This window comes from Psittacula echo, assembly GCF_963264785.1.
Source record: "Psittacula echo genome assembly, chromosome: 10".
In the NCBI taxonomy this organism is placed as follows: Eukaryota; Metazoa; Chordata; class Aves; order Psittaciformes; family Psittacidae; genus Psittacula; species Psittacula echo.
This window is the reverse complement of record NC_137741.1, coordinates 9493487-9637665: the sequence shown is the minus strand read 5'-3', so window position 1 is coordinate 9637665 and position 144179 is coordinate 9493487.

The window sequence follows — 144179 nt, the reverse complement described above, 5'->3', positions numbered from 1 at the left end:
GGGCAGCCTGGGGGTGTGCGGGCAAGAGCGCCGGGGGCTGGGGCCCTGCTCCTGCCCTCTCCCTGCCGCTGACCATCTGTCATTCAATTAGGGCTGGGAGGCAGCTGAGGGGCTGTGGGGAGCGGGGCTGGGGGTCAGCGACCCCGCACACAACGGCCTGCTGCCTCGCAGACGAGAAGAAGTTCAAATGTTAAACGCTCTCCGGCCCCGGCTCATCCAGGGCACTCGCCTTTGGAGGCAGCGGAGGGGTGAAGGGCATCAGTCATTAGCACTTAGATTTCAGCTCCGAGGCTGACCCTGCCTTCTGTTGAGGGATTTTGGCCTGAAAAGCCTTAACCCTTCCAGGGCAGCCCATACCCTCCCCAGCCCCTGCCCTGGCCAGGCTGCTCCCCGCAGTATCCCCTGCAACCTGGGGCTGCCCACCAGGCAGGTGGGCCTGGGGGAGAGGAGGGATCCCCGCAGCCCTGCCCCACAGCTGGCCTCTCCTCCTGCCCTGATCAAGGGGTAACAAGTCCTGACCAGGGCAATAAGTGTCAGCACGAGAGGGAGCTGGGATGTGGGCTGGTGATGGAGGCAGCTCGCATGCCCTGCCCACCCACTGCTGCATCTCCTGCGGGTGCCTGACACCCCCTCCTCTTCTTACAAACAGACCAGAACAAATTGATGAATTGAGCTTTCACTATGCTAATTTGGACATTATAAATATTTAACTATCAGTCCTAGCAGCCAGCCAGAGAGCACTCCTCTCTCTGCTTTACATGCCACTTAATCTAAAGTAAACGTTTGCCCCAGAAGAGGCCGGGGCAATCTAAGCATCCTATTCCCTGCCCCTTCCTCCCGCAGGGGAGCTGAGTGGATCCAAAAGGGGGGGTCTTGTCACGTCTGACTCATTTCTGAGGCCTCCCTGGTGGCCGCCTCCATTTGGGTGTGCTAAGAAGCTAAGCTAAGGCAGAGATGCAGCACTGCTCTGGCTAGGAGGATGCTAACACCATGCCGCACCTCAGAGAGGGCCTGTGGCCACATCACTCAGCACTGGGGCTGCTCTGCCTGCAGCAAGTTTCAATATTCAGAGAGGAAGAGATTCCTGACTTGGGATCAAGCCCCTGAAGAATGAGTTTTCACTCTCTTTCAAGGAGAACTGCTGCATGGAAGCCCACAACATTTATTCTTCTTGTGGGATGGTACCTGGCAAGAGAACCCGATGGCCTTCATTTTGACAACAGATTATATACCCCTCATGACATCAGCATTTGATAGATTTTCTTGTTCGATATACTTACTGTTTGCTGCTGAAAGGGAGCAGCTTTCTCTTTCAATGTGGTAGCACATCACAAGTATTTGTTAGTGACTGCAGCGCTTTGGTTTTTGTGAAGGGCTTGAGCAGCTGTTTGATACCCTTGGCTGTAACAGTTTTACGAGTTATTCACCTTAGAGACTGTAGAAGCAAAAGAAAATGTCACTCAGAGTGATACAGGTGCCTGGGGTCTTCCAACAGCTCAGCTGGGGCTTGGTCTGGCAGTTTTAAAGCATTTGTGTGGCATCTGTGCCACTTATCCGAAGCAGCGGATCTTGGAAAGCTGCTTCTCTAGTTTTGAGCTCTGTTAATTTGTTAATGGGACACTTATGGTACCTGTTACTTATCCTGACTCTGGCTCTCACCTGCTAGCAAAAAGTGAAGTTCTCCTCTAAGAGTGCCCTGGTATTTTGTTAGCTGGGTTGGTGGGCACCATGTGCCACCACACAGACAGGGCTCACAGCTCATGCTGTGCTGGGTGTGTCAAGAGAATGGGGGTAACTGTGGGTTGTCTTTACCTGAGCCTACACAGGAACCTGACATCAATCCCTACATTAAGATACACACAAGAACAGGAAATGTCTTGGAATGATCCTGCAAATCTGGGAGGCTTCCCCCTGGCTCTCACTCCTCAATTGTTTAGAAACACAGGGGATGTCAGTGCAGTTTTGTGCTCACTGACTTTCCGTTGCCCAGGACAAACTGGCAGCAGCCTGGTAAGGTCCCAGGAGAAGGGAGGATCCAGTCTGAAACCTGCCCAGAGCTCATGCTGCAAAAGGGGGGTGGGTGCTGCACCAGAGATGTGAAGCACCAGTTACTTTGCTATAGGGTCATATATTGGATTATCAGCAAAAGTTAACCCCAGTCACATGATAGATCTTACATTTGCTGTCATAAAATCTATCATTATTTAATAGGCATGGAAATCAAATTCTTCTGTGGACTATGAAGCAGGAATCTTTTAAAAATGTCTGTTTACCACGACAGACAACATATCGATCATTAATTTTGAGACATCACAGGCAATTCAGAGATGTGTGTGAATACAAGCTGGCAGCCATAGTTTTGCTTTATTCACGGTACAAACCCAAGCCCTACCAAATGGCTGCACACCCAGGTTTCCGAGCAGGTAGGGCTTAATTTCTTTACTTTAAGGACTACTCTTTTGTTAAAGACAAAGAACAAGGAGTTTACATGACACTGACCTGCCCTTTGTGATGCTGCAGTTTGCAGTGATGCTCACAGGAGTACACAGTGAGGAGATACACTGCTGCCTTTTACCACACAAAAAAAAGCTGCCTTCTCTAGTATTTACCACTGTGAACACCCTCCTTTATTCTGGCAGCATGAAGGGGCTGATCTCATCCTTACCTGAGTCAAGGCAAATTGTTTCCCTGGTATTAGGGGCCCTATCCTGGGTGGAAGGTGGACCAGGTTGCTTTTTGCTTTCCAAAGGCTACAGATATTGTTTCCATTCCTCAGTCCCCCTATTTCTGCTGTAGAATCCCTGGATGAGAGTTGTGGGATGTAGGAACTCCAGCAGGTTACAGCACTGTCCCAGCACCCGGGCTCCCCCAGCACATGACAGAGGGGTGCCCACTCCTGTGCCATGGAGAGAAGGTAGCTCAAGTCATAAGAAAGAGTCCTCCTGCATGAGGACTCTTAACTGCAGTTGTGGTTTGCACCAGGTTTCCTGATAGATGCTAAGCCATTTCACATTTCACAACAGACCGTTTATGCAGGAGTGTTCTTTCCAGATGACATTTGTGGACACCTTGGGCACTCCATGAGCTGCCACAGCTCCAGGGTCCTCAGGCTGCTCACACCCTGTCCCTGCCCACCAGCGGCACTGCTGTGACACCCTGGCACTGAGGAGAGCAGAGCGGATCTCCCTCCAGCTTTAGAATCAGCATGGTCTTATATATGCACATATTTGAAAGTGTGGGGATCCCATAAATCCTTCCACATCTGGGATCGCTTGTAATGGCCAGCGTCAGGAGTGTGCAGAGCTTTCCTAAGATCTACCGCCCAGTATCAATAGCAGCTGCAGTTCCAGGCAGGGGGATAGGTTGAATCCCTATTTGATTCTCAGGTGTTTTCAATTGCATTGCCAGCAAAAAAATACTGTTGTTAAGCGATTCTGCTGGTCTGCTTGTGCCTTTTGAAGTTGCCTTCATTTCTTTGAGCTCAGATTCCTTGAGATCCTCTTGCTGTGCCGTCCCCAAACCCGCATGTGTCTAATAAACCTGACAGCTTCCCAGCAGATGTCTCCATCTTCTCCATGCTTATTGAGGAGACAGACTTCACTGGAGAGTGCACCTTAGTGTGTGGGGTCAATGCAAGCTCCTCAGAGAACTCCCAGAGGCCCAACTCATCTGCTCCAGACATGGAGAAGCAAGTGGGCATTGCCTGGCAAAGCAGGTTTGAAGCACCCAGCAGCTCACACTCCCTTCATTTTCTCTTTTCTTGCTTACTGTTGCACAGTGCACACAGCAACATCCACTCCCATTTGCCTGGAAGCCCGCATGCTGCCCTGGGATGAATTTCTGGAGGTTTCAGCCATCCCACTCCCTACAGGGACTGCCCCTCATTAATAACATGGCTCCCAGGGCTGCCAGGGAGCACTCTGCAAATGGAGCCTGGAGAAAAGGGCTCTGTTGTGCAGCAGCCTTTGGCCTGGATCACAGTGTGCTGGCTGGAATCTGCCCTCTCCACAAGGCCTTTCTCTGTGCTAAACCACAGGCAAGCCGGGGCCAAACACTCTTGGCCATTCCAGTTTGCTCTCAAGTGCCTACATCTGAATTCCTTGTGAGGGGAAGAAAGGAACATGGAGGTGATAGGCATCATCTATAATAGGAAATTGCAGTCTGCATATGTGTGTGTGAAGGAAAGCCTGTGTCAGGCAATAGTATCAAGGGATAAATTCCACAAGTGAGTGAATCCATCTGAGTGTAAGACACAGGTTGTGCATTTTCCTCAAGAAGGAGTTGAACAGCTTCAAGGACATCAATCCACCTTATGAATGACATGGTTTCCCTAGCGTTACCCATGCTTACTCAATAGGAGAGAAGACAACAGGCAAATAAACAGATGTTTGGCTGATCTTGGAGCAGCTTTTGAATCCTCACTCCCTTTGCACTTACATGGAGCTATGCTGGGAGTTTTGCTTGAATGAGGAGTGTGATTACATTCCTCTTTCAAAGGAGCAATGTGATAGCATCCAAGCTGAAACACCTTCTGGAAAATGCAGCCTTCTCTCCTGGCTTGCTCTGTAGGTGGGAGGTATGCAGTGGGAGATGCTCCAGCTCTTTTAGAACAAGGTTTTGCCCACTGAATATAATGGAAAGCAGCTTGTTACCACCTCTAAGTATAGAAATTTTTCCTGCCTTTTCTCCAAACAAATGGAAATCTGATTGTTCCTCCTAATCTTCCCCTGTACACCTGGCGTTGCAGGGACCAGCGACAACCTGGCCCTGATAAAGTCTTCAAGAGTGGATCCATTATCTGTATCCCAGAAACACTCCAATCATGTGGGAATAGTTAAAAGGTAAGAAAATATATAACAGGTCATCTGTCTTTCAGCTATAGACAGCTCAGAGGTGGAAACAGATCAACACAGCTGGGTGCAGCCATCATGCTGGAGCCTGCAAATGCCAGCCAGCAGAGCTGCAGCAGGCACAGGGCACAGCCTGCACATTTCCCTTGAAAGTGGTTTGGCTGTGGGGATTTGGCCACCAGCTTAGGAGAGCCCAGCCAGAGCACTGAAGGTGCTTTCTGCTGAGCCTGCTCTGATGAGTTAGCGAGACCTAAGACAGGGTTTGATTCTGACCTGTAGGCATGTGGGGTGACATGACCTTTTCTCCATCCAGCAGTCTCTGTAGCCCCTGGCACTGTGCTGAGGGCAGTAATTGCTGGAAGCAGGCTGGTGCCTGCAGGCAAGGACGCTTGGGCATGTCAGGCAATGCATCCCCTCTCTGTCATCCAGCCCTGATGCTGTGGAAAGTATCGTGCTGGGGAAGCAGCTGGATGCCCGAGAGGAGCAAGCCTCAAGCAAGAGTACACTGCTCTCTGGGTATATGCTCATATATGAGATTGTTGTAGGCAGGGTATAACCTGGTCTCTGGTGCAGATGGTTGCATGAAAACAATTAGTCTTTCAGAGAGCAGCAAATGGAAACATTAGTGTTTTGAGCCCTAACACAGGTGAGCATCACTGCTCAATGCAATGGCTTGCGTGCAAAGGGACCTTTTGCTGACTGCTAGCTTCTGGAAGCTTGTATGGCTGTAAGCAAAGGCAGAGAAGGCTGGAGAAATTGATATAAGGAAGCAGACAACCACTGTATTCATCATAGGCAAGCAGTGGGGCAGGAGCCCAGAGGAACGCCAGGGAGCCCTGCTGGGTGCAGACTGGCCGAGGGGCTGGGAAAGGCAGGCAGCAAATGCCCTTGTCTCTGATTCCTGCTGCAGGGAAGGCAGCATGACATGGCTGTTTGCTCCTGGCAGATAACCTGGAAGCCATCTAACAAATACCCCCACTTCACCTATTTCTTATCCCAGGGGGAATCAACCATCTGCAGTTTGCTAGCTGTGCTGGATAGGAAGGGATAGTTCATTAGTAATTTATACATTTGGTTTGCCTCCTAAAATGGATCCTTCCAGCAGCGGCGATGTGTCATTTCCCTGTTGAGATGCTTTCACAGGAGTGACTCCCAAGCCAATCACTCTCAGTGTGAGCTGGAGTTACCAGCATATGTAAATGACGTAAATAAGCTGCAGGAGCGGGGTCACATAACCGTTTTGTTAGGTTCTGCCCTGTCACTCCTATTTCATGGGTTCTGATGGCATATTAACATGTTTGCATATGTAAATGTGTTAAAGAGAGCATCAGCTGAGGGAATACATTAAACTCAGTCGTCCTTCCAAGTTGATTTAATCTGACAGCACCTCCATTAAAAAAATAAAAAGCATCAGTTTTCCCTTTGTGACTTGATGTACAGTAATTAGCTTGTTAGAGCAGGAAACACCTCCTTTCATAATTGATTTTGCACCCCTTTTACTTGGATATCTCTGACAAGCTGTTTCTAGTTCCCCAAGGACACCATCAGTACTTCCCATGTGTTTGGAATTTCATGAATGTGAATAATGAATATGATTTATCCCTCCCACACTCCCATGCACAGATAATATATGTAGCCAATTTGTGAACTGGACCTTGCGTTGGAAAGATCGGTGTCAAAGTATTAACAGTGAGGTGCCAACCGTGCGCAGGAATTACAGCACAGCTAAGCAGTGATTTTCTGGGCATTAGGGAGATGGGAACAGGTTGCACCATGTGTCTGTCCACTGGGGAGTTAAAAAATGGAGGAAGATTTTCTGAATGGTCCTGTGTATCTAAGTTAGCATGCCAAATTGGTTGCTTATTACAGCTGGCACAGTGCCTTAGAGGGCTAATGTGTTAATAATCTGTAATGTTTCTCTTAGGCAATAGCACCACTCTTCATTAGTGCTTCTCAAGCCCTGTCACTGTTGCTTAGCTCGACATTTTGTTTCTGATGTTCGAGTGAGGGTATTTGAAATCAGGATTTCAGATCTGCTAATACATGTCACACACTCTTTAAAAATGGATTTTAAAAGGGCCTCGATAATTTTATGGCTACTAATAACATTTGTAGCTATGTGAGCTAAGCTAATGATAAGAGTAATCAAATTTCATGTTTCACGGCATAAAATGAGCAACTGTAGGGGTCAGGAAGGTATTCACTCGCTGCCCTCCTCCCCTGGGAACAACTATCTTTTCCGGTTGGTTCAGGAGATGAGCAGTGTTTGGGATGTAAAACAGCACAGTGCTGCAGGAAAAGTTCAGGGTCTCACACTGAACAGAGCAAGGATCTTATTTATAAGCATAGGAACTCTGGTTTTGGTTGGTAAATGGAGTGAAAGATTTGAACTGTGTATTTGTTTCACTCCAATTATCTCCTACCTCAGCAGCCAATATATGGGGCTCACTTTGGGTCTGTTGCTCAAGCCCCCTGAACTTGGATGTATAAACCTTCTGTTTCTGAATGGCCCAAGCACGGCCGTGTAACTTGCATCCTAATTTTTCAGTCATTGAAGGTGCTTGTTTAGACTTTCCTCACCTTCCTGTGTTTTCACTCACTGTATGAGCAAGTCTGTTTTGAGCCCCTCTTTAACACTGAGACTGACTGTGAGCAGTGACTGGAGCCACCAGCAAACACCTTCCTCAGCAGCTGTCACTGCACCATCCACCCAGTGCTGAATGGCAGAGTCAGAGCCAAGAGGCTGGCATTTGGCAAGGCAACGAGCTGTTTAATGGATGTCTGGCTTTGATAAAGACTTTCAGTCCTGTGTTCTGCCATATAATGCCCAGAGCATTCTCTAGCACCCATACTTTTAGTGTGATGTGTTTTCTGAAGCCTTTTAGTGCATTGTACTAGTGATGTACTGATGAGTCTAAAAGGACTCACTTAACGCAATGTGTAATAAACTGAAAAGGTTTATTACTAGGTGCTGAGTTATAAAATCTAGCAGAGACAGTCAAAAGGTTCTCTCTATGTTTTAAAGGGGGAAATATCTTCTACTTCTTAAAAAAGATCTTTTCCAGAAATATCTCCTTTTTTCCTAAATGTAGATATTCATTTAAACAGGTAAATAATTTGAGAAGTTTTTTTGTTCACCCACATTTAACCTGAGATCTTTTGATTCCTCAAGTGTAATTTGCAGGAGGTTGGTATTAGTTTACAAAATGCAAAAGAAGTTAAAAAGCATCTAAAATAGTTTCCATTTCAAAACCATATTTTGTAGAAGCGCTCTCAGTGAGCTGTGTCTAACCTGATGTAATTTGCCTTTGGGCTGTGTTCCCAGGCAGAGGTCCATTGGCCAGGAGAGTGGTGGTGGAGCCTGTACACAGGCAGGGAGCAGCTCAGGGTAGATGCTACCTCAGAGAATGGCAAGGTGGGCTCTGCAAGGCTGCCCAGGGCAGCTGGCTGGCTCATATAAGCAAAAAGTGTGCAAACCCCCAAACAAAAAGAGGATGTTTACAGAGGCAGCCTTGGACATAATCAAATTAAAGGCAGAGATCAGAAGAGTGCTCTAGAAAACAGTTTTGCTTAGCATGGTTAGAGCTGAGCACAAGATAACATTGAGACTCTAATAAGGATCTAGCACAGCAAAGGAAGTCCTGCTCAGTTCAGGCTTCCCAAGTGCTGCTCCTGTGGCCTAGCTGGGGCAGTGCTGGGGATTTCTTCCCACAGCCTCTGACTGGGGCCAGCCTGTGTCCCTTCCAGGGGACAAAATCCCCACACGCCAGCAGGTGTTGCCTGGTCCCATCCTATGGACACGTAGCCCTTATGGCATAAACTGGTTATAATTCTGTGATTATGAGTTGAAACAGCACCATAGAAACTCCTGTTTTGCTTCCCTTGTCCTGGTCACTCTCTTTTGGGTTTTCTCAGAGGCTGATGACACACTGTCCCCCAGCCTGTGCCCCTGCTCACGCACAGGCACAACCCATGTGTCTGCAGCAGCCTGTGTGCTGTTACACTCCTGCTGCTGCCCCTGCCCATGCACCTCCTGGCTTTTGTGCCAGTGGTGCCCAGGGCTGCCCTGGAGCTGCTGGGCTTTGTGGGCCTGCAGGAGATGTGGGGTGATGGGGATGCTGAGGTGCCTGCTCTTCCCTGTGCTGGCTGGCTGGCTCTGTCAGTGCTGGAGCAGGGAAGGGGACTGCTGAGGGAGGGATAAAGCTTGGCTGAGCAGCATCAGGCACTGCCAAGAGCATCTTTTTTGAGGCTCAGATTGGGCTGCTGTGAGGAGGGGGCTCCCTGGTACACCAGGGAACATAATGGGAAAGACTGGAGTTAAAGACTCTGTAATTGAGGCCTTCAGAATGGCAAGTACAACACTGCACTGCTCTGTTTAGGGGATTTTGTGTATCTCTACCATCAAGGCTACATTTGTCTGTAGGATTAATCACTTTTTGATCCAGAGGGTTTAAGACAGACAGCTTACTAGGAATGTGCTGCATGGCTCTCCCAAGCTGGCAATTAGCTTTGTTTCCTCATATTGTCTTGTTTATTATGCCCTTCTCTATCTCCTGTTTTTCTGACTAGCATGTTAATACACTAACTCATTTTTAATCCATTTGTAACTGTGATTTTATGTCTTTTTAACAGAGGATTTTTAGTCAAAGCTCTATGTCAAATACAGAAAATGAAAACCTTCTAGTGCAGAACAGAGAACAGGTTTGTATGTAGATGACACAGAGAAGAAATTCTTGGAGAAACTCAAAGACAATGTTTTGCTCTGTTTTAGTGCTTTATCTCTAGACTTGCTGAGGTTCTCCTATTTTCCAGAAGGTCATCAAGAACCTAAATTACACCTATTGCCATTTAACTCAAATGCAAATAGATTTCTTTCGGACATTTTTTGTACTCCACATGAAAGAGAAAGTGTGTCCTGGAAGCTGCATGTATGCCCATCTGCTGAGTTCTCTTCAGACACTAAGAAGCTATCTCTTGCTTGTGACAGGCTGTTTTCTCCTGCATGTCAGTCTCCGAACAGCAGAGAAAGCTCATGCCCCTATATCCCATCATGCAGCCTTCCCTCCCATAGTCCTAATCCTTTACTGGCTACCACAGAAGCTGGGCAATGTCTTTACCTCCTTCTCATGTGTTCTGTTCGTATGGAGGGGACAAGCAGCAAACTGTCCTTGAGCTCTAGACCAAAAATGTCCATCAAGGCTGTGTTGGGGGGTATCCATGTGCAGCTCTCATACGGGATTGCACATGTATTGGGCCTGTGAGTGACAAGCAAATAACATGGCACTTGGCAAAATCCTCCTCCAGAGCTGGCAGCTTGCCTTGTGGCTGAAACCAACCCAAACACATTTGAGCATTACCTAAAGTCTCAGAGTTTTCCTGTTTGCAGACATGGCTTTGGCTTGAATCTCCTGGGTGACCTTGGTCAAGCAAGTTCACTGCTCTGCATCCATTTCTTGCTTGGTAACTTGTGGGAATGATGCTGACCACCTTTATACAGCATTTTGCTGTGCCCTGAGGACAAACACAATGTAAGGACTGAATATTGCTGTGTAGAATAGCACTTGGTTGATGTAACTAGTTTGTACCAAGCCAAAGCTTATTGAAATACATGGGAGATTTTCATTGACTTTGGTCGGGTTTGGATCAGATGCTAAAAGCTGTAAAATTGTTTTGGCCTTCTGACATCTCCAGTGTGAAGTTACTAGCACGGTCAGAGCTGGATGCAGCACAAGCCGTGCTTTTCTGTCACAGGCAGTTTGTCTTCCTTTTTCTTGGCTCCTCTTTTAATAAACATAACCTTTTCTCCTATGGCTCAGGTGCTGTGTTGAACCTCCCCGACAAATGTTCTCAGGTTTTTAAAATATTCGGTATTAAAGACATCAGGCCAGATGTGTTCTGCTGCCTTCATCACTCTAGGTTGTGTACTCCGTGTTGAAATGATTATTGTCATCACCCGGTGAAAGGCAGCTGATGAAAGACTCTCTCTCCCTCTGATGAGCTATCCATCCGCCCATGCCCCGTGCAGAGTGCACAGGTTTTATTTTTGAATGATATATTGCCGTATCAAAGTGGCTTATTTGCTGCTTAAACTTCGGCTGGTGAATGATAGAGAGTATGTATTAAACAATCTCATTGCAACAGGAGCTGTATTTTCTCATCCCTAGCTTTGGGAGCACTGCAGCATCACACCTCGCTGTGAGCCTGGCAGGGGCTCCTGGGGCAGGGAGTCTGGGTACCTCTGCCTTCACATTTGGGTGTTCACACTGAGCAGTTTTAAAGAGCTGCAAGTGGGTACCAACCATTTTAAGTCTTTCTAGAAGACACAACTGTTCTTTCTGCCCACCATATCCTGTTGATGAAGGAAACCATCTTACTTAACATGTTTTGCAATGTTTTGGGTTTGGATGTATTTCCCCTAAAACGTTTTCTGTTCTTAAGTAGTGTAGCTTTCATTTTCCCACTTGTTCCACTATACTCCACTTTATTCATCTCTCAATCCTTCGCAAAGCTCAGCAACAATAGCTAAGAAGGGATAGCAGATAGAAGAAAGGGAAGTTGTAATGTTTCCGTTTTGGGTCTATTGCCAGTCCCCCAAACCATCTCCAAAGGAAGCGTTTGATGAGCAACACATATTAAAAATACCACTTTGCCTTGAAAAATACTTTGAATGGAAAATTCAGTTCTCAAAGCCTTCCACACTTCCACAATCCTCCAATGCATCTGGTAAATTCCAGCATTGCTGAGCTGAGCCCATAACATGAATAAGACCTTTCCAAGCAACTAAGGATAATTAAAAAACTCAAGCCACAGACATTTTCTCCATGTAGTGACACAATCAAGTACTTAACTAAAAATAATGTAATGAAAAGTCTAGGTCACAAAATAGAGTACTGCAGCCTGGTAAAATAGTTTTCTGACCTTCTGGATTTCCTCTATTAGAGGACTACTCTGCAGTGAGCAAACCCTATTTCTTACAACAAAGAAATTTAGCAATCTGTGAGGCTATGTCACCTTGCTGGCAGAAACACTGAGCAGCAACAGCACTGGAAGTCAACACTAATAGCTGACACCAAATTAAACTGCCAGAGTTTGTGTGATGTAGTTCTGTCACCCTTTGACACATTTGATGTGAATTCAGAGCCTTCTGCTGTAAACTCATCAGCAGAGCTCATGACGCATCATCTTTACATATCTGTCCATCCACATTTGTCAGCAGCCCCTGCACCTCAGATGACTCCAGCGACTGGGATACAGATTGCTTTACCTTCACGTATAGTAAATAGAGTGTTTTAACACTTGTGATACCTTCAGCTCCAGCTTTTAACTGACAAAGTCTTGTTAGCTGCACTTCAGCCTTTCTGCATCCACGCTGAACGCGGTGATTGATGGGGCTGATTATGGCAGTGGGGTGGCCCATCCCTTCTTAACCTGTGGCTCAAATCATCTCCAGTTTGCCCATGCAGAAGAGCAGCAGGCACACTCCTAAGTGTCTTCATGAAGTGCCTGATTGAAAGGCCACAGCCAATTAGGCTGAGCTGAAATGGACACTCGCAGGATGTCTTTGCCTCTCAATTCCCCATGCAGTGCCTGCAGAGAGCAGGCACTAAACAAGCACAGATAGCCCTCACATCTGCTTGCATGCACCCAGCAGCCCTCAAACCCGGGCTGGTGTTTCAGCCCGGGAAACACAGCAGGGTGGCTGTGTGCTTGCGTCACAGCCCCGGCCTAGGAACAGCCCTAGCAAGCACTGTGGGTCAGATCCTGATGCAGCAAATAGTGCTCATAAGTGAAGTCATTCTGCTGAGGCAGTCATTCACCAGTGACAAATATACAATCTCCCCCTTGAAATAACATGGCATTTCAAAATACAAACAGCTGTCCCCACCTTTTCTCCCTGGGCAATCTGAAAGGGATTTCTAATATCTGTTTCTTCTCTAAACCAGTTAGCGCTACTGTAGTTTCAGGCTAATGCCTTTTGGTTATCAGCTGATTTTCCTGGTAATTTTTGACTTAGTGAAATAATGAAAGCAGATCTCCTTAGACGACAGCACATCGCTGCTGGGGTGCATGTGAGAGCTGATGATGCAATGCTTTGAGCAACGCTGAAGAAAGACTCCACAGATCCATGCTACACCAGTGTCTACCCTATGGACCAGAAAGGAAAAGGGCCTGCAGTTTCTGTTTATATCTCCATGGCATTTAACATATTTCCTAGCTTCACTAGCATCTTATTTGCCACATATTTACCTAGAATATCTTGAGCCTTTTTCTTTTACTGACTATTTTTTCTATCAGTGTAAATTACTATGAAGAGAAAGCTGTATTTAGACTTACAGGAGCAACAAGCAGAACAAGAACTCAGGTATTTTTTATGTCTATTTTAACACATGGCTTAAAATACCACCCTCTTAAGGTAGTATGCATTAAAGCGTATTTGTCCAAGTGTGAGCTATAACAGAATAGGAATAGAAACATCATGTCCTACAAGAAAACCCACTCTATTTTCACCCTGTATCTCCATTCTTCTGCTTATATAATATTGGCAAGAAAATATTGTGTACTGTCCACATTCCAATAACCCTTTGCACCACTAGAATTATCTCCAAAAGCGATAATAGATGATTTCCATCTTTGGAAGAGGACTGTGAATCTTGTGCCAGGTCGGTAGGTGGGGTAGACTGAACCAGGCAACATCTTTTTCCTATGAAGTATTAATGTGGTCAATAATCAAACTTTCTGACAAAAAGCAGGGAAAATTTTGCACATTTTTTGTTTCTTCCATTTGCTCTTACAAATCCTAAACTGGAAAACCTTGCAAAAATTAGGAAAAGAAGTAAAAGTTTTAAAAGTATTTCCCAGCAACTTCCATTTCCACGTTGAGTTCTGCTCTGTTTGGAAACTGTGCACAGTGCCACTCAGCTCGTATGAAGGAAGCAGTTTGAGCTCACAGATCCAGCACCTGAGATTTAGCTTGACATCCTAAACATTATACTTTCGTCCTCTAGAAATGCCTTTCCTTGCTATGATTTATTTCAATGTCTGCAAGAGATGAGCTTATCATTAAAACACAATTGTTGAACAGCTAATTCCATCCTTGCCCAGCACAGGCACATTAGGAACACTGGGGTGGCCAGGGAGAACCCCGGGCAGTGATTCGATCCAGCTCAGAGACATGCACCCGCAGTCTGCACACAGCCTCCAGCCCACCGCCTTAAGGCATCTGAGGCTCACTCCATGCACAGAGGGGATTGTAATGGAAATGCTGACAGCTCTTAATAATTATGACGCTTCTAGACATCTTGGTAATTACTATACAGGGGCTTCTGGTATGCAGACAGTATTAGGGTACATCTTGCGCCTGACTTGCTTTATCTGCCTGTGTGGCAAAGCTCCTGAGGACAGGAAGCCATAGCTTCTCCTCACAGTTTTAAAAACACTAGTTTCTCTCTTAGCAGTTTACAGTTACTTACTAACAGCAGTAGCAATTGGGCTAATTCAGTGCTTATTTTCATTTCCAGAATTCCTGTTTATAGACTGTAGAGTCAAGATGCTCAATACAATAGAATTTCTGGAGTGTCTGAAGGAGAATAAATATGAAACCTCCACTTGCAGAAACTACTTATACTGACTTTCGCTTTTGTGTCATGTCACCATGGGGATCAGGGCTGTTTGTCCTTTCCTGCACCCTCCTAGTTGGCAGTAGGGAAAGATAATGCCCCATCTGCAGTGGGGCTTGTCCCACCCTCCTGTATTCAGCACTTCCTGAAGTAATGAACAATGTAAATCTTATGAGTATATTTTATGTCACTCTTGGGCAGGTGAAAGTTCAACTTAGGAAAGTTAAAATGGATGGGATGCAAAGCTGCCATCTCTGATATAATCTAGACTATGGCCAGTACATCACAGCATCCCTGCAACTGCACTGCTTGCATGAGGAGTGATTACCTGGAGATAACACTACATGACAAGGAAAAATCGAGCAACAAAGCAACAGTCCCCTAAACCTTGCCTCCAAGTGATGAAACCATGGGTGCAGTCAAGGGCACAACTCATGTAAAGCAGGCAGTGGTGACAAGGGAAGTGATGGGGCCCACACAGGTCACAGCTCTCAGCATGGTATCTTTATCTGGCATTTTCTTCTCCTTGGACACAGTCTCCAACCCAAACTGCATCAGCTCAGTAACGTGCACACCACTAGGATCACACTGACCCCTGAGGTAACTGAATTTAGACTGGTGCCCAGCTGGGAGCAGTTGGGGCTGGGTTGTGTGCAGGACAGAGGGAGGGCTTCACAGAGATGTTTAAATAGTAATTTAAATAAGTTCTCTGATAATTAGATATCGTAGCACTCTCTTCTGCCTTCCTGCATGCCCTGAGTTGTGACCACCTCTCCCCTTCAAGACCATTCGGCTCACACAGGTTTGATGGTTATGGTTTTGGAACTGTATCAGTCCTGGTCCTCTCCCGCTTTCTGTAACCCTGTGGCTTCACAGGAGAACCACCCCTGAAACTCGTATTTCACATACTGAGTCCCTTCACAATTAACCTTTTTGTGCAACCTTTTTAGAGCAAAATCCCCTTTCTTATTTTTTCAGCTGGTGATAATGAAAAAAACCCTGACTTTGCACATTTTATATGGTTCTGACTGTACCTCTACAGAAAGCGTTACCATGAAACCATGAAATCAGAGGGAGGGGTCCTGCACCAGGAGCAGGAACTGCTGCAGCTTGTGGTGGTTCCAGGGACACAGTGGCCTCTGGCAGCAGCAGAGCAGGGAGGGTCCCTCAGTGCTGTTGCTAAGGCCTTCACACAGGTTTTGGGGGTGCTGCTTCCCCTCCCGTGTCCTCACTGTGAACCCAGAAGCAGGCAATTATAACTCATAATGTGGGAGTGCAAAATTCCCTTTAAGAGCTAATTAACTGTGAGGACTAATATTTCTGGTTTAGGGTCCACAAATGTCATTATACCATTATAAAATAAACTCCTGAAAAATAATTCACTTTTAAAATAAAACATTGCTTTCCTTTTATCCAGTAGGTTAAAGTACTTTGTTCCTTGGTGCCAGCTTTAAATTTTTCATGTCAGGGTGAAAAGCAATTTTTTAATTATAATTTTAATGCATCTGACCATATTTCGAAATGGTACATTTTGAACCCAACTTGTAAAGGTGTCAGAAGAAAATATGACTATTCCATAGGAACATCTGAACCATAAGAACACAGTTGAAATAACATAGTGCTTTTAAAAGCGCCAATTATTTAACTGTGATATTACATCTGTCATTAGCACCATGTGAAATATTTGATGTATTATTAGGACAGTTTCAAATTCACCAGTTTCAGTGCTTACACAATTTGCAGGAACAAGAGGTACCAGGTTATGGCTCCTCTGAAGCAGGTCTAGTGGCAAAAATCAGCCTTAACTCCACTAGCTAGATTCTCTTGCTTTCCCCCTTCAGGTGACAAAGCCATCCCCCCCTGCCCTGCACCACCCCACATCCTTTGCTTTATTCTCTTGGGGCACTGGGCAGGTCAAACACTGTGTAAGCGGGAAGAGGATTATCTTTGCTTTGCAGGTTTAGCAGATGAAGAGCTAGAATCATCACTGCATCCTGCCAGCAGCCAGCCAGGAGAGGGGCTGGGAGGTGCAGGAGGAGGGTGCTTTCAGCCCCCAAGGCAGCAGTGGGGCTGGCAAGGGGCTCCCATTGCGTGTGTGCATCATGGCCTCTCCAGGACCTGCAAAGCAGTGGTTTCCCTGGGTGCTGCTGCTGCGTGTTGATGCTCTGAGCCCAGCAGGGTCATGGACCTCCTCCCCGGGCCTTGGGCTTGTGAGCTGTCTTTTTTAGTGCCACGGTTTCTTGTGGGCAGGGAACATGGCGGGAGGCTTGGCCATGGCTGAGTACTTCTTCTTCAAAGACCATGGAGGTGTCTGGCTGCCCTGCAGCATCCCCCCTGTCAGCACACACCTCTCACAATCATGGGCTGCAGGTCAGGTTGCCTACCTGGAGCTCGGAACACCTGGCAAATTCTACCAGTATCAAACCCTGCTGATTCTTTGAGGCTACAGCTTCATTTTGTCTGTCTTGGCCATGGGTTCCATAGGGTAACCCATGTCTCTCCTCACTCTCTGCTTGCAAAGGCAACAAAACTGTTGCAGTTAGTCTTTTCCAATTAGGCTGCCTGGCCCAAGCTGTGGGGCTTTAAAGAAACCCTTATATCACATACCCATAGATCATCAGTGATAGGATTGCCACTCCTCTGACAGCAACTGGAGATCACAGTGTACTGAGGGGACACTCATGCAGCACACAAGAAAAAGGTATTTCTACCAGGGGATGCTCCAAAGCTGTGAATGCAAACACAGCTTCATCACTTTCCTGAGAACAGTCAGTGAGAAAAACTGCTTACATGCTCAGCAGTCAAACAGGAAAATGAGTGCCTTTTGGAGAGCAAAAAAGGAGAGGACCAGGATGGAATACAGTGAAGTTTTGATGGGCACAAGCAAAACATAATAATTCAGCTCTGGAGGGCAAAAAAAATGGATTGCAGAGGGTATCACAGATTTAGGTATTCCTTTGTTACTCCTATCCTGAAACCTGGATCTGCCTCAACCCCCAGCTCAACCAGAAGTCTCTGGTACTTTGTATTTCTTTAACACTTTCTCTGCCCAGCGCCTCAAGGCTCCTAAACCCATGTCTTTGTGGTAGGACTCAAGTAGCATGTAGACCTTTAACTCAGCACCAATGCTCACTCAGCACAAATCACTCATCAGCCCTGTTTGGTGACCGCTTTTGGCATCTCATGCTGGTTCCTCAGTATAGCTTATACACCTAACATGCCTAATCAGGGTGCCCTTCCCACCTGCCTCCCTCAAGAGGGTTTGGTGCAGACCTATTTCAGTATCTTTGCCTCAAATTGTGCCTTCCACCCTTAACACCACTCAATATACCTCCTTGTTGGATGTGTGAGCCCCACAAGGCAGTGCTGGAGGAGCACAGCCACGTCAGTAAAGGCAGCAGCAGCCTCCCGAAGCACGATACTTTCTCCCTTTCAGACAAACATCTCTTTCGCCATTTATGATGGACCAAAGGTCGAAGATAGCTGCTCTACCACTTCCACAGCTTTGCTGAAACTTTATGCCCCGGAATTACTGTCAAGTTTAATGTTCTTGTTTTATACAATGAAATAGCAATTGCTCCAGCTCTGCAGCCTGGATGAATTCACACTGAAAAAGATAGAAAATTTCAGGTGAAATTTCACAAACTGCTCAGACCTTGAGCCAGTTGCCTTACATTGGATTAAAAGCAGACATAACCAGTATTTACTTGGAAAACTGAGCACCAGACATACCTGGAGAATTCTTTCTGAACCTAATATCAATGCATTTGAGAGGAAACCATCAGAATATTTACCCTTTTGTACAGCTTCATTGACCTTTTCTCACAACTTCTTGTTCGCTTTTCCCTTTACAGGTTTTTGGTATAGATCCTTGGTTATAAGTCCATGGACCTCTGACACGTTATTGCTCTGTAGAAAGGAAAGTCTTTGTGTTTTACACTTTTAAAATACACGGCCTCAAAATGATTTCCTCTTCAGTAGTATTTTTACATAAGCATGGCACCGTCAACAAAACTTCTGTAGACTTTGATGGGTATAAAACTCACGGTTGAACTCTTAAGGGCAAAACATTAGTATGCCTTAAATGTGGCAGTCTGATGTTCTCAATACCTTCAAATCTGGTAGAGCTGGTGGTTTACCCAAATGCCAAACAGGACCCTCAGCATAACAAGTCACAACTTAGAGCAGCCTGGAAGCCCCTCTGAAACACCTGAGCACAATTTCCAGCACTTACAAAGCAAATGCAGAGCTGGTGAGTTACTCCAGAGGATTTTCTTATGATTCATTTTATAATTGCTGTGAACAACCCCCGAGGAGCCCTGCTCTTAACTCCGGTGGGGGAAGCAGCACTCTAAGGTCTAGCTGCATCTGCAGATCTTGACATTTTTCTTCATTCCCCTCCTGGCAAGTGGAAACTGAGCTAAGTCTGAAGGCACAACGTGTAGCTGTGATGCTGAAGCAGAGACAATGAGCAGAAAATGCAAAGCCCCAGAGCTACCTTTGGTCCCTGTGAATTTACTTGCATGTCCACAGCAGAGCTAGGGGTCACAGGTTCACTGCCACGGCACCAAACCCACTGCAGAGCTGTGCCTAAGCCTGTCCCTGGGGTGTCAAAGTAGCTTATTCTGCGCTAGGAAGAGAAGAAGAAAAATGTCTCCGTGACTAGTAAGTCTAAAATCTGTATTATTGTCGAAGAAACAATAGCAGCATCAGCTGCTGCTGCTGCCAGGAGAGGGGCAGTGTCATTAGCGGAGCAGGGCAGGGTACCTCCGGGGAAGCAGTGCTGCCTCCGGCACTGCGTCCCTTCTCCGCAGCCGTGGGAGGCAGTGGCAGCCAGGCTTGTGGGGCAGAAGCATGGGAGAAATGAGCCGCTGGGAAATGCTTTTCCTTCTCCAAAGGACATAGTGAAAAACTCATCATTGGCCACTCTGGAAAACACAGTGGACTGTGGTGTTTTTCCAGCTCTTCTTTAGCTGGCAATTTGCCTTACGCTTTTCAAACAACTGTTAGTGGCCATATTTCCACATGGCCCCATGCTGCTGATTGCTGCTGCCATGCTTCAGACATGTTTGAAATGTTCTCATTTGAATTATGACTTGCAACAGCTGTATTTAAAATCATATACTTCACCTTCACTTTCCACAATCAATATTGTTAACAGGGATAAAACTATGGAGGGATAATAGAAAATATTTATTCATTTCTCTCTGTGCAGCCATTGCCAGCCCTCCATTACCACATCCCTGCTCTCAGCCACCCTCCACCGAGGGATGCACCTCATTGCTGGATGTGGGCAGTGTTTTGGACCCCAGCAGCAGTAGGATGCAGTGGCAGCAGCACTCACAGAGTACTGGGAGAGGTGTGCTCAAAGGATCAGGATCTTCCCCTCGCATGCTGCCCCTGGCTGTGGAGCCTAACGTGTTCCCTACGCATTACAGGAGGGCTTGCCAAACCACACCATTGTGCTTCAGGGTGTGGGGAGCACTGCTGTGGGGGGCAGGCAGAGGGCAGGGCCTCCCCCATGGTTGAGGGCTGCTCAATGGACTGGTGGTGGGTCATACCTCCTCTGCCATGTGCCAGGGGACTGCTCTGCTCACTGCATACTTGCCTCTGCCACCCTGTGTATCTATGCTGCATAAAGGCCATTCAAGTCCTTCCAGATATTCTGGTAAGGCTCTTAAGACTGGATTTACTTGATTCAAACTGATGCAGCTCCATCAAGTCAGTGGAGTGATGTTGTTGTATGTTAGCTAAAGCCTTCACTTGTTAGTTTTTATAATTGAATGTACAACTCTTCCAATTTCAGGTAACGGACACCTTCACTTCCACATTGGCAAGGGGCTGATTTACTCCAATAAATATTGACCTGCTGTGATGAAGCATTCTTATTATCAGGATGTATTGGTACAGCACAGATATATCAATAGATTTTCAACTCAATGTTTTATAAACTTTTTACAATGATATATTTTGAACTTACACTGACATGCCTCCTAAACTATTTGTGCTGGTGGGGAAGCTGTGAGCTCACCCAGTTATCTCTGACATGGCAATGGCTGGCAGGATGACCAAAGATTCACTAGAGCTTTGGGCTGTTATCAGTTGTTTTGCATGTACAAGCCCAAGCACAGGTCAGGAGACTGCAGTGAGGACTCACTTTCACAATTTGCCCCATAAATGATCCTCCATTCTATCCATTGATAAAAAATGGGTTTCTGAAGCCCCAAATTCTCACACTGATTTCTACAGAAAGGTTGTTTTATTTGATCTTCAGAAATTTCAATATTTGCATCTTGCTCCTCCCAAAAGCTGCATGGTGGAGCCAGGGACACACGAGCAGCCTGATGTTTCAGCCCCAGAGCACGCTGCTAAGATAGCCTTCTCCCTCCTTGTATTTGTGAAATAAGATCCATGAAGAGGCAGTAACAGCTCTCTGGGATAACAAGCAGCATGGTACGTAGAGTAAAATATGGGACCTACATTTTCTGAAGCATTTTTTTATCCTGAGAGAAAGATATGTTTCTTTTTCTTAAAATGACCAACGAAGCTACCAAATGAGCAGGGGCATTTTCACAAGAGCCACCAGCTGGGGCAAGATGCTGCTGAGAACCTCTGGCTGGGTCCGTCCCACTGCACAAGTGCACTAAGTACTGGAGGAGGAACAGCCTATTTTTAAATCACTATAATGGGCAAATTTTAGCTGCTCATTGGCGAGGGGCAATTCTCTAATCCCAGAAGAACCAGTATCATTTGAGCTGTCAGCAACTGGCAGCCTCCAGCTGTCAGGCAGTGCTGCGAACCTGGCGGTGGCCTTCTCTCCGTGATGGCATGTTGGCATGCAGGAACCCTAAACTTTTCCGAACTTGTTTGGTTTATCTTGATTAATAAGCTCAAGTATTCATAAAGCTGAGGCCTGCCATTAAGGAGGCGATAAGCCATAATTTGTAATAAAAGAGCTACCTTTTCCAATTGTCTTCAGCTGAAGCGGAGAGTCCCCGTAATGATTTATTGCCTTACTGCCAGGCTCTTGATAAGTGGACACCAAATGGCTCCTCATTACTCAAAAGCTCCTCTGATTTTTTGAACCAAAGTCCTTTCCAAGCTCCACTTAGTCCACTTTCCTTCCGAAGAAAATGAATCAAGGCCCTTTTCTCAGTAGCCTATAAACTATTTTAGCATAAAAAATATCATAAATGGGAAAGGAGAAAATCTTGTTTGCTAAAGGGCTGCTGGATGAACTGCCTCTTGCCCTTTTGATAGCATCTTTGAAATGGAAATGGCCAGCTGCCTGACCTTCTGTTCAATGACCCTTTTTGTACAAAGTCAAATTGCAGTGGCTCACAGCAGCAATTCACCTATGGACATAAACTAGGTTTCAGGGGGGTATGGAGGAGGAGGCTTCTATCTGCAGTTTCCTTTGCATATTTCTTCTGTGTTAGTATTTCCTACACACACATGAAGAATCAAGCTTATAAAATAAAATAAATTACTGTTCGTTAAAGGTATTTAGAATTTTACTTCAGTGCCTTACATCCCTCTACTTTTTTACATTATGGATGTAACAAGCCTTCTTTAAAAGTCATTAATCAAAAAGATTTAGTATGTGAACAGTGCTACATGCAATTCTGAAAAAATTCTATAATCAGTTATTGGATTGTGGCATTAATTATTTAACTCATTTTATTAAAACGCACGGAAAAATATAATTCTAAGCAGGATGAAAGATCAGCAAAACCAAAAGAATAGAAGAAATATCATATTTTCAAATGTGTTGAGACTTAGGTGCCCAAATTTAGAAGCTGGCTGCCCATATGAGATGTCCAAGTACTGTGAAAACTGGCTTCCCCGTCCAATTTATGCCCATGCAGCTTAGTTCATTCTGTGATACAACTGCTTTTTAAGAGCAGCCATTCTTTTTTAAATGTATTTGCCAAATTCAAACCCATTCTTCCAGCTGGGGTAAATCACTCCTGCTCTACCATACCAGCTGAGAAGCTGTCCAAGGTTTCCCAGGTATTCATAGATTCAGGGCGCTTGTTGGAAGGAGCCAGAACCAGTGTGGACCACGGCAGGATTTCCCTGGCTAAAAATCCAGTCATTTGCCTTGCACCGCCATCACAGCAACTCATCCTTTATCATTTGACTCCACGTCTGTCCCTCTGCCAACTGTCAAACATCATCCGGCCAAAAAGGAAAAAAGGGGGATGTGTCTTTCTAAACAGCACATTTAGCAGTATTTCAACTTCATCTAAAATCATGCCTGGATCATATAAGCATAAGCAATCACTCATAGCTGTCAAAAAAATTAGACCCTTAAGGTAGCTAGTACATTTTCTGATTAAAGAGTGGCCCTGATTGTTGTTTTACAGCTAACAGCTGGTATGTTAAAGCTAAAATCTGAGTGTCAATTAATTCTGTATCAGATCAGCTGAGAAAGACAACTGTGCAAAAGCATATGGTCATTGCAGGAATAAGGCTGCTGAAAGCTGAGGGTGTTTGATGGTTTCAGCCTGTCACTCTTCTCTTATGATATTGTAAATGAGGCTGAAACAGTTTAATTCATGTAACTGGCAGTCAGGAGGAGTGTTTAATTGAGGGAGAGGGGAGGGCTGGCAGCACTGGCAGGTTCTCCTGTGGTTGCTTGATGCGCAGCGGATTGTGCCCAGTGGCAGGTTGCCCAGTCTTGTAGCACACACAAAACCAGTTCATAATTACACCATAATTCAATCTGAAGTCTTGTTTCTAACACTAATGAAATTAGTATTCTACCCAGAGGCAGCCCTGGCAGACGCCAGCCCTGCCACCCTGGGCCGTGGCATGGGAGGGATCCTGCAGCCACAGCCTGTGCCCCTCACTCTTGGTGAGACTGTGGTGGTGGCCAAAGGGACAGGCCACTGGCCAGGACCCTTACTTGCTGCCGTTGTGCCCTGTCCTCTTGCTTTTTTTGGCAGTGGGTAGGCATGGCTTTCCTGTTCAGGATACACTAATGGCTTGGGAATGTCCTAATTGATTGGCTACAATGCAACTTTGAAAGAGAAGGAAAACAACAAGCAAAATGGGTAGGATAAAGTACAGATTAAGAGACGACCCTCATTCTGTTCCTGCTTGCACAGGTCAGGCCAGGAAAAGTTTCAAGATACATTTTTGGGCCCCTAAGTTCAAAAGGAGCATCTGTGTATTTGGTCAAGCTTTAAGCAAGTGCTCCTGTCCATTCCTACACAACAGCACTCCCAAACCATGTGGAAATTCTGTCAAATCCAACAAAGTGAATTTTTATGTAATGTCTTGTAGAAGCTGTCAAAGGTTTGATCCAAAAAGAGATTTAGGTGAAATTCCGATTCCTTACTTCAGAAATATCATCCTCAGAATTACTATCTGGCTGTAGTTTGATTTCTGAGGTGTTTAAGCTTCATTTTCAAAATTGAAGTTTGAGTGGCCACAGCTGCATGCTGCCAGAAGCTCCTCTGGCATGACCAGGCTCAGTAGGTTGGCACCTCTTGGGTTCCAAGAAGGAGACGCTCTTCAATTTGTTGTGCTTTCCTTCATAACCCTCAGCCTCCCCTGTGCTATCTGGTGTCTCCTTTCCTTTCTCACAGCTGGGGGAAGAGGTGATGCCTCTTTTCCAGAGAAACCCTGTGGTTAAGGCAGAGGAAGACCTGGGTTTCTCCTCTTCTGCCTGAGAAGCTTGTGTACAGGGGTGTCATGGCTACTGAACTGTACTCCTCTTCTATAGGAAAAGCTCGTGGGGAGGCCAGGAGACAAATTACTCTTCACCTCTCCTGTTGAGAAATGCAATTTGGAAGGGTCCCTGGAGGCAGCAGGAGCAGTCATGAGCCCGACCATCTCACTGAGAGAGTAAGGCACTCACCTAGGAGGCCGGATGGGTCCCGCTGGCTGTGCACTTCTTTCAAGGACTGATGTAATTAAAAAAGACACAAGCGAATAGTCATCTGATGTTACTTCTTGTATAAAAGCGTCTGAAATACTACTGACAGAGAAGGAAGTGTTCTTTCAAGTCCCACATGTGAAGGACTCTGAAATGGCCAAGAAGTATATCACAGATGTTTAGAGGAAAATAAAAATCCCTCTCTGAGCTGAGAACAAGGATGAAATATTTAGACCAAAGGTTAGTATCCTCCCATATATATAAACCTCCTGGGTCACCGGCTGTTAAGACAAAAATGTTTCCTCCATAGTGCAGCTCCTTGAAGCTGTGGCACCATTGCATTTACAGGAGAAATAGCAGAAGGGAGCAGGCATGTTTCTGAATGGAGTCAAAACACACAAACCCTGCTGTAGAATAAGGACAGCTCCGGAGTGCAGCTCCAAGAAGCTGAGCAGCTGAGTGCCCATGGCTCCAAACTGAGAGGAATCTTTAGAAACTTTTCCAGAGGACAAGAGTGATTTTTTTCCTCTGTCTAGAGCTTGCCCCCGTCACTGCTGCATGTGAGCAGCTCCCAGGGAAATGCCCAGCAGCCCAGCTATGTGACCCACATGGGAGGAACCCCCCCTGCAGGCACCCCCGTGGGTCCAGCATCCAAGGACAGGCTTGCCAGGAGCTACCAGCCGTTACCTCTACAGCTACAAAACAGAATGGTTATGCTTCCTTTTCATCCATGCTGTCCCAGTGAACATAAGGCTAAAATAACCACGCCAGTGCCTTGTTTGAAATGAAAATGGCTGCACTTTTTCATCGGGAAAGTCTTTTATCATCTCCCTTTTCACCAGTGGCACCGTGACAGTGAAAATCAGTTAATGCAGTCCTCACAAATCAGCACTAACCCCACAGATGCCACGAACCTTTGACAGAAGAGCTTCGTACCCTAGAGGAAGTTACCTAATTCCTAAAGGTCTTTACGAGTTCAGCACTCCCTGTTGTTTCTGCACAGTGGCGGTGCAGGATTAGGGGCCTGACACAGACACCACCACACATAGAAGTGCTGTGCTAATACCTCCCTGAAAATCATCTGTTGGCTCCACTTAAAATCCAGGGCTTCCAGGTTAAGGAACAAACACTGTTGTACTCAGATTAAATATGTTTATCTCCCAAAAAGGAATAATCATGGAATCCAAGATTAATTCAATAATTTTACTTAAAATAACAAGCTGAATCCTGCAGCGCAGCTTAACCAAACTAATGAGCACAACAGCAGGGACGAGCAGAGTGCTAGCTAGGGGGAAGGAAAAAGTGGTTCAGAAACCAGTGTGAGAACATGCAAATAAAACACCTACCAGGTTTTATGACTTGCCCTTATAATCACTGCCTAAGCTTTGAGGAGTTCTGCAGTGCACAACTGCTTATGCACACTTATTTTCTCTCGAACAGTTGATTGTTTATTTTTAATGATAGAAGTATCACGCGGACCCTAGTATATAGATTAGAGATGCCGCATCTGTATCTGCTTGTTGCTATTATTCCTGGGTTGTGAATATTTTAAAGCACATGCCAACTCTTTGCGTCTGAAAATCAATGGAAGTTTGGCTGTTGACTTTAACAGAGCTGGATCAGATCTGAAGGTCTGTACCCCCCCACCCCCTTTTTAAATAAGTGGGCATTTTATAGGATAATGGTCCTGGAGCATATTGATTGGCCTCAGCTAGGCTGTACATTGCCCTTGCTGGAAAATGTAAAACCTGTAATGGGCTGAACACAATGGGGATGTGACTGACATGTGCCGAGGGCATTTTGGGGCTCAGGGCTGCACTCTGTTTAGGGTGTTGCAGCAGTGGGAGGTGTCATGGGGGACACCCAACAGGCCCAGCATCTGTAACCCTGCATCTGCTCTGTGGGGATGGCGGTCTCGATGCGGTGGGCTTTGTATTGTCTGCAAGGACAGCACACAGGCTGCGTGTTCCACTGACCACAATGGAGAACAGTGCTCCACGCACAGTGCTGTGGGATGCAGCAGAATGGCCATGTGGGAAAATGTCAACATCTTTTTGTCTTACTGCCTTCTTTGTGTATCAGTAGCGTTAATACTACTATAACTAAGGTAAGTATGGAGAGACCTGTGGGGTCACACAGAGATGGTGTGGGCCCTAGTGAAGTGCTGATGAATATATCAGACACATGCCAGCCTCATTACTGCCTTAAATCAGCCTCTGCCCTGTTTGGTGGCTGGGTATCTGTGTTTGTCGCTCTGTGCAAAGAACATTCAAATCAGAGCCAATGTCCTAGAAAAAAATCTTTCCGATACAACAACTGATGATGAGAGCCCATGTCAGCGGTAGCCTCTTATTGACCGGTGGGGGTTTTGGATCAGGCCCTCCCCCATGGTCATTTCCAGAGGCAATTATTCTGATAGCTCCTGCTTTGCCTTCTGTCACGTAGTGCGATTGCTATGGGGCTGGCCAGGCTTCCGAGCTCTCCTGGAAGCCATTTCCCTTCACTGAACTTTGATTATGAGGAATAGGTTATTGTCCAGGGTTTGAAAAGGAGACTGTGCGCGAGCCCGTGCTGGGTTGAGGCACCCAGTTCACTTTCTTCATAGCCCAAACCAAATCAGACCACAGTTTTCTGATGGCCGCATATGATTGCAATGCAAGCTACACACACCTGCCTGCTCATCTGAATATGGAAATCTGCTGTACAAGACTATCTGCTAAAAAGCATCACATACTGTTGTCTGCTTCCAAGACTTAAGAGTCTGTACACACAGGAAACAAAATCTGAGCTTTGCAGAGATCAGAGGAACTTTTTTTTTTAACTTGACTTCATCCCACTTAAAATAATATTTTAGGTACAGTATTAATGAAAAGCTACTGTCATCAAAGCAGAGAACATGTGTGTCAGCCAGTGTAATAAAGGTAATGTAAAAATCATAGAAAGTTGATGTGTGACGTGTACTAGCCCTATTACATAGGCAGTGCACGCACATGCATGATATTCAGGACACCCTCTTATCAGGCTTAATTATATTAATACCCACTGCTCATCTATATCCTGTATAAAACAGCAAGGCAATCATTAGAAATAAATGTCGCAAGGTAAAGCAGAGAACAGAGCACAGCAGTGGCTTCTCTCGGCTTGATTTGACATGCTTGCATAAACACATATAGGACAATCCTTTACTGTTTATTTCAGGTAACAAACAACCAAAAAAAAAAAAAAAACCAACCCAAACTGAAATAATTTGATCACATTTTTCCATAAAGGAAGAAGCTGAACTACTTATGGCTACAAAGACAGAGGAGATTGCATTGAAGGACTGTGAATCTAGACCTCTTTGTTGTGTTCGCAGGGATTTTCAGGGTGATTTAGTGTGGATTGATTTGCAGTTTATTCTGCAGCCATTGTTTGTAATGTGCTTTGCAAGCTCATGTACTCTGAACCTTAATTGTTCTAAATTAAACTATGGGGACCAGACAGAACACATTTCAATCAGAATTACAAAATATTGCACCAAATTCCTCTGGGATACATAATCTCTCACTATGTGTGCAGCGCTTGTATACATGAAGAAGGAGTGAGAAAGCATATTTAGGAAGACATTTTACTATAATTTAATTTACCCTTTTCCATTGGTAAAGCAAACAAGGATGGGGATATTGGCAGAAACAAGCAAGCGAAGTCGTTCTGAAGCTGCCTCACAGCGGTATTTTTTTCACCCTGCTTAAGCAATGGCTTGCGCATAATCCTCTGTACAGGGCATGGCAGATAGAAAAGTGCTGCCAGCAGTGAACGGCTGGGTACTGACTGGGATCACAATGACTTTGGCAAGGTACAGAAGGTAATAAAAGCTTACTTGGGCTAGCATGGGAGAAAGGAGCAATATAACTTGCATTGATTTGGGCAATTCTGGGTGAAAGAAGCTCAGATATCAGTAGGGTTGGAGCCCTTTTAAGCCAATATGCCTTTAGAGAAAGATCTCTGTTATATTTGCTTGAAAAGTACTTTTATGTATCCTTGTTCAGACTGACCCCCCTCCTGGAAAGTTGGCAGCCAAGGAAAATTCTTTATTTTTCTACTTTTTCCCTCTTCATATAATTGCTTCCTCAGTGCAAGTTCCTCTGAAGAAGAGTGGAGATGATTTTCTGACAAAGGAGTTATACATGAAGATATAATTTGGGAGGAAAACACCTGGTGAAGATAAGAAAGAGTGTGAGAACGCAGAAGGGGTGGCAAAAGCAGAGAGGGATTTTGGGGAAGAGCAGATGATACCAGCACAAACACTATGGCCATAGGGAAATGAGGGCTCAGGGCAGCTCTGCCACACAGAATCAGATGTTAGTCTTACAAAGCCCTTCTGGTCAGGGCACCAAAGCCCCAGTAGAAGTTTCCTTTTCTATTCAGCACTAGACTGGGTTAAAATTGTAGAAGAACATTTCTGAAGATTACCAAAAATAATTCTTCCTGTGCCCCTGTCCCAGCAAGGCAGAGGGCGGCTGCTCCAGAGCCCCACAGGCACCTCAGTGTCACATACCGAGAACAGGGTCATCATAATTTTAGGCTACGTTCTGCATTGCTTTTTGGGGGTTTTGAGCTAAGACCTCCCAGCAGTGGGGAATCTCAGCAGCTCTGGAGGCAGAAGCAATGTCAGGATGTCAACCTGCCCTGGCTGCACTCCAAGGAGACCACCTGAACCTACCTGGGGTGGGCAAAGGGGAGAAAAGGGTCTCCCAGCTTCATGGGGCAGATGGTAGAAGAGGTCCTGAGATGGTCGCTGAAGAACAGTGAACTTCTGTGGCAGAAATAAGGAAGGAGATGTGATGAAGGACAGGGACTGACAAACTATGTCCCTGTCTGAGGAGTCAGGTGCTGTGCACACAGTCAGTCTTTGGAAGGCACCATGACTTTGGGACAGGAATTCAAGTCCTGTCCGAGCTCACAAGTATCAGTGCCTCTTCCTGTCACTTCCAGTCTAGAGAAATACGGATCAACTGAACAGCAGCTCAACGAGCTCTGGAAAGTCACAAGTGATTTGTCAGAGCTTTTTCTCTGGGAGGTCACTACGAGTGAGAGTGTATTTAGGCACCGTATGTGTCCCTATTTATCGACTGCACCTGTGCTTCCATGCCGAGCCTGAAACAAACCCGCTCATACTCAATTTAGCATAGCAGTCTGAATTAGTTAATTTTAGTCAGTCGGTGATTGTTACTGCTAAGATCCACCACTGTTCTGCATTGCACAGGCATTAAAATTAGTGTGAAGATTGACAGCCTTTTTCCAGAATGAATAAAAGTATCTGCACATTCATGATGAATATAAACAGAAAGGTCAAGACTCAAAACCCAGCAGTCACCTATATAGTCTCCGAACAGTAGACTGTCTCATAAGGTCACAACTCATTTAAGCCCAATGCTTCCTATGAATGCTCTGGCAGATGTACATAAGTGAATGCCTTATTTATCATCAAAGACTAAGCTCAAATATAACTTTATTCAAAACACTAAGTTTTTACTCCTGTGTTTTAATTTAGACTACCAAATTAAATTCAATAGCATTAGAAGTATAGATTCAAATGTTCTAACTGAGAAAGTACCGACTGAATGTACTGTTCTCAGTGCCTGTAATTGTCTGACTGCCTCTTTATGTCGGTGGTTTTTAATATTTTCAATGTTCATACATCTAAAATCTTCTGCTGGAGGAATGGGCAATTTTATTGAAAATTAAGCCAAATTACAATAGGTTTTCTATCCTTGATTATCTTTTATAGTGCCTTCATTCATAGTCCCTGGACCACAGGTAAAAAACCCCACTAACTGAGGTGTTTACATAGCCCTCCTTCCCACGATACCTGACTATCGCAGTCACCATGGATTTACTTTCATTACAACAATGTGAATCAAAAGAGCGCTATTTTTTTCATTCCACCTATCTGAAGAGCAGGAATACTGAGGGTAAGATTTTAAAAACAAATAAACAGAAATCAAAGATTAGCTGCCCAAATCTATCCTTATGAGCCAAAAAACACCCCGCAACTCTTGTTTGCAATATTCATGAGCAAGCCAGGATTCTCAGCCCCATTTATCCTTTCCACCAGTGATTTGATCAACTGAATGCTTACAGCATTAATATTTGTTCAGTGTTGAGATTTGGCTGCCCAACTTTTCAGAGTGCAAATGAAGACAAAGATGTGAATTGCTGGGGCAAAAATGAGGTAAGAGGAGTCATTTATAGCAGTTATAAGGTTAGTTCATCCAGAGATTTTAGGTTTGGTGATAACTTCAAAACTAAAACTGTATTAAACTCATTGCACAAACCTGTGTATCTACCTAATTAGTCCTCGTGGGATCTCTACTGCAACAGTGCTCCAAAAATGTAAACTAATCTTTGTTACAATGGCTTCTTTAGAGAGACACATGGACAGAGACAGTTGCATCAAGACAGACCTGCTATGTGCCCTGCTGGTAACCAAATGAGACGGTGATTTGGTGACTTAAAAGAAGGGATTTCAGTGGGTTCAGCACAGGCTATTTCCTGTGTGAAAAAAAAACCAACAAACCCAAACCCAGTGTCACACAACTGACAGCTCCTGCACAATGAAAAAGGCTTGGTAGGCACAGATACAGATCTGCCCATCCTAAATGCTGCTGAAATCCCACTGCCAAAGGACATTGCTTGTGTTCAGAGTGCCAATCCTACCCCCACTGTAAGATGCATAAGACAATACACAAGTAAATACAATTTATGCTGATTACAGAACTGCTTCCTTTTCTTTCCTCTGGTGTTGCCACTAGGACAGAAAGCAAAAAATATTTTTGGGGAGAACAACTCAGCAGCTACAGTTTCTAAGTAAAGCTTATTATTTGTACAGCAAAAAATCAAAACAACCTTTTATTTGTCACTGCAGGGAGAAGAAGAAATATGATTCCTGTCTCCTGGCTCTGTAATGTCCTCTTCTTCAGCTGTGCATTTTGCCCAGTTGTATCTTATCACGTTAGTGAAAAGAGGGTTTCTGCTGCTTTCTTTCTCTTTCTGTCTTTCTTCTCTCTTTCTTTCTTTCTTTATTCTGTTTGTCTTTCTCTCTCTCTCTTTCTTAATACCTCCCTGTTCTTGACCTGACCTCTTGCTCATGTAACATCTCAGTTTTTAAATGGTCATTCACTATCACTATTTCTTTTGGGAAACACGTTTCTAAGCCTAAGCATACAAGATTATAGCAGATTTCTTAGCTTACTGTGTAGTGTGTTTCCCATGTGATAGCTTCTCCTCAGGAAAGCTATTCTTTCATGCAGCCATAGCACCAGCATTGATCAGTGGAAAAGTTCAAGGCAGCAACTCATCAAGCACAGCTTCAATACTAGATTCCAGACAAGGTCTGCAATAAATAAGACCAGTAACAAAGCATCATATTTCCTCCTTACACAGAAAACCAACAGTGACACAGTTCTAAATTTCAGAATATAAGGACAATTTCTTCTCTGCACTGGAGCAAGATGAAAGCTGGAGCTATAGTCCCTTTTAATATAAACTCTCTTTAAGTAATCATGAATTTTTAGGATGTTAGTCTTTGAAGTGTGCTAATATATAATTTTAAATGCACAGGTTCTTACTGCATGAGATTTTTTCAGTGCCTTCACTGAACAGGACTTTAGTGTCTGAGCACCATCATATTATTGAATATGAGTGTTTAGAATATATTATTCTGACCCCAGTGTTAGTTACTGCTTTTTGTAAAATATAATAACGGCTCCAAGATTTCAGTGTTAGCCAACAAAAAAAGAACAATCTAGTGCTGTAAGCAGATAGGAAAAAAATTCCAAATAGCACTGCGATAAAAAAATATACACCCTATGAGGCCCTCACAGATTATTGCTATTGATTTCTTTCCTGGAGACGTGGAAATGTTACCAGATGGGGTGTTAGGCAGTAAGTGTGTGGGTGCAAACGCAGTTTATTGCTTGCTGTCTAGAAATCACTGAAAACCTTCACAATTCTGTTTGGCTGTGTCACATAAAAAGGTAAATTTTTTGCCCTACACCAGTCCTTACAAAAAGCTACATGACATGCTATAGCAATGAGCATACAGCAAATTTGTCTCTAAGGAAAAAAAGATCAACAAGGGAATTAAATACACACAGATACATGCACACGCTTCCCAGGGACCGTAAAATGCCTTACACGTATTTTGAGTATTTGTTCTCATCTCGGTCATATCCTTGCACTATGCTGATTTAAATTCATCTGAAAGACTAAATTGACTTATTTCATGGTTTTTCTCTTTTACTTCTGCCTGGAATATTGGGCTCTGTCCTGTATTTTATGCTTATGGAAGTGCTAATAAGATTTGCTGTAGATTTCTAAAAGTCAGGTACTGGAGCTGGAGTATAATGCACAAGTGTGTCTGACCCCCTCGGGGATGCACCCATTAAAAAAAAAAAGGCCGACCTTCTGTCACTTTCTTCCTCCTCCCTTTTAATGATTCCTTCTATATCCTTTTGAGAAGATCTTTACAGCCCTTTGACCCCTGTTAGAACAGGAAGACTTAAACAGCTAAAAGTACCCTCAATATCAGCAGTTGCCAACAGGAGCTCAAGAGGCTTTTTAGGAAATGCCAAAAGACAATAACCTACATTTTCAATGCATTTAGAGACAGGTCCACATTCAATATTGTATAATTCCCCCTTCGTTTGCTTTAGCAAAGCGCTGGCTTGCACTGAGCTGAGGCCTGACAGTACAGACATTCCCCTAGCAGCAAGGCTGCTGTTTTGGCAGCAAACCCATTTTTAATGACAAAGCAGCAAATCTGTGGTAAATCTACACATTATGTTACTTCTTATTTAGCCTTCAGAAAAGCAGACTTGTGTGCTTTGGAAAGATCAAGCAGCTCTGGCTTTGCTTTGGCAGCTATGCCCACCTCTTGCCCTCCACCAAAACTCATGCCTTGCTGCTTCCTGACCCTTGTAAAATCCTCCATCACTGAGCCCAGCACATGCCACTGTGCTCTTAGAAGAGAAGGAGCGCAGCAGAACCAGGTCATGCCAGGCAGAAACCAGTCTTTGCCTGTTCCCAGTAGATATTTCTCACGTGGTGAGAAACAACCCAGCAGCAAAGCAGATTGGTGCTCACAGCTGGATAACAGCTTGTTACTGAGGTCGGGTACAGGCATGAACATCTGGTGGGAGGGAGCCTATACAGGCCAGCTAGAACAACAACATGAAACCAAGGGGTAAAAGCTCCTTTGTAAACAATTGCTTAAGGAAGCTTTATTAGAGAACGCAAAGGAATCTTTTGTTTGTGCTTTTCTGCCATATTGTAGATTCTTCTCTCTTTTTCTTGAAGAGAAGCCTTTGATTCTGCTCTGGGCCTCTGCTCAGATCAAGTCAAGCAGTAGGACTCATCTGAACAGGGCAGTTGATAAAATGGTCAGTGCTGAGCTGGGGCACTGAAAAGCAATGAGGTGATAGTGGAGTAAAAATCACCTGGGGAGTTACGTGGACGGTTGCAATGGTATGCAATCTCACTGACAACTCCTTACGTGTGTCACCAAATAAAACATCATTAAAATACCAATTAAGCAGTGTGATGTAGCCATCATCTTTAAAATCCAGGGAATGGTGCTTTGGGATTACATATAAATTAACAGAAACTGATGCAAATCCACTCAAGTCCCCATGATCTGATCTTTGGGGACACTAACCATAAAGGAAGAGCTGGAGCTGTGCTAAGATCACCTGACCCATCTCACTAAGAGTCTGCAAAACGTTCCCTGATACAGCCAAGCCCCTGGGCTGTCAACACATCCAAGAAAGAAAGTAAAACTTGTGTTAGACTGAGGGAATTTAGTGAACAACAGGGATGAGTAATAAAAAGGTATTCCAGGAAGGACAATTAAACATGGATACTTAGGTTTCTTTCGGTGTTTCCCAAGACTCTGGTTAACATTCATTGCTTGCAGCACATACTAACTTTGATAGCTCAAGCAGTTTTCCACTGAATTGGCTTAAAAGAACTTGTCTTGATGCAAGTGCACCTGCACACTGCAATGGAGTTCAGCCCCCTTTGCTGCTGAGGACGAAGATACTCTTTTAAGCATACAAAACAAGTCTCTGGTCTGTTTGAGCAATTACAGTATGGAGACTGAACGTTGTGGATGACCTTACTGGGTCATTTGTAGACCAATAGGCTTGGAAAATTGATGAAACTAGTCTTCATGGTAGAGATTTCAAAGACAGTAACAAGGAGATCCCCATGTGAGTGATGTTCAAACTCTACAAAATGAATGGCAATGAATATAATTGGGCAATACTCCACATAAAGTGTGATCCTCCAGACAATCAGATATTTTATATACAATTTATTCTAAAGGAAAGAGAGCCTTCTGCTTGCATGTTTGTGTGACCTGGTGGACCATGCAATAGTAATCCGGTTGCCTTGGTAGCACACTGACAAAGGGTGAAACTTAGTCGAATATTTTCCACAGAAATCTCCTGTGAACTCAGAACACACTCATGGCAGAACACCACTTCCTTCTGACTTCTACACACTCTATGGTGGCCACATAGTAAACACAGATACAGAAGTTATCCTTGTTTCCCTTAACAAGCTAAATGTTTCCCATTAGCAAGGGAGACCGTGTATTTCCTCCTTTGTGAATTTGCAAATCTGGCCCAAAGGCAGTGATTTTATAATTTCCAGAGAAAAAAGGAGCAGCCCCAAGAAAGGGAAAAGAATTAAAAAAAAACAAAAGGTAAAATTTTCCTGTAACTTCTTGCTGCAGATGAAAAATAAATCACAACACGGGTCTGATAAGCCTTGTAGGCCAAACCAAAGCACAGCCTAGAGTCCCTGGCTCTTGCTTTTTCCTGTCTGAGGCGCCATGTCCCTTGGGGACCAATTGTGCAGCTCAGAGAGTCCTTTTGCCTGGTGGCCTGTCATGGAGTCTGTTGGATTATAACTCATAGCTGCTATTTCAGAAACATGTATTTTTGTTTGTTTTAATTCATTTCATACACATGCATGTGTGCACACACATATATACAAAAGCCTGGCTCTGCTTTTTCAAGAGGCCTGGAGACCCAGGCATTTAATTGTTTTTCATGCATTAGCTTTGGAGGGCTTTAAGAGTGGAGGAGTATTTATTTGTGGATTAGATTGGCAGAGTGCTCCTTACTAGTGCTCCAGATTCAGCTCTATTGAATTTGGTGCACTTATACTGAGGTCCTGATCCTGCAGAGCAACAGGAACCCACTCCAGTGATGTTCTCAGCCTAGATGTTAAAGCTAAGAATATGTTTAAAATGTTTGGGAACTGGAGCTCCAACCTCTAAATATCACATGGAAATAAACGTCCTGTGATTCTCACCAGCTCCTGAAGCTGTAAATCTTTTAAGTTTATCATGAAATATTAAATAAGTAAAGCCAACACAGCAGTCAAGAATGAACCTGACACTAAAGTCAGACCTTCTAGCAAGCAATCTTCATGGGGTGCATATTTACATAAGCATTTAGAAATCATTAGTATTTAGGCATATTATAAAGCACTTGTTACCATAAAAAGGCAAGAATGCTCTCCAATTTGCATCAGTACTTAACTAGCAAAGAGCCACCAAATCTTAGATTTCTACTAGGCACATAAATCTTGTATATCAGGGAGAACAGACTTCACGTTAGCCAAAAGCCCCCAGCAGAAACAGTTAGTACCGTGTAATAGCAGTCGCTTGTTAATGAAATCTATCCTTTGAAGGAGAGATTTTAGAATTCTGCAATAGCCAATGAGAATTACATGCAAACATTACGGTCATTTGTTATCATTATAAATTGTGATAATGTCATGGCTGACTTACAAAGATGATGACCTGAAAGGCCATGACATTATGACATTACATTTTATCAATAATGAAAAATTGCTTCTTTTGCATGATTGTACCGGAGGTGAACCAGGACCCCGAAAGGCTGCTGGCTCATGCAGGCTGGTCTCAGCACTACAGAGGAAAACAGACTGATAAAGAAGTATTTGGGGAAAACAAACCAACTATAGCAAGACTACAGACAGGAGAATATATTTACCTTACAGTATCTAATTTGAATTTCTGAAGGCCTGGATGACATATATCTTGAAGACAGCACAGGGGAGGTTCACCCAATGCAAAGAGCTTACAATAGGCTCCTTCTAGTACTTGGATGGCACAGGAAAAGCCTCGGGGACCAATGAAGCCCTTAACAGAGGAGTTTAATGTTTTCAATGGCATTAACTGACAATTCTGATTTGGTTGTTTTCTAATCCAGCCTTTCTCTCCACTGCCTAGAATGCCCCTCTGCCACGTATTTCAGACAATCAGCTTTAAGCTGGATCTTAGTGACATGCAGTACCCTGAACTGTCTGCCAGGGAGAGGTGGGATGAACTGGTTGTTATGCAGGGAAGACATTAGAAATAAAACCAGCCCATCTATTACCACTGGTACAAGTGTTGTCATTTGACAGCTGCTCCAAAAGCCAAAAAGCTGGAGTCTTGCAGGACATGCAGCTCTGATGTGCACAAGACATGAGACTTCTCCTAACCGCACAGAAACCTGAGCTTGCAGATGCCTGAGCAGATGCCAGGTGGGTATTTACACTTGTAAAAACGTGTGAAGTCAAACCTCCAGCCTCATTATTGCCAGGGCACAGGAGAGCTAGACTGCCTGAGGAATCACAGGAGTTGTGGTGACTGCTGCATACTGCCCTGCACGCTGGAAGCGCACTCACGGGTACGGCATGATCCCTTCTGCATGCTTCCCATTCAGCATTTCCTGCCCCCCTCCTGGGGCACAATATGTGTCTGAGAAACACGATATGGAGTCCCTCTCCTCAGATACACATGGCCTTGACACACACAGCAAGAGGGACAGTGCTGTGCAGCCTCAGCACTAACACATGCGCTTTTCCAGGACCAGAGATCAACTACTCTCACAGTCACTAAACTGCTAGAATCCTGTGTTCAACTGATTCCCGCACTTCTGCCTGCTGTTCCACTGTAAAAAGCACAAAGCCCACTGCAGGACCTCTTACCAGCAACCCCTCAGTCCCTGCCCCATATCCCACCATCACCTGCCCAAGGCAAAACCCTGAGCAAACAGATGGGCCTTGCCCCCTGTTGGTGCTCCCACTGCTGCTGGTCCTATGAGCAACAAAGGCAGAGGTTGCTCAGTGCTTGGTTTGAAGTGAATAGGGGCTATGACACGAGTTTAGACCTAACCCTAAATTCCTCAAGCCCCTGAAGCAACAGCAGGGGGGCATTTAACAAGCAAGACTACCTGACTTAGAGCATCCCCTTGGCCAGGCCCGCCATGCATACAACAGGGGATGTGGCTCTACTCCCCTCTAAGGTGGGTATGTTAATGTCATAAAGATGCCTATGCATAAATGCATGTTCCCTCTGTAATTGTTTAGAGAACATCAGCCAAAAAGCTCTTGTGCATTTGCAGTAATATTTATGAGGACAGTCTTATGGTGAATATGAAAAGAAATGCCCATAGTGGTTCTCTTACATACTGTAATAATGAAGATCAAAAAAGAAAATTTGATCATTTTACTTGCTGTGTTGTCAAGGCTGTAATGCTTCAAGTGGGTCTATACAGCAATGGTTTCTCAGTAAATCAACACATAGAGTTTGTGTTAATGTTTTGTTTTTTTACTTGGAGCTTGAAAAATATGATTTAATAGAAGTTGGAAGCACTGTGGCACCTTGTCTGTTCTCAGCTGCATATATTCTCTTAGATGGTGGCAAAGAGGCAAATGCTGTGCTACACCTAAATACCATGGGCTGAAATTCCTAAAATAAAGACTAGAAGAAATCTAAACCAGTTATATCTTGGGTGCAAAGCACATTTGATTTTATTTTATTTCGGCTTATATATGTATTTCATAGCAGGAAGAGAAAATACCTACTTATTTGATGCCATTCCTCACAATATTCGTTTTTGTGTATGTTCTCTTGATGCCACCTTTTTGAGCCATCTACATGGAAGTTAAAAGTTGTAGCATTTATAGCTGAAAAATGTTACAGAAACTGCCTTAATTGTAGTGGAAAGGATGGCAACAGCAGTGCAAGACAGCTGCTTCCAGCACACGGAGCAGTGGCACACAGAAAGGCTTGACCAGTTTTCACCTAAGAGGTTCACTTTTTGTGCACATATGGGCTTCTGCTGGTGGTGTGAAATCCCAGGGCATCTGCCAAGACGTATTGCTTAATGTTCTCTGCTTTTCAAAGGTTCAGTAAGCAAAAGGGGTTATCCTGAGCAAGCTGCTATGACCATGACAGGAGCAAAACACCTCTGTGTATAAATTTGAAACCTTTAACCTCCTAACTGTCAAATTTCAATATTTCTGGTCACAGTGTTAAATGCACCCTAGCATTTTTATTGGAAGAGTTTTCAGTGTATCCGGATGGAAAAATCAAAGTTTGCCTTTATATTTACACACTGTTAGTAAGTTGTTAAAAGAAGAATAAAACAAGGTGACTGCCAGAAATATTTGGTATTAGTATAAGCTTTACAGCTGTAGCATAATAAAATAGCATCCCTATTCTCTCGGTAACCTGTGATGTACACTCTAAATGACTTACTGTTATTGCTGCTTTAGTATTCACTACATTTTACTAATGATAAACCGACTGTACTATGTTGAGGCTAGGGTTCAAACTAGACAGAAAGGAATAAAGGAAAAGATGAGATGGGATGAGATAGGATAAAATGTCACCTTCGAAAAAAAACCCAAACCAACTTTTAGCAAAAATCTAGTTTCCAACCCCTTCATATAGCAGTGCTCATCTTACCTATTTACTTTTAGTTGGTATTTTTTGCCTTTACATATACAAAGGGCGTCACTGTAACTGACAGATACAGGGATCTTACATTGCCCTACCCAGAGACAATATCTGTCCATTTTTGTGTATGAATCCTCTATCATTCCATCACAAAGACCTTTATGACAGCAGACAAGTGAAAGAAATAATGGCTTTAGAAAGCTATTTTCCTTTCAGACAGTAAGTAAATATTATCAGATATATGTGTGACAGTCATGCAGAAACCTGACACGGAGCCATCCCTTCCGGGGGAAACACTTGGCTCCCGCTTCCTTCAGTGCAGCCACCACCAGGAGCTCCAGCAAGAAGCATTGAGGACGACATTCGTGACGCCTTGACAAGGCAAAACCTTCAGAAATGTCATCACTGGCAGCAGTTATGAGTGCAGAGGCCTCTCCCTGCGAGCCCCTTGCAGCCAGGACACATGGGGAAGCCCTCCTAAGGTCTCCTGCTCCCTCTGTGGCCCCACGGTTGGCTGCTGCCCATGCAGTGTGGCACAGCCACCGAACGCTGCACAGCCCTTGCAAGGCTGCTTGTGCTCCTAAGCTGCGTATGAGCCAGGATTCAACATTTATTGTTAAGCCGTGCTGCCAAGAGGAAAATTCACTTTGGGGCAATGAGAGGATTACAACCCAGCTTCTGATCTGCCACGATCCCATTTTACACTGGGGTGACTGCTGGCTTCAGTTAGGTTACTGTGCTTTATGTGGAGTAGATGCAATCAGAACAACAAGGCTCTAAGCACCTATTTCTGCTGCAAAAGCAACTCTGCCTGTGGCTCTTAAGCACAACAGGATGGCAGTACCAGCATCTCTCAGGGTCTGTAAGCAGAGACCTGTTGCTAAATGGCCTAGCTTTTTCAGAGATGAAAGCAGCAGCACATGGCACTTCTGGAGGGGAACATTTTCTTGAGTTGCCGGCACAGATTTTGTGGGTGGGTGATGCACAGAGAGCTCTGAGCACCACAGTGATTTGCTGAGCTGCATACACAGCATCAATCACATGTTCCTCCTACTCTCCTAACTAAAGCATCATGAACATTTCTGCCCATGAGCTGCAAGGGGACCACCTGTACAACAGCTTTGTATGCCAAAAGCTCTGTCCTCTCCTCAGCTCTGCATGGATACAGCACTAGAATGCATGATTGGGGTTTGCCCGTAGCCTCACTTCAAAACTGATTCCCAGGAGTCAGACTTTTAAGTAAAAGGGCAGGGGAGGGCAGGAAGGCAGCCAACTCTCCTCTGCTAAAGATAGAGGACCATGTTTTCCAGAGTGGTTGAGGAGTGCTCCCCTCTCTCCTTGGCTGGGTGCAGGAGGTCTCCGTCGCCTCCATCTGCTCTCCCCTGTGTCCCCTAGGATACTGCACTCCTCCCCAAAGCACATTAATCTGAGCTGGAGGAGCCCCTGAATGCAACAGGGTGTATTTACAGCAGTTTTAGCTGTATGTGTCTCTCAGGGCTGTCTCACGTGTCCTGGAAGCTCAGCCCTGGCTGGGGACCACGAATGGGAGGTCAGGCTCAGCATGGTGATGCTCAGGAGAGCCCTGAGCACGGGGATCACTCCCATGTTGAACAGCTTTACAGGAGCCCTGCAAGGGCAGAGCCAGGTCATCCTGCTCACATAGGCACAAACATGGCTCCCGCACGTTTCTCTGGGGACAGAGGTGTTCTAATTTGCTTAAGGAGGCATAGCACTGGCAGCTAGGGAAAGGTGTCTCACTGCCCTCTGACCTGTGACTCGGCTTGAAGAAAATGGGATGTCAAAATGCTCTTGCTCTGAAGATGCAGGCAGCAGCAGCTACTGGAGCTAAGCTGTTTAAATTCACTTGTTAAACTAGCGATGATTTCTACGGCATTGATAGAAAAAGGCAAAAATATGGCAGTTACACCCACTCTTGCCCCATTTCACATGGAGTTATGGGGCAAAGCTCAGGTAGCTCTTGCCTGCTGGGGTGGGACCTCCTGGTTCACTCCTTTGCCAGTCCCTGATGGTGTCCATGGTTTTGCTAGGAAATACTTGTAGCCTCACTGTATTTCACACAGCTCAAAATGTCAGCACAACCTGAAAATCAACAATTCTGCCATTCTAATCAGGAAAGAGAGGATGGTGAAATCTGCCCTTAGTGTCATAGAATACAGCAAGGTCTCATACTGAAAAAAATAAAGCAAAGTGCAAAGAAATGGTGGTTCTGTCCACATGAAGCACCAGGGCCATTTAGTCCTAATAGTCCTTTGAAACATGCTATTCAGAAATGTATTTGGAGTTCTTATCACATTTAGGAACTTGCTTAAAACATTTCTGTATTTATCTGAAATCCATTACTAATTGTGATCGGTTTTGTCTGTTGAAAAGCAGGAACTGGAGCCTGCAGAAAGTCTTTGGGATTAGCAACATTTTCTAAATGCATTGTGACAGTGAAAAATAAACTTCATAAATGGTTGTCCAGTGCTTATTTGTTTACTATGATTTATAATGAGATTCAGGCCTTTTAGACCTGAAACATGCCCACTGACTACAAGCAGCAATGCAAGCAGGTATGAGCATTGACCATGCAGGAAAATGTGTGTCGACGGTGAGGGCACTGGCTGGGAGGAAGGAGGCTTGAGATCTATCCCACGCCTCGCCAGGATGCACGAGGTGACATTGGAAAGGTCACTAAAGCTCTGTGTGCCTTCTGTTTGCTATCTATAAAGCAGCAGCACTGAGGAGGGCATTCTCACAGCACAGCAGGATCAAAGGAGAAGAGGTGCTGTTTTGCTGCTCCTAACTTTGTGCTTTTCTAGAGACACGACTTCTGCTGTTGCTGCTCTTGCTTTCAAAACATGCAATAATCTCAGGTTGGTCAAATAACAATCAAATACTATAATTTTAGCCACAAAATCAATAGTCATGAAAATGGCCCTGGCTCATTATAGCTCTCTTGGGGGGTGAGGGTGTCAAATAGATAAGAATAACAGCAGAACACTGAAACTAGAGTGGATCAAGGACTAATTGTAAAAACAAGATGCAGGGCAGTTTTTGTGGCTAAATGTAGGAATATTGCTCAGTTATGACCCTGAAATTACATTCCCTGTTTGCAAATGCTTAGGCAGATTCTTGTGTATTTCTCAAGCTGTTCCTTAACTTCAGAATATCCTCAAGTTTCAGCTCAAATGACTGCTTGGTGTTCATCTGCTATGTGGTGGCTAAAATGTTCATTGTACAGTGAGAAGCAAGAACAATACCATGTTTGTGTTGTGTAACCGGCACAAACACAGCCTAAGCCAGAGGCCCACACCCACTGGGCATTGGGTCAAGGCCATAACCAATACAAGAACAGTTGGTGCAATCAACCCAGGGACAAGCTGAGGCTGAAATTTATATGCACGTTACAGAAATATTTAGAAATAACCCTTCCCATCTTGTGTCTTTACAAAGACGCTGGTCAGCTTAAGTTTCCATAGCGAAGCAGCACTACATAATAGAATATTATACGTTCTATACCATAAAGCCACCTGAACTTTGAAAAGGAAGAGTGCCTGTCCTTGCAGTGGACCTGTGATTGCTGGGACTTCCTTCAGCATCCCCTTAAATTGCCGGCATTTGGCTCATTTGTGCCGCTTCTATTCAATTGTTGTCTGTGTGATTCAATTTACCATTTAGAGCCATTACTGTGTGTCATGAACTTTCTTAATCTGAAATGCGAGAATCTTCTCTTAAATACGGGGCTGCTGAGAGGGAGGTGTCATGGGGGCAGGTCCCGCAGGACCCAGTGGAGGGGAAGGAGGTGGAGAGACCTGACGAGCAATCCCAGCATCACTTCCTCCTCTTCCTCCTCCCACCTCGCTGTACCTTCCCTTTCCACTGCCCCACTTTGTGTCATTCCCCTCCTGTCCACATAGAGCCCTGTGGCATTTGGTATGGAGGTAGGGACCTACAGGGTGCACGGGTGGTTTTGCATGCAAGGGTGAGTAAAAGGTGTGTTTATCACCAGCTAGAGTATTCTGGCTGGGAGCTGAAATGTGGAAAAATTAAGATTATTATTTCACTTCCTCCATGATCTGCCTCCCTGCTCTGTACCAACATTAGCAACAAACAACAAGAAAAACATATCTGCAGGGAAAATTTCCAGGCTTGATTAATGCTGTTTGTCAGTTTGGCTGGGCAGAGTATGGCTGTGGCAGGGAGTCTTGGAGCACAATCCTTCAGGCAAGGCTGAAGGGGCTGTAAACAAGCTATGAAAGTTTAATGACATTCAAATATCTGAATGACTCCTCAAACGGTATAGTGGTTAGGAATCGTCCTGTACAGCTTTTGTAAAGAATTCACAGGGTTAATGACTAAAGAATGGAGTTCTGGTAATCAATATAGTCCTCTGGCTCTATTGATTGGAATCGCCTGCTTATTTTGCAGCTAAGATTTTTTAGCCCATTCAGAACAAAGACACCCTAGGGGACTGTTAAGTAAATAGGCATTTAAGACTTTTTCGTTGCTAAGAAAGTAGTTAATTATTATTAGTGCTTAAAAGTCCTGATTTAGACAGAACATCCCAATGAACATCATAATTCTGCTAGTTTTTTCTATGCTTTATGCAAATTCACGTGTACTGGCAGCTGTTTAGAAGCATGCACCTATTGGGCTGGGCAAGGTGCTAAGGGATGCTTCAACCCAGGAAGGGCTGAAGGCGCTGGGCATCTTTGCAGAGGACTTTGACACAGAGAAGCACCAGTTCTCCGAGGCTGGTTCAGTATTTGTAAGGGGATGACTACTAAACACTAAGGAATCCTCGTTGATCTTTTGCTGAAAGATGACATTCAATGGGGTTGAGAAAAATGAGCTCCTCAAAAGGGAGCTGGGCTTTATATATACATATTCTTCCCCGGAGAAAGTGCATCATAAAACAAACAACTTTCCAGCTCCCCATACACATAAAGACTTTCTGCTGCTGACATTGTTCTTATAGGCCGAATTTGCAGAGAATAATCAAATCACCTAAGGCAGATGCCAGTACAAAGGACTGTGACAGAGCAGGGCAAAACCCAACCGAGTGCCTCTTGCCTGGCAAGCAGCATGGCCCACAGCCTTGGGAAACAGCTGGGACCTGACTGCATTTGCTCTAGGGGATTTCAGAGAATGGATCTCAAAAATCGAGTCTGCAGTCAGACATCTTTAACCAGTGATGTGAACTCTATGGTCAAGCTGAGCCCGCGCTTCACTGCAGCACTGTGCTGCAAACTCAGTCACACGCTTGGCCCTCAGACCACTCAAAGGTGACAGGGGCTGTAAGATCCCCACTACTTTCACAACCGTTATTACTAATGTTATTCTCTTACTATCACACATTTTAACTTCTTTTTGCCTTTTTTTTTCATTTTAAACCAAAAGCTGCTCCTTGCTTAGCAGAAGATGGAGAGCAGAATGGCACTTCCCCACTGAACTGCAGGTTACAACGGAGCTGCTTTGCATTTTGAAGCCACTCTGCTTTCCTTTGCTCTTCGCCTGTTCAACCATTTTTGCTTGTTACACTTAAAGCTGTGAACCGAGTGTATCAGAGAAATGGCATCCTTTTGGGACTGCAAGCATAGCTGATTTTTTTCATCCCCCTTAAAAATAAATTATCATAGCTGCTTGCTAGTAGGAGCATTTGACAAAAACAGAGATCATGCACCAGTCAACAAGCACTTATTCACCAGCTGAGACATTAAGAAAACATCACATTTCATATATGATCCAATTAACAGCTTTTTCCCCTCACAATGATTTCCTACATACTTAGGCTATTATATACAATTTAGTAATATGTGGAAGTATTCATCACGATTGCATTCCCTGACACTAATCCTGTTTGTAGATTCTCCTCGCTTTCCCCTTTCTAGGATTTAGAGTGGAGATTCCTGACTATAGCATGTACAAAGCAATGGCTGGAATTTAGCCATAAGTGATGTTGCAAATCCATAAAGTGATAGATAGAGGCAGAAGGGCAGCTGAGTTCCTAATTTTACACTCATCTTAATTTTGTCCCTGCCTTGTAAAACTGTACCTACAGCTCAATGTCACTCTCCATCCTTGGAGGACTGTTTACTAACACTTGGAAACCTCCGCTCCCTATTTGGTCCAACTCCTAACAGGGATATTGGCCAAATACAAGCCCTGAATCTGACTTTAAATCTCAGCCCAAATCTGCTGCTGTCAAGAATCCTGGCAAATGAATTTTGAAGGTTTCAATATGCTAAATAGCAGTCTCTCATTTTGGTTACCACTGAAGTCTGTCCTTGATTTGCATCAGGAGAACCAGCAAGCAAAAGATCAAGTTAATTGTTCCAAGAATGGAAACAGTTATGATAACTGTGTAATGATATCCACAACAGGTGCAAGACATGAAAATCATTCCAGGTCCAATATAGAGGATCATTAGATAGATTTACACTTTTCAGGATTTGACCCAATTTGCAACTGATTTCAGGTCAACTTGCAGAGCCACCTTTGCTATAGTTTTACATATCACTGAACACCACAAGGCTCTAGTGGGACAAAATGGGAGGAAAATAAAGTAATGGGTTTCTCAAGTATTTCTGAACCTTAGGGGAGAATCAAATTGTGAAGACAAATGGGAGGCAGCTAACCCTGATTTTGTTTCCACTCTGGAGTGTCCTTAAAAATTACAGGTGAAAGCCACATAGCCTTTTGTACAACAAAGGCTTTTACAGCGAGTAACACAGATTCGGTCACACTGGAACCTTCTGAGAAATTTTGTAGGGAAAATTCTTTCACAATTTGGGATGGAGGAAGGATTTTAGGATTTGACAGACTTTCTATTTTAACTTATTTAGTTTCTCAGTGGTCAGAAGCATTTCAGGTTGGATAAGACACTGAACTGGACTCTAAAAGGTTGGTTTCTTTTTTAAGAATGTTTTTTGGGATCATCAGTGGTGATAAATAATCTGACTTGTTATGCAATGTAAAGACCTATTCTCTGTTCCTGGGAATGTGATGCTGAAGAAACAGCTGTAAACAGTGCATATTGATATCGGATGTGTAGTCATTAAGAAAGGAGAAAAAGGAAGGTCCAAAGCCAGGGAATTAATGCAGTGTTGCCCAGGGGCTACGTTCAAATATATTTAGTTTTCCAATTTGTAGTTTTAACTTTGCCAATTCCATCTGTTAATTTCATTTATAAACACCCCACTCTTTCTGTCCTCTGGTACCTTCCCCTCCCCTCCTGTTTGGTTTTTTTTTTTTTCTCCCATTTTTTATAATCCTAGCTTCTCACTGAAACACATGGGATCCCCCTGAGGTGCGGAGTCAGAGAACATTTTGGATTGCCAGACAAGGTGACATTCACCCTGGGAACCTCTAGAAGTTGGGGCTTTACTTCTGCAGGGTTACAGAGGAAACTGCACCATGTCCTGTGAGGGAGAGGACACAAGGATGCTCTGGTCAGTCTTTCTGCACAATTTACTTGTTTGCTTTCAAGGAAGAAAGTATTGTCACCCTTGATGGCGAGTTGGGTTAAATTTCTAATGGCTGGATACACCAGATATGAAGTCTTGAGTCTTGATAATCCAGAAAAGAGGAAGAGAGTTACTACGCTGGCTTTGTGCAATGAGAAACGACATTTGTCTAAAAATTACTAAAGGTGCTCCCTCTCCATGGACAGCTGAAGTGCCAGTACAGCCAACTGGGCAGACTGGGGCCACTCGTGTCTCTAACAGCCCCTGGTGGTGAAAGTAACATACAGAGTGACCCCTTCCCATACATACATAGAATGGAAATCATGGCTGTTTTTATTTTGCATTCAAAATGGTATTAAGCTTCTGAGGATCGAAGTTCTCTTCCAGGCCCCACCAGAGATTCACTGTGGATCTGCCCCTGCAGGCTGTTTTTGCTTTTATTTCTTTGTTTAATGGGGACAATGACACTCGCCTACCTAAAAAAGTCCTTTGACATCCCCAAATCAAAGTAAAAATACTCATCGTTGAGATGTAGGTGACAGAAGGTGATAACTTCTTTTTTGCTAGAAATTTCTCCCTCCAGTAGGTATGCAAGATGTATCTTTATGGTTTGGTTATTTACCATGCTTTGTATGAATTACAGAGTAGGGATCTTATACCTTGGATTCAGAGTAATGCAACATACTTACTAGAAACCCACCTAAGCAATTACTTTTCTGATCTATTGCCAGATTCCTTTCATATCAGCTGCAGCAGCTTGCAAAAACCTAACAAATAACATTTTACATAGGCTTGTAGTCTATATTCAATTTTATCTGATTATTTTTAGCACAGTGATTTGAGAATCCAAATTACAGCTAAGAAAATGGAAAATTCATTTTCCAACAATGCCTTGAGCTTCACTAGCATTTTAGAGTAGAACATTTCTGTGATGGCCTTTGATTCAATCCAGGCTGAACGAAAGACATTTCATCACCACAGAATGCATTTCTTTATTTGCCTTGGATCTATGATTCTGTCAGTATTGAGAGAAAAGAAAAATCAATGCTGCACTATAAACCTCGGGCAGCCCCTGGCCAACGTGGTCAGCATGGTGTGAGCAAAGGAAATGGCAGGGGAAAAAAATTGACCGCTCAGCAATAGTGTGGCACAGTAACGGACAAAGCTCTGGGCTAATAACAGCTTGCAATTACACATGGAAAGCCAAAGCTTGTAGGGCATTCAGTACGAAGGGGATGTAATACAATTTATTGAACCACCGGTTAGAGTTCTGCAGCTTCTCAATAAAAAAAAAAAAAAAAAAAAAGGAAAAAAAAAAAAAAAAAAAGAGCTGTGGACCTGTACTGCTTAAAAGACAGACTTACATGGTGCCAGCAGGGGAAGGAGACTTGAAGAAAGCAGAAAGCCCTTCCTTTATGTCTTGGATAGTGAGCAACTGGGAGAATGCAGCCTATTTATGCTTTCTAAAAATACACCAGCCAGGCTTAAAGGCACAGCCTGCTGCCAGTGCCCCGGCTGCTGCCACAGGCGCTGCACACATGCATGCACCCTGCGCCGGAGCACACAGATGTGACTAGGCACTGCTGCTTAATTCCTAATACATAGTGCATCTACACTGACAGCACACTGCATGTCCTGCCTTTCTGGGAAAGGGGGAAAAGTGGCATGACAAAATCTTTGCTCAGATACAGTTATTTATCCGAGGCAAGCAAGGTGTTTCTGCAAAAGAAAGCATGAAATTAAAATGCTAGTAAAACAGACGTAAAAATATTGAACTGAGAAGAGGAATCATTGATAAGCATGTTCTGGAACAGACAGAAATGAAGACTTTCAACTAAAAGCCAGTGATGTACAGTGATCAAAGGAGGTGGCAGCATTTCTGGGCAGGTCAGGCTGCAATACTGAAGGTCAGCCCTGCAGCTGGAGGCTACTCCCTTCCTGTCCACTGTGGTGCCGTTTGCCAGGTGGAACAGTCAGGGACGCTGTAGCCACTGCCCACAGCGGAGGCACAGTCCCAGCTCCACAGAGATTTGTGCATCCCCCAGGAAGGAGCAGAGGTTGTTGGGTGTAAGCACTCATAGAGCAGCCTGCAACTGGCACACCACGTGTTTATATTTATTTGTGCTTTCAGGGATAAATTATGTTCTGCAGACAGCGATGGAAAGTTTTGTCACTTGATTGCATGGAGACAGGATTAGCGCTACAGCCAAAGGCACCCAATACTGCCCAGGCTCAGCTGAAGCCCTGGTACTGACAGTGCTGGGACAGCTGAGAAAGCTCAACAGTCTTTAGGAATAATCTGCTGCAGCACCCACTGAGGTAGATTAGAGAGCCCTTGGTGTGGCCAGGGCAGAGCTTGCCTTGGAGAAACCTCTGCATGACACCATTCTGACCTTTTCCTGCCTATGTTTGCATAAATGCATGTTTACCAGAGAACAGATTACCTCTCGGCATCAGTTTCAGGCATCTGACATAACTGCAATAGCAGCAATGTTGCTCAAAGCCATGATTCAGAGTGAGGATCCATCTTTTCCCCAGAGTTTGTAGAACACAGCACGAATTTTAATACCCAGCCACCAGATCCTGCAGTTCCCAGGGGACCCTGATCTTTGCAGCACCACATGGGTCTTGCAATTGCCTGACCCCATTTGTACCCATTGCTAAGAAACATAATTTCTTATATTTTTGGCTGACATTGACTTCCCAAGTACTGCAGTGCTGTGGTAAAGCGTGCATTGAGAACAACTGAAGTAACAGCCACAATGTAGCTAATTATTTTGTGCTCTTAACTGAAGACACCAAACTCCCCTCACAGTGCAATACAGCTACAAGATTCCTCACCCTCAGTAATAAGTAACAGAGACAGATTTTCCCCTGTTGTAACCAGAGGAACCAGACAGCCTGCACAGCTGTTGGATGCTATCCCAGCAAGAATCTGGCCCAGAGATATTTTTGCTTTATCTGAAATTTCATTTCTAGAATCCCAGTCTAAATATTTTACCCCTTCATGTTTTCACATCAGCCTCATCCTCAGTGCAGGTTACGGTTCTAATCTTTCACTGTGGAAACTCCTCTAGGGTTTCCTGCACAGGAGGCAGGTTGCCGCCTGCACATCACCTTCGATGACAACACACCAGAATAACCACGTGAGAGGATACAGTGCATCTTTTGTGACAATTATGGCAGGGTCCCCAGTAACTCTATTCCCTGTGCGATGAAACAGCCTTGCGCCAGTCACTCAGCAAATCCCTTGCCCCTTATCATAATTAAGTCCTTCTACATGACATGGCGCAAGAGATAAGGGATTTGTATTTAAGACCTGAAGAAAACACTGGAGTGAGGCAGTGCTGCGTGCGGGGGCCACGGTGCAGCCCTGGCACAGAGGGAACCCCTCGCTGGTGACTTCTGCAGCCACAGGGATGGGGGAGGAGGATGGGAGCGCTGACCATTCCCAATGTCACCTGCAGAGAGCCATTAGCCCTCTCAGCCCTCTATTCCTACATGCTGAATCAAATTAATCTAACAAAAACAGATGACCTGTGAGCTCAGCCTGCCTTACAGCAAAGTCAAACGGGAGCGAGGGGCAGCGACGGCAGCAGCGAGCGAGGCAGGGAGGACCCGTGCCGCTCCTGCAGCCCCTCGCTGTGGCCTCCCGCGGATCTCCCTCCGTTGCCGGCTGTCACATCCACGCACCTCAGCCACCTCTCACTCCACAGCCAGACTAGCCCTCTCTTGTATACCTTGGACCGGCTGTGCGCTACCCCCTCTGTTGCAGACATACACAACGCACACAGAGCTGCTGACCTAGAGGTGTTAGCCACTCCGCAGCTGCCGTTCTTCTCACATTAATCTATAGGAATCAATGGACATTTCATTAGAGTAATCAAGTGTGGATGCATCCCGCATTTATATCCCGCGCCTGCTTCCTCCCCCCAACTGCTTTCACAGGCTAATTGGTCCTACAGCAAAGGCTACGTGGATATTTTTCCCTACAGATGAGTGTCAAGAGCAGTTTTTTGCTGCTGGTTGAAATACCTATCAATAGAGAGGTAGTATAAAAGCCTTCACCCATCAGCCTGTGTCGCTGATGCTAATGCATTATGCACTCTCTGTTCTCACACAACCAACTCGCTCCTTTACACTGTTATCCCACACATCCACATCATTTACATTTACTTCAACAAGAGAATTAACCCATTGCACTTTTCCTTTTTTAAGAAAAAACAAAACCCAACATTGCAAGAATTAGTACTGCTCTATCAGCTCACAATACATTGAGGAAATTGCTCACTTACTCATATTTCACCAGTAACCTTTTTATTTTCAGTCAAATCTCTTCATCTTGCTTACTATGTGATATCTGTGATATCTTATTATTTCTTCTGGTATGTTGTGGTTTATATGCTTATTGGTATACAATGACCCCTCGTGAAAGGTACAGGCAACAGCATTGTTTTCAGCAGCCTTTGTTGTCTGTGAGGGGATGCTCTCCTCTGCTCACCTCCACAAAGACCACAGAGGTTTAGTAAGGCAGTAAATGTCACAAGAGATGCTGTTCCTGAAATGCATATGTGACAGGAGGCTGGTGACTGAGCAGGGTCCTTACCATCAGGGACCAGGGGCTCTGTCAGGGTTATCGTTTGGCAAGAATGAGAAAATGTCATGATAATTGTTTGAAAGTTAATTTTTTTTATGAGATCATGGACTTTTCATTCAAAAATTATTTAAAAAGCTTTTTCAAGAGGTGGGCACCTAACAGCTCAGCTTAAAAATATATGAAAGCTTCAGGAATGCCACTGAAGGCAGGAGGCAGTCCAGAGAAGGCAGATGGTGGCTCAGGGTGCTGTGCCAGGGCTGTGGTGTTGCTGGAGGAGGGCTCTGGGGCATGAGGACCTCTGCATAGGGCACCCTCCATCGTATGTCCTGATGGCCCTTCTCCAGGCTGCACCAAGATCAGGCAGGCTGCAGGACAGAAGCAGCCCATATGCTTTTGAGCTAGAGAAACAGGCCTTGGTACTTGGCAAGTTGAAAGTGGACAATTTCCTAAGGGAAGCAGCCATTTTATTTAAGCCATTTTGATTGCTGTGGAAGAATACAGACTGACAAAACTAGAAACCACTCACCTGGCCTGGGGAACTTCCAAGGAGGGAAAACTGAGCTCAGTAGGGAGCAGAGATAGGGAGTTTGGCCTCCTCTTGCACTTACAACAAACAGGCAACTAAACTTCTCTCTCGTTAACAATTTTTGACTATTAAAGATGAGCTGAATGCAAAATCACGGACTTGCGATAAAGCTGGGAGTTCTGGAATGTTATTACTCATCTTTCAGCTCATGTCAGACGTGAAAAAAAACACCAAGTACCTATTTTCTAGGCAGAAAGGCACTTGAGTGCAAGAGATTCACGTGCAAATCTCTTCTTTGTCCTGTTTTTAGAATTCTTAGCATGAATTACATGGATTTACCCCAGGTGAAAGCACGGCCTCATTGGCTGTTGGCACTGCAATACATTATTTGTAAAAATATTTAGATATATTGCAGAGATGTGGAAGTCCTTCTCTCTTCCCAACTTTTCCATGTCGCATGCAATTTACAGTTTTGTTTAATGAATACTCGGTTGTTTTTTTTTTGTTGTTGTTTTAAACTAAAGCCTGCTTTTTGCTTATGGCCAAATTCATGAAACTGCAATGAAGAAAAATGAACCCTCTGAAGGGGATTGACCCCAAATGCTCAAGAACAGGTCTTTCAAGACTAACAAGAGAGTCTGCACATTTGGTTTTCCTGCCAGATCTCTTTCCTGAGGGCACACTGCATAATGCAAAAAGAGCTACGTGAAAAGTTTGGTGCAGGGGATGAAAATAGGACCGTTCAGCTGCTCTACAAAGAGATGAGGTTCTCTTTCCCTTCCCCCTCCACATGTTTTTCACTGTAAGTGAAAATGAAACTTGTGCTTTTCAGAGGAAATAGCTGCTAAAGGTTAAAGGGTAAGTCTTCCTTGCTGCAAGCATACATTTTTGCAAGCTGAATCTTAACCATGTGGCCAGCAGCACTCACACTGAAGAGAGCTTGGAAGAAGAGTAGGGAAATAGAGGGCAAAGGCATCAAAAGAACATCCCGAAATTGATTCATCTGTTCTTTCTAACTCCTTCATTTGAGTTCTGGCCACCTCCTTTTCCGTATTACACATTCACTTTAGAAACAAGACCCTTATTCAGAGGTGAAGGGCATTGAGCTGTGCCATGGAAGGGCAGTAGCTGTGCAAAGGAGGAAGAACATCTCTCCAGGGCTGGCCTGTGGCAACCCACAAGGGCAGGTAACTTTGGGGCAAGAGGCAACTGAAGGCTTGACTTCTCGTCCTGCTGTTCCAACCAATGAGCATATTTGTGCAGTGGATGTACCCACATAGAAATACAATGTCACACATCATAACCCACAGTGAAAAGAGTGGAGGGAGGCAGAAGGAAGCTCTTGCCCACTCTAGCTCACATCTCTGCTTGCTTTTGTGGTGAGAGAACCCATTATTGGCTCTTGGGTTTTTACTTACGAAGGAAGCCACAGTGAAACAACATCTGAATGGTCCTGAAAGTAGTGCCTTGGACATTAGGCATATTCTGCTTAGCTTGATGCTCCTAGGGAATATGTGACCCCAAGAAAACACAACCACTCATCAGTATTTATGTGGAGTTGAGAATACTCTTGGATAACACTGTTATATTAAATACAGAAAAGGATGAATGGGAGTGCAATCAAAACCACACCTTCTGGCAGCGTACTGTTTGCAGAGTGCAAACGTGGGCGAGTTTGAGTATATAGTATGTCCCGTACACAGGACATAAATGGAGAGCAATATAGCACAGATGTATATCCATAAAAATTACAACCGTTTAGCTTTAAATGAAGACAGTTGTTGTAAGATAGCAATTCCAGATTTGAGAAAGAGTCAGCATTTTCCTCGTATTCCTTCTCTTCCACATGTCTCTCCAAAATAAACAATCAATAAACACCTGGGGAGGTTGTAGTGGGGTTTGGCACATTTAGCTAAATGCTCAAGTCTCAGTGAAGCACCTTCCCAAAGGATGCAGGGCAGAGGGATGCCTGGTAAATGGCTATGGCCACCCAGGCCAGGGCAGGCCCTGTTAGCAGAAGTCTAACTAAAACACCAAAGAAACTACAGAGTTCTTCCAAGTTTGGACTGTCTGTTATCCAACTCAGTTAATGGGTTATGTGTAATGGAAATGCGTGCCCAGTGTCAGCTTTCACTGGCACCACTGCACCTTTGTGCCTCTGGCCTTAGAGGAGCTGCTATGGTTTACCAGCCACTGGCAGATGATAATCAACCAGCAGATTCACACCTCGGTGTTTCTCCACTGTGGATGTGGGTGCACATCCGCTTTCTCTTAAGATTGTAACATATGCTTTTAATTCACTATGTGAATTTTCACTGAACTTTACTCCTCAGCTGGCACAGATGTGATTTCAAGGATTACTGAAAAAAGATCTGCACAGATTTTAACATCTTTATGAAATGCAAAGAAGAAAACCTCAACAAACCCATCTATTTCATCTGGCACTAGGAATATCAAGAACTTTAATTTTAACTGATCCCTTGAAGCCAAGTAATTTCAGATAAAGCCAAAACCAAAACCATGACTGTATTGGGCTACATTAAATACAAAGTTGTGATTGGTATTTGACATTGTCAACACAGACCATCTCAATGTAGCCCCCTGAATTTTCTGGGCAAGTTTCTTGAGTAAGCTGAAATACCTTAAAGGGGCATTAAGATCAGCCCTAAGTGGCTGGTTGCAAGAACCAATCAGGGTCAGAAATGGGATTTTTTTTTTTTTACCCATGGTAAATGAATATATTGTTAAGCCTTTTCTGACACTACAGATTCCCTTTCTTCCTACAAAGATGTAATGAAGGCAAATTATTTACATTTGGTCTGCTGCATAAAATTATTGCTGAGATAAACACCTTTTCCTTTTAAAAAAGGACCAAACCACCAGCCAAAAGATGAGGACATGAGAAAATGGTGCTGTCTTTCATATTGCCCCATTAGCTGTGCTCATATAAGAGAGCTGGGCCAAGACATTTTGAAGACAGTAACACTTGTATGTTGTGTCGGTGCAGTGCGTAGGGAACAGAGGTCCAGGCTACTCGCTGTGGCTTCTGTACATACACATTACCAAGAAGAAAGTGAAGTTGCTGACAAAGTTTTCATATATGGTGTTAGGAAATAGGTATCAAGTTGTTTTTTTTTAACCTGCTCCTATAAATGAAGAAAAATGAAAGCACTATTAATGCACTAAAGAACTATACTGAGATCTCCAGGAATTCTCCTTTTTTATCTTTATCTGCAATAAAGCCAGAAGAGGAGGCAGTGCAGGAAAAAGACATTCTAAGAAAAACAGTTATGTCCAAAGCCCAGGCTTGTACATTATTTATATTGTGTAAAAAGCCTATACACTCTGTTACCACTAGAACCTGTCTATTTAGAGATACAGATTAGACAGCAGCAGCATCTATGGCTTTATAAACTAACTGATGGTCTTCCTCATGTTTTAATGGCTGCAACTGATGTACAACTGAAGGGATCACAAATGCCTTCATTCTATGCCCTGTAGATCACCAGTACAGAGGAATAACACAGAATACCACTAAAGGTAGTCATAGAAACCAGTAATCAATGTAAAGGCTTGAAAGTAAGTATAAAAGTTTCTGTTGAGTTATATGCCACTCTTTGCTTGAGGAAGATTTATCATAACACTTTTTTTTTTCCCCCAAAACAAGAGCATAAAGCTCTGTTACTCTTGCAGATCATTTGGTGCGTGGACTGTAACAGAAAAACGTAATCCTCAGGGACAGACCAAAGCTGTTCAGAACCTGTGCAGGGAGAAAGAGGGATGCAGATAAGGCTTCCTCCAGGAGCGGTTCTAGACAGGGCAGGGGAAGAGATTGCATTAATCCCTGTCCCACTTACGGACCCTGCTGGCCATCAAAAGGCATTCTTGAGTTGAAGAGATGAAAATACTCCTAGCTTTGGATCTGTTAAGAGGCTCTTCATAAAATGTCACGGAGCTGGTTTAGAGAAAATGGATCCACTTCCTTTCATCTGCTTTCAGGGTTTTCACAATTGTTGAGGTTAGTGAGTTTGCTAATGGCAAGAAGAAAGGCTCTAAAGTGGTACAAGTGGGAAACAAATCAAGCTGATGCCGCAATGCTTGTGGCCCCCAGACCTGTGCTAAGGTTGCATTTCTGTGATGGAAGTCTTTTGCAAAGGCCAGCCAGTGAAAACGAATACAAAAAGCAAGACATTCTACCAGGTGCTTTCCTCTGTATGATACCCATCTTTAGCGATAAAACAAACCCAATTGCTATGATGAGCACCCACTCTGCAGAGCAGCTTTCTCGCCTTCCCCTTTGCCCAGGGGTAACAGAATGACCCCCTGGTACAGCCCTTGGGTCAGACTTTGTTTTTGCATTTCTAACCATACTGCCTTCAAAAAAATAAACTCAAAGTACAAATATTGTCAACTTTTTTAAGTGGTCAGATTTTAAGGTGGATTAAAAAAAAAAAAAGAAAGTCTTCAGAGCTTGCACTGCTCTTATTGCTTTACAAAATGTTGCTGGCATTAGTCATTTTAATACCTAGCAATAAAAGAGGAGGTGTGAGGACTATTGCATTACGATTTGCAGATGGATGCTCTATCTGAGCACCACTGTGAGCACCACTCACGTTGCCACAGGTAGCTGCAGGGAAGGAGTCCCATAGGCAGTACCCGTGGCCATTCAGAGCCAGGGCTGAACACAGAGCCTCGCCAGGGAGGCCCTGAGTTAGAACAGACCGCTGGCCACACGCTATCATCTCTATTTGCAGAAGTTGGTGGACTTTCCTCCTCAGCTAAATAGGCTGACAGCCTCGAAGATTGGCTTTGAGTTTTTTGGTTTGAACAAATCAATGAACTACAAGGAAAACTACAAAAACAACAACTAAAGAAATGGTTTCTGAGGGTTACCTGCAAATCCACATAGTTATAGAAGAAAAATCTCTAACAAAAAGGACCGCAGGATCAAGACAAGGGAAGAGATTCCTCCTATAATACACAGATGTGAGCAAAACCACAAAATGCTCTGATAGGGGATTGCTGCTCATTGCATACTGACATATACCTGTTCTGAGTAAGAAAGACTTGCTGAGAATAACTTTTGGGCTGTCCCTCAATAGAGCTGCCAAATTGAAACTTAGAAAAACTGTTGTTTTTGAGTTGGTTTGCAACCTGCACTTGTGCTGGCCCCAGAGGAAGAGGATGACCTGAGCAGTTCCTGGGTGAATGAAGTGTGAGTAGGAATACGCAAATAGAATTTCAACTAGTTTTCATCATCAATCTTTCAGTTTAATTACATTTAATCCACACGTGACCAACCCTGCCCAACGGAGGGTGGAGGAAGAGAGAGGGCAGGCCAGAAAAAACATGAAAGAGACATGAATAGCTTGAGAAAAAACATCAATAAACAAATGTTTATTACTTATGATAATGATTCCTATTTCTTATGCAACATTGAAAATAGAGCACTGTACAAGCATTAACTAATCAATGACCTAATTAATGATTCAGGATCCCAAATCAACAGTGGAATAAGGCGAGTCCACTGGAGCTGTGCTATTGTGGAGGTGTCCTGTGCACCCGCAGAGCTCTGCCCTCACACAGAAGCTCAGTGAGCAGCATCACAATCTTTCCTCCCTACCAGCAGCACGCAGCTCATGGGCATGGAGCCACCTGATCCTTTGGTAACATCTGGGTGGCAAGTTTGAGACAGAACAGCAAGCACCACCTTCAGTGGGTTTCGAAAGGGGAAAAGTGGCAAAAAGGCACAAACCCACTAGCTGTTATCTTAATAATGCTAAATACATGGGTGAGACATTTGCTTAATAAGATAAACTCTCTTATCTGGAAAGCTATGTAATGTTACATTGGTATTACTGCTTTGCCAGCCAACAGGTTCACAAACCAAGTAGGGAGCTGAAGGACCAAACATCAGATGCTCAGCCATGCAAGAAAACCCAGTGTGCTGGGAGGAGCTACTGGCAGGTCCCTGAGATGGTGTTTCTCTGCTCCTCCCTCCACAGCACTGCTACCTGGCACTGAGTCCCTGCTACCCCAATAAGGGGTCAGGGGCAATCGATTAAAAGGAATTAACTTGCCGAGCTCATTACAGATCCTGCAACAGGTTTCCCAGGATTCCGGGCTATATCCAGCCCAGTAAGTGACATTTTGCATAGTTTCACTTGGGTGCAGCAGTTTTAAATTCAGGCTTTGCATTAGCCACTGCAGAAAGGGCTGTGAAACACAGGGCTATAAAGCAGCTGCTGGTGAACCTGGTTCTCTGTTGCTGAAGCCACAGGGAGAAAGGAGGTCAGCACAGCATGGTCTATGCAGCCCTGCAGCCTCCCACTTCCACGCTGTATCTTGCATACAGGATAGCGCCGTGTCCTGTTGGTGGTTGAGCCAGTGCCCCTGGGTAAGCTTTCCAGCTGCAAAACACTTGGCTGGTACAAAAGGTAAACCTACATCTTTTCTTTAGAGCTCAGAGTAATTGAAGGATCATCAGCTCTGTTTGGCTGATTGGCACAGAGATATGTAAATGTAAAGATTTATTTTGTCAATTTCACAATAATTAGGAAAGCTACTATGTTACAGAATCTAAGGCTGGCACACTGACAGGTTAACACTTCTTACAGTAATATCATCCTTAAATTATGTTTTAATGTATTTTGAGATGGTTAAGTCTGGCTTGGAAAGAAATTGAGATGGTTTTGGTTTATGAAGGGTTTACTGTGCCCTTTCACAGACATAGCTGGTTTTTTTTTATGCATGTGTCAAAATAAAGTTATAGATGTCAGAGAATATTTTGTGTTTTCAAGTCTGAGGTTCAAATTCGTTATTGGTATAACTGCCATAGAGGTAACCAATGATCTGACCTAGATTCTGGACTTTAGACAAATTTTATCATCCCAGAGGATTATGTAGAGTTTACTTATCAGGAGGAGAACCCGATCACCTTTCTCTGCCCCTTGTCTAAGGAGCGGACTTTGCAGCCACCTTTGCAGTGGATACTTTGTCAAGGAAATGTCTCAGTGTGACGTATAATGAATAGCACTTGCTGAGTGCTAGGAAGAAACCATGCTGCCTTGCTTGTGTGTGTAGAGACATACGTGAATAGGCTGAGTTTCACAGAGATCCGTAGATAACCAAAGCCTGAAACCGTACAGTTTATAGTTTACTTATTCAAGTGCCTCCTTTTCATTGATCTTCATTCACTAAATCTGGACACTTGGCTACTGGAAATAGCTCCACCTCTCACCTCTCTCCAGTGCTTGTGAAGTGCATTGTTTTGAATTAGTGGTGAAATTGAAGGGGAATCCCTATTTTAAGCCTCCTAAAATATTTGGAGGCTATAAACCCCAGGTTGAACTAGAGTTTACATTTGCATGTTTCTCTCCCATTTTATAGTGAAGTGATTGATCTGTGTAAAGTGATTCTATCTCATACTGAGAATGGCAGCACATAGTGCCTCAATATTTTATATGAACAATTCCTGGTTTTAATGTTTTATTAATCTTAACCCGAGACATTATATGTTACTGTTTAATTGCTTAGCTGTAGTTGCTGTTTTACTGAGCAGCCTTGAAAGAGAGATGAAGTATGGGGTGGTTATTGTTCAAAATACAACTGGATTTCAAAACTGAACCCACTAAGTTAAGTTTAACTTCTTAGAATTTAAATCAGCAATATGGCTGTTAGATGGCATTCACTCCAAAGGAGAAGAGCATAATCCAGCTGTTGATTCCATCACATAGAACATCTGTGAGATTTAGCCTGGACTATCCGACTCCTTGCAGGGTCCCAAGCAGGACTGATATTATTCTTTTTGAAAAGGAAGGAGGAGAAGAAAATATCTTCATTTAGCTGCTAAGAAAAAACATGCCTCTCAGGTCTGAGAGATTAGACCTTCTTTCAAGTGTGCTGCATATGGATATTTCCAGACATGAGATGAAAACTGCTTGTCTCAGTTGTGTTTCTTTAAAAGGGCCTAGTCAATCTGCAAAGGCATTTCTCTTATACTCAGATATTTCATGTACACTGTTCTATTTCTGGCTTAACAACTTTCCTGTTTAAATCACTGCAAAACATCAGCTAAGCAAAGCTTCATTTTACTGATCCACGACCAAAGTTTTAGCATATTGTGGTTGCAGAAAGCATAAAAAGGACAGATTGGAGGAAGGGAAAGAATTTTCATTAAGAGATTAATTAGACAAAACAAGGCAATAAAAGAGACTCCAAAAGGCTCACTCTTCAGAGATTTCCATAATTGTGCTGTTTACAAGAGAGTTTAATCACCCAAAGGAAGAACCAACAGGCAGATGAGGAAGTGGTCAATAAGAAACTATAACTGACCACTGCATTACTTGGGTATCTCATACACATCAGGCTAAATATCCGGATTGCCAAAGTAATGCAATAATGAATCCTGACCCATGTTTGTATCACTGCGGTGAGTTCCTGAGGTCTTGTTCTATTCTGGGGAAAAAATAGCTCCACTTAAATTTTCCCCTCTCATCTCAGGGCTGCCAGCATACACATAGGACATATATTTTGGAGGTCGAATAAATCAATGAAAAGCAAACCAAATCAGAGATATGGTAAACAAACAGCCTAATTTTATTAACTGATTCAGAACACTAATTTTCCTATTATTTTTTCTGTGCTTGTTCCTCAAAAACTTTAGTGGAATAAACAACAGAAAAAAGAAAATGAATATGTAAAGTATCTCAGTCTCTTCCCACATGTAATAAAATGAAAACAAATGTTCTCGCTTCTACAAACTCCACCACATCAAATTAATAATGGAAAACATCACATCAAAGCACTCTTTGTGCTCAATAGCCTGTGGCACATTTGGACTCATCAATAGATGTTCAACAATATTACAACTTGTTTAAATCTTGGTAAAGTAGTGTTATGTACTATTGTTATTGACTTTCTTTTTCTAATTATCACCCAAAGGTGACAGATGATACAGCACTAATGATCAGACTGTTTAAGAGCTGAATCAGCTTAGAATCCCAACTCATTAAACCCCAGCAGGACTAAAAGATTCCTTGCACTTTAAGGCTAAAAGCTTCACCTTGCTGACAACGTTTTGGTCAGTTATACAGGACATGCCACCAGGAGATTTAAGGTGTTTTTTCATTGAGAGTATCTTTGGAGCTTTTAAGGATTCTAGTGCAGGTAATTGTCTGAATACATAAAGTGTGTAAAATGCATTTAACTTTTCATGATAAAGAAAATATTTGCAAGGCCTGTTTTGTTATGCTGAATCTCCCCTGAATCTGTTTAAGCTAACAGTAAAACTGTTCCTGATTTTAATAGAAGGTGAAGTCAATAGAAGTTGCAGATCCATGGCATTTTTTTTCTTTTAATCCATTTCTCTCAGCCTGCTTGGAAGCAGGGACCACAATGGTGTGTCTGTGGTGTGTTCCGGCCAACCTCAACCTTGTACCAAATTCATTACTTTTTATGAAATTAACTGGTTTGGTGACAAAATGTGCCATTTTTACACCTCTGTTTTAGGAATACATTGGCTTAGTCAGGTTTATTTTTGTTGTTTCGTGGGATATAGGTAACAAAATTCCTAATGCTATCCTTGAGTATGAGAAATGACAGCCATGCCACTGGGCGGTGGAGGAGATGCAACATGACAACCATCTGCCTGTATGTTCCAGCTTGTCTCAAGAAACCAGACTCCTCCAAGACTCCTGGATACTTTTAAAAGGCCCTAAACTAAATAGCATCTTGACTGTCTTGCTGCTCCTCTACTCTACATTGTATTTGCTCTATTTGGTTTGTGCTACTAGCAATACTCCTGGATTAAAAGCTCTAAGACTCTCAAAATCTGATGCAACTTGCTCACAAACTGACCGCCTACGACAGCAATGAGCTCCATTATCAAATCACTCTGTCACAAAAGAAGTACTTGTTTGCAGTTTAAGAATGGTTCAGGTGGAAGAGCATTATGAGAAAACCATAAATGAGAATTAGTAAAAAATTGATGTCAGACTATAGTGAAGCCCGTTCACTTCCCACAAACAGTGTGGTGCCTCTTGCCCAACAATTATGTGTGAGCTGGAGGTTTCAGGATGCTTGTAAGATGCTTATTCTCTCTCTCCCATGTTTTTATAGCCCGCTTGGGACCTTTGTAGACTTATGCTCATTAATCCCCCCGTAAAAGGCTTGGGTATCAGGTGCCTCCATGACCAGCATTCAGACCATTTGAGCAATTAGAGAGAAATACCACAGATCACTCTTAATTCTCTGTAAAGTTTGACTATAAACATGAAACTCTGACAGCCTACTCTGATAGTGTAGCCACAATACAAACATTCCATCCTACCAATTTTCCTACCAAGTGTTAAGGCAAGGCATTTCAAAACTGGAATCCAGCAGAACTTCAATCCCAAGTGTTCACACAGGGAAGTACCACCCATTTGTCTACAAGGAGAATTATAGTTCTGATTTGCAATACAGATTCCTTACATGAAAATACTCTTAAGCCTTTATTTTCAGAGGTTTAGACTGCTTGAAGTTAACTTGGTAAGAAACCAACTAAGGCAAAACAAGTGAAGAGCTAGCAGAAACAGAGCATCCAAATACAGGGAATACACAAGTTTCAGTCACAACAGAACTACTTTTTTCTTGAGAAGCAGCTCTAATAGTTTACAGGTTTTCACTCCACAAATATTTATTTATTTGCAGTCTCTAACAGCAAGAGTTGAACCAGAGATCTCCTGAGCTAAAAGTTTACTAAGGTTAAACTAAGGGATGTGGATACACTAAACTTATCTTTTGTGGCTCTGTTGAGAGAAAAGCCATAACTGGGAAGTTTGATGCATGCCTGAAGATGCTTGTCTACAGCATTTGAAATCCTCACTTGGAAAAACTTCCATTCACTTGACAGTGACCAAAACTAGAAGCTACCTTGCACTTAAAGCCCAGACACTTTAGCTTAGTGTGCTATCTCTCGTGAAGGGCACAGATGATGGTTTTTCCAATAAGCTGTGTTACTTCTGCATGCAGATCTACAGGAATTAACTTTTAAAAGATCAGGCAATAATCACTCTGATCTGTAGATCTACTTTCTCCCATTCAGGCCTCATGTTATAATTCAGGATAGTAATTACTCAATTTGCCAGGTCACATTCCTTAAGAATAAAGTAAATGAAACTATTAGATCTTATTGCAAGGGCTGGATTAGCAACTGAAAACTTCCCTGTGAACTGCCATCTAATAATTTATGGCAGTTTTGATGTTTCCTGGCAACCAGACTCACAGATTAATAAGTCCATAGTCCGCCTCTGATATTTTCTTTCCCCCTATCACCAACTTTTGGACCTTGTAACGTTCATTTTCACTTTAGTGAACTTCACTGTAGCACACAGACAGTGCGGGACTGGCAGCAGTGCAGCAGTTACAGCCCAGGAAAGATTTTATCCCAGAACTAGATGAAACCCGTGTGTTAAAGGGCCACAGCAATGAAATGCAGAGCAAGTTTTTCTGCCTGATGTGTGAACAGAGTGAAACCACAGAAATATCTTTGGAAAGAACCTTCTCACATCAGCTATTTTTGTGCCATGAGCTTCCCCTTCTGCCCTCTGCAGATGCATCTCAAGTGCACAAATGATTCCTTGTTCTTTTTTTCCCACTTTCTTTCGTAAGACTACTCATATGCTAAACTGGACACAGACTTGCCAAACCATAGACATTGCGCAGGTCAATGAATATTGTAAATTCCAAATTACACGGGATTGTATTCTGGGAAACTGCTTTTCCCTTCCCCCCCCTCGCTGAGTTGATTAAGGCTGAACCTCTTGTGCATTTTGGATGAGTTTGAGTCCATGTTCAAATGATGCATCTGTCTTTACTTTTGATGAGGACATAAAACTCAGTCTGGATGCTCACGTCTCAGCTGTGCAGTCCCCAGAGGATGCCAGGTAGGCAGCATTTGAACCCTGCTAGCAACCAGAGCTATTTACTTTGGAGATACATAATAAGGGCTAAAATTTTCTTTTCAATATTGACATTCAATGGAAAGGTTGCCTGTTTCCCTGGGAGTCTTTCAAAACAGGTTCCCAGCAATTTCCCCATTTCTCCTTCTCTACATATCTCACCCCTGAAGCCTGCAGCTGCAGTCACCATTCTTCTTTGCTGCCTGTCAGCATGGGCAATTAATGGCTCCAAAGAGTTGCTTTGAATGACCCATGTAGTCCCACCCACAGGAACTGGCTCTGAGATAGCCATGCCAAGTAGTTTCATGGGAATCCACAGCAGAGCAATAGTTTTACCCAGAAGTCATAATATTTTGGATGAAATTGTGAATCAGCTTTTAGCTGTGTGCTATGAGCTTCAGGCTACTTTTTAAATTCTCCCCCAAAGCTTACTGTTTTTTTACATGAAGAGGCCATATGTCATAATAAACATCAGGCTTAGGAGCAGCTCACACTCTAAATGTCAGGCTACAAAGCTACCTTTAAAGATTAAATCTCTGCTCTCTTCAAAAGGGAGGTTGAAGGGAAAGATGGAGAAATTCCAAATACAGAGAACCTTACAAATAAAGTGAAGTTTACTACTAACAAAACGTATCTTCCGAAAACACACTTGGTGCTTTGCTGTTGGAGCTGCCCTCGATAAAATGTAGGTGTCATTTGGAAAGGACATAATTTCCAATGAATTCTGAAAGTGTCACACAGAGTATTGATTGATCGAGTCTTGCCATCAGCGTGACCAGGGCCAGCAAACAGCTATCCCTGTGATCCAATTTTCAGAGCTCACAGACACCTCCAGTCCCGGGCAAATGGCGTCAGCAAGTGGCAGGAGGGATCTGGGGGAGGGGAGCAGGACGGAATTGTAGAGGAGAGAGTTGCCCTGCATCTGCTTGCCTGAGCATTAAATGCTATTATCCACAAGCATGGCACCCCCATTGTGGGAAAGGCTGCTGTATTTCTGGCTTTTGTGTTGCCAGCAGTGACAAACCATTTGTAAGTCAGAAGTAGGTTCTTATCAGCAAGATATACCCCGATAAGATCATGGTTTTTATGATTCCATGAGTGTTCAACCAGCTTCCCGCTTCTGCCTACAGACTTGTACACCCGGCACAGAGGTGGGCAAGGGCATGCAGGCTGCACACCCACTGCTTTCTAAACACAGCTCTGGCAGTAGGAAGCCATCAGTATGCTGCCTGCCTGCCCCATGTGCCACTCTGGCATGGGGCTGTGGGAAGCAGGCTCTCCCCATGCCAAATGCAAAGCCAGCTTTGGGCTCTAGTATAATACTTTGGACCTGCTATTCACAGAAGCTCAGGTACTAAACCAATTAATCCTGTAGGAGAAGCTGGAGAGGGAAATTATCGACACCCATTATGAAGCTGAGTAATCTCAAAAGGAAACCGTTGTCTCAGCCTGAGCGACTCCTGGCTTGATTCTGAAAGCACTGGTGAGGTGTGCACAGGGATGCCTCCCACCGCTGCACAATTAGGGATGTGCCTTGATTTGCCCACATTAAACAGGAAGAAATACCATGTGGGATGCTAGCAAAACAAATCCTTTGCTGGACTTTCGGCACCAAGCACCAGTAAAACAACAGGAAAAATGAAATAATGGAAAGCAAGAATAAAAGGAGAGCAAACAGTTAAGAGAAATGGGGGGATTTGCTGTTTGTATGAGACTGGTGAGGAACTGCAGCAGGTGAGGAAAGAAAGACTAAGTGGGGTGAATGAATTACGAATGCCTTCTCATTATACACCAGATGACCACGTGCTGACTCATTGTTACTCAATATATGAAATATTTGCTCCTCCTGTATTGTTTCCTCTTGTACCAAGTGACATGAAAACTTTCTCATTACTTCTGAAAGGAAATTACTTTTTTCTCTTGTAATTATTTATGTATGAAAATAAACCTAGCAACTAATGTGCTTTGTCAGACATTCCTGATTAAAAAAATTGAAATATAGATAGCACCGGAAAAAACCCCTCCAAAATGTAAACAAGAATTTAAAAGTAACAATGATTTTCTAAAAAAAATAATTTAAGAAAAGCAGGCTTCAATCAAGTTGAGACAAAAGGTGCCTAAAAGTATTGTGGGATTTGCAGCTATTTTTTTATTGAACAGAAAAATTAAGGCCCTGACCTTCTAATGAGATTTCGCAGATGGAGTCCAACACTGACACGCAACTATTTACTCTATTTAACAGACTCATTTCAAGATTAGCATCTATATCTGTAAATATTTCTGGCTAAACCTGAGGATCTCTCACATCTGAGTGAATATAGCACAGAAAAAGCAAGACTCCACAACTAGTTATGTTGAAATTTGTTTCCTATAAAGTAAATATCTTGCTTTAAAAAGCACATATGGAACTGAAGTTCTTGCTAGGCACCCAGAAAGTACATTCTACGCTCTGCACTGTGAATTTACCAAGCATAATTAATAGCAAGCACAGCAGACACAGTGAAGATACATAGTAAAGCCTCCTACAGGATACACTGTGTTTGCATAGAGAGCATAGCACCACTTCAAGCCACAAACAAATCAATCAAAATCAACATCTATTTCCAAGTGATTTAAAACAGAACAAAAGTAACTAATTTAATGCATTTTTCATTGCAAGCCCTCCACTATGCCACAGATGAACTAAAAAATCTACAAAACAATCATGCAGCATGAGAGAGAGAAACCAAATTCTCCTTACCTTAGAAAGGACTGCTATCAGCTGATCTGAACTAGGCTAAGCACAGGCAACGTGCTTGGGCTGAAAAGCCCTTGTTAAACCTCTGCTTATTGTATGCTGCCTGTGCAGGTGTGTGTGTGTCTCCTAACAGTTGCACCTGAACTTTAAGTTGCCCGCTACTTCCCCTAGTAGAGACTTTATTCCATGGTTCGTAACTTTGCTAAGGAGTTTAAGGGCAAAGGTCTGCATTCTCTTTCTGTGTATCAGATCTCACAACCAGCTGCAGCTGACTTCTTTTTAAGAAAGTTTTGGTACGCATGGGCATATCTGAAAAACCCCACTGTTATCAGGCAACACACATACCATCTGTGTCATGGGCCACTTCACCAAATAGGCTTTTTTGGAACAAAACCTTATCTGCATCTGCACATAACATCCAAGTGTTCATGGGATGAGTGCAGAGCAAGCTCATGTAACACGAAGGACTCTGAAGTTCACTGCTTAATGAAGGTATCACTAAGTGCTGTTGCATCTGCTGTTGCTCCAGATGAATGGGATTGGTGTTGCATTGTCTGTGGTTGCACTGTACACTGGCGGCAGCAAAGGGGAGTGTTCAGATGGAAAATGCTGGCTCCTCATCGTTGATGTGATGTACCTAGCCTAGAAGCCATAAAATAAGTTTGTAATAAAGTGTAGCTGTTGTTTTGGGCACTAATATGTGAGTAGTAAAACAGGACAATCCTGGAATTTTATTCTGAAGAGACTGAGGCAAAGTCTGCTCAAAGCTGAAGCTCCCATTAACTTCAAGAGGTCCAAACACTGCAGATGATTTCTGCAGAGGTTCATCTGCATAACCCACTTTTTGCTGCAACAGCTAAGTATTGACAAGGCCTGTTTCCATTTCCAACACTGTTCACACCTTTGTCATCTCCAACTTTGACAGTAGCACTAGCCCACCCAACAGCGATTAGGCAGATTTTTTTCCCCCTTATTATATTTTCTCATTTCTTAAATTTCTTACAGCAAGTGGATATTTTGCAGTGGATCACACAGCCTAATTCAGAAAGCTAACAGGAAATTAAAGGAGAGCACACCTTCCCTTTCACCACTGTTAGCATGCTATATTAGCTAATTTACTCAGTTGGTTTTTATTTTAGCTCTTTTTTTATTATTTTGCAGTACTAACAAGTAGAGGGTTTTTTATTTTGATCTTTCCCCAATAACCATAGCTGGTGCACCTAGGTCTGCCTTTTTGGACACCAAATACCAAGCTGTGCCTCAACGTGTGGCATTCATGCAGCTTCCCATGAACATTCCTGGAATAAATCAGAGCATTGTGGAGCCAGCTAGTTGGCCTGTATATGTAACCTGTAGGAAAGTGCAGTGCCAGAGCACCTGGCTTTTTGTAGCCTTTTCCCTTTCTTTTGCCCGGTGTTAGGATGCTCCTATTCTCTCCTCAAAAGAGGAGAGGGTTAGTGGTCAGCACAGCCCAAGATGACAGATATTGAAGTCCAAAGCAATGACACCAATTTTCCAGAATTTCTGGTTTTTCACAAGCAGGCAAGTAGACAAAAAAATCTTCACAGATGGTTTCCGTTATGCAAAGCAAGCCCCTTTTGCCTCCTGCTGATCTCCCAAACCAGTATCTCTGTGGCTTCTCTATCCAGAATCACTCACTTGACTATCTCATGCACTCAGAGTGCCCAGTTTCAAACTGCTGTTGGACTTGCAGAGCCCTGGTTGAGCTTGTTAATGGGAGTTTCACTGTAAGACTTAGTAAATCTGAGTGAAATAAAGAATCAGAAAACACTCCAGAAAATGGAATTCTTGATTAACCAGCATTACAAAAATGTGACATGTAACTTCTGGGGAGCATTTAGAGAATATACCACATCCCATTTCACCAGATTGGACTTCAATTTTTATTCTATTATAATGTATGTACCAAAATCTGGCATTTTCTTGCCCAAATTCTATTTAAAACTAGCAGACTGTTGACTTACCAGAGTAAATGAAAGAAAAACCTTGTAAACTAAACTTTACATTTCTTGGATACAGTTCCTTGAAGTCAGACTATTAACACCAAAGTATAATAATTTAATATACATATTTAGTTGTCAATACTATAGTGCATGAACTTAAGCTACCAAATGCAAGTAAAGAACCTGGGAGTTTTTCTACCCTTTATACTTCATCTGTGTATGCTGCACATACAAGCTGAAGTCTGTCTTGGAAAACCTGCAGATAAATGAAAGGAAGGAATCTTGTATAATGCTAGCGTTGGGCAGAAATCACCCCCACTGCATTGCCTAAGGTCCTGCCCAGTGTGGGCAGCCGGGTGGTGGGCACACCTTTCAGTAGACCTGCAGAGAAGCAATAGTAATGCCCAACACATGTGGCAATGATGGTATTGCGATAGTCTTATTTGGTGAGAACACAAAGCTGGCCCCAAGTCTGTTGCTTCTGAGGGCTATAAAAGAGAGAGTCTCAGTTACAAGAGGTTAAGAGGGCACATCTATCCTCAAAGAACAGGATAAGCAGCAGTTCACGGAAACTGAAAGAAATGCAAGTCCTGGAGGGAAGGCTGTGGAAGTGGGGAAGCCTGAAGCAAGACTGCTTGTCTGTCTCTGCAGGAGCCACGCCGCAGTGAAGATCATCTCTGCATTTGAAAAATACACATTGAAGAGCAGTCACCCTCTGGACCTGAATGGACACATGGAGACACACAGCAAGCCTGCTGCAAGTACAGCTGTCCCACCCCCTGCAAGCACTTTGCCTTTGAAAGAAAAGGATGCCACTCATGCCAGCTTTCCTTAAGCAACATTGGCACTGCTTCATGTCCTGGTGCTTGTTTCATTAAGGAGAGAATGAAGGTACAACACTCTGAATAGGAATTGTTGCCTACATTATGTCAAAACCTTCATAGAAAGGAAAAAATCCAACTGTGGGGTAGAAAACCCCTGCCCGTCTTCAATCAATCCTCACTACCACCAGGCATCTAGTCAATTTTTATTCAGTCTTCTGTAGCCTCGACTTCAATGAAGTGGCACAGCAGGGCCAGCGCCGGCAGCTGCCGGGCCCCACTGCCAGTGCACCGGTGCCGTCGAGGAGGAGAGCCAGCAGAGCCTGGGAGGGCTGTGCAGGGGACACTGGAGTATTTCAATCCGTGCCCCAGCCCTTAATCATAAACTCGAGGTTCAAAGCCTTGCTGGGCTGCTGGCCGCTGATCCCATCTCAAGGTGATAGTCACCTCTAGCCTTTCTGCAAACTGCAAACCTACTGTCCATCCATCTTAAAGCAGCTTGACACTGGCTTCTCTACCCATTTTACAGCCAGCGAACATTTCCTATTGATTTATTGATTTCTGTCTGCCTGTGGAAGGAGCTCAGAACAGACTCTATGTGCTCTTGCAGCCTCCTGCATAGATTTTTTTCTCCCTTTTTCCCTTTTTATCCAAGCTGTGTTAGCAGTCTGTGGTGAAGCAGGAATTAGACCATGCGGGAGCCCAATTTGCTATTGGCGAATGTGCCAGGCTTTTCTTCCTCTCCCTACCCGGAATACACACCTCCACTCCCACTCTCTGCCTCCTGTCTCCTTTTCCTCAGGAAAGCCAGCAGATCCCTGCCTATCCAGCCAGTTCATCTTAGCTAAAAACTTCTGCTGCTTCCCTTCAGATCGTTCCTTGTCATTAACAGGTGTTTGAAGTGCATCTAATCACTGCTTGTAACTGCGATTCCTTGATTTATACCGGGTCAGAGGAATTTCCTCCTTTCTGAGTCAATCCAGAAAAGGACACATTTCCTGACCATGCACTCATCTGCGTGAGTGCAAACCCCTGCATGTTTTAATAGACATGTTGCATGAATTTCAGAGTCCCATGGGGCACTCGATAGCTCATAGGTTTGAATTGGAAAAGGGGCATAGCCTGCCTTCTACCCCCTAGTTGCCAGTCCAAATGCAGCCCAGGTCAGCAGTGATTGAAAGTTATTCCTGGCTGATGCTGGTTCAGAGCCTTACAAGAAATTAGTGCAGTTTCCAGACAGCTCCCAGTGGTCAGATGTCCACATCACAAAAAAACAATCTGGCTTATCGTTCTCCACAGAGAGGCAAGCATTGAGTGAGTGAGAGGCTACTCTTTCTGGTGTCTGAGGTGGTGCCTTTAAGCTGTGCCTCAGCCGCGACAGTGGGAAACTTGCTGCTGGTGGCCACACTCTTCCTCAGCTGGGGAGCGATGTCCCATGGTCCACCTCACCCTGGCTCCAGGGGCAGCCCCAGTGTGGAGTGATGCTGATGCTTTGCCCCGGTTGGGCCCCTTGGACTGTACTTTAGGTGAGTTTGGGTTCACCTTCTTACACCTCTTCATCCTCCTTGTACCTCTGGCTGCCAGAGCAGCAGTGACACTTGCTCAGACAGCAAACACAATGGCATGGCAGGGAAAAAAGGATATTAGCAGGTAAAGGGCTGTCCTCTGTAAATACAATCTCACAGAAGACTGACAAAGGTTTCACTGTAGACAACTTTTGTGAAAAGCACTGCTATTTGTTACCTGCTTCCCAGCCTTCCCTCAAAGTGCACATACCTGAGCAGGAGAGAAAAATCAAACAGCATCCTACAGAGCTGGCAAGCAATATATGCAGCCTTGGTATCCTTTCAGGAGATCACATCTCTGCACTCACGTGTGCAAACCTCCCCTCTGCCAATCCCTGAGGGAATACATACAGGCAAATGTATGCATTCATACATTTGTATTTCCACTCAGACAAAAAGGGGGAAGGAGAATCCCGACTGGAAATGGCTCCTCTTTTCCCTTAGAAGACCTGTGGGGGTTAATCATGTTTCCAGGCTGTGGGGCTGCCAGGGGCTGAGCGCTCACCAGCTTTGCTCAGACCAGGAATCTGTTTATATTCTCCTTATCCCCCTTTTACAACAGTCCTTTGGCTCAGCTTAGATTCACAGGAATGTTTGCTCCTTTATCTCCTTAGAGACTGCCCTGCTTGTGCCAAAAAATGCCTTTTGTGGGCCCTCACCTACCTTCCTTTATGTTTCCACAGGATGCACAGACTCAGCCCGGCTGGCTGACCCCAAGCAAGACACCATCCTCACTCCTTGTCTCCACTGAACACCCTTCACAGCTGCTCCAGTTTAATCACTATCCCTCAGCATTTGATTTCTTGACTAGAATTCATTGTACCACAGAAATTGCTGTATTATTCCTTAATATTATGAGCTGGAATAGATCAACATGGACATATCTCAGAGAGATGATGAGAGGTGTCTGCACCTAAAGCTGTACGTGCTTTCCTTTGAAGAAGCTGGCGTCGTGCATAGGGAACAGGTACTTTCTCCAGAACAACTATGCAAAACTTCGTATGAAACCTTGTGAGCATGAGAGTTGAAAAATATATGAACAATTAAAAACTAACCCCCACACTGGTGTTGCCTATTGTGTTGAAGATGAAGCACTGATGAGATACTGGGGACTTTAAAATGGAGATATTTGAAGTCAGAATAGAGAGAGTGTGCAAAGGGAAAGCTACAGGCATGGTTAAAGGCTGTGTGACCAGCAGGTACTGGGGGCTGGAGCCTGCTCTTGTTTAAATTCATACACTGCCAGCGGTGTCAATTAAATGATGCAGATTTACACCAGCACAGAATCTTGTCTGAAGTCGACTCTCTGCCTCACACACAGGAGAAAATGTTTACAAGGCAGCTACCACTGTTCTTTAAGGAAATTGCATCTGCTCATTTTTACATTGGGTCTATCCATATGTAACTACATGCATTTCAATGGGTTACTTCTGATTTACACTGCAGGCATCGTGCATTTCCCTAGACCAACATTAACTATTTATTGATCTTCCCAGTACCCCTGTGAGGAAGGCTATTATTCCCATCATATAGACAAAAAAGGATTACATTTTGGAGACTGTCTGGATCTGGTGCACACATTTGGACCTCTTTTGCCATCAATTACACTTCTTACAGCTCTTATTTTCCCCCGTTTTACCCCCCGCCACCATATGTGTGCAGGAGAATGGAGAGGAAAAACAGCACAAACAGTAATCCAGGTCTAAATGCAAGGTAAGTCTCTCAGGCTTATTTCACCTGATTTCTCTTTTTTATAAACACAAAAATCTCTCAGACTTCTTAAATTTGCAGAGAGCTATTTCCAAGCCTGGCTGGTGTTCTGGTTGATGTCTCAGACTGTGCCTGGAGATGGGGTGAATTTTTGGGGGTGTGTGAAGAAAGCGGTTGCACCAGCAGCAGGCAGGGGGGCAGCCCAACAGACTCGCCGCTGTGAGCTTGGGAAGTGATGGGGCAGTGGGTGGCTGCAGGAAATATGGGCTGGTAGTAGCATGTGTTTGGTGTGGAAAGGGAACATGGTTGCTGTGAATTAGTAAGCGGGATGTGAAAGCTTGATCCAAAGCACACTGAGTGCAGCATTAAGTCTCCCCTGGACTTCAGTGTGCCTTGCATCAGGTCTTTAATAACATAATTCTTCAGTACGAGGTGAAATCTCTCAACCACACAGTTACTATTTCTGGATATACTCTAAGATGCTTGGATGTCCCACTCTGCCTGTGTACCTGACATGCGCCAACCAAAATTACCAGCGCTGCACTGTCAATAATGTGTCAGAGTTTCAGCCATTCTAACAGACCTAACCAAATATCCAGGAGACCCCCAGCCCAAGATCCTGCTCTGTTTGCTTGGGCACTGGGGCATGACTTCCTTAGTTTGTCCGTGACAAGCAGCACGCTGCACCCTGTGTTGGCATTTCATGAGCCCCTGACTCCCATGTGTGGGATTTCCTATTGCTACTTTCTTTCCAGTTCTCTTCTCCCTCTGGAAGGAAGTGCTGGAGTTGAGCTTCTCTGAGCTGCCAAACAAGAAACCCTAACTCAGCATCGGGTTTGTGAGAGGTCCAGCAAAGACAGCACCAGTCCTCAGCACTGGCCCAGTCACACTGGAGTGGAGTACAAGTTGACATACTGAATAAATATAATTGGCACATGATTTATTGATTACACCCCTTCTGAAGACAGGCCCTCTACCGAGATGAGATTCATAACACACCACATCACTTAAATGAGCCCTGAAGCATGTCCTTGGTCACGTTTTCACCATTTGTGCTTTCAGGAGGCACCAAGATTTTTAGGTTTCCCATGTGTGTGATCCTGCCCATGGTACGAGCCAATTCATCCTACTGGTACTGGATCAGAGTTCCTCAAAAGGCAGAATTCATGTCCTGCAGAAAATTCAGGTATTTTAACACTGTGATTCTCTTCAACCTCAGTGGGACTGTCCCATAACTCAGGGTTTCAGAGCTGAGCTGTATTTTGTGACAAGCTCTAGTAAATAGTTCAGCTTGCTTTGGTGATGCTTCTGCACACCAAACTGGGAGATGCAGCAGCACGCAAACATGTAGGAAAGCACTAACAATAAAAGTTGCAACCTGTGGTATTAGCACACTTTAGAAATGAAAGTATTTACTAGATAGGCAGAATTTTATTGTTGTCACTTTGAAAATGCTTGTTTATTGGGATAAACTCCAGTTGCAAAGAATATCAATCAGATCTTTTTATGAATAAAGTGATCTGCTATAGAGATCTTTCGTCAAATGACTTCATTTACCGAGTCACCCTATTTTACCCATCTTGCTTTGAGAAGACATTAGCTTGATTTGGTTTTGCTGCCAATGATATATCTTCTCTTCCTTTTAGTTTTGCTGATCTTACTCCTATCACTCTTTTTCTGTCACCTGCAGTGCCTCTCTTCAGCGCTCAGTTACGCTCCCTGCAACCTATTTCATCCTATTAGGTGGACAGCTACAACTGGTGATGTGGCCCAGACAGATTTTCTTGTTCCTGATAATAAATGGAGTGTTCAGTTGTGCAGCTCTGACCTTGTGTATAATTTTCAAAGATAAGTTTTGGGGAAACAAATGGGTTAGTCATTATAGAAATATTGTGAGGCTTGACAGAAAATAACATGGCAGAAAATTATGACAGAAATAGCAGAAAGCCACTGTGAGGTTCTACAGTATCTAAATTATCTTTCTATATCCCAGGATTGATAGTTTTACAATAATTCTCTAAGTTTCTAAACTTCATCTCCCTTGGGCCTCCCACTGCTATTGTATTTCCCATTTTCCTGCAAGGACTCCAGTTAGGCTTATAGCTCTTTTAATAATTTTTTAAAAGCTTTTAAAATGTTTAGTCTATTTCTTATGTTATTTTCTACTAAAAATAAATATTTTGCACTAAGGATTTTTTCAGCACTTCCCAATCTCATCTCATTGTAGACAGTAATCTGGGAGGGGTCCAAAAGAGTAGAATGATCTGCTGCAAATAACACAGCACAGGCTTGTGAGCATTTGCAATAGGTAGTGGGAAGCAAGAGGCAGAAGATAGAGGTACTGAGGACCTTGGAGGAGGCAGGTGAGGACAGATACTCAGCCTGTCTCTGGCGGTAAGTTGCAGACCAGTCTACTTGGCCTGATCCTGGTCTGTTGCGTTAGGGGAGCAGCAGCCCCATAGCAAAGGCTGACTCATACTCCAGCATATTGATAGGGAAAAAAAACAGTGCTCAGAGCAAAATGTACTGAGCAGCACATCCCAAAGCAAAGCCAGAGGCTGTATACCATCACCAGCGTTGATGTTTGTCAGAAATCAAACATTAACAAGAAAATAAGCACATGTATTAAGAAAGCTTCTCTCTGTCCTGTCCCACACAGTCAATGGCATTGACTGCAATAGTACGTAACCGTCCAGTCCTACTTACCACCTATTGCTGATTCTTGAATGACTAATGACACTTTAGGGTGTTTGAGATATGTTCCTATTGATAGGAATGCTTGTTGACTGCACAAAGGTAATGAGATTGTTTCTATGATGAAGGTAAGCCCACTGAATCCCTGTGTGCAAATGCTGGGAGGTTTTTGCTTCCCCTGCTATTTTGACCCAGGCATCTTGGCCACATTACAGCAGCATCTGCAGTGCACCAGCCATATCTTGCCCCAGCAGCACTCATAGTGTAGGATATCTCCTGCCTGTGTTGCCAATGCCATGCTCAGTTTACCTTGTTGCAGCACCCCTACATTTGCAGGTAGTTGTGGCTTGACTGCTATTTATGAACTGCTTATTTGTGTATTGTGTTAGGACAACAACCCCACAGCATGTTTAAACTGCTGTAACTCTGTGGTGGTCTTTAACTGAAAATCTCTGAATGCAACCAATTCCACTGAGGTTCCTAAAAAGGGAAACAGAGTTATATACACTCTGTGGTGAGGCCCAGAGATGGATTTGTGCAGAACAGGGAGTAAAGAAGTTTGATCCCAGGAGCCCCCCTGACAGCCATGTGACTCTCTTGATGGTTATAGTCACAGCCTCTCTCTCTGTCCCTTCCTTCCCTTCCTGCCTCCTTACTGCTGCTATATTTTCCCAGGGCTTCTGAAGAAGAGCTTAAATGCTGTTATGTGGCACCATGAATGTAATACAAGTTGGACTGGTTTTACTATCGTGCTATGCTTTTTGTTCTCTGGGTGTAATTGTTGCCTCCAAAGACACATGTCTAGGCCTGAGAGAGGACTTCTCCTTCTGCCCGCCTTTGGAGAAAGCATATGGCATGGTGTCTGATTGGGGTGAGGGTATGGAAGAGGGACCTGCCATCCCTGACAACTTCACCATGTCAAGGCAAGTGACAGGGAATTACTCAGTACAGGGCCTGTTGAGAAGATAACTTTCCTCAGCTTTACCCGAAAGAATGAAAGCTCATTATATGCCTAACAGCAGAAGGTGTCTCTCCTGGCTTTCTCCCAGGGGGAAAGATGACCCTAGGACATTGCAGGCAGATCTGCACAGAGAATTTGCCAGTGGTCCATTAGAAATGATTGCTGAGCAAGGAAACAGCACCTTTTCTGCTGACACCAAGGGCAGCTGCGGAAGGTGGGACAGATGCTGGGAAGAGGTAACCCTTCAGCAGAGGAGCAGAGGCTCACTGGCATTTCCACTGCTATCTCTCACCTTTTATACCACTTTCTGTCTGACCTTGAAAAAGTTACACAGGGATGTGTTACCCACAGAGCATCCTTGGGAGGTGAGGGAAGATTGTGTTATGCTGGGTAGTATTAACAGTTGCATCAATCACAAGCCTGGTCAAAGCAAATAGATGTCCTACTCACCCTTTATTCAGACTGAATGGAAGATGCAATTAAATGGCTCTCATATAGTGACAGCAGGAACAGTAAAAGCCATTATCCAAAGCCCTACCAGAAGCGTGTGGGCTGAAGCACCATAATCCTCAGCAGAAGAGAGACAGGCAGAGAGGTGCCCTGAGCCTAGCTCAGAAAGGCAGGCAGCAGCAGGCGAGTGCATGGGGAGCATTGGGGAGAAGGGGATGTATGGAACATTCAAGTGTGAGCAGAGCCAGCACTCCTTGTGTCCTAGGGCTGCCGGCAGGCTGGTCTGGAAACCTGACCTGAAAAATTGCCTCTGCCTGTGTCAAGGAAACAGGTTTAGACCAAAGAAATAACTGTTCTATATAACTGATGTCACTTTTGGGCAGGGAGGAAAGCCCAGGAGAATATTGGGTAATTTGGGGGCCAAAAAGGTCCCTTTAAGGTCATCCAACAATGGGAAAAATATTATCAAATGTGCTAGAGGGGTGGGATTCACCACATGTAGATAGCGCAATGTACGTGTCTGCACTGATTTAATGGCCTAAATTGTCCTTAAGTCACTAAAGAGAAATAGACCATTTTAGGGAAAGCTTCATCTTTTCCCAAAGAAGGTGTCTAAAACAGGTCAGATAAATTGAGCTTAGAACTGCCTGCTTCTCTCTATTGACTTTCACAAGAGTCTAGACAACAAGCTGAGATAGAGATATCCACACTATATATGTCTAAAGTTAGGTAAGATGAATCCCATCCAATAAGTCTCTGTGCCCCTACCTGCAGGCAAGGAAGGGAATGTGAATAGTGATGGATGAGAGAAGCATCGAATTTCCTACAGACATTCATCCACTCTTTCTCTGAACTGGCTTTGGCTGCATTCTCATGTATTTGTGCTTTTCATTAATGCTCTATGACAGTACAAATGCCAGTGGAAGGCAAGTTTCATGCTTGCACACACAAAACTTGTGGGAAGAAGATTGTCAATTTTTTCTCACAGGCTTTTTCCAGCAAAACTGATGGCCATATTTACATTCAGCCAGGCTATCTACACGAACTGCTCTGAACTTCTGACCTGTTTAGGCACAATGAAAGATAACAAAGATGAAGGCTGTATATTTTCTTTGACAGAATTATGAAGGCCGGGACATAAGTCATTTAAGCAGAAAGGATTGAAAGGGCCATGGGGTGCATTGGCTGCTGCAGTGAGAAGAGCACACAAACTCGTTCTGTCAGAGAGCTGGTGGATGCTGATGATGGAAACATAGGTATAATCTGCATAGGAATAGGAGCAAGATATTTTCTTGCTGGTGTGTGAGCCAGGGCCAAGTCACCCTCCTAATTCTTCCTGTCGTTTCTGAAAGATTCATTTCCTGATGCCTCTGCTGGAGAAATGGGCTCCGTATCCCAGGTCTCACCTTGTCCATGAATGTATCAGGAGCTGTCCCAGGGGTCAAATTCTTCTCCTGCTCACAACCCAGGCAAGCCCATCATCTTTAAAGGTCTCACAGAAGCACTAATATGAAGAAAACTGTGGCCACCATCATGTTATTCTGCTTGTATTTTTGTGCGTGTCCAAAGTGTTCTTTTCAATGTATTTTAGGTATGCTTTCTGCAAAGCAGAAAAATGTCTAGCTATTTCTCAGCTGCTAGTAACATTTCAAACCCTAACATCAACTATCTGTACACAATAGATTTTCTTTAAATAACTCTTAGCAAATGCTTGACATCTGTTTTCTCTAATTAATTCTAGCAGTCATCATACTTCACTGCATATGTTGAAAGCTTTCAAGGATGATAAGAGCTACCTACAGCATTTCAGTCCTGGGAGTTTGTATTGTAAACACTACTCCATAAAAGCTTCAGGATAGTTCATTCTGAAAAGTCAGTGAGAGAAAAACAAGGCGAAACACCTGCTGGATGTGAAAATAGTGACCAAAGGAATTAGGGAGAATTATTTCAAAATGCTGTCTTTTGATTTTATTGTAGTTATATTTGGGATTAAAATGAGACAATAGTTAGAAATAAAGAGCTTGGACTAGCAGTCCTTCCTGTGAAACTATGAAACAAAAGTCTTTTGCCCTACTGCATGTTCAAAGCTAAAGGTAGTCCCAGATGCAAGAGCACAAGGAAATGAGAAGGCAATACTATCATAACTATGTATATGATGCCCCACCTCACAAACTGCACTATGGCTATCATACTCTAAGAGGAGAAACCTCTCCTGAAAAGCAAGCGTCAAAAGGTGTGCCTGTGTCAGTGCTGGTCAGACCCATCCATGCTCCCATTTCTGCACACTGGATTTGGTTGTTTTCACCTTATTTCCACCCACATACCTGCCTGCCATTTGCCATTGTGCTCTTGCAGCCCAGAGGTTCCCAGTGACCTGGGATTGACAGCACACTTCTGGTCCTGCCAGAGGCAACAATAATCACTCTAACTGCAAAAAACAACATAAAATCAGCATTCCTAAAAATCTGATGCTGTTCTCTGAAAAGAAGAGTAGCCTTTGACATCACCTTTTCCTTGCCTGTAATCACCTCTTGTGTGTTTTGTAAACAGAACAACAAAGACCATTCAGATAACATGTTAATGAGTAAAAGAGTTTGCTGAGATCTTTTGGGATAAAATGTCTGATGCTGCATAAAACTTACTAATTGCAAGTAGTGGGAAAATCTCCCTATGCATCATGCCTTGAACCACACCAGTCACCTGGCAGCCTCCTATAAGCCCTCTCCCATTGGTCTCGTCATCCCCAGAAGCAGGGCTGGCAGTGAGAGGCTGCATCCCCTGGGATGTACGGGAAGGGAGCAGGGAGAGGGATGGGAAGGAAGGTCCCAGTTCCCCACGTTGTGCCTGTGCACTGCCTCACTGCTCAGCTGGGACTTTGGGGTGGCAGTTAGTGCCTTATACAACACAGGAGCTGCTGAGCAAAACCATTGTCCAAACCTTCCTCTGTCAGTCTCTAAGACCCTAATGTCTATTTTAACAAGTCCTAAATCACCTCTAGTAACTCTACAATGCTCTGCAAGTGGTGTACCACAGGCTTTTTGCTGTGCTTTGGGATTTCTGGTGTTCTGTGGTTTGTATGCTAGGTACACTGGATTCAAAGCTGAAAAGCAGCATGAGGATAAGGCACAAGTTGTTGATATCTGTTGGTTTTTCCCCTTGCAAAATGCTTACAGTGCCCATTTCCATGTAAATACCTTCCAAAGTCTCTTCTCAATGTTAAGTGTCCAATAACGGCAACAAACCCCAGCAAAGATAACATGTTACAAGGATACACAGTAAATCAGACAATTTAATGAATTCATAACCTTTCATTTTATTTCCTTCCTGTGAGATAATTTTAGCCAGTGTCAATGGGATTTGTAGGAAAGGGGAATGAATAGTGATCTTACCTCAACCAATAAAACAAAATCCTAATTTTCTGTCTTTTATCTTTTCCCATTCTTTTGTGCGCCTCTTTGGCCTTGTCAAAACATATCGTTCAGTTAGAGACTAAAAATATTTTCCCATCGATTGGGGTTATTGATTTTTTTTAATCTGTACTTTGGCTTAGAGAGCTCGGGTGAAGGGTGAAAGTTCACCGGCTTAGTCCGCTGTTTTATCTGGACAGCAGAAGAATGTATTGGCAGCAGATTTGATTTACCTTGTTGGTCAGCTGTAGTCACTCCAAGCACTGCAGACAAGCAGCAAGCATATTTTGCTGTCTATTTTATTGTACACTGAAGTTCTTGAAGGTCCAACCTCTCTATTGATTTATCTCTCAATTTCCAGTGGCCCATGTTTCCATTGTTATTAACATAAATGTATCAGAAATCAGATTCCCTTTCAAAGATATATTGATCATTTATGAGCTTTGAAAAAAGTCTGACATGTGATGCTATACATTTCAGTCATTCACTAAGTCCACAAGACTCATACGTACTGATTAATAAACAAATAAAGTAGAATAGGATGGTATATCTCATGGTGCAGTTATGGAATAGGACATGGATATATCTGGTGTTAATACTGATTTTTTTTTCATACTAAAGAAAGGTTGCTAGGAGGAAATGTTTGTCTAAATCTTCAAGAGTCATCGTGGAACTGCTGCTAAGTTATCTGGGAACAATTCTAAAATAAACTATTATGAAAAGATAATTATGAAATAATGATTTTATTATGAAATATAAATTGTACCATACAGTACAAACTATTTCTTTTTCTATTCTGTCTGTAGGATGCATTGAACATGCTAAACCCTTTTCTGACAAGACTTGCTTGCTTGAAGCTTCTCATATACTATTTGTTACATAGGTAGTGGGTATATAAATACATATAAGGGTATATGCTTATCCTAGGAAATGTGTACCTAGCCAGTATTCTAAGTCACAGTGAGTCCTGCTAGCTCAGGGACTTCAGGGCTTCATGGGAAAGCCCTGCTACCAGAAACAGTGAGAGAACAAGGAGGGGGGAAGGAAAAATGTTTTTGAATCATTCTCCTCTGAAGAAAAACTTTTCCTGTGCTGGTGGAAAATATGTCTGACTAAAATTATTAAACTATGCCTTTCAGACAAGTCCGGCATGCTAAAACTGCAAACACTAAGCAAGGACATTAAGCAGGCTTCCTAAACACCCTCTGATGAGTGGGTGCTGCAAATCAGTGCATAAATTCAAGGGTAACTTAGCTGATATCTAGATTTCTTAGACAAATTCAAATTCATTAGCTATGTAAACATAGGTTAACTCTAAAGAAGGTCTATGTTACTGCAGTGCCAATCTCTTCTTGGCCTCACTGGGTTTTGGAGCATCTTTCAAACACTTATTCTTCAGGAATCCTTTAGCCACCAGTCCTTTGATCCAGCATTGACCTGACCACAACTACTTGAAGTACTTTCTGCAGCTCAGAGTGCCTTTTCTCTGGCCATCCACTCTGCTCCTCCAACTTCTCTCATACAACCTGTGGCTATCATTGTTCAGCAGATGTGGACAGCCTTTTCTGTGAGTACCTACTTAATCAGGGTCCTTCATTCTCCGTTTGAAATGAATCTCTGTCACAGGCATGAAGTCACAAGTCCTAATACTTTAAAGGCTAAATGGTCTTTTGCTATCTCTTCATTAGCAGCCTCCCTCTTTCAGCTAGCCAGGTGCTTTTAGCCTGCCTGCCTGCCAGGTGGGGGACAGGGAAGCTTTCCTTTGCTGCAAGCAGCATGAGTGTGCAGGCTTAGGGCTAATTCACATGGAAGTTTATTCTGCTACAGCCCTCTTTTGGGAGGAGGGAAAAGTGGGGATGGTTGTTTTCCTCTTCCCAGCCGCTACCTTCTCAGAGGCAGTGAAGCAAAAGGACCTTTCCAGTGAGGATTTGAATGAAGAGAGCACTGTGACCTTGTGGATGACAAGTAAATGCTCATGCAGTGAGCAATGTCAGTTCCCCATCCTCTTTGTGGCTGGAAACATCCTGGAGGGCTCTCTTAGACAAAATGCATTTCCCATCACAAACCAGCTTCCTGCATTCTGGATAGTTTCTAGCTCTGGCAGCAAATGCTCCCAATCTGTGGTGTCAGTTTTATTTTAGGTTTTACTTTTGCCAATAGTGCTGTGTTCTTGAATTTGACTTTGCTCCACACTCCAAAAAAACATGCACACTGCCTTTTCCCACTCACTGTCTCACCTTGGGCTCACAAGAACAGGAGGATGCCTGAATATTGTTCTGTCCCATCCCATCCCCTACAGGCTTCTCTACATGACACAACACACCACAGCTGGAACCACAGACCAGGCTTCCTTCACTGCCTCTTGCTGTCATGACTTGCTGTGCTCTCTCACTTTCACAAGGGATTGTTTTCTGCTGCATTTATTTCTTCTTATTTTTCTTCTTTCTATTTTTTTTTTTCCTTCTTGCATGCAAAGGGAACATCTGGAAAAGGCTTTTTTTCTATGAGTAGGGGAATCATATCAATATTGCATAATCTATCTCCATTTTCAGTAAGTCTTCATTAGATAGCCATACAGGGATCCCCAGGTGACACATAATAAAGCCCCTCTCCATGACAGAAACATGCCCATTAACAAATTTTACATTTTCCTGTCTTCCGCTGTTCACCACAGAAGCAATTTCAGTAAGTAAGAGCCTGATTAAGTCTTTGCAGGACTGGAGCACATGCTGTCAAAGGAGGTACTGTCAAGACTAAAGGAATGAGTTACGGGTCATTTTCTGGCTCTGAAAATTCATTTATAAAGTTCAAGTAACTGGACACAACAGACTGTTGCTCCGTTTTGCAGTTGTGACCATGGTCCTCCTAGGTGCCCCTAAATCTGAATCTCTTTGTTACCTAGAGTAGATAAGATACAGCAATGATTGTTCAAACATACTGTATCAGAGACCTTTGCACAGGGTACTGCTACTGCAAAAACAATCAGTACCTGCAAAAGCTATTTGCTTTGCCTAGGAAACAGCAGGAGCTGGACATGACGACTCACACCATGCCAGACAATGTGACTGCCTGGTATCTCAGAAGATAGTGTATTCCATTATTGTACTATATGATCCTAAATACTGTCATAAACTGCTAATACACTAATGTGTTCATAGTCTATTGATTGATACTGGGAATACTGTTCTGGGTTAGTCTAGCTCATTTGTAATACTGCATATAAGCAGAATTTCTTGGAGCATACGGCATGGAGGAAAAGGGATTCCACACATACTTTATCTTATCATTGCAGCATTAATATTACAGTTTCTTTTATAGTGTAATAAAAATAGTTTTATTTATAAATCTCCTTACTCTCTCCAAGCATTTGGGACACCACACAAAATTCCAGAAATAATTCAAAATGCATTAAAAATTATATTAATGGACCACAGCATGAAAATTTTAATAAAAACCTGATCAAGGGAGAGGGCGAGAGATGTTATTCATATGGGCTCAATAACAGTCAAACTGAAAATACAGTTAAAATATCTTGAATATTTTGAAGACAAGGAGACAGAGACTGAGGGAGACCTGGAAAGGAGGAGGTGCATTGGGCCTCCCTGGTGAAATGGTTTTGGCTGCAAGCAGGGCAGCAGGGAGAGGTGCAGGCCACATCTGGATGGGATCAAGGGGTCCTTGTGCCATGTTAGGATTCAATATGCACTGTGTGGTGCTATTAGGGGCCCTAACTCTCCTCTTCCCACCCAGGCTGGGATAGGTGCCCGTGTGCTGCTTCCACAGGGCTGGGGCTCACTAGAGCCCAGTGCCACTGACTTTTGCCCTGGTCAGTGTCCCATTGGCCATCAAGGACAGCCTAACATGCAAGGCAGGACGTAAGTAGGAGTGCCCTATCCAGAGGGCTGTTGCCTATCTATTCAGTTTACTGCTGAGCAAGAGCTTGGATTCAGGCAGGGTTTATACTGCTTCAGGACTGAGAAATGCAAGGATCAGACTGCTTTTACCATTAGTGGGTCAGACTTTCAGATTAGACTGGGCATCCCCGGTGAGCTGGGCATGGTGCAGTGGGGAGTCTGTAAGCAAACCATTTGTTGTGCACTGCACAACCTGCAGGTAGCAAAGAAACCTGCCTGAAAGGTGCCCTAAATGGATACCACAGCATCTGAGCTGAGTGAGAGCATGCACTGCTGCTGTGCAGCCCCCCAACCTGATCAGGGTGTAACCTGCACCAGGCATAGCTTTCGAAAGCTGCACCTTCCTAAGCACAGTTTCTCCACTGAGGTATACATAAACTAAATGCTGTCCCTTTAGAGACATTAGGTTTGACTCGATCTTTTCCAACCTAAATGATTCTATGATTCTGTCACTGGAAGGCAAAATCTGTTGTTTTCTTTTAATTGCTTGAAGTTGCTTGCAGAGTTACCAACACTAACTGCATTCTGACTCATAGACAGCCTTCAGTCTGGTCCTGATTCTCACAGCCTGTGAATGTGTCAGCCACATGTCTATCACACGTTCTTATACAAGGGTTTTGTGAAAAGAGCGTTCTCTTCACACAGTAAAGCATGAGCAAGTAAATGTGAGCAGTGTTCACGGCACATGGCATCAGCACTCACTCTCGGATACTATTGATACATAAGCTACATTTGGAGATGGAGGATATCTTTTATACCCTACTAAAATATATTATAGAAGGTGTAACTGGTTACACAAGAACTGCAAATGTCTTTCAGATTGAGTTTGATAAGTATAATTAGATATTTACCTTTTATTTTAGCATCTAGGATAGTCTACAGTAAGTAGCATAAGAACATTGTTAAAGAGAAAAGGTTTTTTCTGGGAGGATGTGCATGTGCAGAAGGGGTTTGCAGTGTTGCACGCTGTCAGTCAAAATTTGCTAGCAATGTCATTGAAGGTCAGAGTCCCAATATCTCTGCAATCAAAGCTGACAATGACACATTTAGTAGAGAGATGTGAGGAAGGTACTTTTCCACTTACTGTTCTGAAGTAATAAGTGAAAATTTAGAACTTTTCTTTTAAATATACTGCACATAGAGCAATGTAGATTTGGATTTTCTTCACTGAAAAGAGATAGGAGTAATAAGATGGAAAATGAAGAACTAGGACCTGTCATTTTAACTAATAGTGCATACTGGTTCCCAGGTTTAACCCCAGTTATTGTAAGGACAGTACCCAGCATCCTGCACTTGGGCTCAAATCCTGCTGGTCAGAAATACAGTGTTCATTTTTCATCAAGGAAAAATAGGAATCTTGTTGAATATGTAGCTGTAAGCACAGGTATCTCACAACCGATTTTATAAAAGTGAATTCCTGATAGAGGAGAGAAGCATTCACAAGGGAAGGAAGAAAACAGAACAAATATCTTGCAACTATGAGTTTCACACATTCACCCTGGGAATTTGGCACCCAAATAGAAATCTAGAAGAGCTAAAATGGCAGTATAAATCACCTGGCAATTTATTATGGAGTGATTATATATATTTCAGAAGATGTCACACAATATAACTGCATTAATTAAAATGGAATTAATATAGGGAATCTTGCCATATCTTGCAATATATCAAAGGATAATTTGGAATATGACTTGTGTCCCCACTATAGGGCTCCAAGGGTACTCCCTACTTCAGAAACAGCTGTTGGCTTAAGCCCTTATTGGTTTCATTATCAGCTGCAATGAATTTTGAAAGAACCGTTATGTTTTTTAAAAAGACAAGTAACCAATAACCACTGTGGGCACTACCCTACAAAGTCTTTCGATGTATTTTGTGTTCACAAGGCTACTACTACTACAATGTGGATTTCAGTTTTCCAGCCAAGGACAAATATTGGGAAGAAGTATTACTTACGGGGCATGGATGCTGTATGCAACTTCTTTTGTTTCAAGTAAAAATTGTCCTCCTTCCACCAATAGAGCAGGTAGAGGTTACAAATACCTTTTAAATTTCAGTACTATTAACATTCAGAAGGAAGGAGTGCCCTGATAAAATAAGGAGCTAGGTTGAAAGAATGTGAGATTCTTAAAATGAGTTCCTGTGGGGAATTTTTTTATGTGCTTTCTTGTTTCTAGCACCCTTAGGACTGAACTCGTTCAATTCTCCACCTTCAGTAAAAGTGAAGGGATGGAGAAAAGGAGAAAAAATGATGCATCAAATATTAAAACACTAAAACGTCAAAAAAGAGTTGCACCAATTATACTATACAGGTTGGGCAGAGAAGAGATTCAGAGCAGCCCTGCAGAGAAGGACTTGGGGGTGCTGGTCAATGAGAAAATGAATATGAGCCGGCTTCAGTGTGCGCTTGCAGCCCAGAAAGCCAAAGCCAACCGTATCCTGGGCTGCATCAAAAGGAGCATGACCAGCAGGTCGAAGGAGGTGATCCTGCCCCTCTACTCTGCTCTCATGAGACCTCACTTGGAGTATTGTGTGCAGTTCTGGTGTCCTCAACATAAAAAGGACATGGAACTGTTGGAACAAGTCCAGAAGAGGCCACGAGGATGATCAGGGGACTGGAGCACCTCCCATATGAAGATAGGCTGAGAAAGTTGGGGCTGTTCAGCCTGGAGAAGAGAAGGCTGCGTGGAGACCTCAGAGCAGCCTTCCAGTATCTGAAGGGGGCCTGTAAGGATGCTGGGGATGGACTCTTCATCAAGGACTGTAGTGACAGGACAAGGGGTAATGGGTTCAAACTTAAACAGGGGAAGTTTAGATTGGATATAAGGAAGAAATTCTTTACTGAGAGGGTGGTGAGGCACTGGAATGGGTTGCCCAGGGAGGTTGTGAATGCTCCATCCTTGGCGGTGTTGAAGGCCAGGTTGGATGAGGCCTTAGGTGACATGGTTTAGTGTGGGGTGTCTCTGCCTATGGCAGGGGGGTTGGATCTAGATGATCTTAAGGTCCTTTTCAACCCTAACTATTCTATGATTGTATGATTCTATGATCTGAGACAACAGAAAGGAACACAGGAAAAGTAACTTATCATCATCAACAAAGAAGTTATTAGAACAAGAGAAACAGTGTGATTCCCCTAGCTGCTTTATCTCTCTCTATAATTCACTACGAAATTCTGTTAGATCTCGTCTTTGATGGTAAAAAGTTAAGCACTCTGTGCTTCTGCTAAGTATTCAGGATCAACTTTTGAAATCACAGCAGTGTGAGCACTCTTATTTCCAATGGTATCTTCTTTTATAAATACCATTTTCCTTGTTGCCCTTAAACATTTTTCCAGGCTGGAAGAGACAAATTCTGTTCTTAGATGAAAACAGTAGTTTCTGCTTAGGAAAATGGGAGCTACATTCGCATGCATCTGATGCCTTGGTTTGGCTCTTAGCCCAGGACTGAATTTTTTCTTAGATGAATTTAGAAATCAGTTCCACTGCTTAAATCTGGTTTTCTTTACAGCAAAGATAACAAAACCCCCTAAACCAAGAAACCTAATTAAGATGCTGTGTAACTGCTATAATAATCAGCAGAGCTTCTATTTATTTCTAAAACAAATGTTTCCTTTGCTGTACAGGATTTGCAGTGAGGTAGTGACTAAAGAGCAGTTTCCTGCTGTGCCTGGCACTGTAAAATTGCACGCTGTAGAAGAGGAAGCTTCTCCCAAAGAGTTTAAGGCTGCAGCAGGTGACTTGTCCACTTTTTGCAATGTGACCCATTCAATTAAGGCCTGGCCTATGCTCGAAAGTATGGAGAGTGTTTGATACTGGTTTAATTAAATTGGAGCAACTTTTGCATGGGAGTATTCATACATTGGTTTAATTTGCGTTGATGAATTTACAGGCATGAACTAAATTTGCATAATCACTCTTAGGCTGACATAAAAGAGTACAAGCACAGAAATTGCACCAGCTAGCTAAGTGGATATAAATTTAACCCTGAAGCCCTCTCTGAGTAGAAGGAAACCTCAGAAATACTATATATCTGCAGAGAAATGCATCCAAACAGAGCAGTTCTGTTTATTATTTAAGGATTCACAATATAAGATTAAAAAGATGCAAATCCAATCCAGAAAGTTTTCCAAAGCTACTCTGTGTTGAAAACTACCTATTTAAAAAGTCACACTTTCAAATATAGAGGTTGGAGATGCAAGTCACCCCACATTAACCCCATGGCAGGATTTCCTGGGAAGCTGGTACAGTCTATGCTTCTCCATGTGTTCTTGCTCCCTGCAGCACCTCCTGTTCATCCTGGCATGGAGCTGGACCTGGCATGGAGCATGGAGCCCCACCACCACCTCAGTAACCCCCCAGAAGACAGGGGTGCAAAGAGCAAGACCGTTCTCTGTCCTAGTCACAGACACTAAATAATTCATCTCAGATGTAACAGGGCAACAGAGTTCTGATCAGGTGCATGCACAAGTGTTTGAATTTTATGTTTGGTAGAGACCCATCTGTGCCACATAGCTTTTATAGTAATTAAAGATCAGAATCCAATCATACTAATTTCACCAGCAAGACCAAAAGGGACAGTATAAAGTAACAGCAGGACAAGAATTGAGAGCAGGACTATTACAGTATTTAGATTGTAGGGAAAGATGTAAATTACAAATAATGAAGAAGAAGTATTGCAGAGATCCATAATCTCTGTATGAAGATCAACAGCAGGCTTTTGAAATGCCAAAAAATTACACCCATGACAAGGTAATGTCACAGTGGGAGAGGAAAAATAGTGACAAATAGTTTGTCAGGAAGGTAAGAAGCATTTGATGATCTCTCCAGCTGGGGCACTGGATAGTCTTTTTATTATTGTGGTTTGCAAGGCTCTGGATGGAGCTGGGCAATTGCTACATAAAAGTACTTTGATAACAGTTGTTCAAATTAAGAAAGAAGTTCATTTTGGCTACATCATGCATCTTATCTTGTGCAGTCAGCTGCTGAACTGCTTGAGGGATATTTTCTGTTTGTGTTAATGAAAAATAAAAATTTCTTATAATCATGTGAATGCACTTGGTTGGAACTTCAAGATAAAAGTATTTGTACACCCATCTTGAACGTCCCCCCTGCTCCTTTCTGCTGGATATTTTCAGATATCTGATCAGAGATCAAGAAGGATATTTTATGGAAGAGCTGAGCAAACACACACTGTTAACAACTTAGCAAACAATGAATACGCAGTGTATAGTCAAAGTGAAAAGATCAACTTGAAGACTAAAATAACTGGCACACTTGTCAAAACAGGACTGTTTGTAGACAGTTGACAAACAGAAAAAACCAAATAACTGTACCCCGTCATTTGCTACAAAGTTTGTGCCCTCTGATTTCTAAAGCCAAATAAACCCAACCACTTCCATTTCAATGTGTCTGATGAACAGCCTCAGAGCCAAGGTAATGTGATTTGTTATCTGTTGAATACTGCATATTTGCTGTGAAGATTATGGATTTATTCATTTATTTAAAATTGATGTACTTGAAATGTGTTGGCTTATGAACAATTTTGAGCAGTATTTTTTATTCACAAAAGAAACATGATTATCTCAAATATGTCCGTGTGGGCTGTTCACACCCATTTTATAGTGCCTTGCTTTTCAGAAGGTGCAAAACTCCTGCTGAGGGCAACAACTTTGTTTCACCTGGTGCATCAGCACCCACCACTAGTCAAATGCCAACACTACCATCAACTAATCCAAATAACACAGTAATTAGTGTGCACGAGAACTGAATCCAGACACCATTTATTTCACATAAGCCAACAAACTGTCATGGGACCAATCAACTTCTATACTTGGCTAATCTAGACTATTGTCAACCCATAAAGCTCCACATCTTAAAGACAATCAAGAAACCTTATGGTTCTCTTCAGTGATACTTTAAAAAATAGCCAGATGCTAACACTGGACAAATACCAGCTTCTTATGGGTAACTTGTACTTTTTCAACAATACTGCACAAGAAACATGTTCATACGTAAGATTCACAGCTGGCTGACATTTGTTCATCTCTATAGACTACAAAAAGGTAGAAGTTGTTTCACCATAAGGGACAGGCAGTACCCTCTTTCCGTATACCTGCTTTATATTTCACTTTTCATGCCTGTTTACTTCTCCTTCTTACTTTACACTTTTCCCTTTCTGCTGGTACCTATTCTTGTGTGAGAGGGACTATCACTTCCCTTTCAGGTGACAGAACATATGATGCCATCAACATCTTGCTCTGTCTATCACAATCCTTTACTCCAAGTGTTGGCTGGATCTCTCATCTCTGTTGGGTTTTCGCTTTCCTTCAGCTGCTCATCTGTCACAATACCTTAGAAAACATTGTTAGCCAGGCAGTCAGACTGAAGATACTATTTTACAATTGAACTTGCTTTTGCTGAATATTCTGAGCACTTTCTTCCATCTGAGAGAGTTCATGATCTCTGTTCCCTAACTGTTGACATTTACCTGCCCTTTCTTCCATTCCCAGCTCTCTTTCTGTCATTCATGATTCTGATTCCAGAATGACCTATTACCATTTGTCTTTTATTCCTGCACACTTTAGTAATAACATCTTATATGTTGATATCTGGATTCCTCTACCTTTTACATTCCTCTAAGCCCTTATTCAGCCTTGCCAGTTCTTTATGTGGAGCAGCAACTCAGCAGCACGGCTACCTCTGCCTCCCCACACAGCTCCCTCAATAACCAAGGGCATGCACCCCTCTGCTTGTCCCTGGGCCTGTCAAAGGAGAGCATCGATCAGATGCTGATTTTGCACTGGGCTGAGGTCAGGCTCACATTTCTGCCTGTGGGCTTGGGGGAAAGCTTGGCCTCATGGAGCTGTATGCAGGAGCATTCAGCAATGCTAAAAGCAGGGACTATCATTCCTGCTATAGATGGTGTCATACAGTAATGAGCCTTGCTGGCCCTCTCAGAAAATGAACCTGGGAAAACCTGCCCTCTTCTTCAGGCAGCCCTGTCTCCACTGAAATATCTAGGGTTGTTTTAAAGAGAGCTACTGAACATGGGAAATGCCACCCAGAGCTGCAGACCGTGGAGTCGCTGGTGAAAGAAGGAAAAGCCCTTTCATTTAAATACAAATTTTAATCCATGGTTGGGGCAAATGGAGGGTGAAAATGCATTAGGTAAGGTTACAAGTTTGCTTGACTCAGCTAATCAATAACTAAGTAAAGAAGATTCTCTAACCATGGAGAAAACATATTTATTCACTTGCAAAGGAACTAGGAGGTGCTTTCAATGATGCTTTGTATACAAATGTCTTTGGACCTTGTTCAAATAATGTTCTTTGCATTAAACTGCACACTGTTAACCTCAGCATGGTAACTGATGACAGCCTTCTCAGTGCTTAGTTAAAACAAAGCAGGTATGTCTAAGAGTAAATGAGCTAAACTACACAGAGGACACTTCTGCAGCTGTTCACAGGTAGTTTTTTTCTGCACAGCTCATTAGCTATTTAGCACTGAGAAATGCAGTTTTTCTCTGTTCCCACTACAGTTTAATTGAGAGCTTATGACACAGCATTGTTCAGGGAAAGACTGCAACAGCCTTTTCCTCATGGCTGCAGGACACATGGTCTATATTTGCCCTTAAAAAAAATCTAATTCTTTGTAGTTTTCTTTTTTGTACTTTTGATACATGACTCTCCAAGGGCTTAATATCTTAATGTCCCTTTTACAGAGCAGGAGAATCAGTCAAAGACTAAGTAATCTGTGTAAGAACACAGAGGAAGGCTGTGGCAGCATCACACTGGGACCTGAGGTCTCCAGAATCCTATTACTATGCTCTAACCCCAAGCCCATCCTGCTTTTCTTAAAAGCTTTGCTATTACATTCAAGCATACAGAGACTCAGATGGAAACAAAAACAGAAAGCATAAACAAACTCAGCATGCTGATGACTGCAGATACTTTGAAATAACAGAAGAGCAAACATACAAAGTTAGATCAGTTTGAACTAAATTTGGATAGGACATTCTAATATAATGCATTTATATCTATTTACAAGTACTAATCCATTAGTCAGTGGATTAAAATATTCCAGAAAACATAGATGAGTGCTCTAATACCCAGTCGTTCATGATTCTTTTTCGTGAACACTGATGATTTTGAATGTGTTCCATGTCTATGATCTTATATGTAAAAGCTGCTGGATTATAAGAGTAACATTTCCCCTAAGAGATATTCCCTCTTTCCCTGTGACAAGTTTGTTCATCCCCAAAGACCTGATAAAAGAGCAAAAGCAAAGATCACTGACATCAGAAGTTAGAGTGATGTGGCAGAAATGGGTCTGGAAACACATGAAGTTATTCTCTACCTTGTCATCAATGTCATAGATAGACATTGAAAAAACTAACCACACTGCTCAGAAGGACTCCGGCACCACACAAGCAGAGCTCCTGCATGTTGGGGAACTCCCCTGTTCATTAGATAGATAGATAGATAGATGGATGGACGGGTGGATAGATAGATGGATAGATGGATAGATAGATAGATAGATGGATGGATAGATAGATGGATAGATAGAAAGATAGATAGATAGACAGATAGATTAAAAAACCACATGTGAGCTGTTTTGCTGTCTTGCAGACACATTATTTTAATTCCATGCCTTCTTGATTTATGCTCTCAGGCCTTTTATTCTGTTGGTCTGTATCACTGGAGTCAGTCCACTGGAGTGGCTTTATGTCACCTGAAATCCCCATTATCAGTGGAGGCAGGAGGATGTAAAGGACTTCCCTATGTGGGGGACAGAGGGAAGTTAGGTAAAAAACAACTGGAGATAAAAAGGCATAATGAGGAGATAGAAGGTGGCCTTTGGGGAAGCTCACAACACCTTTGTTTGAGTATGTCTGGAAAACTTCCTCCTAATCAGAATCGGAATTACCAGGTTGGAAGGGACCTTCAAGATCATCGAGTCCAACCCATGCCCTACACCTCGACAAACCTACACCTCCTACTTCAAATGTCCAGAATAGCAGATGAAGTCCAACATCCAACTAAGGCATTTCACAGTGTAATGAAGTAATGACTTCAGAATATGGCTCGTTAAGAGATTGTTTTATATGCACCTGCTATGCTACATTATTCATCGTGCCTGGAAGGCTCTTCATGACTTGCTCCCTTTCATCATAGTTCAGCCTCTGTTGCAGGTGACTGTCACGAAAGAAAGAAAAAAAGATTTTCAGAACAGCTCAACCAGTCACCAGGTACTTGGTCTAGAACTGTGCTCACAGGAGCTGGGTTTGTTCCAAGGGCTTTGAGCTGAGAACTACAGTCCTGTTGTTCTGCACACTAAAAGCAGAAAGCACAGTTCATGCCTTAAATGTTTCCTATTTGAGGCTGTTCTTACATTTAGGGAAGTAAGGGAAATTGGAGTTTGAGCTTCTTCAGATCATAATATGAATGGTAGTTTATTTCAGGGAATTATCTTTTTTTTGTAACTAATATTTGTTCATTTGACTGTTCTCTGGAATTGCAAGCAGGGCATCTTGAGATGTCATTGTACTGCTAAGTGCAATAGAAGCTGCAGAGTGAGTAGCTAAATATCCTCAGGAAAGCAAACACACAGCTAATGACAAACAACTACTGCTCTACTTTGAGGATTTACTGTGACAAATGGTTAAAACCAGAAACAAAGTTTATGAAAGTGAGGAGCCTGATTAACTTCAAATTTAACTTATTCTGCCACATTTACCTAAAAGAGCATTTCTGACTCATGAAAGGTGCCTCATCAACCTAACTGGGAACATGGAGGGAAATAAGAAATACTGTCTTGAATAAGGGTTTGTTTCTGGAAGTGTGTAATGTCTGTGAAAAGACCAAATCAAAGGTGAATAGTGTCTCCCAGTCTTATTATCTACATTGTAGTTTACCACCCTGCATTTGTTTTAAGGTTTACCAGGGGTTTGAATTAAATCCATCCAAATGAAGACTTGATATTCAAGGCTGCCCCTTGGCAAAGAGGGGTTTTGCATTCATTAATATTGCCTTGGGATGAAGGAAGGAACAGGAGAACCCTGATTGACCTTAGACATTTATAAAGGTAATCTAATTTGTGCTCGTTTGCTACTTTTTCATTAAAGCCACTCCTGGAATGTTTCTTATCATGAGTTGTGCTTCCCTTGAGAAAAGTTTTAACAAATAGACCAAATCCAGCACAGAGCTGGCCCAGCAACCGCACTCCTTACAGGGATGTGGAAATGTAAGCTTCAGAGAATCTGTGATCCAACCTGCAAAATTAGGAAAGTAAAGCCAGATCCAGGGATGCCTACAGTCCGACAAGTCAACCTGTAGCCAGGACATTGCTCATATTACATTCACATATGAATTACCATGGTTTATGAAGGACTGATTGAGTATATTTTGTTTACAGAGGTCAGCCGCCCATTTTGCAGTGGTCACATACTAACAACCACTGTCAGTCTGCATGTACACAGAGGGAAGAGCAGTAAATCTGGTCCTCAGTACTGGAGCTTTCTCACAGACATACAGTTGAAGATGTACTTCCAGAAAGCCTCTGCCCAAGAAATAGGTGATGACCAAAAGAAACGTTGCAGTTCTCAGAAACACTACCACTGCTTGGCAGGAACTTTCTTTGTTTCCCTGATTTAAAGTAGATTTGTTATACCACAGATTAACTGCATCCATTTAGGGAAGAAATGGTCTTGAATCATTGTTTCATCTTAGGAACCACAGGTGATGTTGTACACAGTCTGTTTACAACCTCAGGGGTTAGTGAAAATGAAACCAAACTAAGAAAACACAGACCATTGACCAGAACGAGACCTGCCAACATTTCCTTCTTTAATCTCTTAACCAAACAATACGACACATGACAGCACAACGCTGAGGATGAGGTTTCACAGCCTGCTGAGAATGACAATTTTTGGTTAAAAAGAAAAAAAAAGAGTATTTTGCTCATCCTATTTACATATTGCACGTTAAATAAGCCCTGCAAAGTATCATGCTTCAAAACGGACTTATTTTTAAAGAAATGTAGATTAATAATCCTCCTTGCTTAAAAAATGAGCTTCAATATTTGTGCGAATCGTAGAGTGAAAAAAATCAATGTGCTATCGACTGCTGGGGATGATCACATTCATTTTGCCCTTTGTGGTTGGTGAAATCCATGCTGCAATTACAGAGACAGGCTGGCAGCAAAGAGCCTCAGTTGGGCTTTCAGCTCCACATTAATCCAAAACTCACCATTTTAATGCAGATATAGATTGCCACGAGTCAATAGCTGACTACTTGAATTGTGAAGTAGCAGTTCCATGCTATATTGGCAGCACTGGCTGTTACAGTATCTTCAAGTATTTTGAAATTTCAAAGCGTTACTCCATGAAAGTGAAGAGCGTAACTGACACCACATCAGAAAGGGACTGCAGTGTTAATGCTATTATCATAAATGGGAGAATGTGGAATAAAGACATAATACTACAAATAATCTTGAAGTAGGTCAGAAGTAGACTTTTCATGGGATACAATACATACCCACCCTTGCTCATGTCTTAATGCCCTGATGCATTATCTCATCAAGTACCCCAAGTGTTGAATTTTTATAATATAGTTCCTAGTTCTCTCTCATTTACACAATTCCAAGCAGAGATGACTTCACCAAAGTCAGAGGGATTATTCTGCATTTATGATCCGGCAAGTGAGGTCAGAATTTGGCTTTGAGTAGCAATTTCCTTTTTAGCAATCCGTCTGTAACTAAGAACTGAATTCTGCCACTAAATTTGGGTGAAGAACTGGGGAAGCTGCTAAGAGGTCAGCCTCTCTTTTATAGCACATTAGGTGCAGGATGAACTTAGAACTCTATTTTACATACAGTAATCCTTGCATACCTTTATGATACTGACCTCTTTCTACCACATCCTCCTGAAATGGTGAAATGTGCACTAACAGATCCCTGCACAGAGAGCGTTATGACTATCATTTATGGTGCACAAAGGCAGACACGATTCAAAGCCTACTGAGCTCCATGGAAATGCTTCCATTGATTTTACTGAACTATGCATGTGTGACTGCAGACAGCTTCACTGCCGAGACAAACACCAAACCTGTGCTCGGGAGGAGCTGGCGGCTGGTGTGCCAGGGCTTGATCTCAGAGCACGAAGGCTGCGCCGTGCACACTGCTGAGCAGCCGGGCTCTGCCTTCTCTGTGCTGCAGTGCCTCTGTGGATCCAAGAGTCCCTGTGCAATTTGTCTAACTATTTTTTATGCAAATTTCAGAACTGATCAAGTATTTACAAATTTCCCACCTAGTGCATGATGGTGGCATTTAGGGACATACTCCTACAGGTTTGACATTGATCACCTTTACCTCATCCATGCCTGGATCTATTTTCTGTGCTACAGGTAGGAACAAGAGAGGAGTATGCTAGGGCCAATCAACAAACTCAACTTTGTCAGGTGCAGAATAATGTGCGCAGTCATTTTTGTTACCAGGGTAACCTGTGAACTCAGTAAGATTGATTAGCACATGTAACAGTATCAATAATAAAAATAATTGAATAGGTAATATAAAGGGAGTAGGACTTGATATTTTGCTGCAAGATCAGATGTACACACTCAAAAGAAGCCATTTTCCTTTGTTCATGTCTGAAATACAGACTCATTTGATGTTGGTAAGCCTTCATGTGGTTTTAGACTCATAACGATGAATCCTAAGCAAAATATGCATCTATAAGGCTTTGTGGAAGATTTATAAAAGAAAAAGATTCACCCCAGTGTTACATATTAGTATTCTGTGTAGCTTTTCATAGCACACCTAATACATCTTAACAGTCTTCCTTAAAAATATTATGAGATTGGAGCAAAGATCTTAACTTTGCCTGCAGAAGAAAACGCTGGTTCTTGCTGCTGACCTGTAGCTGATGGCTTCTTATATCTGAAAGTCTCATGAAATTCAAAATTTGGTATAGTTTGGAATGAAGATATTTATATTTCAGTTATAAACAGACTGGAAAGTATGTTTGGAAACCAACTTTGCAGGTTTTCAGTTGCTTAGATAGATAGAAGTGAGCTTTCTAATGTTATACTTTTGATTTTCTGAACCAAATATAAGGGTTTCCAAGAAGATTAGAGTTTATCTCAACTATGATAGATAACAATCGTAATTTCATTAGTATCAAGAATCAGTATAACTGTGACACTGGTTTCACTGAACACAATGAGAGAAAAGGACATGCATGGAGAGGCTAAGGGTCTTCCATAGGAAGACTTCCATTAGCTGAAACTGCACAAATTATCAAGGTTTTCAGATTCTGGTTCTCTCTTGGTGAAACTGCTGTGATTTAAAATCCCAGATAGAAAGAGCTCACAGCCACAACATTTTAAAGCAGTTAGAATATTAATAAGTAAATGGAAAAAGTGCTTCAAACCGACAGGAAGAGTTTTTCACCTTGACCTTGCTACCTGAGTAGTTTTCATTAATTATGAGGAACTGGGCTTATAGTGGAGTACATAATGATAGCCATTATGTGGAGACTATAAAATTAGACCCTGTTTTTACAGCCTGCAAAAACAAACTACAAAGTCTGTTCCAAGGAGCTTGTAATCTTAATAGAAAGTACATGCAAAAGGAATAAGGTGCTGAATGCACAACCTAACCATGTCCCAGAACCAGAAGTTACCTGTACAGGTTTTGGGGGAGGTGGGAGGTGGAAGGTCAGTTGTGAGGGTGTAGGTTAAGTGGGGACAACATGTTGAGTGGAGGGAGCCACACCTGACTCATGGCTCATGCAGCAGCAAAGTAGCAGTTGGTGAAAAGGACTGAAAATACGCAAGTGAACCAAGACCAGGGTTTTGCTGCTCTGGCTCCTTTGGGCTTCTGGCTGGCTCCTCTCTGCATTTTTTCCTTTTCTTTCTGAGGACTATTTTGGAGATGTTGGTTTGGTTTTCCCCAGTGCAGCTGGGTCCTTTCCCTTCTCTGGGAGGGCATCAGCCTTCCTTCCCCAGACTCTCCCAGAAGCCTGCCAGGGACAAGCCCAAGGAGGGCACCTACTGAGCTTCCCCCTTCACTTCTTTCTCCCTGTTTGTACTGCTTCAGCTATCATGTGTTCACAGCATCCAGCTTGATGATTGATTTTAAGACACTTAGTGAAACTTCGTACTCCAAGAAAGTTAATTTTGAACAGTTCAGGAGAAGTAAGCCTGCCTTTAACAATCTCCACCTGGAATAAGAAAAACGTAATAAATTCTTCATGTTTACTGCATTTACACAAGGCCCCAGACTATGGATTACCTTTTTATTACTCCTTGTTGTAAGTTTTTTTCCTCTATTATTAGTTTTTTTAACAAAACAGTGGCAAGAGGAGAAAATTGTTATCTTCCCTGTGGACATTTACAGGCGTTTGAATGAAAGTTTGGTTACAGGTTTGTACTCTGTGGAAGCACAAAATAGTTTACATAGTTGGTGTGCCCTATATCACAAGAGAAAACCTTTCCCAATGACCTGGTAACAGCTATTCAAGAGAATTAGGTAAACAAGTGAGCATTTGGATTATCTTCACTGTTGGAAAAATACCAAAGAAAGAATGTGCATACACACAGAGATACATATTCCTACATAGGAGGTCTCATGTGCACTTTTTCATAGACAGATCATAGGCAGTGGCTTTTTATTCACTCATTTCAGCTGCAAAAATCTATTCATTCTCCAGCAGTGAGTGGAATTTTCCAGTGCTGCTTAATGTTGAAATAATGAACTTTGGCAAATCTAACTTAGCACAGAGCAAACTCCAAATATGAGAACCTGTAGCTTAGGTGGCAGTTTGCGTCATTGCATCATTGGCACTGAGCTGTCCTTAGACCATTGAGTACAGAGGGATAAATCCTGGTGGACTCAAGGGTCATAATCTAGTTTCTCTACTGCTTTCTCCTTTATTCCATTTCCATCACTTGGTACTATCACTTTGTGTTCTACTCCTTTGCATAGCTTCCTACAACATTGCAGGCAGTGGTCTTCTCCAGGGAAAGATTTGGTATATTCTAAACCAAACATAACTCCTTATCAACATATAGTATCTGCATTTCAAGAACACACAGAACGGAGGAATGGTTCAGCACAGACTGATCTCAAAAGAGAACTAATTTTCTCTCTAGTGATCTTTTAAGATCATTATGAAGTCTTCAGAAAGATGCAGTACAGTGCAGCATGGGCCCACAGAAACGCCCAGAAATGCAAAGCTCAGGGAGAAGTCAATGGACAGGCAACCAACTGAGCATTTCAAAGATGACAGGGATAAAATCAGCCAGAAAAAACAGAGTTAAGGGAGGGAAAAGAAAGCAATTCTTAACCACCATTTTAGAATCAGAATACTGGTGAGCTGACTGAATTCGCATGTTGCTGCCCAAGCAAGAGGAAGTACAAAAGGACATGTACTGCAAAATCAGTTCCTCTCTATGCCACATAGAAGTTTGGGAGGCTGAGAATCTAGGTATTAAGCTTCCTACTACTATTTCTCATTCCAATGGTTATTTCCATCTGAGCATATACATCAGCAAAATTAACTCACCAAATGTACAGGAAAAAAACCCCACTCATAAATGCCTCAAAACCAATTGATTGAGGTTTTAAACAGAGTAGACTTGTAACAGGTGCCAAAATTTGTCACTGAACTGAAAAAAAAAAAAACAAGCCCCAAACTCAAATTAATCATCAGACTTCATCAAAATTCAAAAAAGTTCACATCAAAAGATGGGGCACCTTGCTTGGCAGCACTGTAGTCCACAAGAGTGTTGGGGCATCTTCTTGGGGAATACAGTGACAGCAGAGGTAAAGGAAATGTTACCTATATGGTCCCCTCTCTCATTATGCTTGATCCTCCTTTAAACCTCAATGTATTGATCAAGTCCTGTTCAACAAGTGTCACAACATGATCAGGTGGAGCTCTAGCACTCAAAACATGGAGCCATGATTCTTGGCTCACTGACACATGCAGATAGAAGACATTGGATTTGGTAACAGCTGGAAGCTGAATGGGAGTGAACAGCTAATTAGCAAAGAAAATGAATACAGACTTTAAATTTAAACTTAAGTATGGCCAATGTAAGAGAACAGATGGTCAAAGTGCACAGCAGCCATCTCATCTCACAGGTTAACCCTCATCCTGTGTTTATGCCTGTTCATTAGTCTCTGACTAAGCAGTTAGTACTGAAAATATGGATATCTACCACTATTTATAGTTTATGCATAGTGCAATTGGTCTAGGCAGCAAAGTCTGGCTGAATTTCTCTGGATTCTGGAAAATGTAGATTCAAGGGCTGTTTTCAAATCATCCACAAATCAGTAGTCACAAACAAAGGGGAAGCTCAAGAGACATGAATTCATGCTTGCAGGCAATAGGAAACAAGGTAGAAAACACTTAAATTCCCTTTCAGCATTAAACCTGATTCATGGACACACTATTGCTCCCAGCCATGACATCCCGCAGTACTGAGATCCAAAGGAAGAATGGAAACGGGGAAGCAGGCACTCGCTGGCCAGGAGCAGCTCTTTCAGCACTCACCCTTCCTCTTAGGTAGCACATAAACTTAGCAAAACCTGATCCCAAATTTTAGAGCTCTTCGCTTTGCTGTCCACCCTGTTCCTGCCCTGTGACTTGAGCAGTATAAGGCACAGAGTAATTCCTGGACTTGTATAAGCAAAGGAAATTAAAATGGCAAAAGTGTCTGTATATGCTATCCAAGAGACCAGCTCAATTTTTGAAGAGTAAGCTGTGTCTCCAACAAAGCAGTGCTCTTCCAACTGAATGATGAAGTGAAACCTAACTCAGATAAATTGCACCCCCGAGATGTTTACATGTTTTCAATCCTATGCCTTAAAAATTCAGAAATCTAAAGTAGAAACTTTCTTATGTATCAATCTACAAACACACTTGAACATTTACAGATAACTGTTAAATGAAGAAAATTCTTTCATTAGACTTAAGTAGATCTGTGCTTTATGGTACATTCATTACAAAAGTTAAAAATCCATTGAAAAAGACTGTAGTATCACCATAGTCGTAATTCAGTTGCTACTGAGCCTCTTAATATGATGATAAGTTGCTTCATTAGAAAAAGTTTTTTGCTTCTTAAATGAGGTGTGAGGAAAGGGAAAGTACAGAGATAAGTAATTGTATTTTTAATGGGGAATATAAAATGAGTTTAATACATCTGAACTAGAACTCAATACGAAATAGGTTTGCCATCTTACAAACATTTTTAATATTGCAGATCTCATTTGCATCCTAAATCAGAATGAAACAGTGTAAAATTTTTTTGAACCAAAAACTTCAGAAAAATTTGAGCTTATGCCAATCAGAGTCTTTTGATTTCCTATGTTCAAAATGCCATCATTCTGCTTTTACATTTTTTTCTTGACCTACTTTCATGAGGAATCACATTTTCAAAGGAAATGTAATGAAAATGAACTTTCAGAAAATGATGAAAAATTCTGTAGGAACAATTTTCAACTTAATTTTTAAAACTTCTTATAAATGGAAATGTTAAAGGGAGCCTGCTCCAGTAAATTAGTGCACACTTGACAAATCCACACATTTTGAAACAAATAGATTTTGCCAAGTTATTTTCAGTCAACCCTCTCTGATCTCAATATTCCAAGTCTGCAAAACATCAGACTGTGTGAAGCTATTACAAATAGTGAATGTGTAAATAAGTATCTCCATCTAAATTACTTCATACTTTTTCACACAAGAAACATAAATGCAACAATAGATCAATCTGACTGCAAATATCTAAATATGTCCTTTAAAAGCCAAAGGAATGTCAGATACAATTTATTTTCAGCGAGTGCAAACTGAGACATTAAGTGGCAATTCTACTTCCATTAGCTAAATCTGGCAAATATGCAACTGTTTAAAGGCATTGTCAATAGCCATTGCACAATTAAGTATTTGTACTGATGCCTTATTAAATTACCCTTTTCAAGTAGGCATAATAAACTAGGAGTTCACTGTACAGATTTTCATGGTGAAAGTCTGGATCACTGGAAAATTTATTTAAAGAGAATGCAGTCCACTAAATAATGAAGTAAATGTCAAACGTTTCTGGGCAAATATGTCTGAGTTGTCTTAAAACTTTTTTGGCAGATATAGCTGAAGACAACACTGGTAATAAAAAGCCTGCAGATTAACAAATTTGATTTACAGAGTTCCCAAGTAAGCTTTCAAATGTACTGCATCTCCAGCAGCAAACCCTGCTTGGTGGGGAACGGAGATTGTTACCACGGGCAGTCAAGGATGGCACGACATCCAGAATTAATAACTTGGATGCTCATTCAAAGTACCATTGGCCTCTGTCAGTTTACTTATAACTTATGCTATGGTGCTCTGGAAAGAGCTGCTGTGGCTGTTGCCCACCTCCAGCCACAGGAAGAGGTGCTTGGACCTGGCTGCTGCTCTCATCCCCTGTTGCCTCCCACCCAGCTCAGCATACCACATGAGGTGAAAGTAACGTACAATTGGTTTTCTGTTGTAGATTACTACTCCCCAGTGGCAAGGTGTGTCTTCAAGGATCAGTGTTTCTAAGGATGGACCATCCTTGCAGTCTCTGCAGGTCACTTTCTCCACCCTCTGCTCAGCTATGCAGCTGTAAGAGAGTCGATCCTCCTCCTTGTTTCAGGGCACAGATATGACAAAGAAAACCTCAATGCAGAAACAAGTGCCCCCCCTCCCCCCCGGCATCTGCTAGTGACCACCTAGCTGTTTCTGGCCGTCAGGATGATGGTGGGTGCCAACAACCATCTGTGGGCATTTTGCCCTGTCCCCTAGATAACAATGAAGCCCCTTAATTGTGCTTTTTTTTTCCCCAAATATTTGCCCTGCTTGCTGTTCCCCACAAACAGCAATGGCTGTACCCACGTGTGAGATTGTCAAAGACTCCTTTGAAACCTTTCTTTTCTAACATCATCAGTTGCTGAAAGGCATGGAGAATTACCCTCAGACCCTTATCTTTGTGCCAATTTGCCACTGTTGAAATGGAACAACAATGGCCACAGACTGACAAGATATTTCATGTTGGAAAATTGGAATTTTGTCTTTCCAGACTTCTTCCAGGGCTGTGCTGCTGATTCTTTATATACCGTGTAAGCTAGCCAGGCACACATCCTTCCAAGACTCAGCTGTGTGCCTGGCTTGAACTGACCTCTCACAGGAAGACAGGCATTGACATTTGTTAGCAGATTTTGGACTTTTGCAAGACAAAGGCTTTATCTTAAATGCAACATCAAACCACTTCCAATATTTATAATTTCTTCAGATGTATCTTCTACTCTTTAAATATTCTATCACTGAACATACAAGGATTTTCTCCTCTTCATAGCTTTATTGTATTATTAGGTTAAATCTGATGTTTTTAAGAATGGTCCAGACTGTTATACATAGGGTTGAGGATTTATTCTTTTAAATTATAGCTTAGTATATTTAGTCAGTTTGTTTTATATCAAGCATTTATTTAAGTGGTGTTCATTGTATTGACATTTTATAATGCCCTCCTAATATTCGTATTATTGATTTTAATACTGCAATGGTATTATTCATGGTGACACCTATTGGAAAGCAAGCTTCAATTATATCAATAGATGCTATTATTATAACATTGATAACATTAATATTTGATCGTAGCATAAAATGTGATGCACTGGCAATTAACTCATTAATGTAGATATCATTAACTGAAAATGTCAGAGTTGTTTTAATGATTTTGCTGTTGCTGTCTTTAACAAATTCTCTAATCACTGCCTCAGTTTTGTATTTGCAGGTGTGCCTTAGCCACAAAAGTTTTTCTGATAACTAAATAACATTGTCCCATTTAAATAGGAAAAGATGGGCTTTTATGGCTCAGAAGATATCGCAAGTCGTGAATCAACAGCATTAGTAATAGATACAGTACATGAAACTCCAGCACAGAATATTCAAAACTAAAAGATTTACCAAAACATAACAGTGCCTTTTTGCTTGTTGCTTAGCAACCAGAATTGATCTAGCAAAAAAGTCACCTGACTGAGGAATTGCTGGTGGCAATATTACTCCATCATTTTTCTTTTTCACACTAAACTGATGAAGGTTCTATCAGAAACAGCTATTAATTGTTTCTTTCTTTTCTCTACAGCTCCCTAATTATACAGTAGAAACATTTCTATTGCTCTTACTGAAAGGAAGAGAGCACAATGTAAAGCTTCACAAATTATCAGACTTATTCAAATACATCTACATCTAAAAGAATGAATATTGCAAGCCGCAACTCACTGTCAACTCTGCCATCCCAAAATAACAAATGCAGTGAACTGTTCATATAGCAACACAACAACCATTTTTACCACACCTGCACTGATGGACAATATGCAATAATCTTTTAAAAACCACAGACTAAGAATACTTGTTGTTTTGATGACTCAGTTGGAATTCACCACCACATTTGTCTTGCTTTCATCATTTCTAAACATTAGCATTTTCATCTGTTGACTGAAAGCACTTCTGGTCCTCTACAGCATATATAGAAAACACTTTTGATCTTTTAAAATCCTCCTGTCAACCTGGAATCACACAGCCTCTTACATTACCTTGTTCTTGTCCTTAATGGTGACCTGCAGTGAACTCCGCACTCCCTACTTTCAGATGTTCAACATCCTTCCTTTGTTAAAAGCTGCTGATCAAAAAGGAACATTGTGTTCACTGTGTTTCCCTCTATAGCCCCTCACAATCATTTACAGGAATTACACTAAAACACAGGGTATGGACAGCAGCAATTTTGTTTAACCACATACTGTATTTTTGTTTTGCCTTCTGCAGTACTGAATTCCATAAGTAAACAAGGAAAGGGAACGCATCTTTGTGCACATACACTTGGCCCATCACGAGCAGTCAAATACACCGTTGAGTCCAGGAGTGGCAAAAGATTAATCTTTTTACCTTTTTTTCCTTTGAAATGAATGCTTTATATAAGCTCTGATGACATTTGTCCTTTCAAGAAGTGAAGAAATGTTACCTAAATGGAGCATATATCCAGTTTCATTTTTCCTCTGTATCATATTCAGATCTGGTAGATGGGATTTGATGCTGTTTCCCACAATGCCTCTGTGCCTTTTTCTGTAAAAGCTTAACAAGGACACAGCATCAGAGAGTCTTTAGTGGCTAATACCCGACCCCTTTCTCTCACATTACAGCTCCAAGTGACCATTTTCATGCCAAAGGTCACCAACATCCCCATCCCCATGGAACCAATGTGCATCAACCTTCTAACCTTTGCCACCAAGAGATGATAGCTATTTGGGTTGCAATCCCTTCATTACAGATGGTCCATATTTTATATTTAGTGTGGGAGGTCAAATTTAGGAAAGCAATTTCTCTTAAAGCTTAGAGTTCCAATAATCCAAGATCTTCTATTGGCTTATGGGTGAGTGGACAGTAATGGGTTTATGGGCAGCTCTAGAATTTTTCTCTTCACTGGGGAGGGAGTTCCGTCAATCTAAATTTTTCAGATTGGGTGGCTACCATTGTTTATTATTCAACGAGCTCTTATTAGATTGTATCTAAACACAGTACAGCAGGCAGAGAGTATCCTTATAAGCAGGCTTGCAGGCTGGATCAATATCTCAAGGCATTTACAATTTTCTTGAAACAGATTAAACAATGCTATTTTTTTATGCTGTTTTTAAAGCTTATATGTGGTCATGCAGTTTTGTTAATGACAAAAGCATTCATCCATTATCATCATTACACAATGGTTAATCTACTGTTAAAGCAGCTTGCATCTTAATACAGAGACCACCCTTTGGTGGAAATAACCTAACATTTCACAACAGGTCAGAGAAGGATTGAGCAAATCCTGAAAGCAACAATAAAATTCAAAAGATCAAACTCAAAAATGTCGGTTAAAAGACATCTGCTCTACATTAAGGTGAAGCACTTTGATTCCATGTTTTATTCTATTTTTATCCATTTTTATAAAATGGAACAATTATTATAGCCCCATACTGCAACTATTTATGTACATGCTTAAATTCATTTACCAAGTCTCAAGCCAGGGAAGCGTGTGAGGACATTGCTATATCCAGTCCTGCTCAGGACAGCATTCAGGCATGTGCTTTACTTGCTGGTAAATGACAGTTCCATACATACCATATGGAGTGTAAGGTAAGAGTTTATAACCCATGACACTGTTGAATGATTCTAGTTCTTGAAGGCCAATGCAGTCTATGGCTAAAAATCATTCCTAGTCCTGCAAAACTCAAGAGAAACTCAAAAGAAGTTTCGAAGCTGCCTGTGAATAGGCAATTTAAATGCAATTTGCTACTGTCTGTAAGATCATGCTTTCTATTAGCCACAAATATTCACCACAGTGTTAGGGAAACCTGAGTTTGTCCAAGATAGCATGGATCAAAGTTCCTTGTTAAAAACAAAAGCTTGATACAAGCAGGGAGCAGACACATTCGGTCACTGAATCTGGAAGAGTAGAGTAACAGGCTTTTCCTATGGCTCTTGCTGCTGTGCAAAGCATCCTCAGCTTAAATCCATACCCTCCACATGGTTTAGACCAGTAGGTCTTAAATTTCTACCTTTCTGCTTTAATAATGGATCCACAGATTTGAAAATTTGATCCTTAGGCAGATGCTCCAAACAACAAATTGTATCTGTGAAGAACACCCTGGGCCCAAGACAAAGTCACAACTGCTTTGTGCAAGTCAATTTCTCAAGTGTTTGTTTGCACCTACATTAGTCTTTACTGCTTACTGAAACCTACACAAAAGATTTCAAATGAGCATGACTGATTCATTGGCAAGCTGGTCATGGCTGCCTGCTGACCAGGTGCTGTGAACACACAGCCCCCTCCTGGCACAGAGTCCACTCTCGCTTCATAAAGGGACTGAATACGGTGTAGCTTGGCATGCACAGAGGGTTTGGTGAGAAGAGCCAGACTTTTACACACATTTAAGTGTCAAAAGATGCAGCATGAATGCTAGTGAGGCTTTAAAATAGCACCAAGCCTCCAATGCCAGGCACCTGGGCAGCAGGGAGTATCTGCAGACTTCCTAGACTCCTCTGTGCATCAGAGAGGGGGCAAATGGGAAGCATATGCTAAACACCTTCCTAAGACCATCTTGATCCATTAAAGTAAAAGCTGCAAGGAGCTTATGCCACATGTTTGCCTTGAGAGTGCCTGGAAACATCTGTGGATGTCCATTCAAAGTGGACATTTGGAGAGCATGGAGTGGGAACTGGAGGTGATAACATCGATTCTAGAAATAGCACTGGGCTGATCTGACCCTGGATATAATCCCACTCTGATCAATGGGGTTATCAGGATTTTTTCAAAGGTGAGCCTGGCCAGCTTGACACCGCATTTCTGTACCAGTGCAAAGACAGTCAGTGTCTCTGGTCTGTTTTAAAACATCTTCCATCACCCTTTTCCCCAGGTAAAGCTGTGCCTGCACAAAGCGACCACTGTGTGAATGGAAGTCAAACTCACAGGGTGGCTCTGAAGGGAACGAAGGGACCAGAATTGCCTCGCTGTTGTTAACACTTCCTTGATTTTGTTTTCCCTCTTTTATTAGGCTCAAATATTATAATTCTGTTAATATTTGCATGCAACACTTCCAAAATTTAAAGCAAACATGATACAGCAAATCTCTATTGATTTTGCCTTCAATATTCTGTTATCCAAAACCTAAAATAGCTCTCCTCACCACGATACAACCCCACAGTCAATGACCATCAGTATGTCTGCATCCAACTTAAGTCAGTTATCCAGGTTTTAAGGGTATTTTCTTAACTACCTTGTATAATTTCCTATGCTGGTGATGGGGAATATTTTACACATTTGTGACACAACCGGTACACATTCCTTGGAGCAGAGACTGTCGCTGTGTTGATCATGTGCAGGACCTCACACAGCAGTGCCCCGTCCCTGCCAGGGTCTCTCTGCTGTTATCACAACTCAGCTTTTCTGATGTATTGGGGCAATTCCTTTTTTTTTTTCCTTTATTTTGGTCTGTTATTCTCACATTCAATGAATAACCTCTGTAAAAGCTGTACTGTGAAACTAAAATAATGTGCTTACAGACACATTCCTGCTTCAGGGTCTACACTAGGATCTATCATAGCTCAAAGCAGTTGGTACTAAAATGGTGCGCCGTGAAGATACGATGGGTGTGGACAGAGCCAATTTGTTTATACAATTGTGTTTTGCCACAGAGTAAATGAAGTTATGGGGTATTCATCAAAATTGAATTACCACAGTGCAAGCTAACAATTTTCCACAGACACTGTGACATGAGCACAAAGCAGCTCCCATCAGCCACGAGGAATCGCTGTCCTCTTCAGGCTGCAGCTGAATTACTTACCAAAACAATTAGACAAAGCTACCCTCAGAAAGCTGGAAGTTTGCCTACCAGAGGAAACAGTGACAACTCTAAAACGGTGTTTATTCCTTACTTAGAACAGCCAGAAGAAAGGAGAGAGCTTCCACGGGTGGGACTTCATGGGAGAGCAGGCAATGGGGACATCTCAAGGTGAGGAGGACTAGTGTCCTGGTGGGACAAGCAGGACTTCTGTCCTGAAATATTTCTGGAAAATCAGATTTTAAGTTGATGGTTTCCTCTTTGTTTTTCTTTTCAAAACTTCCCCTTGAAGGAGATGAAGCAAGAAACTCCCTCTCTTGTTTCACATTTCTTTACAAGGAGTGAAGACGAAAGTGAGAAAATAAATGTATTTGAGTACAGGAAAATATGCAGAGGAAGAGTTTAGCCTCCATTTTAACTCCACTCATGCTGTAAAATAGAGAAGATAATTCTGGAATATTTTTCCTTTAAAAAAGTTGGTTTTGCTAAATGCCCTCCCTTCAAAGAAAACTGATGCATAAAAACCCTCTTAAAATGGTATTCCAGTTAACCAAAAAGCAGTTTAAAGTGTGAAATGATTTTAAGAGCACTGAAATGTTACTGTTGGGGAAAAAAAATCATATAAGCTGAGGGCTGAATTTCTCTCATCTTTAACCTATTTTTGAAAAAAGTAAATCTATCGCCTCACTTTTCTTAAGAAAATGGAAAGACTTTGCAAAAGAACAGATGTTTCCTTGTGCTTTCAGAGCAATAGAAGAGTCACAAATATTTGTCACAACTCTTTCTCTTACTAAAAATACAAGACGACACTTTGTAATTGATTTTCTGATGATAGTTTTATTTCTACCTGCAAAAAATATCTCGGCCAAAATTACTGTGAGCTCAGCCCTTGTTAGAGAGTTTGACCTGCTCAGGCTTGGAGAAGAGCAAAGTGGTTAAATCAAACACTCTTCAGTCGTGCTTCAGCTTGAATGAGTACTCAGAGTAGGGGAACAGACTGGAGCTGTCCACCATAACCCCCTGAGATGTGATGGATGTCCCCTCCTTGGCAACAAGTGCTGCAAATCCTTAGACTTCCTGCAGCACATGTTCTCCCTGTCAGAGTGAGTCCAGCAGGGACCTGTATAGGTGGCTGTGGGGAAAAGGCTGTATAGGAAAGCTCTTGTATCAGACAACCTCATGGTCCATTTCTGGGAAGGGGAAATGCTCGGGCCAGGGCAGGCAGGAGCCAGCTCCCCAGCAGCATGCTGAGCAGTGCCAGACACCACCCGCAGCACAGAGCCTAGGCAGCCCTTCCCTCAGCTGCTCAGCTTTAGGACACATCCATCATCTGGTTATATGCTGGCTTTCTAAATCCTTGCAAACTGCATATAGTTTTCATAAGACTCTTCGTTACAACAAATCCCCCATCAGAAAAGCCTACTTAGAAAGATGCTTTACTAGGGCTTGGCAGGATAGATTTTGTTTTTAAGGGATAATCATGTGTCATTTCATTGGCAGATAGGACATTAGAGCTAGAACTGAAAAGATCAAACATGTATCTACCTCAATCCGAAATTTACATCTGCAAGGCTATACAGTCAGGGGAAAGAGCATGGGCTGCAGGCGCGTGCCTTTCTGCATGAACAAGTCCTGCCTTTAGGTAGGCTCAGGAATAGCTCAGCCTGAAGCTCACGGTGCTCTCCACCGGGGCCGACAGAGGGTGTCCCTGCGGAGCGCACACCGATGCCTGCCCTGGGCTCTGCACCACCGCCTAGGGCTATTTGCCTGCTGCTGGGGCTCCTGGGTTCCCCGCAGGTGTGTTCTGGGTGACACATGGAAACGTGCTGGGGAGCAGGAGCAGCAGCAGAGCTGCCTCTCCTCCAGTGCACTTCCAGGCTGGCTGGGGCACCGTGCAAACACCCTGCGGGTCACTGAACCTGCCAGAGCTGCGCAGGGCCAGCGCCTATGACCCTGAAACACAGATTCCTTCCCGGTATCGCGCTTGCCTCACCGCTGGCCCGGGGGAAGTGCTGTGAGCTGTTACCTGCTTTGTCAAGGGCTCCCCCAGGGAATTCAGCAGTTCCTCTTTGGTTTGTTTTTGTTTTTAATTTGGGTGGGGTGAGCAGGGTTGCTTTGCCCTGACGGAAATGAGCTTGCGCTATGCAGGATATATTACTGGATGTCATACTGGTGCCTCAAGAGATGTTGACTGTGCACATTTACATAAATCTAAAAATAAATAAATATACTCACAAGCCTCCTCAATCAAAATATGCCACAGACAACTAAAAGATCTTGAATCAAATATTAATGTTAGAGATTTCTCCAGCCATTTTGTAATGCTTCCAGCTATCTTCATTACACAATGTGTAATGCATTACCTTATTTTAGTTCTGAGCTATCAGGAGTATCATCTTTTTGATGGGCTCCAACTTGCTTAATAAAAACTGGCCCTCCTTTGAGTGCTCAGGAGCAAGTGCTTAAGATGGAGACATGCTAGTCAGCACCTGAAGGCTGTGGTAGTCACAACCAGGACAGTGCTTGCTGAGCCACAAGAAGGAATTGTTATTCATCAAGGGTCTGTTACTCCAGCACAGTAAGTCCCCTGTCGCATGCCTTATCCTGAGACAGGTAGAGGATTGTGAATGCTTTCCCAGGTATCAAAAACTTGTCCTCAATTTACATTGGTACATATCATATATGTGAGGGTTTTTTTGCTTCAAGCTTTTTTTGTTCTTTTAACCTTCTGCATTTTCCTCACTAGTAAACATACCAAGTAGTTACTTCTTTGCTGCACTGTGTCCTTTTCTCTACAGTGCTATAAAGCTCCATGTCTCATGCAAAGTCTCAGATTCATGTTTTCTAAATAGAAGAGGATGTGATATTATACTTCGTGTTGGCAACCACAAGAGAAAATGAATCTGTTTAAAGAGAATTCTATGCAATTCCCTTGCAAATATGAGATTTGCAACATCACTATGGGAACAAAAGCAAGTCACTGGGCTTTCTAAATTTAATGAGGTTCAAATGTCCAAGGGCACCAGCTTTCAGGGGAAGAAGCAATGTCAGAGCATGCAGAGAAAAGGATAGTGTTTCTTAAGCAAAGGAAAGAAAATATCTTGAAAGAGGTTTACCCCTTGAAGTGAATCAGGTGAAGTTTCTGGTAAAGAGTGAAGGCAGGCAGCTGTGAGTGTTCGAAGGGGATTAGATTCTTCCACAGATCGTGACTTAAGTTCAATCACTGCAATATTATTTATGACAGTTATAGGCCTATATGGCAATATCTCGAGAGAGAGTGATTCATCAATTCCAAAACTGCTTCTTCTAGAGACAGAGCTGCAATGCAGCACATCACAAGCCACAATATTAGATAGGAAGCAAGAAACCTTCAAAACAGGGAATGATGCAAAGTCTATTTGATCAGATTAAAGATTCCTATTACCTCCAGTAAGCTTTGGAGAAAGGCAGCTATTGAAAACAGTTTTATTTGCCGGAAATTCTTTTTGCTGCAGATGGCATTCTCTGGTGGATTACTAAGGCTGAAGCAACAAATACACCCTGGAGCATTTCAGCACTTTCTCTGCAGAGCTCCCCACCAGGCTCACCCCCTGGGGTCAGCAGAGGCACATTTCCTTACCACCCTGGGGCTGTCAGGCAGGCTGAATATAAAGCTTCGTTAAAACTAACCAACCTCACCTGATATCAAACAGAACACATCAAATATTTGCAGCTAAGCCAGCTGCTTCAATGGTAGTATACAAATATCAACCTAGACTACTGTCTCTCTCATGCAATAGCTGGTCAATATTGCTTCCTTCCGCAAACATCCAAACTCATTCTGTGCTTGCCTATGCCCTTCCCACCTGTGGCAAGATAGAAGTGGGGCTCTTTGCGTGCTCCTTGTGAATGCAAGTGCAATTTGTCATAAAGCTTTAGCTTGGTTTGGGTCTGAGAGTCACTCAGTGCATTACCCACACATCAGTTAGGATTTCTGAAATGTAAGATTCTGTTGGAAGTCGCACGGTATCCTCTAAGAAAGATACACTGCCGCTTCAAATAGAGCACATACTTGTCCTTTGTTAAGGTAAGTCCATGTCTGCAATTTTATAGTAAAAATAAGTCTGCAGTCACCATTATCCTTATGCTCTACCATTTTTTCTCCAAATATTTACAGTTGTTTTCTCTGCTTGATATATAATACACCAACACTGTAAAACAAACACGAGTGGTGCACCTTGTTTTAGTACCACATCTATCTTCTGCTAGATAGCAGCAGATGATCGGGCGTCTGCAGGCAATTTGTCAGTGAAGAAGATGCAGTGATGTGTTTACAGGAGATATTACAATACATTTTATTTGTATGTATACATATAAATTCTAGAACAGAGGTGCTACAACAGTACGTGGGGAAATGCCCTATAGCAGGAACCTCAGCTCAGTGGTGCTCTCTGTTTCCAGTGACAAATGGTTTGCAAAACACCAGCCCAGAGAAGAAAGCAAGTTCTCCTGCACTTGCAAAACTCTTTCTACCTACATTGTTGGCTCCATACCAAATGCTTAAGCATGAAATCATAATGCAGTATATCTTCCCCAAACTGGCCATTTGCTCACACATAACGAAGAAACCCGTGTAATAGTGACACCTGGTGACACCCATTGTTTTGCTCACACACACACGCCTCTTTTTCCACTCCCAACCTGTGCTCAGTGATCAGGGATAGAACTATAAAACTGAACACCCAAGTATAAAGAGTTTGGATTGATGTCTTACTCTTTGTCTTTCTTTTTGACACTGCTAACCTTCATCAGATGGTTTACCTGCTCCACTGTTGTGTTCAAGGGGATCTACCAGAGATCATGTGATCCCCATGGAAAAGAAATTTGTAGCAAGAAACTAACAGAAAATGAAAAATTAATTGTGCTGATATCAGTTAATTCCTTTTCCTGTAGCCCACACTGCCTGAGCTAAGGACTTCATGTTCTTTGGAAGGGATTCTGTAGGCTTAGTGGTTAGATGATAGAATGGCTAAAAACCCCAAACACCTAAGCCTTCAACATTTCTTGTAAAGTTTCTTTGCCAATACATTCTCAAAGTGACCTCATTTTTGTATCAAATAAGATCAAAAAAAGCTGGATGTGTCAGGAGGATACTAATAGCCACCAATACTATTAGACATTGATCCCCACTTTCTCAAAGTGTTTGCTGGGAAGTGCAGGGATTACAATCACATACTCTGATGTTCTGGTTCTGTAAGTTATCATTTGTGCCCATTATTAAATTAGCTCACCACTGTGGTGGAAATCGCTACTTCTATTCTTTGGTAACTACACCATGTGTCATTTAGGCCATGGACTGTGTAAAGTCCTATTGGAAAATCCTGTAAAAATTAGGTCGTGAAGAACACATCTTTGTGACTCAAAGGGGAGCGTGGTGGAATGGGAATTAGTTTATACCTTTCATTTAGGTATGTTCACAAAAGGGAATGGGAAGGCAAGCAAAATGTCAGTGCAGATACAACAGTATAAACCACATTTCCAAGCTTTGACCACTTAACTGTTTCCCAAGGGATGTTTTTACTGGTATTTTGTTGAACTCTCAGTCATTATGCTTCCTGTTACGAACTGGTTAAAGAGAAGATTATAATACTGTTACGGGAAAGGAGTAAGTAAAGTAGTGAAGTGCATTGCAGCAGAAAGGAAAAGGAGAGAATCCAGGTGCAAAAAGATCTCTTTCTTTTCTTAATTACACCAACCATTTTTGGGTAATTCCCTTATTTCCTTGCTCTTGCACCAACCTCAGATCCTACCAGTCATTTCAGGAATATTAAGAATAATGAATATGTCATGTTGTCCATGCTTCAGTCCCTAAGCAAAACATTTGTGCCCTCTACTCAGTGCATGACTCTGCATAGCCTACCTCAGCCGGAGAAGCTGCTGCTTGTGTGCAGGGGAGACTGCTCAGGTGACGAAACTTGTCCTCTCAGAGCATGGGGACACCATAAAGATGGTCCTGGACATGAGCTTCTTGTTGAAGAATAATGGAGAGGTCACTCTGAATGCCTATTGCCAAGAAGGGCTGAGCCAGGGTCATTAATGATAATTAATCACTAATTAAACGAAGCATGATACACTGGAAATAGTACGTTAACTACTCCATTCTCTGGGAAGCCTCCTCCTTTAAGTTAAACTGGCTCACACAGCGGTTGCGCTTGGCGTGTGAAAGACATGTCACTTACATATGATCCCGAGCTGCTCAGTGAAGTTGTGGAAGCAACAATCTTTTTGCTGATTGAATTGTCACTTAATTTAATTTCATTGGAAATCACAGATGGTGTCACCCAGCAGCTAGAGGCTAAAAAGGGGCACTTTACAAACTAAATAAAAAACTTATTAAGTTATAATAAGCACCAAAAGCAAATGGAGGTGGAAACTTTACTGCAAACATGTTTACTTTACACTCAGTGATATTAAAAACTTAATCATGCTTTTGGTAAAACAAATAACTCTGTAATATGATACAAACCCCTGGTTTCTTATGAATGAGACAGGAAATGTATATAAAGAGCACAGTAATGCTAAAATACATATGGGTGAGAATAGCTCAAATGTAAAAAGTTTGCTTACCTAATTTTTTTTACAAATGAGAAAAAATGAAAAGAATAAAATACCCTTGCCCAGTGCAGGCTACTAAAGTTTCTTTCTTAAATGAGCACAAGTAGTGTGGTCAGTGTAATAGATTGCTTTCAAGGCAGACAACTGCAGTGTGTGAACTTGCACTTACATTTCTCACCAGCCTTGTCCCAGTCTCTTGGGGAAGTGAGTGCAAGAGCTGTACCACACTGCATGGTGTGGGAAGTGTTCCCCAAATCAAACCAGCCCACTCAGAGAGTACTGACTGGTCTGTCAGGTATGTGCACGGTACAGGTCATTTTGTCAGCCTGCAATCCAAGAAATGTGCAACTCTTCAGTGTTTTCAGTATCAACCTACCACTCCTTCTTGAAATGACATAAAAGTTACTCAAGGGCACTACATGATAATAGCTGTTAATATGAGCTGGGATACAGCATGTCAGTGAGGGAAACTTTGAAGGGACAGAAAATGATGTTTATTTTTCCATCTGTGTAAAACGGGAAATGAACATCTGCTGTTATCGGAAATGAAGAAAATCTTTCTGTGATTGAATGGAACGCTGTTGCTCCTCCTCTGATTTTCTACATGATCATTTTTTGAGAGAGAAATAATAAATTTTCAGATAATCCCTGCTCACAGATGTGTTATTTATTTGCCCAGTTAACAGCCATTTCCTGTAATCAGTATAAACTGATCAATCTGCCATAATGAGAATGGAGCCAGCAGCTTCCTGGCTAGGGATGAGTCTGTGTCTCTTCTAATCTGCAGACATAACATATTGGAAGAGAAGACCACTAAATTCCCATATGCTAAGCAGTGAGAACATGGTAGCTCTACCCTCTGCAGGTAGATGGCTAAAGTAAGATGTATGAAGACAATAGTTCTCAGGTCACTTGTATCATTACTGATAAAGAAAGAGACTGTTTTCTAACATATGCTTGAATTATTTATTAATTAATTCTGACACTAAAAGAAGTATTTTTCAGTTCTGCTGTAATATACCTGCTACGACTAATGGATGATGTTCAAAAGCAGATCCACAAACGTATTAAGAGCAATGGTTTTTGACCCTTCGTAGAAAAATGCTTTTATTAGTGCTGTAAATGCCTCTGCTGAACACATGGATGGGGTTAAACTTCTGAGCAGATGAGATTTAGTAGAAAAAAAGCAGGGATCAAATAGTGCTTTGTTCCTATAAAAGAGTAAACCAGTAAATAAAGCAACAAAAAATCCTACTCCTTGATTCCAGGTGGCCCCATGGGCTGCCCTCCTGTAGTGGTACGTTTTTTGGTGGGCACGGAAAACATGTTCTTTTTGTGACTATTAGGTGATTCAAAGTAAACCAAGAAGTGGCTGAAATATGTGCCGAGAAGATAATACTGCCATCAAAATATTTTGAAATCTGTCATTTTGACATTTCTAATGTGGATTTTGGTTTACAGGAAACAGCAAATAAAAGTCAGTAAACATCCAGATATTTTGGGGGGCCACTGCATCAACATCTCTGTTTTTGTTTATGAAATAAGCCTAGATTTCTGTCTTCTTTTTTGGGTCACTATCTGGGCTCTGAAAAATAGGGCATATTTAGAGGGTTACTACAGTCAAAATATTATTTTTGTATTTAACATTCATTGCACACTTATAGTAAGTCTTTCTCCCCCTGACAACTTCACAAGGTTTTACATTACCATCACTTAGCTGCTAAGATTTTACTCTTTACAAAGTGGTTTCCTGTCTGTTCCAAGAGACATCATTCTGCAAAATGAGAAGAATCTTCATCCAAACAGTGACTCAGTACCCACATTCAAACAAATAAGTTGTGAATGTTATTTGATTCCTCCTTAATGTTAAGAGTTTGATCCCATAAAATGTCTGCATGCATTTATACTTAATATTGTGACTCTTCAGTGGTCTTCGGTGGCTAAGTTACGTGATGTGTATTGTATGCATTTGCCACAGCAAACTTTTAGGAAAGCAGATGGTAGCAGTAAGTGCTTAAAACTCAATACCACCAGTTTCTTTTTCACTCAGTCTTTAAAATAAACAAGAGAATTAAATGCCAATAATACCAGTCCAATGCAGTGTTAATACAATTGCACAATCAACCACCAAATGTGAGAAGTGCAAACCTGTGAGGATCCCAGTTACTGCAGCCGTACCAGTGTGTGCAATGCTCTTGTGTTTTTGACTAAAGAGCAGTACAACATATGCTGCAGCTTAGCTCTACCTGTGCCCTATGAAAAAAGGAGAATACGTTATCTAGCTGAACTACCTTTTGCATTGAAACCTTTACTTTTATTATTAGCTTTTTCTTTTTGTGGTATCAGTACGTCCCTAACACTGTAACAACACAGTTAACTGCGAGTTTTGCATGTGCTTAATGTAACAATTAAGCTTTTTAATATCTGCTAATTACAAGTTTCATCTGGTCCAATTAATGTATACAGATTTATTTACCCCTTAAAGCTACATCAGCACAATTCAGTGCTGCAAGACAGACCACAATGTACATTAGAATTGTGCCAGAAATTATTTTACTGAAAAATAGAGAGCACACAGTGTCATAAATACTGCGTTGGATGCAGTGCTTACAACATGCAATTGTTGATGTGTGTTGCCGAATCTTTGACTGACCAGGCTATTTATGGGTCTCTGTACACACGCAATTGATTCTGCAGATCAGATAGAAACTTCCCTGTGTCTGCATTCCTATCTACAGCTGTACACCCCCAAATAAGAGCAAAATCCTGTAACTAAGTGCTCAAAAAAACAGATCCTGAATGCAGTGCTTTGGGACCAAAACAGAAGGGGGAATCTCTTATTATATGAACTGTCAGGATTCTCTGTCTGCAGAGACTAATTCCTGATTACTAAGAATCAAGAGTCCTCATTAGACACCTGAAAATTGAGAACTACCAAGAACTGGAGGATTGCTGACAGCCCCACCACTGAGGAGGCACTGACAGCTGAGAGTGCTTTACCCTTCTATGACGAGGAAGTGCAGCAGGATGCTGTCTCTCACTGGATCGTTCCCCTCCAAGGGACGTGAGCTGTGGCTTCACCTTGCTAAATAGCAGCTGAACTCTGAGGAGCAAACACTATCTTACATGACTGCCCTGTTAGCTTGCTGTTACATACATTTCTATGCATAGTGGTGCACTGAGTTTCTAGGTTGAAAAGTGCTATGAGAATGCAAAGAATTATCAATATCGAAATTGAGAGTCTAATAATTTATATCCTGCTTTCTCATCAGTATCCCACAAAACATCCCCAGGAGCAAATGTTAGAAGTCATGACATTAAATGTTCTTTAGAGTGCACTACTTTTTTTTAACAAATAAGACTCCCCCTTCTAAAAAGTCACTGTCAAAAGCTCCAGCATGCTTGTAAGGGGCAGGATCTGTCTGTTAGCTTTTGAGAATATGCAGTTCATTTCAGCTGTGCTACCCTTGCTGAAACCTCATGTGATAAATCATACAACTCAGATGTTTTTCACTTGTTTGCCAATGAATTTGAAAAAGGGCTTATAGCAGTTGGGAGTGTAAATACAATTAGATTTGAAAATTATTCAAGAATCATTTTAAAGTTCCCCTGAGGTTTCCATGTGAACTCAAATGGATTTTGCTTTCCGCCAGGATTGAGCTGCTTCTAGGAAGGCTTTGGTGAGAAGGCACGTAATATGACACTAGTCCTGTGCGAGAATTTGTGGACAGGTCTAAATTACAATACCACTGTAAACATTTAGTAATGTGCTTTTAAGATAATGAAAAGTGTATTCATCTTAGTTTTTTACATCTCAAACACAACCACATTTACAAGTTCACTTTAGCTCATTATAAATATTCTTTGCCTTTACACTAACAGCCCTGGTCTAATTCTTTGTGCCTGCATCAAATGCCTGCTCTGTGGCTCTTCCCCACACTTTGGATCCCCCGTTGTGTCAAGACTTTCTGGTGTTGTTGCGGGAAGTGGTCAAGGACTAATTCTTTTGCTGATTCCATATAGCTGTTGTGTCCTCAAGACTAGGTTAGACTGAAGTTAGAAGCATGCAGGAAGGTAAAAAAAAGACTTCCCATCTCTTCTACACCTTCTCATTGTCCTGGGGTGAATGTGTCCAAAATGAAGTCAACATTGCAACATAACTGGCTTCACTCGTGTGTGGGAAAAAATGAACTGGGGATGGGAATGTTTGAAAAGACACACAAACTCCTGCAGAGGCCCAGTGCCCTCCTCATCCACTCCCAGCTGGGTCTGCCCAAAAGACTTGCGAGAAATGGTGTCGCCTCCCTACTTCTCCTGCCTCATTCTTCATATTCATCAACATAAATGTGTCAGGAAATGTACAAATTGCCGTAGATTAGCAGGGCACACATATTTCATAAGGATTTCTTTTTTTTGTTGGCTAATTATGTTTGGAGACATTTCCCCACAAAGAACCACTATTTCCTAGTGATGAATAAGCTCAGCACTTGTGAGTTCAAGCTGGCAAATTGCCACATTATCTCTGAACTGCTGCATGAAGGTCCAATTATACAGCTAAATCAGGGAAAAGGATAAACAGAAAATCAAGAAGGAAACATGGGCACTAAGTTTTGATTTTAACTGGGGCTTTTGGCTCTTCCTGGGTTTTAAGATCAAGTTCTCAAGCTACACAGGCTGGTTCTATTAACTGTCCATTAACAACCATGCTATAGCAGTGCTCTCTGTCACTTTGGTGGTAGACATCCCTGCTGGGTAGACCATCCCTTCTCTGACATGCCCTGCAGAGCCCCAAGTGAGAAAAGCTGGAACCTGGCAGTGCAAAGTGCTGGTGACTCCACTAGCACCAAACACCTTCAGTTTCCCTCAGTTCTACAGAGGACTCATTCTGCAATGACCAGAAACATCAGCAAAACCCCTGAGGAATTAGTGATTAAAAAAACCATCACTTTCCCAAGCAAGAGCAAAAGCTGCTTTTGATGGAGCTCTCCTCACATTTTTGCCCTCTACAAATTTGAAATGGCTCATCCCAAATTTTCATCTAAATAAAGATGTAGAGGAGCACTTGCTTTCTGCAATTTTATTTTAAATCTGCAATTCAAATGGGTTCTAATTTGGCCCAATTTCTGAAGAAAAGCACATATAATACAACCCTTTACCATAATCCATGAAGAAAAATCTGTGCAAGAGTAATTTGTTCACAAACTATTGATGCAGGAGTCATTTTTTGCTCTGTTTTGGGCAGCACCTGTCAGTAGAGAGTCCTGAGGCCTCCAGATAGTATGGATGAGAACTGGCCAGATTCCCACAGCAGCTTTTCAGTACGTAAAGAGAATAGGAAAGGCTTCTCGGAAACTAACTGCTGGAGAATTGTCTTTGAGAAGATAGCGATGAGCAGTCCAGATATCAGCTGGCAAATATTTACCACAGAAGTTCCAAGAGTTAAAAGCTCATTCCTCTTAAGTAGGTGGACATGATATTTCTTCTTATTTTTTCTCATATGATATCTCTTCACCTCCATATAAGATATCATGGGAATTTTACCAGCCTTAACCTCTTGTCTCCTCACAGCTCTACCCCAGGTAGGAGTTGACCTTTGCTAAGTGTTCGAGCTGCCTTTAATGAGGGAGGATGTGTGTTGTATATAGATCTTTCTGAAAATCCATGAAAAAAGGCTGTTGCCCAGTAACAAAAGGTCCAGTTTGGCTTCTTTTTCTCATGATGAGCAACATTGGCCCTTTCGGGTGGTTCTGCTCTTTCCTTTCTCTGAGTAAATAAACATGGCATTATGTGGATGAAGGTATAGGGCAGGGCAGGAGGCTCTGTGAATGGTTCCTTCAAGGAAGACAGACCTCAGAGCTCTCCAGCAGAGCTGGATTACTGAGTAGCTGATTTTCCTGAGATTTTCCTGCAGTCATCTCTGCTGTACAGTGACATATGAGGCAGACACTTGACCTATACCTGCTATTTAATTAAATGCACTTCTCCACTTTTTTTCTTTGCATCTGTGTCATGATCCATGTAAGGAGAGACAAAATACAATGTTGTTAATCGGCAAAACTTACGAAGCTTAAATGGAAGATTTGGCTGGTTGTCTTTAATTAAATGGGCATTAATACCATGCAATGTCCTAACTCTGAATGTGGAGGCATTAAAATAATTAACTGGTCTAATCTAGGTTTAAGAGGCTTGAAAAATAGGTTGAAAATAGGTGCCAGTGTGACAATATATCCTTGTGAAGGTGACCTTAATACTAGACATTGAAGAAGCATGTAAGCGTCCTGGCACATACAGTGGATATATGAGTACCTGCTGTCTTTTCACTCTTAGAGCTGCACATGGCATCACACCTCTGCTTGGTTTCTCAGACTTGAACAAGGCAGTAGGAAACAGCCTAGAAACAATTAATGTCACACAGTCAGAATATATTCTGAACTGTCTTCTGGTCCCTACAAGAACAGTACTACGGAATCACACAACACCAGGTTGGAAGGGACTTCAACGATCATCTGGTCCAGCCTTTCTTGACAAAAGTAAGGTCTAGACAAGATGTCCCAGCATCCTGTCCAGCTGAATCTTAAAAGTGTCCAATACTGGGGGATTTATTCCAGTGGCCAGTTGTTCTCATTTTGAAAAATTTTCCTTTTGTGTCCAATCAGAATTTCCCCAGGAGTAAGTTGTACCCATCATTCCTCCTCTTTTCCATGCAACTCCTCATAAAAAGAAAGTCTGCATCTTCTTTGTAGCTACCCTTTAAATACTGGAACATGGTGACAAGGTCTCCCCTGAACTTTTCTTTTCTCAAGGCTGAACAAACCCAGCTCTCTCAGCCTTTTCTCATAGGGCAGGCTTCCCAGTCCTTTGATCATCTTTGTGGCCCTTCTCTGGACTATCTCCAGCCTTTCCACGTCTTTTTTTTTTTTCGTATTGAAAACCAAAGGCAGTCACAGGACCCAAAGCAGCATTTATAGCCTTGTAAATGTCCTAAAGAGAGGGGTGAATATTCAACTGCCCCCTTGACTGAAGCTTTCTGTTCTCACAGAGAGAAGAGTGAGGCAGAGTGTCTAAGCTCACGAATAGCAAGAAAGAAGGAAGGAATGGACCTTTTTAGTTCTCAAGATGTGGTGAGGCCTACAGAGCACTGAAATGCTTTACCACTAATGGCAGCAGAAAGCATGTGTGTTTTCTAGCAGGGGAGAGCTCTCATGGAGGTGAAATAGAGATTTCCAGTTCAGCAGTGCCATGTAGCAACAGTGGGAAGCAAGTACAGCATCTCATTCATTAGTGTTTAACTTTGCCTCAGAAGTGCACTATAGGACCAAAGGTATCAAGAACACAAGAAAAGGTCTCAGCCTGGCATGGATTCCGGGAGGGTTCCATTGGGAGTGGTTGAACTTACAGGTCAGAGCAAACCAAGCCCTCTAAAATGATATATGTAATATATATATATATGTTTTTTTTTCTTACAAAGATGATTCAGGATTGGAAAAAATATGAAAAATGATTACAACTCTCCATTTCCTAAGTAACATTATTCAGACCATCATGTAAATGGGACAAATGCCTAGCTCTCCCTGTAGGATGATGCATGCCTTCCCCTGTGAAGGGAGGCTTATCATGATCAGACCCTTTGGGGGGTGCATGAAGCCCCATGAATGTCCCTAGCACACAGGCTCAGTAAAGGCTGTGGCACTGGGACAGTGAGCACTGAGACAGAAGAAAGTGGCAGCTGTTTAATCATATACTTGATTAATCTAACGAGCAACTATGGTAAAAATTATTAAGATCACTAGAATACTGTTCATGTATCAGAGCAGCAGCATAAGGCTCTGATTACAGATTTAGGACCCTCTTTAGGCTGTGTTTAGCCATAAACATAGGAAGACATATTGTCAAAATCATATTTTGTTGTGACCATGTAAATAAGACAAAACCGCTGACAAGCGACTGATCTTTACATGCTGACAATCATGTGATGTGGCTGAGGGGTCCAAGAAGTTCATATCCCTGTCACTTAGGAAACAGCCATTGCTTTTTCTGTGTGTTGGCTCCTGACACCAAACCCCAATTCCATAAAGAAAACAAAGAATCCAGCTGTAAATAGAGACTTGCCAGGGAAGCACCATGTTCAGGAGAAATGACTTATGCTTGGTTTGGGGAAGTTGTCATCTATTGATACTCCTATTGTAACAAAGGTTTTGCTGAGATTAACACGTATGCGGTGTGCGAAAGGCAGAGCCGCTATAAAACTGTGACATGGAAAACGGTAATTAAAAGCAAATTAATCCATTCTTTTGCCCATTTGTTCAAGAAACCTTAGGATCTGCCAACATTAGCAAGTAGTGCAGTGTAACAGAAATGGATCTGAAGAATGAAACAAAAAAGAAAAGCTCTGGACACCAGTCTTGAGAAACATGTATGATTCCACCAAATTAGCAAGTTTTACTAGAGACAGGTAAACTGCTATTGCCAGACTTAAGTGTTAGCACCCACTGGGCATATGCTTTTTAGACCTTCTGGACAAAACTTTATTTATCAGTCTAAATAGGGTAACAAGAAGAGCAAACATGGCCATCTGATTTTACCTCCCTCCCTGAAGATGACTGTCAGCATCCTGCACCAGTTCAGGCTGGAAGGTCATAAGTGAACAGTCAGATCTAGTAATTTTTTTTAAACAGGAGCTTAAATTCTGAGTAAATTAAACCATGTCCATGCAAACCACACTGCTGCTAAACAACTAATCCTGAATTATAGTACGTAACAACAGTCATTAATGCCTGGAAGCTCTGATCACTGTGTTAACAGTGGGATGGAAAAAATCCAAACCACTATAGCTAAAGCAGAAAAGGGAGGAAAATGCACCTCTAAACCCTGTTGTGATCTCAGCTGCCCAGAGTACAGTGGCAATCTGCGGTATTTTTGTCTTTATTTATCGGACTGCATAATCTAATTATCTCTCATTAGTCCAAAGCTGATTATTTCATTTATCTTTGTATATGTGACAACAAAAGGCTCTCTTTAATTAAGCAGATCAGCAATTAGCTGTTGTTTTATAGGCAGTTTTAAACATCCCTGTACAAATAGCATGCAGCATGATTGTAATCAGATGCTCAGGGAAGAATTGTAGATGAGGACATTTTGATTTACAGCCCCATTTAGTTTAAAGCTGCACTGGCAAGTCTGACTGCAAAAGCAAAAGCTTATGAGATATGGCCAAGTTGCCAAGTACCTTTGATGGAATGAAGCTCGATGGAAGATCTGAGACAAGATCTGCCAGTGAAATCTAGTTAGATCTGCAGAACAGATATGAATAAATGTGAGCTGACCCTGAAGAATATGGGAACTCTGCTTACATCAAACAGGACTGCTCTACTGTTTCTAGTGAAGGAGATTCACATTCAAACTCCTAAACCAAAATCTAACCCAAACTCCACGGTGAAAGAGCAACAGGCAGGTGTGCATGTACAGAGAGCTCTGTTCAGCTTGAGCAATCAGGAGTGTCTGCTGTTAATTAAACCAAGAGAATTAATTGCTATTTGTGGTGGTGCTGTTGACAGCAGTAGATGCTGCAAGAAATATAAGAACAACTTAATTTGGCTTGTGAATTATCCAAAAATCAGAGCAGCAAAAGCACTAGAGACTGGGTATCCTTCCAAGAATCTTTGGATGAATTCCCACTCCCAGAGTTTCCTTCATCTCCTCTTAAGATGACCTCTCCCACTCTGGGAATAGTTCCTGGAGGAGGAGTTGCTACTCCCTCCTTTCCAGTCCTGTACTACAGATGTCATAACTGAGCCGAAATGTCAAAGCAATTCTTTGTTTAACCTTCCCAATTTCTGCATTGATTTCATCAGCAAAAAAAATTCTTGCATCCAGCCACATGTATGTGTCAGCTTGGCTTGGGGCTTGAGAGAAAAAAATATGCAGAAAAGAGAGAAAAGCAGTAAAAAAAAAAAGTATAATTCCTTACAGTAATTTATGAACCCCAAGTAAATTTTAATTTTAAGATGTAAGTGCTGAGATAAGCATGAAGAAATGAAGTTGGATGTCTCTGGTAGCATAGAGGGAAAGAACAATGGACTAGAATGCAAATCTTGCACAAACTCATATTTGTAAGCACGGATATTGTCCATTACTTGGAAGTAGCTCAATTTAAATAATCAATTTGCAAGAGAAAACTGCTGGTGCATTTAATATACTGAACTTCCCCCACTGGACTGTGCTTGTGACCTGCTCTGCTTGAAACATGGAGAAATGGGATTAAACAAACAGAACAAAACAGGTGCTCCTTTTTCTACTTTGTTTTGCACATAATTCCTTATTTTTCAAATATTACCTGGAAAATTATGTTTGCTTGTGTTGATACAATTTTCAAAATACATTTGTTTTATTTTGTGAAAGACAATTCTTTCAAATGTTTTTTGCTTTACTGCTGAATAGCATCATGAGTTTTTTGACAGGAACAAACTGTGATATTCCAGCTAAACGTATAAGGAACTTTCAAACCTACAAGGAGATATTGGAAGAAATGGGGAGGTCCTTTAATGCCCTTTAACTCTCTTTCTGCAGAGATTTCTCTGCACAGGACTCCCTTGCACAGTGTAATAAGCTTGGAGCAATGCGCTGTTATGAGGCTGTTTACCTGCTGGTAATTGCCAAGTAAGCCTAGTATAAAAGGCTAATGGCAATTCTCTTCTGCTTGGAGAGTAAGAGGTAAAATCTTGCTTGAACAAACTGAAGACATCTGTGAAAGTCCCTGAAGTGAGTCGTGAAAAGGACATAACCTCTGAAGTATCTGCCACGAATTTTAAGAGCAGAGTCCCTAAAATAACACATGTGAAACCCATGAAAAACCTAGAGCATCTTCTTGTGTCGAGGGAATTAATGTTGATTTGAATGAATCGGATTGTAGCAGTCTTTCTCTAATATGCAGAAACAGGTAAGCTGGATAATCAGTTCCCAGAGTCCTAATGCAATCCCAGCATTGGCTGTGAACATCACTGGGAGACTTGGATGACATTTCTGCACAAGGATTTTATTTAGAAGAAACAAAAACCAGCCAGTAGCACTGATCTCAACACTAATAACAGGGACAGAAAAGGCTAACAAAGACTGGCAAAACCAGTGCTGGAAGTAATTACTGAGTGGCTATTAAATAAGTGTGGATAAGACCTTTACAGGATAAATTTTTCCTTCATCTTCTGACAAAAAACACATCAGAGGAGACAGTAGTTGAGCTAAATCTATTATTTGTCTTATCAAATGCAGTCTTAAAATGAGAAAAAGTGTTCTTCCTCTGGGCATATTCTGAGAATATCTAGCAGGTACATTGAGAAGCAGGAAAACAAGATTAGAAAGCGAATATCATAGATGGCTGATGGGATATTCTCCATGAGATGCTAGTGGAGCATCAGACAGGCTGGACAGTCTGCAGCTGCAGACTTCCAGGAATGGTGATACGATGCAGGACCACTGCTGTGTCACCTCAGAGGCACAGACCCCACAGTTACTGCTTCATTAAAACTCAGGTCAAAACAACAGTCCTGTCTCAGAGAGTTTGTGACCTAACTAACTGCCATTAGACACTTTCTAGAGAGATAAATCAGACATGACTTGAACTCTGGACCCCTATATCAAAAGGTACAAGAGACCATTGGACATTAGTGCTGTTACCCCATTTAAGAGTCTTTTCCCTTTTTCCGCTATAAAATATTGGTCAATAATCACATAAAATAAAAAAAATCCCTGACTGAAATATGAAGTCAATATAAACTTGAACTCATCAACCACAATTACAGCTTTAAATTATAGTAGAAGGAGAAATAGTAGGTTGAGCCAAGGATTATAACAGCCAAACTCCATGGTGTACAGCAAGAACAACAAAGATAGCATCTACTTCCATTGCAAAAGACAATGAAAGAGTTTTGAATGGTGTCAGATCTCAGTGGACACCTTGGAATGGAAATCAGGAGACTATCATTCCTTTGGCATACCCTTTCACTCCACTGGCTTTGGCTTCCAAGTCAAGGAAGCGGAAGCAAACCCAGGAGTCAATGTAGCGATCTAGGATTACTGAGCCCTTGCCTTGCCTAGAGCTGCTCTTCAGCTGATCCAGAGGCCAGCACCCAATCCACACGTGGCCAGTCCACAGACCTATGACTCCCGCACATTGCTAGTGAAAAACACTGAAGAGAGTTTTCAGTGCAGGGTACTGCCTTAGAATATTCATCTGAATGGAGATGGTCTAGCTATGGATTTCTTGAGGTAAATTATTTTATTTATTGAATGGCATCACCAGTTAACTAAGTTTTCTGAAGCCTGGCTACCCCTCACTTTTAACTTCTGACCATTTGCTGGCTTTTATCCCTTTGATGCATTTCCTTCTCATAAATTGCAAATGAGGAATCTTTTTGAAGTATGTGAATTTCCCTTAATGTTATTCCAGTCCACTGGGAATGTGAACATGATCCAAACTTTGTTGGGAGTGAGAGGTTTGCCACAGCTGGCTACAGCCACATGTTTTGTCCTGCTTCATTTACATATTCAAATTGGTACAGGGTCTCAGCAATAAGTAAATAAAAGTCTCATAGGCCTGAGATAATTTAATGTTCTTTTTCTTTTCTTTCTTTTCCCTGAAAATTCAAAGTTTTAAGTAAATTGGCTTATTTCTGATGCATTTTGCAGCACATACTTTTTAGGACATGAAAAATCTCTTGCAACATACAAGAACAGTTTGAGGGCTAGGGCTTACATTTGTACTTTCTCAATATCACACGCAACTCCTCTGCTTCCTATTTTGCAGATGAAGAAACAGAGCAAGTCATTTTATGACTTTGTCTTTAGGTTGCAGGAAAATATTAATCTTTAGGTTGCAGAATGGGAAAAGAATGCAGATTTCTTTCTGTATTCATCTCCTTCCTTCAACCTTCAGGCCCCAATTTTATCATAAATATAAAATACCTTACAGAAACCATGCATAGACAGGACTGGCATGTTTTGGCCTTTCCTCTGCCACATGAATCCATTCAGAGCCATCCACCTGGAGTCATGGCTTGGTGTGGGAGCGTGGCCAGGTCCAATCCTTCTGCTCTTCTGACAAACCAGGATCAAGCTAACAGAGATGTTTGGGGATTTAATATTTGATACTAACCAATGGGCCTGGGCAGATGAGGCAGTTGCAGGTTGTGGAAACTGGCCAGAAGCTCACTTTTTCCCTCATCAGTTTGTCTAAATTTATGTCACCAACTTTCAACAGTTCTGCTTTACGGGAAAATACCTGTTTCACCCAACACTGCATCCATATTGAACCCTGGATTTCATGTAAGTTTTGTTTGCACTTTAAGGGTATTTGAAAAGAAGATAGTTTCCACAGAGTTATTTTTAGGTAGCATATGGGACTTCAGGTAAGAATTACACTGTCTCCTTTTTTCCCCCTGTGCTATTCATGCCTCCTTACTCAAAAATTACAAACATCTGAGCATGAAAAACTCAAACCTGTTACAAATCTTCTTCTTCAGAGAAAAACCTGCCAGCTTAACACTGTAGGAAGAGAAAAAATCTCTGCTGTGAAGTGGAAAGAAAAACTGTGGCTATCAGCCGGTTGTCCTTCGAAAAGCATTAGCATTTTTTGGAACAAGCCTCACAAGCATACAGGGAACAGCTTCTGCACTATTATTCAGGATTTTCTAAGGCTTTCCTAACTTCATTTTTAATTTGGGTTAATCGCTATATATAGTGACAGATTTTTCTCATGGCTATTTCGTCAAACTGTGGAAGGGAAGAAAACAGGAAAGTGCAAAATACTGTAGAAATCTACTTCCACAGAAAGCAAAGGTGAATCTTTAAAGTCCTGTATTTCTTTTTTGCAAAAAAAAGATTTTTTTCTAGAAGTAAGATGAGCTCAGAGCTGCAACTGACACTCCCTGTAATGATTTCTAGTTCTCATACATGTAAGCTGAGCAACATGTCTTGCTCTGTGATCGCTTCCTCTGCCAAGAAACACACACCAAAGAGGCTGTCTCTCCAGTTAATCACTGTTCATATGATCAAACAGCAGATCAGGAGTAAAATGCCTGCATAATTATGATGTAGCCCATAAGACCTTAAATATTGTTTTATTCATTGGTATAAAGACAGTATTATCAAGAGTTAACTGCCAAAAAGGGCTCTGATTTCCATACTTCAAATGTCCTACAGGTGTAGTAGAACTTTTTCTTTTTCAACAGGGCAAAGGCTTCTGACAATATCTCAGTGAAGACAGAAAAACATCTGAAGACAGATCTGATATATAGCTGAGTAGAAAAATCTCCTCAAATAAGACCTATTAGCTAATTAGTAAACATGAAATACTTTATGCCTCTGCAAAACTATTAAGTAAACAACATTTAGTTTCATTATTGATGCATATCCTGTTGAAGTGGAACTTTGACGAGCACCATAGTTACTGAAAAAACATATCCTGCTTACAAAGGACCTGAGCTTCTGAATCAAGCAGGCCTGGGTTTTCCACTGTACTTAAATATCTGGAGAAAGGGGTAACAACAAAAATTCCTGAGCACACCTGAACAATTTCCCTGTACTTCACCTTAAACAGATTCCCAAAAATGCTTTTCACTGAAAATGTTAAGGGAGAACTAGCACTGATCTCTTTTCTGGATGTTATTTCCCTAATGTACAGGCCTACTGAACAAATCAGCAATGCTCTCTTTGTGTAATTTCCAGTGCCTTGCAGTGATCATTGCATGAGAAAGCAAAGATTCAAATGTTTCCTATCACCATTACCTATGCCAAGCCTGTTCACCTGGCTTGAACAATACAAAAGCCCAGAAGCTGTTTTTTTTTTGTCCAAGGAGAAAGGACAGAAGCAACTGCTTCTGAAAGGGATGGGACTTTCCAGCATGTTAATATGATGACCCTCAAGTAGCTGAATACGTTGGCTAGGTATCATACAGATTAATTTTGATTCTTCCAGCTCTGTTTTGTAAGCTCAGACCTAGAAAAGCCACCCTTTTCTGTGGTGAGAAGGTAATTAAAGCTCCCCTCCTTCAACCTTGTTGTCTCTTGAAAGCTAAGGAAACAAAGAGCAGGGAGTGGCTGCGTGATACCAACTCATACTAAATCTGAGTTACAGCAAACCCCTACAAATTAACAGAAATAGTATCTTGCAGGTTTCACATATAATTACACAACACAGACAGGTGGGGTGCTCTAAGGAAAGAAAATATGAGCTCATTTGTATTTAACATTAGTAAACACAGGAAAATGTCCTTTCCTCCAGACACTAAAAATGTATGTAAAATCTAATTGTAAAAATCGGCTTAGGTCTTAGGAGGCAACACTATAGCATCTTAAGTACACATGTACCTTCTTTTTGTTTCATTAGTAAACTCTAGATTTATTGAATTGAAATAGTTTTAGATTAATTCCCTCTAGACTGCAAACCATGTGCTTTGTCTAACAGCAATAGGAGCCGGGGAGCTCTAAGCCTATAAACCTAAAATTCAGAGATTTCATTATGGGAAGTGCTATATAGCAGTACTGAAAAATTCAACCATCTTAATTGTATGAGCTATTACCTTAACTTACAAAGCATTTTGTATAGTCTGTCTGTTCCTGTATTGTATCTCCCAAAAGACTGCTGTGAGTATACAGGGCTGGATGCATTCACTTGAACGGTGTGTTTTTCAGCCATGTATTTCTTCAGAAATGGTATATTTTGTATTATTGTGCAGTGCATCCTGCATAGCAACTCTGTAGTTTATTGATTCAATTGAATTGTGCAAGACTGAAATTCTAAACCGTGCTTTTTGCATTGATCCTTAAATCGTATCATTAAAATAAAACTCAATGCTATTTTGAATACACTGATCCTAATAATTTTGCTGCTTGTGAAGCTCCATTGCAGCACCAATGACTAATGGCTCCTGAAGAATAAAATAAAAATCTTCCTGAAACACGACTGTGTCCAAACCATTTGAAAGCTTCAGAAACCAATTACACTAAAATTCTGTGTTCTCAATCAGGCTCCGTAATAAACACTCCGGTGCTAAGAGATGCTGGGTTATTTATTGTGGGAAGTTACTGAATGCTTAACTATGCAGATGAAATTCTCTTCATTCTTTTCTACACGGCAGCAAAATAAATAACTTAACAGCTCACAGTTCCCAAGGTAGACTTGTTAATCGGTCCAATATTGTTCTAATTCTCCTCGTAGCTAACTGAATTGGAGCATGTAACTGGATAAAATGTGTCTGTAGATACCATGTACTTATTCCGATTACTATTTGGTTGATTGATGACTTTCTGATTTTTTGAAACAATGCCAGCACAGTGGCCTCTTGGTAGCTGAACACATGACTGCTGTTTGTTGTTCTTTGGGGGGACTGCAATGCGAGGTCTGGCTCAGTCATTTTTAAAATCAATACTTGCTCTCTGAGCACGGGATAATTTAGAGAATATAATTCAGAATTCTACCTTTCAGCATGTATCCTCCATCAAAGGGGGATTTTTGTCCAGAGTCAGCACAAAGGCTGCATGACCCAAGAATGCACAGATAAGGTTAAAACAGAGAGGGAAAATACATATTTTTTTCAAACCAAAGCATCACTAGCCACACGTGTAGATAAATGTGTCTTTTATGTATGTGCACATATAGCACGTATGTTCCTCCATGATTATCAGCTGGAACTGGATGCTTTGAATAAACTCCAAGTTTTGCTTCCTCTCATGCCTTCCCCCTCTCCCCCCCCCCCCCCCCCCTTTTGACCATTTGTGTATTATCTCACAGTTTCTGAAGCAAGGTCCTACTTCACTGTGAAGACTGAAATGTCTGAAAATGGGACCTGAAAAGCCTCTGATGGGCTGGTGTTCAGCCTTCCTGATGCTGCAGTTCTGAAAAAGCTAAGAATTTCCTACACCTGCGTTAGTAGCCTTCCACTCTCAGCAGCAGAGATTTGAATCAAATTGTTGCATTAAGTCAGTGCAATTTTGCATGTGTAAATGGAGAATAACAGAGATCCTAATCAGACCCACTGGTTTTTGGGTACTGACTGAACTCCAGTGTTATGCATTTTGATCTTTTTGGATTAATCTTCCCATTTAGACAGTTTGGTTCTACATTATGCCTCCATTTCATCTTCCATATCCTTTCCATTAAAAACTTTACTCCCCAAGCTTCTTTGGACCTCAGTGGCCCTCTGAATCCTCTCCCTACCCTTAAAATATCAAGTTCTCTTTACACTTTCTCTTTCCACTTTCTTCACACTGCTCCTAAGCTACACACCCCCAGAGCTTCCTATTTCCCACATCAGATACATTCCTGCCTGATTTCCCTCTTTCCTCCCACATCAGAAACTCTTACTCCTCTTATGTTTTGACAGGGGTGCTGAGGTCAATGGCGCCTTGTTCATATTTAAAATGTTCTTTATCTGCTTTTAAATGCTGAATGTATTTTAAATTCTCAATATAGAAAAGCTCAGACACAATCCTTCTGCCCAGATACCCCCCAGCATGGAGGACAGTGAGCCTCTCTGCAAGCTCCCATTTTCATTTCCATTTGCTTCTTTTGTTTTCATTCTGTTTGCTTCTACCTCCTTCAAAAGGGGAAACTTCCAGGTGTATCTGAACAAAATTTGCAGCTTCTTTGGTTTTTCACAGCATCCCAAGAAAGCAAAGAGGGATCTGGCACAAAAAGCAAAAAGGCATCTGACTTTTAGACATTTTCTCATGTCAGTAACATAAAAAGTGGCATTTAAAATTTCTGGAGGTCTGGGGAAAAAAGTGTTTAAAGTCTGATGCCTCACTTAAATCCTGTTAATTATTTTTAAACATCTCATCCTCATCCAGATTTCTTACATGGAAAATACTTGTTTTGATTCTTTGCAACAACACTCATTTGACTTCCACTTGAAAAGCCATAGATGGCAGCAAATTATCTTTAGCAAGCTGAGTTTTCAGATCATTCACCTTTTTTTGTATGCTTCTTTTGATAGAAATAGAATTAAATACAACACAAAGCAATGGAGAAGAGTGACAACAACAGATACATGATTTTAACTATATAAAGAATAATGAAAAACTGTAATTTCTCCTGTTTACTATTGCCAGGCATTTAATGAACCCTCAGCCAGTCATTCAGTGTGGACCAAACAAATGAAACCCACTCAGGACAGAAAAGTTTCAGTCCCTGCATCCATTCTAAATTATTTATGAGCATTATCAGGACTGTTTCGTACTATACACTTTACTGGATGCCTATAGCAGCAGCTGCACCACTGGAGCTCTGCAAAGTGGTTTCGCTTTTAACTTTTTCCACTGCTTCCCGAAAAGGTTACCCTTTGGGGCTGAAATTTCTAGTGACTGTAAGTAAATTTTAAATAGGAGATTTAAACCTTATACTTTGAGTTAAAATCTATTTGTTCTGCCTAAGGAAGGGCATAATACAAGCATCCGGGTCCTTCATAAAAATTTGCGTTTTCTGAATCATCATATCCAAGTTTTGTATCTTAGCATAGACATCTTCCCAGGCTTGGTTGATGTTTTCTGCAACAAGATAGATACAAATTTCTACCCAGTCAAGCCTCAAAATAAAACATGGTTAAATACAGGAGTAGAAGGAAGGTACCCAACTAAACCCAAAGAAAAGAGTTTAAAGCACCAGTTTCCAATCACTGAAGCTTCTTTCTCATTCACATTCTGCAGCCTGAATGTCCTTGGTATCACTTCTCAAGTGAAGTTTGCTCTTTCACTGCAGAAGAAAAGGTAAGTATTGCACACAGCTTGGATTCTGCAAGGTTTGGGAACTTTCATGAAAGCCGGGGAGGGGGTTGGAATTCCCTGGCTTTTTTACAGATGCCATTGGAATACATACATTTTAAAGTTAAGTTGTCACATTTTGCTGCACTTCATTTGACTTAGAGAAATGCAACAGCAACAAGGAAGCCTTCTACATCATTACCACTTGTCTCTGGTATGGCACGATACAAAAACTACATTTAAATTACAACAGCTTGAAAAAATTACTGAATGCTTTCCTATGTTCGTACATACATTGATAAAACAAGCAAAGGAACCACAAGAAGAAAAAGTGGAGGATCAGGAAGAAGGCCAAGTTCTCAGCTTTGTAGCTGAGGACACTTGAGCTGTTACAGGACAGAATGGAAGCAGATAGATATTCTGTGGCTGTCCCAGTTGGAAGGAAAATGGGAGCATGCACTGGAAATCTCTGATAGTGCTTACCAGAATTTAGCAGAAAGAAATAGGGAAAAAATTGCACATAGACATACTACAATCTTTACAGTAATTTTTTATCCAAGTGAAAATAAAACATAACCTGGAACAATTCTTTAAAAACTGAACAGTAAGGATAAAAATGACCTGACATGAAGGATTTTATTAGTACTATTTGATTACAGCTTTTATAGCATATTATTTGAAATGGATAAAAGGGATAGTGGCTCTTCTTACTGTATGTGTCTTGGATTTTCTGTTCTTTCTTGTACATTTACAGGTACTAATCTAGACACCTTCACACCCAACTGCTCAGCAAAAGAGAAAGTACTCAGACATGCACCTGCAGAGCAATTTTCTGTCTTTAAGCTGGAAGTATAAATTATATGACAGAAAGATGGGGAGGTTGCAGATTTTTGACAAGATTTTATTTAGAATATATATGATTATGCACATATTCTGAGCTGGAAATTATCTCATTTGTGAGAAATAACACCTCTGGCTTCACTGAATGTAAAGCAAAGGGATTGTCATGGTGGCTTCACAAAAGGCATCTTTAGGAAACACAGTATCTTTAACAGCAGGGTGCTGAAAATTCTGTAATATTTAATACTAAGATATTGTTTAAAACCTTCACAATTATAATATCCATATCATAATTTTATAAGCCATACACAGCCACTTTTGTACTGTTTCTTTTGGCAAAGCTACAGTTATGAGAAAAAAGACTGTAAAACTGGCATTTCTTCATCCTCCTTTACATTATTTATTTTCTCCATCTTTAACCCATTCCATTTACTTGCTGTGGCATGGGCAGCTGGATGCCTATTCAGCTTATTTGATGAGCCTGGACCAAATGTTTATTTATGCTTATTCAATGAGCATGGAACCAAACCTCCCTTTGCCAAACTGTTCTTACCTCCTCTCCATTGAAACCTTTCCCTTTGCTGATTCATCCTGCCAAATTTTAGATGCCTGAGTGCCAACTTCAGGACCCCAGATGTCCTAAGCTGTATCTATAATCAGGTTTTAGCTACCCTGAATCCAGCCCCCTGTGATGGCAGCTGAAGAGCTATTGAAATGCCATATGCCTGCAGGTTCAAACAGAGACCACAGCTTGGGTTGGTTGTCTTTTTTATCCCTTGTAGCAAGGTCAGAGAAATCGTCATCTTGTGAACTTGTGTTTCTGTTTTACACAACTGTTCTAGAACTTAAAGGACAAAACCTCCTTGGACTATCTCCCTTTTCCCCACTTTGTGTGTGTATGCTCGCGTGTGCCACAGAGCTCTTCTCACAATCCTGCTGCTTGTGTCCAGCAGGACGTGGGACCAGAGTGTGTGCTGTGACTATCTTGACAGTAGGGCTAATATTTTCCAGAACAAACAGGTATGTTGGTGTCCTTTCTATCTTGGGATAATGCAGCCCAATTACTGACAGGCACCTTGGAATCAGAGACAGGACTCCGAAGTTTTCACCTTCAGAGTACACTTATGAACCTGGTTCTGGCAACACAAAAAAGATCTTGTAGTTGTCTAGTGGCCTGCAGCACATGAAACAAGTAGCAGTGATATAGCCCAGCACTAGTGCAGTCAGCTTGGTATTTTCTGCAACATTTCTGGAACAGCAAAGTCCCAGATCAACATAAAATACCGTGTCAAAATTTAGTTTTGATCTGGGTCCCAGATTAGAGATAGAATGTGTCAGAATTAACTCCCCTGGCATGTCCAGGATAGGATTTTGCAGATCTCTCAGCAAGTGCACATGACATTGAAACTGGGTACGAGTCATTCCTCTCTCTGCTGTGAGAATAAGAGTAGGTAGTGTCTTAAGAAAGAGAAGAGCAGACTGTTAATGTGTAAATGGATATTATTCCAAGAGCATCTTTGGACTTGCTGTGCTCCAGATTTTGGGTCTGGAACAGAGACAGTCCTCAAGAGAGTATTGGTATCTGCACATCCATGAAATTGGAGAATCCAGTCCTAGCTTTTAAAAGAGCCAGTAATAATATGGCCTTGACATCCTTGAATTTATTTTCAAAGTCAGGAAATAGAAGGGGGTTCACATTTTGTTTATGTGATCTTCCTTTGGTGCAGTGGGTTAAACTAAACCAAACTCTGGACCAAAGCACTCAATCTGATGTCTTTGAACCTGTCTTAAGAGCAGATTCACAGTCTAAACATACAAGTTATTTATGAAAGGAATGCATACATTAGAGTGGTGTTTTTCAGCTTTTCCTAGTCAGATCAAATACTGTTCAATAACATTGGTTTCCCTACCAGATATTCTGTCAGAATTCCTTCACAAAAATAAAATCTGCAAGAATTATAATACTTTTATAGAAGTCATGTCCCCTTTAACAAATTGATTTCTATAACCCTCTATATTTCGTTAGAATTGTTTTCCTTTAAGTAATTTCATAATTCTCTGTTAATGAGCAAGTGAAGAGTGTTTTGGACTAGATAGCATGTGATGTCTAAGCCACCAATCACTTCCCTACACCTCCTATCTCTCAAACCACCTGCTAATCATAACAATTGCTAATTTGAGTCCTTTTAGCCATTTCTGGTGTCAGTGACAACGTGGTGTAGCCTGCAATGGCCATTTGGCCACTCTCCCACCCACCTCAGCGCCTGCCGCTGCTGCTGCCCATTTTGGGCTCTATTGTTCTCCGCCTCTGCTGACCACAAGCAATTCCTTCTCGCCTAATCTCGGGGGAATCTCTGCCTTCACAATGGGGGCAGGGCCATTCGCTTTGTGTGCAAGATAATCTTTTATAGAATTGTTCTCAAACAGAGAGACACACACACTATCCTGTTCACATTCTTTCTGCTTCTGAAAGGCTGATGAACAGCAGTGGGAAGGTTTAAAAAGCAGATAGGGAGTGTTAACTATCTCTGGTTACCCGTCCCCTTGTTGATATGCACTTAAAAATACATATGGATGTGGCTAAATGTGGAAATAACTGGTTTAAGTAATGCTTGTTATTTTCACACTCTCCCTAAGATTAAACCCAGCAGCGCTTAGAATATACCTTGTGGCTATAAACTGATAACAGATAAACAAACAGTTCACTGGATTTGGATTTTATAAATACCTATGTGCAAAAACCATACAGAGATGGAGCAAGTGCTTCCCACAGTATTTCAAAAGAGAATGGAAAATCTAAGGTGATCTGTTAAAGGAAGCAGAACTGACAGCCCCTGCGCTCAGCATGGTATCTTCCTGCTGTATGAATGCTCTTCTTCCCCAGCTCGCTCTGAACAGAAAACAAAATTTACTCGATTTCCCTGTGTGAACTGCTGAAATACGACTTTGTACTGGGCTTTACCTCTAGTCCTCCACTCTGAAAGATTTAAAGCCAGTCATTATATTACAAAGCAGGTCGCAGGAGGAAAAAAAATATAGATTGTACTGACCAACTGCTTTAATCAGGGTAGAAAAATACGTAAATATTATTGCTCTTTACACTACAATGAATAAAGACATAGAAAGAATGTATCCCTGCTGCCTATGACATGGGTGACAATTTTAGATATTTCTTTCAGCTTTTAAAATTGCTTTTGTCATTTATTCCAATCCTCTGCCTGAGTGGAGTACAGAATTATCTGTGAAACCAGCATCAAGGAGACATTTCTTCTTGAAAATATTCACACTTGACTTTACTAAAAGAGCAAAGAAAACGCTCAGAAAAATCTCAGCTCTGTTATTATGCTTCGTCCTGCTGAAAGCTCTCCACCTCCTCGGAGTGCAGCCCGCGTAGATGGCTCCCTCTAGGCTTTCATACCCAGCACAGCAGGAGGAAACGCCGGTGGATCAATAATCCAACCCTACATCTGCCCGTGTCCAAATCACAAAGCAACAACAAACCCTCAAGAAGATCCATCCAGCTCAAGGGAAACGGCTGCTTCTTTGCAGGAATCACAAAGCCAAGCAAAGACCACAGGCTCACCAGTGCATGAAACAGGGATGTTACAAAGATTTTGGAAGATCTTCTGACAAAAGTGCTAAACATAGAGGATGTCAAAAACAAATCTAACATGTCTGTCTGTCCCCTGGGACGGAGTCTGCTTGCCCTGGTAGGCACTGGATTCATGCTCTGCAGCCAGGGCTGTAGTCACTCTATGCTTTGTTGTACTGCTGCCTTTCATTACTCTCTGCTTTAGCCAGGTGGTGAGGGCCACGCTCTGAAAAGCTCCCTGGGGTCCATGTTGTCTAATAAGTATGGATGTTGCCTGAGGCAGTTGGCTAGGTCCCTGTTTCTAAGGCCCAACAAACTCAGCTTTATAATGATTGGCAGATTTGGGGTTGAAGCATGGCTTCTGACATGACATCGTAATTCATTCCACAGCGCTCTTTAACGTGTAAATTACCTGAGATATTAGGGAGTATTTTACTTTTAACCCTCGTATGCTTGCATGTAATTTTGTTTTACAGCCATGCCAGTGGACTATGGCAAGGTTTTACAGATGCACGACAAACACAAAGGCAGCCCTAGGTAGGATGTTTTGTTACACCCTTTCTCTGTAAAACACAGCGCAGTAAAGAACTTCAACAGTTTAAATCAAGCTCAACAAAATGTTACAGATGTCACATGAATGTCAGACCTCAAACCTGGTATTTAATCACTTGGTTCAAAAGTAGCAATTTTGCAGTGGTTTCTATTGAGGAACAAGTTGCAAGCACCTCACAGTCACAAAACCATCCTTTCCAGCACAGCATCAATCTAGTCTGCACCTTTGCATGGCTTCCTCTGCTGAGCTCAGTTCTGAGAAGAAGTTGTAGATACTGCTGTGTACATAAATATAATTACGCACACAGACCAGGACTCATCATGCTACTCCCTGCTCACTGCCACAGCTTTCATGTGGAACAATCAGTAACGCAAAATTAAGACTATCCAGTGTTAGCTGATGTAGAGTAAGATATGATTATCTTAAAGCTGGGAAAACAGACAACGTATTTTGTATCAATACTTGAGTTTTATCACAGCGTGGTATATTTTACAGAAATTGTTCTTCCGAAGCCCCTCCAAGCTTTGCTATGGCTGGGTTTCAAAACTTGTCTTTAAAAAAAGCATCTGGTTTTGAAAATCAGCTTTAAAACAGCGTTTGTAATCATGATTTCAAGGAGGCTGTCTGTGCTGCTTTGACCAGAGCAGCCTAATTTTGCCAAGTACACACGCATAGGTGGGAAGAGAAGGGGCTGTAGTATATATGTGAGGCAGGCTCCTGACTTTCCTCCCTGGTTGAGAGCTCCTGGGCTTCGGTGCCTCTGCCCACAGCATGAGTCTCTGCTGAATATGTGGAAAAGCCCCTTGCTTTCAATAATTACTGCAAGATAGTTAATATTATAACTTGTAACTGCAGAGATTTGTCAAGTTACCCAATATTAGCCAGCCTGGCAACCATTTCATTCAGTGCTGAGTGCTTTGAAAAAATATATCCTGAGAGTGCTGGACTATCCTTGAGTTTCTCCGATGCCAACAGAAACTGGAAGGATTTAGAATTCTGTAGAGGGTGGCTAGTGAACTGAAGGGATAGCTCGCAAGCTGAAATAAAAGAACTGGGCCAGTTTTGAGGCATTTCTAGAAATTTGCATCACTGAAAGCATTTTTTGGACACCCTCATTCATGATGGCATAAGATCACTGCCAATTTACACAAATTCCTTTATCTTGGACTTCAACAGGAAGCTTTTGGCCTGGATATTACTGAGTTAGCTTTAATTTTTTCCCTTCTCCCCAACACCATCAGTGCTCTTGTCCTCTGCTCACGTGCCACTAATCCCAGATCCACTTTCCTCACTTCTTGGCCCTTGTGAAAGTTTGCCATTTGTAATGGAAGCCAAAATGAATGCAAACTCTATTCAGACTTTGTTACAAAACCTTTACATGGTCCCAGCTGAAAACAACAGGCACAGAGTAAAATACCAACTCCTCCCTCTCCTAAAGCAGTGAACATCTTAGCTCTATAGTGAACAGATGCTTTTGGGATTGCCTTTGTTCATCACAAACCGTCCTTTGCAATATTTCCAGCACTGGGCAGCTCCAGGAGCTCCAAGAATAATAGTGCTCTTGAAGATCCCATTTAATTGGGATACAGTGAATCTTCCACAAGTATCCCATGCATTTCACTGTGATGTGTCAATACAGGATAAAAGAAGTGAAAACATGCCCTGAAAACCAGATATTGTTTGTATGTGTCTGGCACCAACAGAGCCTTCAGTCAATATTAAATACCAGGCCAAATGAATTTATTTTTTATTCATATTACACCTAAACCAATTGCAGCAGCAATTCTTCTGGCCGTGGTTTAAAAATAACACACACTGTCTCTTCTTACTGCACTTTGCTGCATATCAAGGTAAAGAGCTTTCCATAATCACACTCAGGTAAGTACACAAGATATCCCTTTTGTCCATTTTGAGTGAAAAATCAGCTCTAAGGCTGTTTATGAGGTGACAAGACAGTTGCTGAGCTCTCTCCTTTGACCATGCCAGGCACTGTAGATGTTCAGTGGGCACAGGAATGGTTCCCAGCATCACCGTGTCAGGAGGCTGAGGGGGGATTTTCCCCTGCCCACATCTGAAATTCCACGATGCTTCATTTTTTTCTTTGTCCCTGTTTTCTTGCATAGAAAACAAATTATTTTTTAGTCACCCAAAGCAAGGTTTTGCATTTTAACAAGACACATTCTATATTGCTGTGAGGCTGAGGAAGACACCGGAGCTGCAATGGCTCAATACTTGGTAAGTAAGAAGCTGAGAGAGTTAATCAGTGCTGAGCCAATATTTCAATATAATGTTAGTGGGCTTGGTGCTATTTTTAGCCCCTCTGCCAGCTGTACTCACTGTAGTTCCTGTGGCTATTTTTGACAGAGGGAGAACATTATCTCTAGTTACCTGGCCAAATTCTTATTCTGGCAATTTTATCCTCCCTGCTGAAACAACTTGCATAATGAGATTAAACACGTTCCTGTTCCTTCTTCAGTAGCACACAGCAATATTACACTTCAGGAGAAGCCGATGTACCTTTCTTCCACAGATGAGAGCTGCCTGGGTGGTGGGTGATATCACTTGACATTCTGACAGTGGGACCTATGGAGGTGGTGATATTGCTGTGCATCGCAGCATCGCTGTACTCCAGAAACCCTGCCAGCCCATGATGTTATTGCGGACAGATTCCAAGTAGTGTCTTTCCTGGTCCCCTCTACCTATTCTAATTATAAACAACTTGGGAAAGCAATCACATCTTCTCATGCACCACTTCCACCACAGCACGCATTGCCAACACTTGAGATAGGACAACGTATTTTTTTCAGCTGTTTGCTTTTGCTGAGCCCACTGCCTAAATTCTTTAAATTCTAAAAATTCTAAATTCTCTAAATTCTCTAAATTCTAAACACCGCAATTCTTTCCTGTGTTTACAAGGCCTTTTGTTTCATCCAACACAGACCTCAGCCATCGAAGTTACATATATCCCTGATGTTTAACTCTTAGATTAGGGAGTGGAAACTTCTCAGGTAATGTGAACATCCTATGGCATTTCAAGATACAATTTTGAGCCTGCTATCTTAGACGTTGTTGCTTTAATAAGCTGTACTGCATTGCAGTAAAACAGAGTATAGATTTGAACATACCCTTGTCACCAGTATAGTCTTGCTACCAAATGATTTTAAGCTCAAAGGCCTTCAGATTTTGCTTTCAAGTCAGACTATCCCCCCAAACCAAAGAAAACCACCTGACTAAAGCACTGCTCTTTTCCTTGCTTTCTCCATTTTCCTTTCATGACACAATACAGGCATACTACAACAAATGCTGTACACCCTCTGCCTCCTTCCCTTTTAGTGGGAGAACCACTTCTTTTCTGAAAGATCAGCCACCTAAGGCTCATTTTCAGCATGAGTATGTGTGGTTCTCTCCTTACTTTGAAGGATGCCAGGGAATGCTGTATTCACAGGTACACTGAGCACAAAGATATCTGAGAGAAAAATGATCTGTAAATCTGTCAGCCATCTAAAGAAAAGGAAAGCATTTAATTATAATTTAACTGCAGAGGCATTCCATATGTTTTAACTGCAACAATAAAGAGGAAAACTTTCATTACCAGGTTCTGGGATTCAGCTGTGCATCTTTCCTTAACACTAATAGGACACTCTGCTGTTTCTGCCCACCTAACACTGAAAAATTACTCAATAAAAATTACTTGTCTGGTGCAATTACACCCTCATCTTTCAATTAGCATTCTCTCTAGTATTTAGGGTGGGCTTTAGGAGCCCAGCAAAGAGAGATTTCCTGGCTGAACAAAGTCATCTTCTTACCAAATAGATTGCTTATCTTCAGCCTTTCAGTGAGCACAGGATCCTGAAAGCATTTCATCCTCATTACTGAATCACAGCACTGCTGGTGAAGTGTGAATGTGGATGCTTTGGTCTTCTGGGAAAGAGGAGCTTAATATTGAATAAACAACTATCCGGGGAGAGGCAAAAGAGACTAAAAGGAGCTTCTATGGCAGAAGAGGGCTAAAGCCAAATATTTTTATTGGTATCATTTTTCTTTTAAAAGGGAATGAGCCACTTAAGTGTTTCCTTTGATTTGTATTTGGCTGAATGAATTATTGTCAGAGAGAGGGAAATGCCTGTAATGCAATCCTGAGTGGTGAGGTACACAGCACATATAAGAAAATATCAGGGTCCTTAAAAAGGGTAATGGGCACAGAGCAACGCTTGCATACGTGAATCCCTCTCTGATACTCTGAGCAAATTGAAACATCTGACAAAACCATCACCAAGATTCTTTTTACATTGCCTCATTTTCTTCCATGTTGAATAATTTCAGGCTGAGCAAATATTTTCTTTCATTTCTTGGCATTTTGAACAAAAAGTACTTTGAGAAAAAAAAAAAAAGCCTGTCCTCAGCAGCAAGGAAGATAGGTGGTGGCACAGAGACAGCTCCTGGGGGAGCTGGATGAAGGCAGCACCACAGGGATAGATGCCAGGGACCAATCCCTGGGGCTGCTCCAGGGCAAGGACTGGGACTTGTCCTCTCACTTCCCGGGAGAGTGGTTTACCCTGTTCTTGCAGAGCCTTTTGAACTGAGGTCACTATGACCTCACCTTTCACAACTTTTTTTCTCTTGTATAAATAAGTATATTAAGATGGGCAGAGGCATTCCTGTCACCTAAGCTAACTGAGGATCTTGCTTAGCATTATTCTCTCCCTTTCTCTGTCTGGACGAATGCTTGGACATTTTCACAAAGCAGTGACCAGCATTGCCATCAAAGTTTTAAAACACATGGGAGCAATTCCATGCTTTACAATGTGTTTATTATCAAGAAAAACCCCAGCATTTATGGACAGAAGAAGACACAGTATAAGAGTCAATGTACAATGCAGTTTGGAATATTTACAAAACTTTTCATCAGTTCAAGGTTTGTTGGCTTTTTCTTTTTAACACTGTTAATTAACAGTGAATGAGAGTGGCAGGAAAATGAACTATTTCAGTAAATCCTGATGCAATGAAGAGCTTCAAAAGGTCCTTGCTAGATTTTCTAATGTTTCAATTTTAAACAAAAAACATGTCTCTAAAATCAGATTAAACCAGGGTTGGCATTTTACCACCTCTTGTGCCCATCAAGCCCTGAAATCTGCCCCACAAAGCCGGCTGTGAATGAGAATTGCTTTCACCAGCAGCTGAAGTTGTTTGATATAGGAAGAGTAGTGCTGGATCAGCCCAACAGAGGGCAATGGGATCCATGGACCTGAAGCTGCTCCACACCTCACAGAAGATGGTAAAGCTGATCACAGCTCATTCACTTAGAACCCCCTGCCATTGTTTTCAGTGTCGTGCCTCTATTACACATAGTGCTGCCTAACCCAGAGAGAGAAGCAAGGGACAAAGCATGACTGAAGGAGAAGAGTGCCATTAGAAATCTTCAAGGAGTACTCACATAGCTGAATTGCTAATGCTGGCTCCTGTGTTTTGGGTGGGGTTTTGTATTTGGTTTTGACCGTCTGCATTTGTTTTCAGTTCTGTAAACTGAGAGTCTTGAGAGAGGCCAATCTGCCAG